This window comes from Phoca vitulina, unplaced genomic scaffold, assembly GCF_004348235.1.
Source record: "Phoca vitulina isolate PV1807 unplaced genomic scaffold, GSC_HSeal_1.0 scaffold2, whole genome shotgun sequence".
NCBI lineage: Eukaryota > Metazoa > Chordata > Mammalia > Carnivora > Phocidae > Phoca > Phoca vitulina.
This window is the reverse complement of record NW_022589705.1, coordinates 7,612,087-7,756,265: the sequence shown is the minus strand read 5'-3', so window position 1 is coordinate 7,756,265 and position 144,179 is coordinate 7,612,087. Positions and strand designations below refer to the sequence as shown.

At 42.9% G+C, this 144,179-nt stretch overlaps 2 protein-coding genes and 1 long non-coding RNA gene across 9 annotated transcripts; 2 read left to right on the top strand and 1 right to left on the bottom strand.

The window, feature by feature from the left end:
• Positions 1 to 31,180: 31,180 nt before the first annotated feature.
• LRIG2 (leucine rich repeats and immunoglobulin like domains 2) lies at positions 31,181 to 114,466 on the top strand. Of its 7 annotated transcripts, XR_004301380.1 has the most exons (20): positions 31,181 to 31,724; positions 61,446 to 61,511; positions 63,089 to 63,163; positions 63,320 to 63,454; positions 63,963 to 64,106; positions 64,219 to 64,362; positions 65,001 to 65,144; positions 65,350 to 65,493; positions 68,326 to 68,406; positions 69,131 to 69,202; positions 69,340 to 69,408; positions 73,874 to 74,037; positions 80,389 to 80,709; positions 81,752 to 82,033; positions 83,419 to 83,868; positions 84,493 to 84,642; positions 86,473 to 86,763; positions 89,384 to 91,749; positions 113,898 to 114,061; positions 114,428 to 114,466. XR_004301380.1 is itself a non-coding variant. In XM_032421313.1 (19 exons), the coding sequence occupies exons 4-19, from the start codon at positions 63,093 to 63,095 to the stop codon at positions 89,608 to 89,610; spliced, it is 2,889 nt and encodes a 962-aa protein (XP_032277204.1). In that variant the 5' UTR covers positions 31,643 to 31,724; positions 34,914 to 35,090; positions 61,446 to 61,511; positions 63,089 to 63,092; the 3' UTR covers positions 89,611 to 94,484. The 7 variants fall into 7 exon arrangements, 5 of the variants coding, with proteins under 5 accessions (XP_032277159.1, XP_032277204.1, XP_032277195.1 ...); XM_032421313.1 differs by lacking the exons at positions 113,898 to 114,061; positions 114,428 to 114,466 and adding an exon at positions 34,914 to 35,090 and having other exon boundaries at positions 31,643 to 31,724; positions 89,384 to 94,484; XR_004301381.1 differs by lacking the exons at positions 113,898 to 114,061; positions 114,428 to 114,466 and having other exon boundaries at positions 86,473 to 88,820; positions 89,384 to 89,466.
• On the bottom strand, positions 58,584 to 59,189 carry LOC116642785 (40S ribosomal protein S27-like). The gene has a single exon (XM_032421325.1). The coding sequence runs from the start codon at positions 58,909 to 58,911 to the stop codon at positions 58,750 to 58,752; it is 162 nt and encodes a 53-aa protein (XP_032277216.1). The 5' UTR covers positions 58,912 to 59,189; the 3' UTR covers positions 58,584 to 58,749.
• Positions 114,467 to 114,578: 112 nt separating the features above from the next.
• Positions 114,579 to 117,418, top strand: LOC116639413. The gene is made up of 3 exons (XR_004300837.1): positions 114,579 to 114,648; positions 115,395 to 115,740; positions 117,146 to 117,418. It is a non-coding gene; the product is annotated as an uncharacterized LOC116639413 (long non-coding RNA).
• The last annotated feature ends 26,761 nt before the right edge of the window (positions 117,419 to 144,179 follow it).

Below are 144,179 nucleotides of genomic sequence, written 5' to 3'. Positions count from 1 at the left end.
TGGGGTCTGGGGGTGTGGATAAAGGGGTGGAATGTTCCTCTGCAAGAGCCCAAATCTTCCCAAGGAGGCAGATCAGTATAAATTAAAAACATATATTTTAATCTCAAACATTGTTTCAATTTACATTAAAAGAAGGCATAAGACTTTATTATTATTAGTTTTAGTCAGAGGAGATCCTGAGCTTTAAGCATTGGAGAATCACTGCTCAGTGTAGTCAGCAGGGCCTCCCATGACCCACCAACTCCAATCACCTGGCTCTGCTTCAAGGTGGCAAGGTCGGCTGCGTGGGGGAGACAGGTGGAAATGCTTCCTTGAAACCCTGTTGCAGAGTGACTGATGGCAGAGGTTTGGGCCTCAGAGTAGGGACAATCCGATTTCTACGGTCCCTTCCAGTTATCAGATTCTTAACTTTTATGATTTAATGAACAAATGAGAAGTGATAGGAGATTTTAGCGGGTACCTACACTTCTGTGATTGGGGGAGTCCAGCCTGAGGACAAGGAGATAAAAGACCTTCGTGTGCAGCCTAGGCCCCCTATTCTGTCTACAGATGTTCCTTGGACAGGGGTTAACACAAACCCATCAAAGAATGGACTGTTCTCAAGGCCCGTGGTGGGAAAAGACGTTATGGACCATGCCTCTAGATTCTTGGACAAACATTGAGTCACCGCCAGAAAGCAGAGGTCTGGAGGCTAACTGCTAGCATTCCAGGGTTCTAGTCCTTGGCAACTGACCTGTCAAATGACCTTTGACATCTGGCCTGACCTCTCAGTTTCTCATTCTTCCTTTTCTGTGGAGTATTCAGCTGAACAACAATGCCTTCCATCGCCAAACATTTCTCAAGGTAACGTACATAAATTCAAAGTAGTGGTAGTAGTAGATAAAGAAGTAGAAATAGAAGAAGCAGTAAATATTCCTGCCATCCTGTAACTTAGGGAACTGAGGCACGGAGGGGTTAAGTACCCTGCCCAAGGCTGCGCAGGGATTGGTGTACGTGACTGAGTCTGCAACTGCCAGAGGCAATGTGAATGGAAGGTGACTAACTGGTATTGGTTGCTGGGAACGGGGGTGGAAGTTGCTGAAGGGGAAGACTGGTCTGACCCTGCCCTGGAGGAGTCTCGAAGTGATTCTGAGTCACAGCCCTGTGAGGTCCCCCTCCGGAAATGGCACTGACTGCAGCTGGAGTCCTCAAACATTTTTGCCCCTGTATCTTTTTTTTTTTTTTTTAAGATTTTATTTATTCATTTGAGACACAGAGATATATATATAGAGAGAGAGCATGAGCAGTGGGAGAAGCAGAGGGAGAGGGAGAAGCGGACTCCCCGCCGAGCCAGGAGCCCGATGTGGGGCTCCATCCCAGGACCCTGGGATCATGACCTGAGCTGAAGGCAGACGCTTAACCATCTGAGCCACCCAGGCACCCCTGCCCCTGTATCTTTTAAGAGAGTTTTGAAAGGGGCGCCTGGGTGGCTCAGTCGTTAAGCGTCTGCCTCCGGCTCAGGTCATGATCCCAGGGTCCTGGGATTGAGCCCCGCATCGGGCTCCCTGCTCAGCAATGGAGTCTGCTTCTCCCTCTCCCTCTGCAGCTCCCCCTGCTTGTGTTCCCTTTCTCACTGTGTCTCTCTCTGTCAAATAAATAAATAAAATCTTAAAAAAAAAAAGAGAGAGTTTTGAAAAACCATGTGCCCCCTGGCACCTAACATTTTTTTGCCTTTAGCTTCAAGAGTTGTAAAAGTTGTAAAACACAGTGACTGGCCTTTTATAAATATTAATTAAACTATGAAATCACTCTTTTAAGTGCATCTAAAGATTTCATATTAATATCAGTTACTTGATATTATCCTGATGGATTTAGCTAATTCATGATGGAACTCTCTAAATTGGAAGTGCCATATTGTTTCTTTTTTTCTGTGAAATCATATTTCGATTCCTCTTCCATGTCTTCTTAAGATAATTTAGTGATTGAAGGCATTTTATTGGTCCTCTACTATACATACTTTTCTGCAACAAAAATGCATAAATTAAAACTCATTTAAAAAAATCTTTCCAGTGACAGAGGTTCTAATTGTTCAAAAATATTATGATTAGTAACATTTATCAAAACAATAGATTTACGGGGCACCTGGGAGGCTCAGTGAGTTAAGTCAGACTTTGGCTCAGGTCATGATCTCAGGGTCTTGGGATGAGCCCTGCATCAGGCTCCCTGCTCAGCGGGGAGCCTGCTTCTCCCTCTCCCCCCACCCTTGCTTGTGCTCTCTTGCTCACTCGCTCTCTCAAATATATAAATAAAATCTTTCCAAAAAAACCAGATTTATTACAAATGTTTATAATTAGTAAACATGGGTTCACTTCTTTTTTTAAAAAAAGATTTTATTTATGTATTTATTTATTTGAGAGAGAGAGAGAGAGAGAGAGCATGAGTGGGAGGAGGAGCAGAGGGGGAGGGAGAGGGACAAGCAGACTCCACGCTGAGTGCAGAGCCCTACTCGGGGCTGGATCCCAGGACCCTGAGATTTTTTTTTTTTAAGATTTTATTTATTTATTTGAGAGAGAGAGAGAGACAGCATGAGTGGGGGGAGGGCAGAGGGAGAGGCAGAAGCAGACTCCCCACTGAGCAGAGTCCGATGCGGGGCTCGATCTCAGGACCCTGAAATCATGACCTGACCTGAAGTCCGATGCTTAACCAACTGAGCCACCCAAGCACCCCAACACTGGTTCACTTCTTAAGAAGTGAAATTTTATTGGGAATTTGTCTCTTAAGGAGATGGAAAGAATGGGGAAGTGTTTATGTTTCCTTGATTAGAATTAATTGTGGACTTGTCCCTTTGCTGTCCCAGAGATTTTTTGTACCTTAGAGCAATGCATCAGTTAGTAGGAATAGAGAAGAATGAGCAGTAAACTTTTTAGTGTGTGAAGTGGGAAGAAGGCAATTGAGGGGGAAAAAAAGGAGGGAAAAGGAAATCAGGGCTGCAGATGCCCTCTGAGGCATGTCAGTTTAGGGAAGAATATGAACGGAAACGGAGGCCCTGGAAATTGATTCCGTTGAAACTAACCACCGCCCTGTACCTTTTGGAAAGTTTCTGTGCATCTGAACCACCTACGTGTGAGCCTTGCGCCTCCATACCTGCCCTGGGGGAGAAACTGGGCCAAGGTGGCAGCAACCAAGCAGTGCTCTTTGTTCTCCATCCCAGGGATTTGCATACCTACAGCCCCTCCTTCAAGGTCTTCCGGAGTCATTCTGGAGCCGCTGGGGGTGGCTTTCTTGTGCTCGCAAGCTGGTCTTCTTCGCTCTTCTGGGGTTTCTGCCCATTTTGGTCCATCTTCTGAGCAGCAGACCTGCCAGCCCCTTAGCTGCCAGAGCTAGTGTAGACAGTTCCGTATGAGGAAACTGAGGTTTGGACCCCATACCCGTAGGCTTTTTCTGGCGCAAACAGTGGCTCTCTGGGGGGTAGGGGTGTCCCCACCTTGACCGACCCAGCGTCCCTCCCTGGGATGAGGGGGACTTGGCAGGGAAAGCACCTCGTGCTGACAGTTCTTACGGGGGGGAGGGGGGTGGAGATCGTTGAAGCATATCATCCCATTTGGTCTCCCTTTTGGTTCTGGAATGGTGATAAATGCTCCAAGCGGGCCAAAGTACCAGGTGCTATGAAAGGGGCCCCTGACCCCAGACTGCACTTTATATTTCAGCATTACCCCAATTTTCTTCACACCCAAGACTCAAATGGCTCCTTTTCTTGGCCTTCTAATTTGTCTCCTTGGTGAACTCATATTCACCCTTCAAATGTCAGTGTAACCCCTCCTTTCAGGATGCCTCCCCTTTTCTCTGAGGGCCTTGGGAGGTGTTTGCTATCTCCGCGCACTTACTATCTTGGTACATATCTCATACATATGTGTTAGTCTTTCTCTCTAGGTAAACTGTGGGCTCCTTGAGAACAACGTCTAGCTTTATCAGAGACTATATACATCCCCAGTGTCTGCCATGGGGAGTGGACCAAGTAGGTGCTCAAAGGATGTTTGTGGAATTGAATGTCATGCCATTTGGACAAACTTAGAGGGAAAAAGGACAGTAAAGGCACACCACTGATTTTGGCCTATGTCATAAATGGGGATGAGTAGAGGACAAGAAGTGTTCATTAATACTTTTCTCTGTCTTGTTATGTTCTGGTGCATAAACCGAAGTAAGTGGCTCTCTTTCAATCACTGGACATGCCTTCGGGTGCCCACCTCTCTTGAGGACAACCAGCTCATTCCATGGAGCCCTGTGATCTAGATGCTCTGGAGTCTGGAGGATGCTGGGGAGGGGACAGAGCCTTTTGGGCACAAGCTGTTACACACAGCAGGGTTCTGTAGATAGAGTCTCCATCTCCTGACCAGAGGTGAAGGAGGGGCCTTCTGTGTTTCTCCTGCCAGTTGGGATGAAAGAAACAGTCAATGGAGAACTAGCTTATTATCTGAACTCAGCCCCCTCCAAACAATGCTCTGGTTGATACATTCTCTGCTCTTTTCCAAGGGGAGGGAACAGCAGTAGGCTGATCTATGAGATCTTCTGGCCCAGACTTAGAAGGATCTGGACTTACTATTCTAGGGGGAAATCACCTTTTTTTTTTTTTTAAGATTTTATTTATTTATTTGACAGAGAGAGAGAGAGCACAAGCAGGGGAAGCGGCAGGCAGAGGGAGAGGGAGAAGTAGGCTCTCTGCTGAGCAGGGAGCCCAATGCGGGGCTCGATCCCAGGACCCCGGGACCATGACCCAAGGTGAAGGCAGCTGCTTAACCCAGGTGCCCTTAGGGGGAATTCATCTTAACAGGATTTTATCCAAGCAAGCCAAACAGTGTTCACTGCATTTGGTGCACAACAGTGCTACTGAAAACGTGGTCCGTCACTGACAGCATTAAAATATCTTGGGAGTGTTAAGAATGCAAATTCTTGGGCCCTTCTCCAGACCTACTAAATCAGAACTCCTGGGTGAGGCCCAGGAAACTGTGTTTTAATAATCTCTCAAGGTCATTTTTATGTATATGAAAGTACACACATACACACACGCGCGCGCGCGCACACGCGCACACACACGCACACACGCCACACGCAGGGCCGCCTACAGCTCCAGCAGCTGCTAATGACACTGGGTCGTTTCCCTGTGGCTGCCCTCGGCAGGGCTCTGGGATTTGTTTTTCTCTACTGTGGACCTTGTTCATTTCCTGCTGCTTCCAAGAGGTTGGGAGAGGAAAGAGAGTGAGAATGAAGGCAGGAGGGAGGGGCAAGGGGTTAGCTAAGGCAGTGGAGCTTTCAAGAATGAAAAGGAAAATGCTTAGTGACAATGTTCCTTTGTCAAGAGTCAGCTTTATGTTGATGGAGCTGCAAGTCATTAGCAATCCAGGCACATGGCAAGAGTTGACCCGGTCATTCTCTGGGGCCAGATCGCCCTCTGCTGCCTACTGATAAATAACACTCTGGGACTCTGGAACTGCCCAGGAAAATGGGAAGAGTCAGTCCCTGGGGCTGGGGTGGGAGAGAGGACGTGACTAAAGCCAAGAGGTCACAAAGTCACCACTTCAGGCTAGAAGAATCTTGTTAGGATCTTGTTTGCAGGGAAGGAAGAAGTAGCCAATTCAGTGGGTGTTTCCAGGATCCATCCAACAAACAGTGGGGTTCTGCCAAGCTCTCCAGCGGCTCCCATGATTCCCAGCTCCCAGCTTGATTTGGCTCTGCAGCTGCTTTCCCCCTTCTTCCTCATCCTTACCTCACCTTGAAAAGAAGGGGCGTTTAAAATCAGAGGAATACAAAACAAGATGGAATTTTTTGGTGTGGAGGCATCTAGGGGCAGTTAGTCAAGGCTCAGACCTTTTTTTCAATCTCATTTTCTGAATCCCTTTGTTTCCTTTGTCTCCATGAAAGCACTATGTCTTTCTGTCTTTATTCCCTTGCCAGGGAACTCTTACCCCACAGTTGTGGAGTCAGCCCTTCTTTATTGCCCCACTTTATTGCTGTTGGGAATTATGGTTCATGTGGGTCACTGGTGAAGAGAGCAAAGATTTGTTCCCAGAATAAAAGCTCAGGCACAGCAGTGGTTCCTGCCAACCATGGGGCGGTGACCCACTTCCTCCTGGTTCTCGCTTTTGCCCCTTCTCGGCTCTGGCGGGAGCTGGCCACTGGCCGGCTGTTGCCCCCTCACCCCCTACCCTGGGACTTCCTCAGAGTGTAGGACTCCTGCTGGGGAGATACCTTCAGGGTCAGGTCTGGAAAATTACTTAAACTGCCCTAAAGGGGCTCAGATGGAGTCGAGAAAGGGAAGGGAGGAGAGAGTGGGAGACCGAGGAGACGAAGAGTAGGGGGCAGAGATGGAAGTGCATGTGAGGAGGAGATAAGAGCAGTGGTTAAATTTTTCAGAATGTTCTGGTGTCATGAAATACTCTAGCCTCTCCCCAAAACATCTTCATGTACAGAATAAGGCTATCTATGTGATGCCAAGCCCTTTAACCAAAACAGATATTTTTAGATAAAAATGTGGTTGTTTGCTTGGCTTTTGGTCCACATGGGACCAAATATCTGGATCTTTAGATAACCACATTTATATAATTTTATGTATATGACCACAGATATATGCCTGTTGTGTATTTGTATTAAAATCACAATACCTTTTGGGTGCCTGGGTAGCTCAGTTGGTTAAGTGTCTGAGTCTTGGGTTTGGCTCAGGTCATGATCTCTGGGTCATGAGATCGAGCCCCGCATCGGGCTCTACACTCAGCACAGAGTCTGCTTGGGATTCTCATTCTCTCCCTCTGCCCCTCCCCCTGCCCATGCTCTCTCTGTCTCCAAAATAAATAAATTAAATCTTTAAAAAAATCAAATCAAATCAAAGCACCATTACTTACAGTTATAAAATAAGTAAGACCTGGAGATACAATGTACAGCACAGTGAATACAGTTAATAATATGTAATAACTTTGTATGATGCCAGATGGTAGCTAGCTTTAGTGTGATGATCAGTTCCTAATGTATATAAATGTTGAATTACTATGTTATACACATGAAACTAATATAATATTATATGTCAACTACGCTTCAATTAATTTTCTTTTTTAAATCAAAGTACCTTTACACTGCCTTGTGATTATGACACTTAAAAGACAATTTCATCTCTCATAACTAACCTACTTGGTTGCATTCATTGTGAGCAGTGTTGCATCTCTGGAACAACTTTGTGCCTGGAGTTGGATCAGAACTCCAAGAAGAAGGGGCATAATCATAGGTACTTTGGCTGCAGACACAGACAGGCCAGGGGTTAAGGAGAAGAATGGTATTTAATAGAGGGCGTGACTGTGACAAGGTATGGTGACAGATGTTAATTAGACTTACTGTGATGATCGTTTTGCAATACATACAAATATCAAATCACTATGCTGTGCACCTGAAACTAATTTAATATTATATGTTGATTGTATCTTAGTTAAAAAAAGAGGGTGTAAGTAGCTACGTAATTTGCTGGGCTCAATGCAAAATGAAAATGGAAGGCTTCTAGTTCAAAAAGTATTAAGAATTTCAAGATGGCAACAGCAGAAGTACGGGGCCATTGTAAGCACGGGGCCCACGGAGCCAGCTCCGGTGGAGGGTCCCGTAGGGAGGGTATGGATTAACAAATTCAAGGAGCAGTGATGTGTCTCCTCCAGTTTAAGTTTCCGTCCGTTTCAGTGTCATTCCTTCTGCCATCCTCAAGGCATCTGGCAGGTTTTATTGACACCCACTTGCTGGTCCTAGCTGTACGTTGGGGAGGGAAGGCGGGAGTCCGTGCCCAAGTTGGGGAGACGCAGCTGGGGGAAAGCAGTGGTAGTACCGAGGAGGAGCCAGTCCCCAGATGGCGTCAGGTGGCCTCGGAGCTGTGGAGAGGCACCAGGGGTGGCAAATGTACTTGGGGAGAAAACCTGCAAATGGCAGGATCACGTTCGCTTTCTTCCACAAGCAAACAAAGCGAAGGGGCAATCCAATGAGATTTACAATGCAAATCAGCTTCTCATATTCCAGAGAAGACAACTTGAGGTCACTGAAATGTATATATGGAAAAAAGGTGGCCTGATTCTGTAGTCTTAGGCTAATGAAGTCTTGGAACACTTGGTTGCATAATCAGGCATAACTGATATGACATGCTTCATGGCTTGGGGTATAAATATAGTCTTATCTTTTAATTTTTCATTAATCACTTGAGCCCCCCCCAATGTCTTTATTTTTAAAATTGTTTTTTAAGGTAATCTCTACACCCAGTGTGGGGCTTGGACTCACAACCCTGAGATCAAGAGTCACGTGCTCTACTGACTGAGCCAGCCCAGGTGCCCCCCCTCCACCCCCTCGCCCCTGAATTGTCCAAGAACAGGGAGCTGCTGCAGGTCTGGCCAGGTCCTTGCTTGTGGGGAGGAACAGCAGCGACGAGTAACTCAGAGAGCGGAGGAGGAGATGACGTTGTTGTCGGCTGTTCCCTGAGGTTGAGAAAGCAGCTCCCCTCAAGTTCTACTTTACTTCCTTCCCCTCCTGGACAGAATCAGTGCTGTATTTGTGCCGGAATGACCCAAATACATCCTTCCTCATTTCTTTCTTAGAATTACGAAGCCCTGCCTAGCATTCAAATCTCACTTTTCATAGACATCAGTCATAAACTATCAAGACCTAGGCAACACACTGATGAAATTTAATATTAAGGAAGATAATAAAACATATTTAAATATGTTTAAAATGTGTATTTTAAAATATGTTTAAAATATGTATTTGAAATGTTTATTTCTAAGTTTCAATAATTAAAATTGCTGTTGAAGACAAGAATTGATTGTTGCTGCTTCCTCCTGCTAAGGGAGGTGATGAAATGCACTTTGATATGGAAAGAAATCTCTCTCTTGGTCCCTGATCCTCCCAGGGGCTATGGAGGAAGGAGAAAGAAAAAGATTTCTAAGTGGCCGTGAGGCGCTGACTCTGGGGAAAATGCTTGCCGCTTAGCTGAGCAAAGTCTGCAGAGAGAGGCTGGGGTTGAGTAGGGGGTGAAGAGGTCAATTGTTTTGTATAATAAGGTGAAGGGGAACTGAGTTTCCCGGAGGTCAAAGAACGGGGGAGCCTGAAAATTAAATAAGCAAGGAAGCTTTGGGGAAGAAATGAAGATCAAATTCAGTTTGTGTTGTGTTTAAGTAATGTAAATTGCTTCCTGTCCTCACATCTTCAGTAAAGTCTGCTAAACACATAGGTGCCTGGGGTCTACAATTAATAAAACAACACGTAATACTTGCTGTGTATCATATACTATTATAAGAACTTTACATACACAAATTTCTTTAATCCTCATAACCTTATCAAGTTGGTACTATAATTCCTTTTTATATTTATTTATTTATTTATTTTTAAAGATTTTATTTATTTATTTGACAGAGAGAGACAGTGGGAGAGGGAACACAAGCAGGGGGAGTGGGAGAGGGAGAAGCAGGCTTCCCGCCAAGCAGGGAGCCCAATGTGGGGCTCGATCCCAAGACCCTGGGATCATGACCTGAGATGAAGGCAGATGCTTAACGAATGAGCCACCCAGGCGCCCCTCCTTTTTATTTTTAATTGAAGTGTAGTAGACATACAATGTATTAGTTTCAGATTACAACATAGTGACTTGACATTTGTATACATTACAAAATGCTCCCCCTGATAAATGTCAACATCTGTCACCATACAACGCTATTACAATATTATTGACTATATGCCCTATGCTGTACTTTTCATCTCTGTGACTTATTTATTATATAACTGGAAGTTTGTGCCCTTTAATCCCCTTCACCTATTTAGTCTGCTGCCCCATCCCACCCCCTTTCACAATCATTAGTTTGTTCTATTTATGAGTCTGTTTTAGTTTTGTTTGTTCATTTGTTTTGTTTTTTAGATTCTACATATAAGTGAAATCATATGGTATTTGTTTTTCTCTGACTTATTTCACTTAGCGTAATACCCTCTAGATCCATCCATTTTGATGCAAATGGCAAGATTTTGTTCTTTTTTATGGCTGTCTCTATATCATTGTGTATCTGTATATCTATACACCTCCCCCCCCCCACCTTTATCCATTCATCTCTGGATGGATACTTGGCCTGCTTTCATATCTTGGCTATTGTAAATAATGCTGCAGTAAACATAAGGGTGCATATATCTTTTCTAATTAGTGTTTTCATTTTCTTTGGGTAAATACCCAGTAGTGGAATCACTGCGTCATATGGTAATTCTATTTTCAGTTCTGGGGGGAATCTCCATACTGTTTTCCACAGTGACTGCTCCAGTCGCTTGCATTACCACCAACAGTGCATGAGGGTTCCTTTCTCTCTGCATCTTTGCCAACACTTCTTATTTCTTGTGTTTTTGATTTTAGCCATTCTGACAAGTGTGAGGTGATATCTCACTGTGGTTTTGATTTGCATTTCTCTGATAATGAGTGATGTGGAGCATCTTTTCATGTGTCTGTTGGCCATCTTTGGAGAAATGTCTGTTCATGTCTTCTGCCCATTTTTAGTTGGATTATTATTATTATTATTATTATTATTTTGGTGTTGAGTTGTATAACTTCTTTATTATTTTGGATATTAACCCCTTATCTGTTATATCATTTGCAAATACGTTCTCCCATTTGGTAGATTGCCTTTTTGTTTTGTTGATGGTTTCCTATGCTGTGCAAAAGCTTTTTATTTTGATGTAGTCCTAATAGTTTGTTTTTGCTTTTGTTTCCCTTGCCAAAGGAAGCATATCTAGAAAAATGTTTCTGTGGCTGATGTCAAAGAGATTTCTGCCTGTGTTTTCTTCTAGGAATTTTATTTTTATTTATTTTATTTATTTATTTTTTCTTCTAGGAATTTTATGGTTTCAGGTCTCACATTTAGATCTTCAGTCCATTTTGAGTTTTTTTGGATATAATATAAGCAAGTAGTCCAGTTTCATTCTTCTCCATGTAGCTGACTGGTTTTCCCAAAACCATTTGTTGAAGAGACTTTATCCCATTGTATACTCTCGCCTCCTTTGTTGTAAATTAATTGACCATATAATCATGGGTTTATTTCTGGGCTCTCTATTCTGTGACATTGATCTATGTGTCTACTTTTGTATATCACATCTTCTTTATTCATTTATCTATTGATGAACGCTTGAATTGCTTCCACATCTTGGCTGTTGTAAATAATGCTGCAATAAGCATAGGGGTGCATCTATCTTTTTGCATTAGTGTTTTTGTTTTCTTCAGGTAAGTACCCAGAAGTGGGATTCCTGGATTGTATGGTATTCTTACTCTTAATTTTTTGAAGAACATTTATGCTGTTTTGTATAATGGATGAACCAATTTACATTCCTACCAACAGTGCATGAGGGTTATTATTCCATTTTTATGGATGAAGAAACTGAGGCTAAGAGGGTAAGTAATTTGTCTATAATCACTCATGGTTAATATATTTTGAAATATCACTAAATATTAACATGCTATCATTTATTTAAATTCCAGTCATTCAAAAGTTTCAAAAAGTTATACATCAAATACCTGGTGACTAAGTTTTAGGTTATCAAGCTTAAAATTAATGGAGAGATATAACAAGAAGGAATGTGGGCCAGGACTGATTTTTATTTGTTTGTTTGTTTTCTATTTTTCTTTTGCAAACTAAAGAATCACTGACGTCAAAACTCTGGCCACTTCAAAGTAAAAACGGATTAGCATGGCAAGTGTAAAGACAAAGAACAATGCTAAGAAGAAATTGGAGTTAGAGAGGGGCGCCTGGGTGGCTCAGTCGTTAAGCGTCTGCCTTCGGCTCGGGTCATGATCCCAGGGTCCTGGGATCGAGCCCCGCATTGGGCTCCCTCCTCCACAGGAGGCCTGCTTCTTCCTCTCCCGCTCCCCCTGCTTGTGTCCCCTCTCTAGCTGTGTCTCTCTCTGTCAAATAAGTAAATAAAATCTTAAAAAAAAAAAAAAAAAAGAAAGAAATTGGAGTTAGAGAGAATGAGGAGATAGTAAATAAGCTTTTTAAAAATGCCCCCCAAGGGGTCCTGGGCTGGCTCAATTGGTAGGACACACCACTCTTGATCTTGGGGTAGTGAGTTTAAGCCCCAGGTTGGGTGTAGAGCGTACTTAAATAAATTTTAAAAATGCCCCCCCACCCCCGCCAATCTCTGGGCCCAGAGAGTTATGTTCCATAGTAGTAAAATGATTTGTGGATGGGATCATGGATCTACCAGCAATTTTCTATCTTTGAGCCAGAAGTTATACACATTTTAACTTTAAATATTCTTGAGAAGTTGTGGTGAAAATAAAAGGGTGTCCAGAGCCTGGAAAACATCATAAATTTCATAAATAAGAGAAGGGCGGATTCCAGAACCTCATACCAGGAAGTAGGATGTTGTTCACAGGAAAAAAAATCCCAGAATAGTGTCTTAAATAGTTGTTTTGTGGATACTTCATAAAGAATGTTGTTGACACTTGGAATGAGTTTGAGTTTTCTAGGAATATTTCATGTCAAATTATCTATGTTTTATTTTATGATAAAATTATCAGATATGTAAATTAGGGAGATGTAATAGTTACACTCCATCTTGATTTTAGCAAGATATTTACAGAGTCTGTTAATGTCATTATGGAAATGATGAAAAATGTGACAAGATTCTAATACGGTTTGCTGGGTTACATGGGTTAAATTGCTCATGTCAACGCAAACTGATTCAGAGCCTTTGATCCTGTCCCGCATGGTGTTTTTATCAAGGACTTAAGAAAGCATTTTTTTTTAAAGATCTTATTTATTTGTTTGAGAGAGAGAGAGAGACTGCACTAGCTGGGGGAGGGGCAGAGGGAGAGAGACAAGCCGACTCTCCGCTGAGCAGGGAGTCCAGTTCCGGGGGCTCCATCCCAGGACCCCAAGATCATGACCTGAGCTGAAGCCGGATGCTTAACTGACTGAGCCACCCAGGCGCCCCCTTAAGAAAGCATTTTTATTAAATTTCTACATCTAGAAATTTGGGAGCAATATTTAATGAATTAGGTAACAGAGTCAAGACTCAAAATTATCTTATTATTTACTCCAAACCAACAAGAATATTATTGAATCCTTCAATTAAGTCTAGGACCAGATTGAACAGGTGTGAGCGTTTCGATAATGGCGCGAAAGAAAATCCTATGAAAACCAGTGGGGGCGGTGGGGTGGTCTTCATTATTTTTAGTATAACTGCTAAAAACAAACAAACCAACCAAAACAAAAAAATTGAAGAACTCTGTCAACTATACTTCAAGTAAAAATTTATATAAACGAAAATTTTTTAAATCTTAAAAAAAAAAAAAAAATTAAAGAACTCTTCCTTCGGTGGCCACTCCTGGAGCTCTGTATATGGCTTGGTGTGCCATTCTTTAGCAGGATCCTTAAAAAACTGGCGGATATTCAATGATAATAACACTGTGCAAGAGCCTTTGGTATCCATTTTCTTGTTTGTTCTTGCAACAGTCCTGTGCGATGGCTATTACTATCCTCATTTCACAAATGGGGAAATGTGGGCATAATAAGATTAAGCATTTGCCCCAATTCATACAGCTATAATTAGGATTTGAGCGCAGTCTGGCAGGCTTCCCCACCCTTATGCTTAGCCGCTCTGCATGCTACTTTTCAGAAGAATGACCACATCAGTATTGTCCTAAGTTAAACTGTGCCTTAATGGAAATGGTTAAAGAGTTTGGGTCTGTATTTTCACATATTCTTAATTTCTTGTGGAAAATGTGGCTCTCAAGGGCTTAATTAGAACAGAAAGGGTGATCAATATCTGCTACACGTAAAGACTTTGTAATCATTAGAACTTCCCAAAAATGGAATGAGCTGCTTAAAAAAAAAAAAAAGTGTGTGTGTGTGTGTGTGTGTGTGTGTGTGTGTCTGTCCAGGCTCTGGGTGCTGGAACATGGCAGAGACAGGTTTCTGTTCTTAGGGAGTTCTTGTCAGTGTTTCAGTTTCTTGCAAAATGTGTTCAAGACAGCTCGTGATTCTCACTGGATTCCTGCCAGAAGGGATGACATTTTTTTAAAAAAGATTTTATTTATTTGTTTGACAGAGACAGACACAGCAGTAGAGGGAACACAAGCAGGAGGAGTGGGAGAGGGAGAAGCAGGCTCCCCGCGGAGCAGGAAGCCCGATGCGGGGCTCGATCCCAGGACCCTGGGATCATGATCTGAGCCGAAGGCAGACGCTTAATGATGGAGCCACCCAGGCGCCCCTAGAACGGATGACATTTGAGTTAGGTCTATACTAGGTTGGGATTTGGACTGGTAAATCTAAGTTTACAATTAACCCAGTGATTCCTATTTGTAAATATTTGGATAGTTTGATGTTTAAGATTTTAGACACATGTTAGCTACGTATACTAAAAAGAAATAGCCCACAGTTACTGCTATCATTCTACCCACATTCCCTCCTCAGTCACTCAAGCTACTGCTGTTGATGCTTTAACCGTTATTCAAATTGGACTGGGTTATATGTCTTCACAGACTCGGACACAAACATTCAGAGCAGTTTCATTTGTAAAAGATCAAAACTAGAAATGGCTCAAATACCCAACCGTGACGAATGGATAAACATAATGAGGTACATCCATGCCATTGGGTATGGCTCAGCAATAAAAAGGAAGGAAATGTGGATACAATAATATGATGGTTCTCAAAATAATTATATCGTGTGGAAGAAGCTACACGAAGAGCTCTTGTTGCGCTATTTACTATTTAATTATTCACAGGGACAAAAAATGCGGGCTGTTTTGAGTCCAGAAATTAATGGATTCAGAAAAAATTCTCAAAATGATTGCGTAGAAGACAAAAAAGGCTGCTTTAAGGAGCTACACAGAGGTGGCCCAGTTACTGAGAACCTCAAGGCTGAGCTGTAAGCTCTCAAAGCTTTCCTCACAGTTCTCTTCCCTTGGGGTCAAAGTCTTCGGGACTCAGCAGTAACCACAGAATAGCGTTCTGCCTCTCTGGGATCAAATTAGAGGTCTTTGGGTTAAGAAATCTGGTTATTGTTCAGTTTTAACAATGTGTACTTAGTCCTTGGAACATGCAGGGCACCAGGATGGGTACTAATTGTCTTTGCTGTCAGTTATAATCATCTCTGTCACAGCTGACTTGGGCAAAGCACTCTGCCGGAGGACTTTAGATGCAGTATCTTCTTTAGTCCTGACAGCCATCTATGACGTGGAAGTTATATTTAATCCTCAATCTACGGTTAAGAAAATTGAGGCCGGGAGACGTTAAATATCTTCACCAAGGTAATAGAGCTAGGAGAACTAGGATTTTGATCTAGGCAGCCTTCCTCCGGAACTGGTGTACTTAACCATTGCTTTATATTGCCTCCCTAGGGATACTGAAATGTAAAAAGATAAGAAAGATAAGAGTTCCTGCTCTTGAAGCACCCACATCTGGTGGGGGAGACGGACACAGGGACACATTGACCCCAGCATGTGATAAGCACTACAATGAGGGTGTGTACTGTGTAAGAGGTACCATGAAAGGACTGAGGAAGGGCCCCTGCCCTGCCTCGGGGAAAATGGGGGAAGTGGCATTGAAGCTGGACCTTGAAGGACAGGTGGGATCTGCTATGGAGAGAAGGGGGAAGGAGTATGGCAGGCAAAGGGAACTGCATGTACAAAAGGCAATGGAAAATGAAACATGAGGGGCGCCTGGGTGGCTCAGTCGGTTGGGTGTCTGTCTTCGGCTCAGGTTGTGATCTCGGGGGTCCTGGGATCGAGTCCTCCGTTGGGCTCTCTGCTCAGCGGGGAGCCTGCTTCTCCCTCTCCCTCTGCCCCTTCCCCTGGCTGTGTGCTCTCTCTCTGTCTCTCAGATAAATAAATAAAATCTTATTTAAAAAAATATTTTATTAAAAAAAGATTAAAAAAAGAAAATGAAACATGAAAGCAGATGAGATTTGGAGAAGAGCAAGTAGTTTGAAATGAGATGGTGGTGCAGGGGTAGGTGAGCATGGAGGCAGCTTCGAGAGGCCTCCACGGGAGCGGAGGTGCCACAGGAAGTGGGTGAGCAGAGTAACAGGGTCAAGAGCTGTGGCAGGGTCAAGTTCAAGCTGTGCTGCTTGGACTCACCTCAACAGGTTAACGAGGAGAACCTAAGACTTTTGCCACAAGTTCAAGGGACCCTGAGCTCCCACGGGTTATGACTTTGAAAGAAGAGGAATGATTGCTCAGTTTATTGTTTATTTGCTTCTGTCCGGGCTGTTGGTTCTAGAAGGGGCAGGAAGAGGCCCTAGCCAAGAACTTGCTGTTTTCCTGTGAAATAGAAAGAACACCAGGTACGCTTGCTTGCCCGAGGTTACTGCTACCCACATAGAGAGTACTCTGTTGGGATGCTTTTAGTTGCAACTAACAGAAAAATAGAGCTGCGTAAGGAATTTATCCACTCATGATGTTCAGAAGTCCAGAGGGAGCTAGTTTTAGGTGAGGCTGGATCTAGCAGCAAAAACAATGCCTTTCTTTCTTCTCTGCTGTCTTCTTACTAAAGCTGACTCCCTTTGGGGCCCCAAGGGGGCTAAACCCAGCTCCCAGGGCTACCTGCTTTCTCATTCACACTCAGCAGGAAAGACAGCATCTTTGTCTTTGTCCGAGCGTCACACTGATTACAACAGCTTTGGTCACAGCACCCTTTAAACCACCCCCAGTGGCAGTGGATAAAATGCAATGATTACCTTAGCTTTCGGGGTCTACTGCTTGACCTCGGAGGTCAGGAAAGGAGTTGCCTTCCCTCGGGCTACACAGACCTCCAGATAAAATAGGACTACTGGGAAAGTGAAAAGAGGTCACCGAACGTCCATGCAGCAGTCAGGTGTCAGAGCTTTGGAGGACTCGCTCAGTTAAAGTCTTGATTTGCACAGAACCTCATTCATTGTTGTTAGCGGCCCGTGCAAACTTCATACTCCTGGCAGCCTCTGTTTAATCCAGTGGTTCCTAACACCCTCAGAGATTCTGATTTCCTTGGCCTAGACATCAGTATTGTGTTTTCAGCTCACCAGAGGATTCTAGTGGGCAGCCGGGGCTGAGAACCATTGCTTTTGTCTTTCATTAATGCCACTTCTTGGGTCACAGGTTCAGTTTTATGTACAGCTGAACTGTGTTGAATTGAAACAAATAAGGATAGGGGCGCCTTGGTGGCTCAGTCGGTTAAGTGGCCGACTCTTGGTTTCGGCTTCGGATCGAGCCCCACATCGGGTTCCGTGCTCAGCAGGAGTCTGCTTGGAGATCCTCTCCCTCTGCTCTTAAAAAAATAAACAAATAAGAATATAGGCAAACACATAATACAAATTAGTAGTAACTAACACTAATTGAGACTTACATGTTCTGTGCCCATGGCAAGGTATTTTGCATGCATTATCTCATTTCACCCACTCAACCATCTTATGAGATAGAACATAATATCTTGTTTTGACAAATGAAAAAACTGAGGCCCAGAGAACTTAGTTCAGTTGTCCAAAGTCATGCGTCTAGAATGTGATTAAAGTAGGACTTGAACCCAAGTATAACTGACTCCAAAATTTCATGCACTTAACCTGTTATATATTGTTCCAGAACCATGACTTTAAGAGACCTCATTTATTGTTCATTTTCCAACCCTTTTTAGTCCCTAGTACACTTTTATCAGGGCCTGCCAGTGACATTTAGGTGGGGTCTTAGTGTCTCTTGCACCATCTATGACATTTTATGTATATTGTATTACACTTACAGAGATTACACCTAGTATATATCTGTAGGTATAAAACAGGGTGTGATCTAAATATGTGTTCAGAAATTATACATTGTGCATTTAGTGTTTATATCTATACACACACACACCTATATTTTACACACATAATAAAAGTTGTAGATGTTGTATAAGGGAGAGAACACGGACTAGCACTGTGACCTTAGGCAATCACCTGAATTTGTTAATTCCTTTTTTATCATCTCTAAAATGGGGAAATACTGCTTGCTTTTTCTAACCGCATGGTTATCTGAGGATCAGTTGAGATCCCAAACCTAGCAAGGAGTCTTGAGCATACATTTTTTTGCCGGCTAATGAGCTATAAATATATATGATGTGTTGGCATCACCTTTTACAGAGTAATGTTGCATCTCTGTGTATCCCAGTTGATGAACCATAAGTCCCCCCCTCCTCTTGCTTTTTTTCTTTTTAAGATTTTATTTATTTGAGAGACAGAGAACACGAGCAAGGGGAGGGGCAAAGGGAGAAGCAGACACCCTGCTGAGCAGGGAGCCCCATGCAATGAGGGGCTCTTCCCAGGACCCGGGACCCTGGGATCGTGACCCGAGCAAAGGCAGAACGACTGAGCCACCCAGGTGCCCCTCCCCTTGCTTTCTCATCTGCTGACAAACCTTTGGATTCTGTGTAATATGCATGGGTCAGAGGTCACAAATTTAATAGAGAGCAGGGGAAAGCACAGCAGGAAAAGGAAAGAGTAGGAGAGGCATTTTTACAAGTTTTGCAATTTACATAGTGGCATCTTGTTTTACTTCCAAAACAAGTCACTGTTGGCTCAGATGGGAGGAAACTGGCCCTTTTGTACACTCTTGATGGGATGTAAATTGCTATAACATTTTGGAGAGCTAGTTATCACATTGAAGATCAGTATAGCAATTCCATTTTGTAATAAATAATAAAAAAATGTAAAAACATAAGCTCATATTTATACCAAGATTTAGCAGAAAAGGGCATGAAAAGATAGACCCACCAGGGATGGCCAGTGCTTACTGGGAGTGTCTGGGAGGGGGAGTTTCACTTTTTACTCTATATTCTTCTGTGTGATTTGAACTTGCCTACACGCATTTATTTATTTGTTTGTTTGTTTTTTGCAAACAAAACAAAACAAAAAACAAAACAAAAACCAAGAGAAGTCCAGAGCAGAGGATAGCTAGATATGCACACATCAGCTGTGCTCCCATGTTCTTAATCCTTGGCTCCTCTGTGCAAGGCAGGAGGGCGCTGACCCCTGGCTGGCAGGCCCTCCTTGTGCTGTGCTGTTTGTAGTCCATTACCAGCTGCTTAAGCAGCAGGTTCCCGGTGGCTGGTCAGCTGGAACTGCTTCACGAGGACAAACAGGAAGGACGCAGCTGCCAGTGCAGCTTACCCCATTGGCCTCATTGACAGAAAAAATATATCAGTCCTAAAATGTTGAGGAGACTGTCATGCTATTAATAAGTCCCTCGAGCCTCTGCCGGGAGAGGGGAGTGAGGCAGCGTGAGGTTGCCCAGAGGAAAGCTTGCACACCCACGCATTACAAGCCTCCAGTCCCTGGTCCTGACAACTTGCCCTCCACACTTGCTCAGGACTTCCGTGCCACAGGCTAAATCTCATGGCGATCCTGATCCCCTCCGTGCAACTGGAACCTCCTCTGCAGCCAAATAAACCGTCCCACCCTCCCTGCAGCTCACCTTCTCTTACGCAGGATGCCCCCAGGAGCTCAGAGCAAAGAGAGATTGAGGGAGGAAGGGAAATAAGGTGAGAATGCCTGGTAGATGGATAGCAAATCCCTGTTTTGACACTTCCTGGCTGTGTGGACTTAGGCAAATTATTTTGCCTCTCTGAGCCCAAGTTTCCTTATCCGCAAAATGGGGAAAATAAACCTACCTGCCTTATAGGGTTGGAGGTGCTGCTACCCATAAGGGCTTAGTGCTGTCTGCCTGAAAAGAGGAATGCTCAGTAAGTGTATGTGTGTGTGTGTGTGTGTGTGTGTGTGTGTGTGTGTTGACTCATTAGCTTTCACCTCCCACAATGACAGTGGTTCAGAGTTTGGGCTCTGTTATTTATTACACGTGTGACTTTTGGCAAACCTCGCTGGGCTTCAGTTTTGTCATGGGCTGAATGAATAGAAGGACTCCCCTCTCATATGGTTCTTGTAAAGATGAACTTGGATCATGCACATAAAACAGTAAAGTGCCCAGGTGGCACCTGAGTGGCTCAGTCGTTAAGAGTCTGCCTTCGGCTCAGGTCATGATCCCAGGGTCCTGGGATTGAGCCCCACATCGGGCTCCCTGCTCCGCTGGAAGCCTGCTTCTCCCTCTCCCACTCCCCCTGCTTGTGTTCCCTCTCTCGCTGTGTCTCTCTCTGTCAAATAAATAAATAAAATCTTAAACAAACAAACAAACAGTAAAGTGCCCGAACACAGGCATTCAGGAAATGGGAGTGATTACAATTTGCTGATGAAAAATTAGCATGTTTCCTGTAAAACATATGAGCTTTGCAAACCAATTCAAAATCCCCCTGCCTACTCCCCCCCAACCTCCACCAACGCTCAGGGAATGAGCTGCCTGTTCCAATCTGAAATCTACTCCTGAACTCCTGTGCTGTGTGATGTTCCTGTCTTCATCCCCTTCTTTTTCTCTCTTCCCGCTTCTCTTTCTCTCCCTGCCGAGGCCTCTCATTAGTCCAATTAATAAACAGTTGCTGTCACTTCAGTTCAGCCCCAGGACCAGGGTCCCTTGTGGATGAGTCGTTATGCTGGGGAAGTGAGGCGATGGGGGAGTTGCATGGGGCACCCTCATTTCCACGGGGGAGTGGAACAAGGAACCGGGCTTGGCAGCAGATGGACCTCCCTGGGCCCCGGTCTCTTGGGACATCAACAGGATAATCAATGAGAACTTCATTATACAGAGTGAGAGTCTGGTTGTTTGGCAGAATACCAGGGTCCCATTTAGGGACTGGAAGGTTCTGGCCTGGAGATAATGATCAGCCCCAGGCCTCTGGCTTTCTTCTGTGCACTAGCTTTCAGCTCCCCCTTGGACGTGTGCACGCATTCGCGCACACACACACACACATACACACCCATACAGGCTCGCACACAAGTTCCCCGGCTTTTAGTCAGCTAAAGAGTTTGTGGGTACGTTCCAGGCCTGGAAGGCTGGTGAGCAGGGTGAAGCTGGAGGGCCCAGAAACGCATGACTGCTCCTGCTGATTGCTGAGAATAATCAAACCCTGAGGTTCCCAAGGGCCCATTAAACCATCACAAGTGTCTCATCCACAGTGAGAGCAGGTTCCCCCCCCCCCACCCCCAACCTGGGGAGGATAAAGGAGCAGGCCTGGGGAGTGGGCCCAGCCAGCTGCAAACAAGACAATGGGACTAAGAGGCTAGCTCAGAGGCTCCCGAAGCCCAGGGACAGGTTGGTTTGCTGGGTACACAATGGAGTCAGCATTTTCAACCTCTTCCTCCCCCAACCGTGGGGTGTGAACCTGGAGTTTCTGCTGAGGACAGGGGAGGGGAGGGGGCATGGTTTGATGGGAAGTTATTTCCCCAGCCAGTTACATCATACGTACCTGTTCAGGCAAGTATTTAGGGCAAAGGGGGTCCCTATCAAACTCACTGCGCTGACACCTGGCCCCCACCTGCTGCGCGGTGGGCGCTTCTCTTTGCCACCTAGAGTTCTGAGCTTCCACGCTGGCCTCAGCCCAAGGTGAAGGTAGAGAGTGCCGCATTTTCTCTCACTGCTTTGTCTAATTCCCCACAACCACAAAAACACATGGGCTTCGTATAATAGATTTCCCTGTAGGTCTCAGAGTGTGGTTCTCAAAGTATGGTCCATGAGCCAGCCACGTCAGTGTCACCTGGGAAATCGTTAGAAGTGCAGATTCTCGGGGCGCCTGGGTGGTTCAGTTGTTAAGCGTCTGCCTTTGGCTCAGGTCATGGTCCCCGGGTCCTGGGGTCGAGCCCCGCATCGGGCTCCCTGCTCTGCGGGAAGCCTGCTTCTCCCTCTCCCACTCCCCCTGCTTGTATTCCTGCTCTCGCTGTGTCTCTGTCAAATAAATAAATAAAATCTTTAAAAAAAAAAAAGAAGTGCGGATTCTCCAGTGTTACCCCAGACCTACAGAATCCGAAAGCCAGCCCAACAATCTGTATATTAACAGGCCCTTCAGGTGATTCTGATACCTGCTGAAATTTAAGGACCCTTGCTGTATGTTTGAAGATAACTTGAAAAAAATTAAAACAGAGGGAAGGGGACTAAATTCAAACAGAATTGTAAACAGGACTGTTTAAAAGCCTATAGGAATATACAAGGTGTCCTTCATGGAGTTTTGCTTCCCTCTTTGGAGGCCCACATGCAGAGGCTGATTTCTGCCCATATAAAAACGATCTAAAGCATGTGCTCACACACACACGAACCCATTCCCCCTCTTCTCTCCACAGAGGCCACAACATTCTCAAGAAATTCAAATTTGGTGTTTATCATTCACATGCTTTTACTACATATTTACTACGTGGTATTTTTTGCATAGTTAAAACTTGGTGTATTTTGGACATACCAGACCCATCTGCTGGCAGTTTGCTTTTTTCATTTGCCATTAAGTTTTGAGATTTATTTTTGGTGCCACTACATCTATCTATTTTCTTGTTGGTGGACTTTCAGGTTGATTCCAATTTTCTTTTCTTTTTTTTAAGATTTTATTTATTTATTTATTTGACAGAGAGAGAGACAGCGAGAGAGGGAACAGAAGCAGGGGGAGTGGGAGAGGGAGAAGCAGGCTTCCCGCCAAGCAGGGAGCCCAATGTGGGGCTGGATCCCAGGACCCCTGGGATCATGACCTGAGCTGAAGGCAGACGCTTAATGACTGAGCCACCCAGGCGCCCCCCCAGTTTTCAACTATTATAAATAATGCTGCAATTAACACTCATGTTATATCAATGCACAAGAGTTTCTCTAGGATATATACCTAGGAATGGAATTACTCTATTATAGTAAGGTGCATCCTCAACTTTACTAGATCTTTCCAAGTTATTCTTCAAAGTGGTTATATTAATTTAAGCTGCTACAAAAACGGGGTACAAGAGTTCCTGTTGCTCATGGCCAACATTTGGTATTGTTAGACTTTAATATTTGTGTTAAATTTGTCATTTTTTGGATGTGAATGGATTTTTTGGGGGAAAGTTTTAATTTACATTTATCTGATTACTGTTAAAGTTGAACATTTTTTATAATGTTTACTTGGCCATTTGGTTTCTTCTGTGATTTCATGTTTATTTCCTTTATTTGTATTTCTATTGGGTTATCTTTTCTCCACTGATCTGAGGCATTTTTTATACACCCTGGGTATGCATTATAAATATCTGCTTTCATTTATAGCTTCTATTTTTGCATTATTTATGGTGTTTTATGGTATAGATGTTTTTCATTTTATAATGTAGGCATATTTATCAACATTTTTCCATCTAATTGGTGCTCTTTGAGTCATGGTTACAAAATATTTCTGTGTCCGTGAAGACTGAGATGCTATAACAAAGAGACCCCAAAATGGTGTGTGTTAAAGAATAGGGACATTTATTCCTCTCACAAAACAGTCCCAAGATGAGTAGTCCCGATTGCTGAGGTGGCTTTGCTGTACGTAGACATTTGGGGAGCCAGGTTCATGCCATCTCGTGAGTTTGCCATCCCCTTGGGCATATCACCGTGTTGTATAGCCAAAGCTGGATTGCTGCCATATTCAAATTCCAACCAGCAGGAAAGAAAAGGAAACCATGGAGAAGGCATAGCTAATGTCAAGTTCCAGAGCTGCAAGTGGCAGTCAGCAGTTCTGCTTACATCCCACTGTAAGAAATTAATTTCCTTACCAGACCCATCTGCAGGGGAGGCTGGAAAACGTGCCCAGCTACAATGTGATTATTATGGAAGAATGGGGGAATAGATTTGGTGGGCAAAGAGTAGTTTCTGTCTACTTTCTCTACCCCGAGGTCTTTATTCTATTAGGGTTTTATTTTCATTATAATGTGAGTTGGGGGTCCCTTTTATTTTATTTCTTACATTCCAGTATATTTGTTGATTTGTAATATGACCTGAGTCAAGTTTCCCTGTGGGCATGACTTGATTCCCTGTGGGTATGACTTGATTTCTGGACTCTCTATGCTGTTCTTTTTAAAAAAATTTTTAATTGTAATTAATATAAAATATTTTATTTATTTATTTATTTATTTATTTATTTAGAGCATGTGAGCAGGGGGAGGGGCAGAGGGAAGAGGGAGAGAATCTCAAGCAGACTCTGAGCTGAGAGTGGAGCCCAATGTGAGGCTCAGTCTCATGACCCTGAGATCATGACCTGAGCCAAAATCAAGAGTTGGGTGCTCAACAGATTGAGCCACCCAGGTGCCCCTCTGTATTCTGTTCTTGTTGTTTATCCCTATGTCTCTTCCCGAGTTTCTTAATAACTAAAGTATTATTATAAGTCTTATTATCTGGAAGTATCAACCCCTTGACTTAATTAGTTTTTTTATAAAAACAGTCTTGGTTTTTCTTGGCCCTCTGCTCTTAATGATTTTAGAATCAACTTGTCAAGTTTCATAACATTCTTTTTTGGAATTGTGCTGCACTCTGGATTCATTTTGGCAGATTTGTCAGTTTTAATCTTTCTCTTATAAAACACAACATATAGAAAAGTGTTAAAAAATAGAAATCCACATTTTGGTTGTAAAGCAAAACCCATGTAACCACTCTCTAGATCAAGAAACAGAATGCTGTGGGAACAGTTCCCGGTGTGTTCCATATTAATCACAATCGTCCTCTTCCTGCACAGTGGTGACCACTCTTAGCTTTTATAGGAATAATTACCTTGCTTTTCTTTATAGTTTTACTGTCTGTGTATACATCTCTAAATAAACATTTCTTTGTTTTTAAGCTTTATATGAAAAAATAATATAGGATGCACTCTTGTAATTTGGATATTTGGCTCAGAATTATGTTTGGGTTGTTTCTAGTTTTTGGCAATTATACTAAGGCTGCTGTCTACATTTTGGTGCACGTGTCCAGTGCATAAGCATGCGTATCTCTAAAGTGTATACCTAAAAGTGGAATTGCTGCATTGTGATATATGTACATTTTCAGCTTTTTTAGATAATCCCATGCTGTTTTCCAAAGTGGTTACACTAATTCTGATCCCCATTAACTTTGATGAGACACCTCATTGCTCCATTTTCTTACCAACACTCAGGATTGTCAGGTTTTGCAATTTTTATCCATCTGATATGTATAGTGGTATTTCATTGTGGCTTTAATATTCCACATCCCCGACACATAATGAGATTAAACAATGTCTCATGTGCTTTTTGGCTATTTGTATTTTTTTTCTTTTGAAGTGTACCTTAAAATTTTATGCCCACTTTTCTTTTAGGTTGTTTGTCTTTATCTCATTGATTTGCGGGAAATCTTTGCAAATTTGGGATACTTTGTTGGTTATGTATGTTGTAAATATCTTTTACTGGTGTCTTTTGTGAATGAAAATTTTGATGTCTACATATATCATTCTTTTTTTTTAATGATGAATGATCTTTTTTTGCTTTAAGACATCCTTTTCTATTCCAAAATGAAAAAGATAGTCTTTACTATTCTCTTCTAAAAGCTTTATGTTTTTACTTTTCAGTTTTAGGTCTTAAACTGATTTTTTATATGTGGTGTGAAAAAGGATCTAGTTTCATTTTTTCCCTGTGTTATTATTTAATGATCTTAGCCCCATTTATTGAAAAGTCTGTCCTTTCTCTAATGATCTGAAGTTCTATGTGGGTCGTAAATCAAATGTCAAACTAAGTCTCTGATATGTACCAAAAGTCTACGTAACTTTCCCTGTGGCAATACTACACTTTTTTTTTTTTTTTTAAAGATTTTATTTATTTATTTGACAGAGAGAGCGAGAGAGCACAAGCAGGGAGAACAGTAGAGGGAGAGGGAGAAGCAGGCTCCCCGCCAAGCAGGGAGCCCAATGTGGGGCTCGATCCCAGGACCCTGAGATCATGACCTGAGCCGAAGGCAGACGCTTAACCATCTGAGCCACCCAGGCACCCGCAATACTACACTTTTTAATCACTATAGCTTTAACACCTCTTTTTTTTAAGTTTATTTATTCATTTTTTTAGTAATCTCTACCCAACATGGGGCTTGAACTCAGAACCCTGAGATCAAGAGTCACATACTCTTCCAACTGAGCCAGCCAGGCACTTGCTTAACATCTATCTTGATATCTGGTAAAGCAAATCCATCTACACTTTTTAAAGATTTTATTTATTCATTTGAGAGAGAGAGAGAGAGGCAGAGAGAACACAAGCAGGGGAAGAGGCAGAGGGAGAGGGAGAAGCAGACTCCCCCCGCTGAGCTGGGAGCCTGACATGGGGCTGGATCCCAGGACCTGGAGATCGTGACCTGAGCCAAAGGCAGATGCTTAACCATCTGAGCCACCCAGGTGCCCCCATCTACATTTTTTGCTGTTATTTTCCCCTTGCAATACCATGTACATTTAGGATTTTTACTAGGATTGCATTAAGTCTACAAATCAATCTGGGAAAATTGACAACTTTATGATGATGATTTCTCCAATCTAAAAGCAGAGTAAAACTCTCCATTTACTTAGACCTTTTAGGAAATACTTTTCAATAATGCATTATAATGTTCTCCATATATTTTTTCTCTTGCACTTCTTTGATCAAGGCGTCTTTTAGTTCTATCCTAGGTGTCTTATGGTTTTTATTGCTATTGCATGTGCTGTCTTTTAAAAATTGTAGTTTATAATTGCTGTTTTATTAATCATTGATTTTAATTTGTCAATCCTGTAGTCAGAAACTTGTTGAGCCTTTTTACTAATTCCAGTAGTTTATTGAAGATTCTTTTGGATTTTTCCTTCAGACAATCATAACCTGTTTGAGTAAGGGTACTTTTGTATCTTAAAATCCTTATACCTTTGGGGCACCTGGGTGGCTCAGTCGGTTAGGTGTCTGCCTTCAGGTCATGATCCCGGGGTCCTGGGATCGAGCCCCGCGTTGGGCTCCCTGCTCGGTGGGAAGCCTGCTTCTCCCTCTCCCTCTGCCTGCTGCTCCCCCTGCTTGTGCTCCCTGTCCCTCTCAATGTCAAATAAATAAATAAAATCTAAAAAAAAAATCCTTATACCTTTTATATCTTTGCTTGCACTGCTTAGAACCTCTTGCTGCACTGGTTACAGCCTCTAGTACTTATTGTATGGAAGCAGTAATAGACATCTTTGTCTTGATCCTAATGTAAGATGAGTATCTTTTTTTAAAAGATTTTATTTATTTATTTGACATAGACAGACACAGCGAGAGAGGGAACACAAGCAGGGGGGAGTGGGAGAGGTAGAACCAGGCTTCCCACTGAGCGGGGAGCCCGATGCGGGGCTTGATCCCAGGACCCTGGGATCATGACCTGAGCCGAAGGCAGATGCTTAACGACTGAGCCACCCAAGCACCCCAAGATGAGTATTTTTTTAAAAAGATTTTATTTATTTGAGAGAGAGAGCAAGCCAGAGAGAGAGCTTGAGCGGGGGCGCGGGGGGGCGGGGAGCAGAGGGAGAAGGAGAAGCAGGCTCCCCACTGAGCAGGGAGCCCTACAGTGGGGGGAGGGGGCAAGCCCAGGGCCCAGGATCTTGACCTGAGCCGAAAGCAGACCCTTAACTTACTGAGCCACTCAGGGACCCCAAGATGACTATTTTTAATGTTTGTATTATATTGTATTTCTTTAAGAGGTTTTTTTTTTTAAGTAATCTCTACACCCAACATGGGGCTTGAACCCAGTCAGTAGAGCATGTGACTCTGAGATCAAGAGTCATGTGCTCTATTGACTGAGCCAGCCAGGTGCCTCTATTTTATTGTATTTTTTAATGTTAATATTAAGTATGAAGTTTGCTTCAGGTTTTGGTAAATATCCTTTATCAGCTTAAGGAATTTCATCGTGTTCCAAGTTGGCAAAAAGTTTTTGTAATGAACATTTCTGGAAAATTATGTTAAACACATATATATGATATATTACATATATGATATTTACATGTATCTTATGGTATATGGGACCTATATTATATATCATATGGCATATATATATGTGTTAAAGAAGAAAAACCATACAACTATTTTAGTATATGAAAAAATATATGATATACAGTATATTTATATATGTAATATATAACATATATAACATGAATATACACACATATTGTATCTGATAATGTAGTAAATTGCTGGTATTATCTGATAATGTAGTGAATTGCTGATAACGAAGTGAATGGCTAGCACTCTCTGATTTACCTGTCAAAGAGTACATTCATGCTGTTTGCTGTGCGGATAGTTTTGAGGGAAACGAGATTGGAAAAAGGAGTTCAGTTAGGAGGCTACTGAAGTGGTGTAGGTGAGAGATGATTATGTCTTGAGCTGGTATGGTGGTAATGGAGATGGAAAGAAGCAGTCAGTTTTAAGGTATATTTTGGATTTGCTGATGGACTGGATGCGGGGTAACCATTGGGAGCACATGGAGAATAAAGGGAAAGGAAAGACTTGAAGACAAATCCTAGATTTCTGGTTTTAAATTTTTTTGTAAAAAAAATTATGGTAAAATATACATAACATAAAATTTACCCTTTCAACCATTTTCAAGTTACAGTTCTGTGTCATTAAGTTCATTTATGTTGTTTTGCAACCATCAGCACTATCCATCTCCAGAACTTTTTTCATCATCCAACTGAAACTTAGTATCTATTAAACAATAACTCCCTATCTCCTTCTCCCCTGGCCCCTGGCAACCACCATTCTATTTTCTGTCTCTATGAATTTGACTACTTTAGGTACCTCGTGTAAATGGAATTAACAATATTTGTCTTTTTGTGACTGGTTTATTTCACTTAGTATAATGTCTTCAGATTTCATCCATGTTGTAGCATGTATCAGAATTCCCTTCCTTTTCAAGGGTGAATAATACTCCACTGAGTGTATATACCACATTTTCTTTATACATTCATCTGTTGATGGGCACTTGGTTTGCTTCTACCTTTTGGCTGACTATGAATAATGCTGCTATGAACATGGGTGTGCAAATATCTCTTCAAGTCCTTGCTTTTAATTCTTTTGGGTATATACCCAGATGTGGAATTGCTGAGTCATAATTCTATGTTTATGTTTTTGAGGAAATGCCATTCCATTTTCCACACTAGTCACACCATTTTACATTCCCACCAGCAATGCACAAGAGTTCCAATTTCACATCCTTGCAACACTTTTTTTGTTTTGTTTTTGTTTTGTGGGTTTTTTTTTTATAATAGCCACCCTGATGGGTGTAAAGTGCTATCTCACTGGGTTTTGATTTGCATTTCCTTAATGATGAAGGATGTTGAGCATTTTTTCATGTGCTTATTAACCATTGTATATCTTCTTTAGAAAAATGTCTAAGTCCTTTGCCCATTCTTCATTTTTTTTTTTATTATTGAGTTGCAGGAGTTTTTTTTTTTTTAAGATTATTTATTTATTTGAGAGAGAGAGAGCATGCACATGCTTGGGGAGGTGGGGGAGATGATTCTCAAGCAGACTCTATACCAAATGCAGAGCCTGATGTGGGGCTCAATCCCACAACCCTCTACCTATCAGAATAGTAAAAAATAATGTGCAGAAGGAATTAAGGACTGGGAGGGGCTCCTAGCTGGTGTGACCTGCACAACTTATTCGGGAGGACACAAGATAGAGAGCATGAATTTCTATTGTGCCCATAGGGAAGCTCTGAAACCATAATTCAGAGAGGTACTAAGATACTCCTGCCTATGCCCAGTTTCTTAGTGGAGGTTGTTAAGTATGCTTAATAGCCAGGGAAAGGAGGTTAAGAGTAAGTTTCACCCTGCTGTCTTGGCTTTTAAAGTTTGGTTAAGTAAGATTGGAGCATTGGATATGTCTTTGGATAGCCAAGCAATGGATATCCAAGAAATATTTCAATTCTTAAAAAATTGAAAAAGGGTTTTAAAAGCATAATTGTGACTCCAAACCTGCCATGGAAAGATTGATTTCAGTTACTTTCTAGGACAACCTTATGACCTAGGCATTATCACTTTTTTTAACCTGCTCAGTCTTTCAATTTGCAAGAGTCAGAAAACCCATAGTAATGCCAGTATGCCTCTGCTCCAGGTAATTTGTTGAAATAGAAACAGGTCCAAAATGGAGTCACTCGTGCTAAGCCCCATATCAGCAAACCAAGATTAAATACCTAACCTAATTGCAGTTTCCGCCACTCCCAGGACTGTGACCTTTAATCAGTCAGTCTGGAATTAACTGGTCAGTGCTGGTGAGGTGATGTGCCTGATAGACCCCCCACCCCCCACCAAAGGAGGTGACTTTTGCTCGAAACTTCGTTTTTTCCACCCACTTCTGCCTACAAAAGCCTTCCATTTTGTACATCTCCTCGGAGCTCCTTTGCTGGGTGGAATGAGGCCTGGTTCATGAATGTTGCATAACACCAACTAGATCTTCAAATTTACTCAGCTGAATTTGTTTCTAACACTTCATTGAACCTCTCTGGGATTGTTGTCTCATCAGCAACAATCGTCCGGTCAATTTTACAGTCATTGAGAGACCAAACAAAGTAACAGATGCAAATCCTCTTTGAAAAGTATAAAAGCACTACATAGAAGTGAGCCACCATATTCTCGAAGTCTTATTCATAAACTTGGATATAAGAAATGGCTGAGTGAGCATAAGGAGGCCAGACTTGGCTCTTCCTAGTAGGTTATTCATAGCCTCTGCTTCAGGATAAATAACACCCAGCCTTCGCTTTGTTGACTATTTAACATCCTCTTTATAGGTCCCACTTGCTTTTCTGAGTGTGAGCATAAAGGACAGCTTCTCTGAAACAGAGGAAGGCAGGGTATTTTCCTTAGAGACATGCCTCGCAAGGTGCAGTCCCATCAACATTTATTAAACTCCAGGCTAAAATAGAAGCTGGAGGTACACAGATGAATAAAGAGGGCCTCTTCCTTCAGGAGCTGATCAACTGATAGCAGTCGATCAACTGATAGTGATAACATGCTTCCTGTTAAGAGAGTGGGAGTTGTCGCCCACTTGCAGGACTGCAGGAGCAGCAGACAAGCAGGAGGGGGCAGCGGCGGCCCCAGCTGGGCTCTGGAGGCCAACGCCAGGTAACATACCTTCAGAGTCCGCGACTAGGAAAGTAGCCCTTCTATCATTCCCCTTCCTTGGAGCCCAAAAGAAAGATCCTTTTCTACTATTATAGTAAATATCCCCCAAATCAAGACTTCGGACTCGCAGAGCTTTAGCCGCTCTTCCTCTTAAGAAGCTACTGCGCCCTCCAGCGGAAAATTGACGGCGGAACACCAAACGGGCGCCACAACGTGCCGGACACCTTAAAATCCTCCTTAAGAAACTCCCACTCACCGGCCCCGCCTCCTCACGGAGTCCCGCCCCCGGCGCGACCTCGTTCTGTGGCACCGATTGGCTGGCTCTTGTGCGTGAAGACGTTGCGTCGCGGGGCGGGGCGGAGGAGCGTCGTCCGTAGGGCCTTAGCCGTGTATCCTCGGCCGCCGCCCCCGCTGCTGTGCGTATCCGCCCCTCTCCTGCCTTCGGAGGGTCCAGGCGACAGCCGGGCCCTGGGGTGGCAGCGCAGCCACCAAACGTCTCCGCCGAGCTTTCTTTCTAGTTGGCGGCTCTTCTCGGCTGGGTCCAGGTCGGGGGGTGGAAAATGGCGCCGGCGCCACAAGGCGTCCAGGAGGAGCCGCTGCTGGATCGTCGGTCCACACCACTTTCCCGGCTCCTTTTCCTCGCCCAGGCTGCCCTCCTCTTGCTGCCGGCCGCTCGGGCAGGCCTCTGCCCCGCGCCCTGCTCCTGCCGCATCCCTCTGCTGGACTGCAGTCGCAGGAAACTACCAGCGCCGAGCTGGAGGGCGCTGTCGAGCCCGCTGCCCCCCGACGCTGCCAGCTTGTGAGTAGGGTTGCCGGGAGGGGGTCCAAAGGAAGGGGAGCTTCGCCTCCCAGGGGACAGGAGGGAGACACGCTGGGTCGGAAGTCGCGGTCGGGAGCATAAATTCTGAAGAGAAATGCCATTACAATGTTGTGAACATTTTTTGAGGTGGGGTGGGAGTCTAAAACACCTGGAGTTAAGGTTCTGGAGACTAGTATGAAAACCAGGGTTAAGATTCTGGAGGCCAGGGAGTTTGTGATTCCTGGGCTGGGGAGGAGTTGGGACGGGGATATTGTTAAGGGCTCAATGGACCTGGGCACCGGCCTTGAGTCTGGATGGTTGGAGATCCTCGCCCACTTTGGGCTGCATCATCCAGTGTGTAACTCAACTCGAATGCTCCGCAGGTACGTGATTTTATAACCACGATCGCCAAAGACGTAAGAACGGTCCTTTTGTCTCTAGTTCGCGTTTTGGCACATTGGGTGTTGTAGTTTTGATACTTGAATTACAGGGTTAAAACAGCATGTGTTGGGCATCCAGTACTAACCCGAGGAAATTTCTTTATAAGTAGCTTTTTTTTTTTTTTAAATCTAATTCAGGATTCACTATAAAGAAAGGAAGGAGTATTCTTTCCCAGATCATGTGATGCTTTAATTGTTTTCAGTGCATTTCCTTGTGGCAAAGAACCTAAAAATCAGTTCTCTTTGTTTATGTGTGGGAAGCAAGTACTGTGATTGGATGAATTCTTCTGGAGACTCCACTGCTGAGTGCTCATCTTGACAGGCCTGTGTTAGACAGTGGCACCTGGAGAGCTCATTAGTCTGAGTCAGCCTGCTGGCATTAAGAGCAACAGTAGGTGTTAAATGCTGCAATTATGGGGTTTCTTAACCACTAACGTACAGTTATTTCTCTGCTAACTGAGCAACGAGTTTATTAATTGACAGACTTCTAATGGAGTCTTCTCTGAAAAGAGTGTCACAAAGAAGAATAGTTTGAGGTGCCATTAAAATATGAGGGGCTGTTTGGATTTTCCTTGCAAGTAAAATACGAATAGAAATTCTCTCTGCTGCAGAGGTTAAAGTATTTAAACATTTACAGATAGGTTAAGATAGATGGGAAAAAAGCTACTTCAGAAGTTCTTTGAGAAAATTAAGGTAACTTAAATAACCAAATGTAGCATAGATCAGCAATAAAATGTTTTCTTTTGTTTTATGATAGTGACACCTGTCCTAATTCTGGTTCTGTTGACCCAGATTAAATTTAAAAATTGTTATCAGTGAGCAGCATAGTCTGAATTGAACTTAGCACAGCATCTTTGTAACGCAGCAAGTGCCTTTTTCTAAGAAATTCTTGGAACAGCTACCTGATTATGATGGAATAAATCTGGTGCAGGTTTAAAACCAACAGTTTATTTAACTGTGATTGAAATAAATGTGGCTTACTTACAAGATCCTACATTGGTAGGTAAACAGTAATTAGGAATAGTTTTATGTACGATACAATTATTTTGTGTCTGGGTTTGATTTTTGTTTAATCTGGACAGAGTTCCTAAAGCCAAATGACATCCCCAAATTCTAAATGTCCTATAATGAAATTGACATTTTCAGTTGATGTAAAATGCCTGGGAGAGCAGTTCTGTTGTAGAAATGTAATTGGAAGTCTTACATTAGCAGAACAACTCTTAGAATATTAAAACATTGCGCTTCTGTAAACTGAGAAATGTAACATTCTTTAGTCATTGCCTGCAGCTATAAAACCGCCAGGTACACATGGGTTTTTTAATGTAATTTTGAATGTGTAAAGTAGATGTAATGCTGTAAATAGTGATTCAAACTCAAATGCTGAAACTTGTGGCCATGATCAAAAAGATTATAGATGAAATCCGTTAATCTTGGTTTTTGGAATATATATGTATATCTGTACCCAGTTCCTGGTAGAGAGCTTCTGAATGTCCTTTGTAATTTCCTAAATGATAAGAGCACTGGGAGCATCTTGTGTTCTAACACTCAGTCTTTGACTTATTCCTGACACAAGCTCCTAAATCCCTTGGTATTTCCTGGGTGATGGGAGTGTCTTTTGACCTAAAGAGGTGACTCTTGATAGGCTCCTGAATAGCTTCAGGATGGGAGTCCCTCACCAGAAAGACCAAGCCATGGTTAGAAGCTTGGAACTTTCAGCCCTATCCTATTCTCCTGGAAGGGGAGAGGGGCTAGAGATTGAGTTAATAATTGATCATGCCTATATGATTAGCCTCCATAAAATCCCAAAAGTATGGACTTTGAAGAGCTTCTAGGGTGGTGAACATATCTTCATGCTGAGAGTGGCACACCCCAACTTTACTGGGACAGAAACTCCTGCACCAGACCCTTCCAGATCTCACCCTTTGTATCTCTTCGTCTGGCTGTTCATCTGTGTTCTTTACTATATCCTTTATTATGTAATAAGCCAGTAAATGTAAGTGTTTCTCTGAGTTCTGGGAGCTGTTTTAGCAAGTGATTGAATCCAGTGAGGGGGTCATGGGAACGTACAATTTGTAGCCAAGTCAGATAGAAGTTGTAGGTAACATGGGGACCCACTACTTGTGGTCTGAAGTGGGGGGCAGTCTTATGAGACTGAGATCTTATGTCATGAGGTCTGCTGTAACTCCAGTTAGTGTTAGAATTGAATTGAATTGCAGCTGATGTTGGAGAACTGGTTGTTGTGGGAGGAAAAACCCCACATGTCTGGTGTCAGAAGTATTCTGTGTGGAGTAAAAGGAAGCAACAGGTGACAAAAACTCTTTGCTTGGGCAGACTTTAGTTAGGCTTCTGAACCTTCCCTGGGCCATATGTACACATCCTTGTAAAATGTAGTTTTAGCGAGAACCTTGCTAAGTCAGTTTAGCAAGAAGCGCTCCCCCTTGATGTCTGATTGGGTTCCTCCTCCTGCAACATCCAGAAGATGATGTCTGATTGCCCTTGCCTGTTTTCAGCAAGAATCCTTTAGGCTGTTTAGTCAGAGCCTCCCTGCCCCTGACCACTGATGTTTCCTATTAATAATTTTCCATTCATTGACCTTACCCTTCTCCTTAGCTATAAAGTCCCTCTTGCCCATGCAGTATTCAGAGTTGAGCCCAGTCTCTTTCCTCCACTACAAAATTTCATAGCCTCACCACCCCCCAAAGTCTTCCTTACCATGCTTTAACAAGTATCATTTTTTTCCTTTTAACAGTTACGGTGCCTCAACTTGGATAGGATCAGATTCATCATTGGACCCCCGGACCTCTCACCCAGGACCCTAAGTGCATACCTTTGAAGACTTTATCTTCACTCCTGACTGATTGATCGGGGATCCATTGGTGAGTCCGACTCCTGAACCATTGCTCCGGACAAACGTCCGTGGAAGCTGGTAAGGGCAGATTTTGATTCCTAAGGGTCTGAGTATATCCCAGAAGATGAGATAGAGAGTCCTAGATAAACACAGGTTGGGTTGGCGTCCCATGTTTGTCTGTAAGAAGCTCAGTTAGAGTGCCAGGCAAACAGCTGTTTGTAAGAAGCTGGGTTAGAGTCCTAGGCTTCTTTGTTTGAAAGCTACCTACCAGTCTGGAAATCTCTTCTTCTTGGCTCTTCTTTTTATGAGTGGGGATTATTTTCTGACTCTCTGGATTGGAAATCTTTCTCCCCCCCCCCCACCCCGTTGACTCATTGTACTGGAAGTCTTATCTTCCTGGCTCTCTATAATACCTCTTAGTTTTCTATGTTGGATCCTGCTTTTTCCATGGGAACTTCTTGTTTGACTCAAATTACCCTTCTTGAACCCCTGAAAGCTATGTTTTCTGCCAACTCTGTCTACCTCCATTCATGTTGGCATGCTTTTGCTGAGAATAATGTAGAACTTCATTGGCCTATTTGGGAAACTTGAGATCTCCCCAGTCTGGCTCCTTGAAGAGCTCTCCCTTCACATTGCTGCTCTTCTGCCTTCTCCCTCTTACCACCTTCAGTCTTCCCTCTGGTTCCGTTGAATCTTTGCTTATGTCCCCCTCCAAACTCCTTCCTCCTCTCTACCTCCGCCAGACCTTTTTCCACCACAGTCTTTATAGTCACTTGAATTTTGGGCCCTCTGCCCTCTATTGGGGGCTGTCAGGGGACTTAGGGACCCCCAAAAGCAACTACTTGACCTAAAAAGGAAAAGCCTAATTGGAAGTAGACAGGATGTTTTGGCCAGTTGGATGGGCTTTGGAGATATCCAGACAGTTGCTAGATGTCTCCTTGGTCACTCACTTGAAATTTGGTCCACAGCTTCCATAAAGTGACATATCAGGGCAAGGGAAGGTCTTGAAGGTGGTCTTTACACAATTGGTAAACAAATAACATTAACTTGGCTTGACATTTCCTAGAAACACAATTTTTTTTTTTAAGATTTTAATTTATTTGTGAGAGCATACGCATGTCTGTGTGTGTGTGCACAAGCAGGGGAAGAAGGGTCAGAGGAAGAGGGAGAAGCAAACTCCCCGCTGAGCAAGGAGCCTGACTTGGGGCTGGATCCTAGGACCCTGGAATCATGACCTGAGCTGAAGGCAGATGCTTAACCTACTGAGCCCCCCAGGCGCCCCTAGAAACATAATTTGTATAAAAATAGAAAGTGGAGAAGAGACAAGAACGAATTATTTTGTATAAGCCAGTGAATTTGTATTACTGTGTCTTACTAACTATGGCTTAAATTTTAGAATGAAAACAATAGCTATTGGTGTCTGTAGGTTTGTGTGTGTGTATGTATATGTATGTATTTTGTAGATGTGTGATATTTTTCTACCTCTGGATGGTATTACCAAATTAATTTATAAAAGCCCTTTAAGGAGCTTCATTCAAGCTGCCTTAGAGATAAATAAGCACTTACATAAGTTAAGTATTCCCGAAACTCTCAGAAATAGAGAAGCTAACCCAATGTTTTGTTTTGCCCTTTTTTTTTTTTTTAAGATTTTATTTATTTGAGAGAGTGCACTCCTGCATGAGCTGGTGGGAGGGGGAGGGGGCAGAGAGAGATGGAGAAGCAGACTCCCTGCTGATCAGGGAGCCTGATGCAGGGCTCTGTCTCAGGACCCCGAAATCATGACCTGAGCTGAAGGTAGACACTTAACCAACTGAGCCACCCAGGCGCTCCAAAACTAACCCAATGTATTAAGTACACATGACTTGGGATGATTTTTTTGTAAATAAAGCTTTTTTTTTTTAATTGATGGTAAAATAAAAATAGGCATGTCTTCAGCGTTGTCAGTGTTAAACATAATGCAGACATACAATTTTTCTTCTACCTAAGCTTACTAGTCAAGCTTACATAATCTCTACTAGATGTTAAGATTATAAAGCTATAAATCCAAACTAAGAATAAAACATAAAATAAAAATGAATTGTGGGCGCCTGGGTGGCTCAGTCGTTAAGCATCTGCCTTCGGCTCAGGTCATGATCCCAGGGTCCTGGGATTGAGCCCCACATCGGGCTCCCTGCTCCGCTGGAAGCCTGCTTCTCCCTCTCCCACTCCCCCTGCTTGTGTTCCCTCTCTTGCTGTGTCTCTCTCTGTCAAATAAATAAAAATCTTAAAAAAAAAAAAATGAATTGCTTGATGTATGTCAAGCACTATAGTAAAAAAAAAAGGGCAGAGGGAGACCATGTATTTAATCTTCCTCGGTTTTTACTTTTGTGACACTTGCCTATCATGTACATGTTATAAAAATAGTCAGTGGGGGGTGCATCTGGGTGGCTCAGTCAGTTGGGTGTCTGCCTTCAGCTCAGGCAGTGATTTCAGGGTTCTGGTATCGAGCTCTGTGTTGGGCTCCCTGCTTGGTGGGGAGTCTGCTTCTCCCTCTCCCTCTCCCTCTGCCTCTCCCTCTGCCCCTCCCCCTGCTCATGCTCTCTCTCTTTCACACTCTCTGAAATAAATAAAATCTTAAAAAAAATAGTTAATAAGGAGATAACTTCAGATGATGGCTAGCTTAGTTTGGTGTTAATATTTGCCTAAAATAAAAATGTAGGCCATTTTTAAAAAATTTCTTTTTTTTTAGAGAGAGAGTGTGTGCAGGGGCAAGGGAAGGGCAGAGGGAGAGAGAGAATCTTAAGTAGGCTCCACGCCCAGCATAGAGCCTGATGTGAGGCTTGATCTCACAGCCTTCAGAGCTGAAATCACAAGTCAGATGCCTAACTAAGTGAACCACCCAGGCACCCCAAATGTAGATCATTTCTCAGTAAGATAAACTACTGAAAACATTTCATTACTGAACCTAAGTTTGGGTTTATGTATTTTTGGTATCTTGTCTTCATATGATATAGAAAATCTAAAGATACTTGAATCTCTTAGTAAACATGTCATTTGCCACATTGAAAAATTATATTGTGAGGAATCATATGCCTCTAGAAATTGTGAGATTGCATATTCATAAGTTTACTAGTCTACAGGATACTGATGTATGACAGACAACAATTGTCTATGTCATAGTTTTTTCTGTAAAAGAAAGTTTATTAATGGTTAAAAATTGTAATCAGTATATGTAGATAAAACTATTAGAAACCATAAAAATACTATGAAACAACTTTGTATGCAAAGTATGCAAGGCATGAAGGATGTGTTTTTGTTTAGGGAAAAAAAGTAATTTTCTAAGGCAGACTGACTGGTTATTCCAGAATGAGAAAGAAGAAAAAATACAGGACAAAAACTGAATGGATATTAGAAAAATAGTTATAGATGTGCAGAACAGGAATTATATATGTGGTCAAGTTGCTAAGGTTAAGTAGATTTATAAGTTAAAAAAATTAAACTTTAATATCAAAAGTGTACCTGATGCAAAACTAGAATGTTGAAGTTTTCTTGGATTATTTGTCTACTTTTATTAAGAAACTGTAAAAAGATTTTCCTTTACCTTTTATGTAATTTGCCTAGGAAACAAAGATTTTGTGTCTAATTAAAATAATTTCCCGTGCTTCATGTGTTCATCAGGTCTTTGATTATTTTTTAAAAAGATTCATTTATTGGAGAGAGAGAGAGAGTGTATGTGTGCAGTGTGCAGGGTTGGGGGCTGCAGACGGAGAGGGAACGGGAGAGAAGCAGACTCCCTGCTTAGTGAGGAGCCTGACTACTGGGCTCAATTTCATGACCCTGAGATCATGACTCGAGCCAAAATCTCTAAGTCTTTCATTATTTTAAAAAATTGAGTCTTTTCAATATTACAAAAGCTAAGATTTTTTCCCAACTATGTAATTTTCTGTATTTGCCTTTGAAATCTTTTGTCACTTTTTTTTTTTTTTTTTTTTTTTTAAAGATTTTATTTATTTATTTGACAGAGAGAGACACAGTGAGAGAGGGAACACAAGCAAGGGGGAGTGGGAGAGGGAGAAGCAGGCTTCCCGCGGAGCGGAGAGCCCGATATGGGACTCGATCCCAGGACCCTGGGACCATGACCTGAGCCAAAGGCAGTTGCTTAACAACTGAGCCACCCAGGCGCCCTTTTGTCACTTTTTTTAAATGAATAAGTATTGTTTCACAGTGATCTGTTATCTTAAGTGTTTATTTTTTTTAAAAGATTTTATTTATTTGAGGGGTGCCTGGGTGGCTCAGTCGTTAAGCATCTGCCTTCAGCTCAGGTCATGATCCCAGGGTCCTGGGATCGAGCCCCGCATCGGGCTCTCTGCTCAGCAGGAGCCTGCTCCCACTCCCCCTGCTTGTGTTCCCTCTCTCACTGTCCCTCTCTCTCTGTCAAATAAATAAATAAAATCTTTAAAAAAAAAAAAGATTTTATTTATTTGAGAGAGAGAGTGAGCATGAGCAGGGGGAGTGGCAGAGGGAGGGGGAGAAGCAGGCTCTCCACTGAGCAGGGAGCCCGACGCTCGATCCCAGGACCCCAGGATCATGACCTGAGCCGAATGCAGGCACTTAACTGACTGAGCCACCTAGGCGCCCCTCAGTTGAATAATTTTAAGACCGTGCATTGGACTGAGTAAGAATTGCCAGAACTAATGAAGAAGCTGATGGATTCATACAACTGCTAACCCAAGATCGAGCAGAATAAGAATTAATTACATGGGACCAAATGAACTGATGAAGATGGTTATATTTTTTTATGACTCTTTGTTTGAAACAGTGCTAGTTCTTCAATGTTTTTCAGATTTAAAGAACCCCCCCTTCTTTTTTTTGCTCTTAAACTGTCTGTAGTTTTTTTTTTTAAAGATTTTATTTATTTATTTGACAGAGAGACAGCGAGAGAGGGAACACAAGCAGGGGGAGTGGGAGAGGGAGAAGCAGGCTTCCAGCGGAGCAGGGAGCCCGATGTGGGGCTCGATCCCAGGACCTGGAATCATGACCTGAGCCGAAGGCAGACGCTTAACGACTGAGCCACCCAAGCGCCCCTAAACTGTCTGTAGTTTACAACAATCTGATTATACCTTTGTGAACAAAGATGAAACAGTTTTTTCTCCCTATCTGATCCCTCCAGAATTTGGAAACTCTTAGTGCATATTATTTTCATGATACTCTAGTTATTTGTGTAAGTTGAAGAAGAATCTATTCTTGTAGCAGGATACAATTGAAGGCTTTGACTGGAATGTTATATTTGAGAGTGACATACATAGAATCTGGTTTAAGGGACTAAGGTTGCCCTTAAGAAGCCAGTGCTCTTGAAAGAACTGGCCTGCTATCTGGCTTACAGGGTTCCCAGCGTTATAGGTGGGTAAGGAATGTCACTTCCTGGCAGGCCCAGAAATCTCAGGCTATGGACCTCAAGGAAAGAGGAATTCATTCAGACCTATAGGTATGGGAAGATGAAGTCTGGTGGCTAATTCCTGGATTGGCTTCTTAATCTCAAGAGGCTTTTAAAAGTTTAATCTGAGATTTCCTTATGAAAAGTTCCAGCAAAGCAAACTCAGAAAGAGGCTGTATGGGCAGTCACTATTCTTGCTGCACCTATGTAAATAGTTAGGACAAACCTAATGAGACCAGAATCCTTTTTTTTTTTTTTAAGACAAAACCCAAAAACTTTGTTAACTAAAATGTTACAGAAGCAACTTACACACAACTTGACAAACTTAAATATCGCAGGCTTTAAATGAGACCAGAATTCTTTTGTAGAAAAGAATTAAAAGGTTGACAGTAGAGAAAATTTTTTTTATTTCAGTGCAAAACTATAGTGCACCCTTGTGGGTTCTGTCTTGCACATTTTGCCAGTTCTTACCAAATATTCAACTCTGGTTTCTTCCAGTGTCTGGCTATAATTTTCCAAACTAATGTTTCTAGTTTTTTCTCCCACTCTCCTGACTTGCCATCACTGAGAACTAAAACTGCCCTTTTCCTGAAACCCTGCAAGCTGAAGCTGGACGACTTGATATAAACTTAAAAAAAAAAAAAAATTACCATGGCATATCATAATATGGGCAACTCTTGTGCCTCCTGCTGTTTGGACCATTCACAGGTTCACCAGAACACTCAATGCTATTATCAGAGTTCAAACTGCAAACCAGGAAAGTTCTTCAGATGGCCACTGCCACCCTCACTCCACCATTTAAAGATACTTTGAGCTCAAGTCTGAAAATTTCAGCTGGCTCTCCTCTGGACTCAGAAACTAGGTTTCTAATCTAACTATTAACTTTTGTTTTTCTTGTATTTTCATAGAAGCTGCCCTCATTAAATGTCTGACTGTTAGCATCATCAAGCGGATATTCTCTAATACCAAGTCCCATCCAAAGCTTTACCTGGTCCTTAATGGACAAAAGGCTACTGAACAAGAGAATAGACTTACATTGTGCAGAGGAAGGAAGAATGCCTCTTTCCTTGAACAAGAATAAGGACTGACAGATTCTTTGCTTAACCAAATTTTAGACTCCTGAACCACCTTCTAGGCTCACCTGTATACGTTCTTGTAAAATGCAGTTTTAGCAAGAACCCTGCTAAGTCAGTTAAGCAAGAAGCCCTCACCCTCAGTATCCGATCACACCCTTGATATCTGATTGGTTTTCTCATCTTCTGACATTCTCCAGGTGATGACTGGTCACCCAGGCCTGTCTTCAGTAAGAATCCACTTAGCCAGAACCCACCATATCCCTGTTTTTACCTTTTAGTGATTTTCCGTCCACTGATTTTGGCTGACCACCCTGCTCCTTGGCTATAAATTCCCACTTGCCCATGCAGTATTTGGAGTTGAACCCGATCCCCCCCTTACTGCAAAATGTCACCACAGTGGTCCCTATACCTGAAGAGAAAACCTGCACCACCTTGAATAAAGTCTTCCTCATGAGGTTTTTAACAGGTGTCGTTGAATATTTTTTCCTTTTAACCCAGGGAGTTCTTCCTAGACATTTGGTGTCACAGAATTGAGATTCACTAGAATGGCCTTGGCTCATGGAAACGTGGTTTGGGAAGAGAGCGGGTAAAAGGATGGGGAGTGTGGAGCCATTGATTCCTGGGTGTCATGTTCACCTCTGGAATGGAGCAGCAGCTGTGCTGCTCTCAGTTACTAAAGATAAAAGTTACAAATGGAATTTAGAGATGGATCTAATTCCCAGCACTTTGGTTCACTGGATATGTAAGGAAATGGGAACTAATAAGGAAAAGGTGAAATGTTAAGTCCTTTGGCTATTGTTATGTGTGATAGTTAAAATGAAATTAAAATAGAGTTCTGGATCAGACCTTGATGCTAGACAGAAATCAGATTTCAGTGAGTCTGAGTTTTGGCTACTAGCCTCAAAGCTGCCCCCGCAAGGGGAAAATTATGCAAAGACAACAAAGTTACCTCCAAAACCTCTGGTCACCAAGAAGACCATTGGTGTATGTAGGGGGAGGGCAAAACCAAGAAACTATTGAAACCAGGGAATATTATGTGAAGGAGTTGTTTTCATTCTGTGGATCAGTAATAATTAGTTTCCTGAAGAACCTTTATTAAAATGGATTGTGAGAGTAATTAACTTAGGAGTAGTATCTGGTTTTAAATGCTGTAATATGGGAGACCATGTTTGGGTTGGCGCAGGGTCCACAGCTCACTATGGAGTAATCACAGATTGCTCTCTGTGATCCAGACCCAAAGCAGGTTATTCCCGAGGGAACAGCCAGCCTGGTGGACTGGATAAAAGCCACTCTAAGGTCTGTTTACCCTGATAATGGGGACTGCCCAGCCGGCCCCTATAAATGCCAAGCGGAACACCCCCAATGGAGCAGATGGTATGCTTCATATATAAGCTGTATGGGATTATCTTTATGATAATTGGAATATTCATCTGCTGAATATGTTACTCCGTTGATAGTAAATGCTTTGATTAAGGGGAGCTCTTTTACGTGAACACCCCATATAACCTTAAGTGCTGCGAAACCGAGGGACAGTTGGGGAAGCCTTATGTATTTGCTGTCTCAGCTTCCCCTCCCAGCTTTTATCGCTGTTAATAAAAACATTATGTTAATTAGCAAGAGAAAGAGGAAAGGCAAAGGACAGAATCAAGGGACTGGTCTTAGCAAGGTGGAAAATTTTAAATAGTTTTTAAGAAATAAGGTGAATAAAGCAAATATCATTCGGAGCAAAACAAAGAAAAAAGGGAAGAATCATGGGATTCAACCCAGCAGAATGGAAAGCTTTAGATGGTTATTAAGAAATGGGATGAATAAAACAGATATTGATGGGGTTAAAACAGAGATTTTAGTATAACACTATTTAGGTTGGGCAGGCCAAAGGGACCTTTTTCTGGTTCCCCCCCACCCCAACATAAAGGGCCCCAAACCAAGTATATTCTATTTACCCCAGTTTGGAGAAATTTAAAAATCTGAAGGCAGAGATTACAATGAGTAATGTGACTAGTAATTGCTTGGGGCATTGGGTAGATAGATTAAATGAGCTAAAAATTGACAAAGGGCCAGGGTCCCTTGGCTTCATCCGTGGGCAAGACCCAAAGCCTTTTGCACAAGAGTGGGTAAAATGGTCAGGAGGTGGAGAAGGAAAGTTCCCAGGATTTCCTTGATATGGGACCCTCTTGCACTGTGGTACCAAATACCAAAACCCATTGATAAAGCCCTGATGCAGTTGAGAGAACATAAACATGTAAGGGTTGATAGGATTTTGAAAGTTGGAATGTTTAAACAAGGCTTTATGTAAAGAAGTCATGTCTCCTTTACCTGAATGTTTTATGGTAATGAGTTATGTCTGGCGTGGGGAACACTTTGCCCTAGTATTTTAAAACCAAAACCTGTTAAATAAGGTCCTAATGGAGGCTACGGTTAGGAATGTAAGGTGAAAGTTTGTGAGAATTGGTGTGTTTGAACAGGTTTTTACCTGATTGTATTAGGGAGATGGACCTTATATCTAACTGGGGAATATTTCCTTTACCTATTATTGTAAAAGTCAGGTAAATCCACCTTTCAATATTAATTGGATACACTAAAGGGGAACCAGTAAGATTGCTCAATCCCAGACAGTGTAGAATAGAAGTCCCAAGTGCTCGTATGGACAGATTCTCTGTGCGATAGTGGACTGTAGTGTACCATAGACTGGGGCTTATGGCAAAAGCCTGTGAGTGCCTCCCGGCAATGACTTACTGGACTTTGGACTAGAGAATTCCCACTTGAAGGGCAATTATTGCCTTGCTAATGGACAGTAATTGAAACAGCTACTGTGACTAAAAGTCATAAAAATAATCTTGAAAACTGAAATACTCATGGTATCTTGCACAATGTCAGATAACACTTCAATAGGTAGGGCAGTGCCCAGAAGAGTTCTGTAATAAAATGGAAATGCAAGGAGGAGCTACTCAAGGGAGCCTCTTTCCCCCTAAGACTGACTTGGGAGCTGTGTGAGGAGCTGCTGGATTCTGTTGTCACATGGGCATTGTCCTATAAACAGCTTATAACTGACCGAACAAAGAGCTACTTGGTTTGTGATGGCAGTTCTAAGGTGAACTTCCTCTTTGGAAGGCCACCATTCTGATAGGAGGAGGTAAAGACAAATTAGCTTAGTGGGCTGAATTGCATGCTGTTTTCCTAGCAGCATGGATGAATTGAACAGTGGTAAAAGCCCCTGTGTTTGGGTTTTTACTGTTTCATAGGCAGAGGCCAATGGCTTGGCCATATGGCTGTGCAGAAGAACAGTGGAAACCTGGCCTGTTAAAGGGATGCCCACCTAGGGCACAGCCCTATGGAAATCGCTGCAGGAATTTGAAGTGTGCATTAAGGTAGGACATGTCGATGCTCATCAGAAGAACCCTTTTCAGGTTTGTAAGGCAGTTGGAATCAACAAGCAATATCCCTGTGTGCTTGCTTGAGGTGGTCACCTGGGCCCATGACATAAGTGGGTAATGGGGCATGCAGCAATGCAAAGATGACCGAATCTAGACATAATCCTCTTGTACCTTCTGAGGCACAAAATGCCAGTAAGAACTGTTTTTTGTTTTTTTTTTAAAGATTTTTTATTTATTTATTTGACAGAGAGACACAGCAAGAGAGGGAACACAAGCAGGGGGAGTGGGAGAGGGAGAAGCAGGCTTCCCGAGGAGCAGGGAGCCCAATGCGGGGCTCGATCCCAGGACCCTGGGATCATGACCCGAGCCGAAGGCAGACGCCCAACGACTGAGCCACCCAGGCGCCCCAAGAACTGTTTTATCTGCAAGCAAAATAGAGATTGTAGATGGCTAGGTGGCAGATTCCCATTGGGAAGGCCCTGCATATAGGTGGCAAATGAGACTGATGCTGTAACCATGATAGGTTACAAATGGGTCTTGATAGGAGTAGACACTGACTCTGGACTGGGCTTTGCTTATCTGACGGTAGATGCAAATGCTCAGAGTGCTAAAGAAGAAACTGGAAACAGAAGATAATTGTAACAGTTTGGATGGCTAGACCAAGGAATATACAGCTCATAGTGTCCAACCCATGGGCAGAGAGATGTCCTCCTCAGAGTACTAGTTTAATAGAGAAGTGAGTGGGCAATGAAAACATTGGTTGTGTAGAATGGGAGGTAAAGACCTGAACGTATGGCTTACGTTCATGAGCTCATGAGAGTGCTCTCGTTCATCGTGAGGTGGGGCTAAAGGAGTGGCCCCACCAGGCAGTCCTCTTTTTTTCTGGTGGATCTGGGGGAGAGGGGGTGGCAAAGGATGCTGGGATGACTCTGCAGTTCTTACCAAGGGAGGAGTATCTTCGTGTAATGACTGTACTTTTTCTTTCTTCACATCACCTCAACTTTTTTCTTTTGTGCTTGATACACTGGTCATAGGACCAGGGCTGCATATACAAAGTGCTGAAAACAGGGATGATTCCTTAGCAAGAAACTGTATTTTTAAACTTGGGTTAGAATCCTAAGGGCCTGATGGGGTGGGTTGTGCCTTCGCCTTATCTGGCAAAATTGAGGTTAAGAGTGAATGCCGCTCTATTGCTTGGTGGTAAGAATAGCCTAGTGGTTCTATATCTATATAACCTTTCCCCAACTGAATGGGGAGGACTGAGGGGGAGGTGGTACCTACTAGACTATTATTGCTGTTTGCAATCTAGGTCAGCACAGTAGCCGAACCTGATGTCTTTTCCAAAGCGGGGAGAGTTGGGGTATAAGTGGAGAGAAGGAGCAATAGTAGCTGAGGGTAAAGGAATGAATAAATGGGTTGGATAATGAGGGAAATCTGATGTTAACACCTCAAAAGGGGCTCAGAGTAAGATCTCATCTCTTAGTTATACCAGATGCCTGGCTGAAACTGTGTTTGCCTACACCACTCCTGCTTTTGTCACCTCACAAGATTGGAAGCCTGTGAACATGAGTGGCCTTGCCTGGAAAGCATTTTCATGTGAGATGATGAGAGACTAGTGCAAATATTAATGACTGAATGGGATCCTAATGTGTCAGTATCTTTTGAGTTGTATATCTTTTTGCTTTAAGAGGGTCTGTGGCCAGAGACCAACGTGGGCTGTGAAATAATATAAAAAATATATATTGGTCTCTGACCCTGGTTGGTGGCACAGAGCTCCTGAAATCCTTGAAATTTCCAAGTGATTAGAGCATTGGGAGCATCTTGTGCTCTAATACTTGTTCTTTGACTCTGACTCCTGACACAGTGCCTACTACTTATACTTAACTTTTGTGTCTGTAATATTTTCACCATACTTCTTTTTTTTTAATTATTTTTTTTTTTTAGATTTTTATTTATTTATTAGAGAGAGGGGTACCTGAATGGCTCAGTCAGTTGGACGTCTGCCTTCAGCTCAGGTTGTGATCTCGGGGTCCTAGGACCGAGCCCCGCTTCAGGCTCTCTGCTTGGCGGGGGGCGGGGGGGAGTCTGCTTCTCACTCTTCCTCTGTGCTTTCTCTCTCTCTGTCTCTCTCCCTCTCAAATAAATAAAATCTTTAAAATAAAAAAAAAAAGTGAGTGAGCATGAGCGGGGTGGCGGCAGTGATGGTGGTGGAAGGACAAAGGGAGAGGGAGAAGCAGATTTCCTGCTGAGCGGGGAGCTCGACGCAGGGCTCGATCCCAGGACCCTGAGATCACAACCTGAATCGAAGGCAGATGCTTAACTGATTGAGCCACCCAGGTGCTCCTCACCATTACTTCTTACAGAGAAGTGAGATGGGCTGTGGGGCTGAATTGGGGGGTAGTCTTCAGGGACTGAACTCTTAACTTGTAGGGTCTGCTCTAATTCCCATTAATGTTGGAACTGAATTGTGGGACAGCCAGTTGGTGTTGGAGAATTGGTTGGTGTGTGTGGGGGGGAATCATACATCTGGTGTTAGTATTGTATATATGAATAAAGGTAGGAAGAAGTGGAATTTTTCCTAGACAGAAACCTATTTAGATTCTGTCTTTATGCTTCTCTGTTATCAGAAAGTCTTTCAAATTTTATTTGGTTATTTAAAATTTGATTGGATTGTCCATGGGTGCTAAGCTCTGTATCACATTATTCTGATTTTACACACACACACACACAAACACACACACACACACACGCAGGAATTGGAGGACCAAATGTATCAAATTCTTGTTTTGCCAAGTGACACCATTAGAACCCCTATCCTCCAGTTATTTGTTGTCATGGTCATTTCATGACAGCACCAAAAAATTAGGAAGTACATAATTTTAGAAATAAGGACAATTCTGTAGATTAAATATTTTTAGCTTTATGGAAAACTTGTAATCTTGTCCTTCCTATTTTCGTTTCACTGTGGACTGGTAAAAACTTTATCATGGATCAGTATTGGGGAATCACTGCTATATTAGATTAAATTTCATATGTATTTAGTTACTTCTAGTTTCTTTCTTGTCTCTCTATTCTCATTATGGTAACTTTAAGACTTGTTTGCATTTGTTCTTTTAGAATAGTTGTGAACAGATGAGTTCTTCAGCATACAAAGAGGACATTAATTTATATTGAATAACTCCAGGAAAGTCCGAATTTGCATGTGACTCGAGCTTTAACCTCTTTAGCTGCTGCTCTCTGTAAGTAACATGGGCAGAATGTTTTCACTGTTAGTTAACAGGTGGAGTCAGCCTTCATCCTTTCAAAGGTCCAGAGCTCACTACCAGTGACTTGTGTGATGTCAAGGAAAAATTGCATAGCTTTGTCAATACTTCATATTTCCTTTCTAAAGGGGCAGATAGGGGTTCCTCGGTGGCTCAGTTGGTTAAGTGTCTGCCTTCAGCTCAGGTCATGGTCCTGGAGTCCCGGGATCGAGCCCTGGGCCAGGAGAGAGTCTCTTTCTCCCTCTCTCTCTGCTGCTCCTCCTGCTTGTGTGCGCGCTCTCTCTCTCTCTCAAACAGATAAAATCTTTAAAAAAAAAATAAAGGGGCAGTTAATTTGTAGTATCCTTCCTTTCTACGTTTATTGTGATACTGCTAAGGATAAAGATACACTTTGGAAAACATTCTTAGGTTTTAGAAAGTGATATGTTAGGGAAGTTGATTTGAGGGCCTTTAAGTTCATTGCAGATGTATGTATGTTTTTCTGAAAATGAACTCTCAACCTTCCATTGTATGTTGTGAAGAAAACTGTGAGAGGCAGAAACATAACACTGACATAATTTGATACTCTTTAGTTGGATAATCTCGCTGGAATGTGAAAAGAACTTTAATTGCTTTAAACCACAAGGTGGTGAACTGAAAAGGAGTCCTTTTAAAAACAGTACAGATGTGATTTCCTTTCTACTAAGGTCCCTCGTTTACCTCGTTTATTTATTACTATCAGCCTTTATTTTCTACTTCATCCATTTTGTTGTGTCCGTGTTATTTTCACCATACTTCTTAACAGAGAAGAAAGATTGGCTATATGGAACTGAGCATACAGTGAGTTTAGAAAGCTGGTTCACTCTGTGATCAAACCTAGGTAGGACTTCCTTCTCTTGGCTTCTAGGCTTCCATAAGGCAGAAATCAGAGGAAACTCTTCGTGCTCTGGATAATATTACCCTGTTCCAAGTCAACACTTCAGAGTAAAGAAGAACTGGAAAGATTCCCTACGTCTTCATTCCTCTCACCCTCACATTCTCCCCACCAATCAGTATCTGCCATGAGACCATCAGCACCACTCTCATGCCCTTGATTCTTGTTTACACCAGTCTCCACAAGAATCTCAGGACTTTGAGGTTATCTCTACTCTCCCAGAGACAATCCCAAATCCTTGGCCCTCTTTTTGTCTTTAGCAGGCATCATTTTCTGACATGCTACATATTTTACTTTGTCATCTTTTCAGTAGATTGTAAGTATCATGAGGCCCTCGATTTTTGTCTGTTCATTGCTGTAGACAAACAGTGATCAGCAGTAAGTACTCAAAATATTTGTTGAATGAATGTAGTAAATAATTGAATTAAAGTGTGTGGTTGTGTCTTCTGAGGAGGGAGAGATCAAGACAAGTTCAAAGCAGTCTTTTCTCATTTGCTTTTCTAGTCTTTTATATATTTTATTAGATGGTTTCTTTTCAAGGTACCTCATTTTCCATAGTAAACACTGTGAATGAATCAGGGTATTAGCTAATTATTTGCATTTTAACATCATCTTTTTCTTTTTAACAAAAAGAAAAATTCTAAATATAGGCACATTAAGTTACTACTAACTCTAGTTCTCATCTTACTCTATGTGGGATGTTTTGTTTGAGTGTACCAGAAACTTTTCCATGCACAAATAATCTTTCATTTATTCTGATCATCTTTGTTTTTATAGGGCTTTGCAGCATCTCTTAGATATGTACTAACTATTAGTGAATAATCAGCTGCACACAGAGTGTCATGGCTTGCAGCTGTGGTTTGAGGAGTTTTTAGCCTGCACAACTTCATTCCAACCTGTACAGCAGCTACCTGTTTCTGGAGTTGGGATACTTCAGAAGACATTTTGTCTTTCACATACCTTATCTTTCCAGACACTAGGAGAAACACCAGTTTTATTCTTCAAAAGAAATAGACCTACTGGTAAATTCCTAAAGTACATTGGGGGGAAAGGGAATATGCTACCATAGTGTTTCCAGAATCTAACATATATTGACCTTGGCTTGCATACTGCTGTTACAATGAACCTTTTCACTTCCAAAAATCATTTCAAAGCATATACAGTATGTTTTTCTTTCATTGCATTAAAGATTTAACATATTTCATCTTTATCCTGGTCTGTCTAGGGGAGTGGTAAACAGAAGATGTGATCCCATGAAATCTTTCGCAATCTTAGAGGCATTTTTGGTTAGTTCAGAAGGTACCTAAGAAGAAAGCCTACAATGAGAGAGCCTTAAGAAATCTGAATTAATACATTATTTGCTGCAGATCATTTAGGGTTGGTTGTTAACACAAGTCTACCCTGAATTATCTTGATATTTTACATGGAATCCAGCATAAGTTAACAATTTAAACTTCTTTTGGCACTGTGAGAGTGCCTATCTTATCACACTTTACCTAGCACTAATTATTGTTAAAAATTTTGGTTTTTATCATTTGGTAGAAGGAAAGTGTTTTGATTGCTTTTGTTTGTGTAGTCTCTTTGGTTAATTAACTTTACTTCCAGTGCTTGCCTTGACCTGAGTGGCACTTAATTTTAGATGTTGGAACCACTTGGAAAGAAGAGCCACAGTGTGCTCTTTATATCCCTAAGGATTTTTACCTTCAACCTTTGCCCTTTCTGATAAGATCTTGCTGGGTGTGGAAACAATAGTTAAGGGATTAGGAATAAAACAAGGCTGTAACTGCAAAGAAAAGAAACCTAGGGTCATTAGCTTTGCTATGGACTCTCATACCCAAGCCCAAATCCCACTCCTCTCCAGTGAAATACGTAGTCAAAGGTTATCAAAGAATCAACTGATATGTCTTGCTGCATTTATCTATGAATGCATTTTAAAAATCTCATTTTGGGGCACCTGGCTGGCTTGGTCAATGGAACATGCAGCTCTTGATCTTGTAAGTGTGAGTGCCATGTTGGGTGTAGAGATTACTTAAAAACAAAATCTTGAAAAAACACAAAAGTCTTATTTCAAAAAGCATATATAAATTATGAGAGGGCATATATACTCATTTAAAAAGGGCAAAACAGAAATGTATTAAATAGAAATAAAAGCATCCATTTCTTCCTTTACCCTTTTATCCCACCCTCCTGTGATACAAATAGGAATTTTTAAAAAAATTTATTTCAGTGAGAGATAGAGCGTGTGCGTGCACACGTGTGGCGTTATGGGGGGCAGAGGAAGAGGGAGAGAGAAACCCAAGCAGACTCCCCACTGAGTGCAGAGCCAGATGCGAGGCTCGATCTCACGATGCTGAGACCAGACCCCAGCTGAAACCAAGAGTTAGATGCTCAACCGACGGAGCTACCCAGGCACCCCTGGAATTTTTTTTTTTTTTTTTTTTTTAAAGAGAGAGAGAGTGTGTGCACCAGGGGAGGGGCAGAGAGAGAAGGAGAGAATCCCAAGCAGACTCCGTGTGTTGAGTGTGGAGCCCATGTGGGGCTAAATTGATCCCATGACCCTGAGATCATGACCTGAGCCAAAACCAAGAATCTTGACGCTCAACCAACTGAGCCACCCAGGTGCCCCAGGAATTTACTTTATAGGAATTTCATCTTGATAGTGAATAGAATTTAGTGGCATCTCGGTGCCAGTGAGGCTTTAGTTTAAGGTCATTCTATAAACTCCAAGAGGGAGCATATAAACTCCAAAAATGTCTGTTTTGTTTATGTCTGCTTAGTGTGTTGCCTGACAAATGGTAGGTGTCAAGTCTTTGTTGACTCACAGATTTATTGTAGGGCAAGAAAAGGAAAAGAATTGAGAGAATCTTAACAGAGCATCCTCTGGCTACAGGCTTTGGGTTACTAGATTTCTGGACTAGTGCAGTGGTTCTCAGTGCCGACTGCACTTTAGACTGTCACCTGGAGAGCTTTTACAGAATACCAATGCTTGGGCTCCACACTCCAGTGATTCTGATTTGATTGGTTTAGGGTGAGACCCCAGCATCAGTACGTTAGAGTCTTCCCTTAGGATGCCTGCAGCAGTGATGGAGAACCACTGAACCACAGACAGTTGTTGCTTATTGAATGTTAATTGAGATCTGTGCTTTCCTTAATTCTCTGAAAGTCCTTTATGCTTTGAAGGACACATTTTTATAGAGAATATTGTCCTTATGTTTCATTATATTAAAAATATTTTGCATTTCTTGATATACAACATATATATTCAGCACACGGATATTCAAAAACTTACTTGTATATTAAGATAATCATTTCTTCCTGATGGTAGAAAATACATTCCCCTCATCTTTGGTCCATGACATTTTATATGGTTATTTTATTTTTTAAAGGCCCTTCAATCCTGATGGAATATGGGCATTTGGCAGTAGAGAAAACGAATCATATTAACAGTTTAGCAAAAATATATGTATATATTTTTTAAAGATTTTATTTATTTATTTGAGAGAGAATGAGAGAGAGAGCATGAGAGGGGGGAGGATAAGAGGGAGAAACAGACTCCCTGCTGAGCAGGGAGCCCAGTGCAGGAATCGATCCTGGGACTCCAGGATCATGACCTGAGCCGAAGGCAGTCGCTTAACCAACTGAGCCACCCAGGTGCCCCCAAAATACCTGAATTCTTATGCAGTATTCTCTTTTCGATGTCAAAGTAAGTGACTCAACTTGTTTATTCTGTAATATTCCAGTCATCAAAAGTATTAAGATGTTCAGCTGATGCAAATAAAAAATAAAAGCAGTTTAAGTAACTACATCCTATCTAAATTATTAATTTCATGTTTGGGACAAAAACCAGAGGAACAGAATAGTTAATGCAACCTTTACTTTGCTATAAACCTTTTTTTTTTTTTTTTAAGATTTTATTTATTTGTCAGAGAGAGAGCACAAGCAGGGGGAGTGGGAGAGGGAGAAGCAGGCTCCCCGCTGAGCAAGGAGCCCGATGTGGGACTCGATCCCGGGACCCTGGGATTATGACCTGAGCTGAAGGCAGACGCTTAACCGACTGAGCCACGCAGGCGTCCCTAAACCTTTTTTTTTTTTTTTTAAAGTGTGTGTATTCTTTACCTTTCTCCTTTCCTTGTCCTTCCCCAGCTTTTCCCCAAAGAAGAAATTATGTTATTTGTAACAAACTTAACTGCAGGAATAACTGTCAGAATAACTAGTGGTGATTAGCAGTTTTAAAGTTAAATCATAAATAGTGCAACATTAGTGAAGTGTGGTATAAATAAATTTGTAATAATACTTCTTAACTATGGGTTCCTCTTATACATTTTTATTTTTTACATATCTATTTTCAAAATCACTATTACACCTTGCTTATATAATCAGAATCTTGGCAGGTTGCTTCAGGAAGAGCATAACCAACCCTGAGCATAAGTATGGTTATTTGAAGAGATACTAGATTTTGTGCCAAGTTAAACTATGCAGATATTAAGGAATGATGGGTTACATTAATAATGAGAAACCCAACTAATGCTTGGCTTTGATTAGACCTTCCTTTTCTACCAATAATGTAGGTGATAAGATAACTTGTTCTAATATCCATTCACTCCTAGAAAATCTTTATAATGACTTAAATAAAATATAGTCTGGTACAAAGACGTGAACCCAGTTGATATGCAGAAAATGCTTACTAATAATGATGGAAAATGCATAGCTTTCTGTATATTTTCATGTATAAGGAACAACATTTGTTCTGCTATTGCTGAATTATTATTTTATTAGTATGCCATGGTTTTGTACTGCTTGCTAAAACTTAAACTCTGTTCACTGGTTTGGAATTTGAAGGCCATACACTAGGTTCTAAAATGGAATTTACTGTTTCATAAATCAGTCCAAAACAGTCTAGTACATTTGCATTTTCCACTATCTTTTTGAGGTATATTACTGATTAGAAATATAAGAGAAACGTCTAGTTACTTTTTTTTTTTTTTTCCCTTTGGTCCAGTTGGTAATTAAGCTGATTTGGTCAACTTAGGGCATTTTGAAAACATTCTGTAGAAAGAATTCTAATCTCTTAGAAAAGTAATTGAATTAAAATCTTTTCTAGTCACATTCTTAGTTGTAGATAGATTTTATATGTGAGTTTATTTTTATATTTGGACAATATTTTCCCATGGTAGACTATTAAAACAGTACAGGAGCATATAAAGTGGAAAAATAACAGTTCCTTTGTTCCACCTAAGGAAAACCCACTGTTGACCATTTCTTGGGTGTACTTCTTGAAGTTCTACACGCCATATCTTTTTTTTCCTTTGAAATGCACATGTGCCTGCACATACACGAAGCCATACTGTGTACCATGTGTAAATAAATGTGTTATTCTTGGGGCGCCTGGGTGGCTCAGTCAGTTGAGCGACTGCCTTCAGCTCAGGTCATGATCCTGGAGTCCCAGGATCGAGCCCCGCATAGTATCGGACTCCCTGCTCGGTGGGGAGTCTGCTTCTCCCTTTTCCTCTGCTCCTCGCCGCTTTATTTATCTTAAATAAATAAAATCTTAAAAAAATGTGTTATTCTTTTTTACTGGCTGCAGAGATTTCTATTGTATGGAACTTTAATAAGGTATTTAAGTGATCCCATTTTAATAAACATTTAGATTTTATTTTATGATTTTGCTATTCCAGTAAATTCCTGGTAGATACCTCTTCATAATTATGTGGCTGTATATAGAATAGATCCATAGAGGTATCACTGGGTAATTATAAAACATCAAATCTTGTGATATAGGTATGTACTTTAATAACGTGACCAAATGTTTGGTGGTTTGCCTTGTTTTTGGAATCTTTCTCATAAAATTGGAATTCATAAGCAATATTTAGTTTACTACTTTTAAGTTAATGTAGGGGAGTAGTTCCAATTAATTAAGGTTTTACCTTGGGAAATGGATTGTGTCTGCAAAATAATAGATAAATACTCAGAAGAAGTGACAGTGCTTGACCATCACTGTATTTCAATCCAGTAATAAGTTAATTATATACATACTCATTTGTATGTTAAGCATTTGATATATATTCTTTTAATTTCCTGAGCAGTTGAGTGAGATTGGTACAGTGTTCTTATTTAATGTTAGAAGAGACTGATGATTAGAGAGGTTGAATGGTTTGCCCAAGGCCCCAGAACTGGCCACATGGAAACTATTCTTAAATGTAACTGTCCATTGAACACTACATCAGAAACTAATGATGTACTATATGTTGGCTAATTGAATTTAAATTAAAAAAAATGTAACTGTAGGATTCCTATTTCCTGTTTTGTCGTTGTATTCCTTCCAATGAAGCAATACTTTCAGTCATGAAGAACCCAGTGAAAATATAATGGAAGAAAATAAAACCTGCCTCTGATTCTTGAAATGAAAGCTGCCATCTTCCTACCACCTCCAACTTTTTGGATTCATGTAAAAAGTGTTGTACAGTGTATTACAAATAAATAGAGTAAATTAAAGAGAGAAAATTTGATTTGGAATCACATTATGCTTCATGCTATAATAAAATCTCGTTTATCCTAAAGATAATTTACCCAATATCTCTAGCCATCTCTCATCCAACCGAAAAACAGAAATGCTTCCAGGAACCACCCAGGTGCCCCTGACCTTTCTTTTGTGAACAGGAATCCCTGTCTTGGGTTCCTGGGTGGCTCAGTCGGTTAACCAGCCAACTCTTGATTTTGGCTCAGGTCATGATCTCGATTGTGGGATTGAGCCTCTCACCAGGCTCCATGCTCAGTGCAGCCTCTTGCCAGGCTCCATGCTGGAGATTTCTCTCTCTCCCTCTGTCGCCCCCCCCCCCCCCCCCCCCCCCACCCACTCTCTCTAAAAAAAAAAAAAAACAACAAAAGGGCAAATTATGCTGGATAAATATGTAAAGCATTGACATACCTAAACTGTTGGATATGATATGTTCTTAACTTTTAACTTTTGTGAAGGGCCCTTTTCACTGAAGTATTGTTATTGTTGAAGTTCACAGCATAGTCTATTAGTGTTGCAGATTCTCAAAAATGAAAAGATTGATGGTGACTCAAAAGTGTACACATGTGACTGGGCAGAAGAAAACCTCTGTATCTGTGTTGCTGTAGGACTTTTTTGCAGTTAGCTTGCAGACCTTGATTCCCCTCCTCAGAGTGTTGTGATTGCTCTGTACATTCTATAAATTATTTACACCCTGATGGTACTAAATGACTACATTAATGGCACGTCTGACTCCACATGATATCAAGAACTTTAATAATTCATTACTTATTAGAGCTACATCCCTGTAAGTTAGCATGCGTGGGAGCAGAGTTTACAACATTGAGATAAGGCCTTCTCTGAGATCTTTACTCTCCAAGCATCATGTCCATAAATATTCAGATATTAGTGGTGTTTAAAAATAAAGAAAGGATTATTGACTGTTACAAAGCTAGACCCTTAGGTTTTGTTTATCAAGCATTAGATTACTTCAAGTTTTTCAGTACATTTTAGGGATATTCAAGTTGAAAATATTTGAAAGACAGTTCTCCATTTCAGGACTTTCGCTTAAAAAAAAACCCAAAACCTGACAAACCAGCATTAGCTTATGCAAATTAAATGGAATTAATGATTTGCCACTGGGAAGAATGGTGAGAGACTTTTAAGTATCCAAATTCTTAATCTAAGAGTTTTATTTATTTTTAAAAGATTTTATTTATTTGACAGAGACACAGCGAGAGAGGGAACACAAGCAGGGGGAGTGGGAGAGGGAGAAGCAGGCTTCCCGCAGAGCAGGGAGCCCGATGTGGGGCTCGATGTGAGGCTCGATCCCAGGACCTTGGGATCATAACCTGAGCCGAAGGCAGACGCTTAATGACTGAGCCACCCAGGCACCCCAGTCTAAGAGTTTTACATCTGATAGTCAAAGTCTTCCAGTCTTAGTCTTCTTCAGCCTTTTTGAAGTTCTTTATTATTTTTTTATTTTTTATTTTTATTTTTATTTTTTAAAGATTTTATTTATTAGAGAGTGAGAGAGCGTGAGAGGGGAGAGGGTCAGAGGGAGAAGCAGACTCCCTGCTGAGCAGGGAGCCTGATGCGGGACTCAGTCCCGGGACTCCGGGATCATGACCTGAGCCGAAGGCATTCATTTAACCAACTGAGCCACCTAGGCACCCTTTATTTTTTATTTTTTAAAGATTTTATTTATGAGAGGGCACAAGTAGGGGGAGCAGCAGTGGGAGAGGGAGAAGCAGGCTCCCCTCTGAGCAGGGAGCCTGACGAGGGGCTCGATCCCAGGACCTCGAGATCACAACCGGAGCTGAAGGCAGACGCTTAACCGACTGAGCCACCCAGGCGCCCCTTGAAGTACTTAAAAAAAAAAAAGAGGAAGGGCATGGTTATGGAAAGCAAGGGTGTGTCTGTGCACTCCCATATGCACATGTCATGATTAAATTCCAGAGGGAAATTTAGGTATAAAAGAATGCATACATTTCTAGGGAGGAGGGGGAATGGTTAAGTCAATGTTAAATCTATCTTTAGTTTTCCAGTGACTCTGAGTACTTAAATACTGCTTTCCAAAAAGACAAAAAGGTTACTAAAGTTGACAATTTGTAACCCTAGTACTTAGCACAGGGCCTGGCACATGGTTCAGTAAATGTTTATTGCATGACTAGCTGATGATCAGATCAATCCATATAATTTTAGACACCTGGTATTTTGATAACTCAAACAGCTATACAGATTTTTACTATAGTAGTTTCCCTTCCCCCATATTCACAGGAGATACATTCTGAGACTCCCAGCGGATGCCTGAAACTGTAGATAGCACTGAACCCTATATATACTATGTTTTTTCTTATACATGCCTATGATAAGGTTTAATTTATAAATTAGGCACCATACAGGACATTAACAGCAATAATAAAAAACAATTATAACCATATATGGTAATAGTTATATGAAAGTGGTCTCTCTCTCAAAACACCTTACCGTACTGTACTCACCCTTCTTTTCTTGTGATGATGTGAAATGATCAAATGCCCATGTGATGAGATGAAGTAAAGTGGTGTAGGCGTTGTGACCTAGCGTTAGGATCATCTGCTTCCAGAGCAGGGTTGACTGTGAGCAATTGAAACCATAGAAAGCCAAACTGTGGATAAGGGGGAGTGGGGGAACTACCGTAGTTGCTTTCTATGATAGTGCTACTTTGGGAGTGTATTTTAGTTCACTGTTAGTGTTTTAAAATGCCACCTAATGTGGATTTGTCACAGAAGGGTCCAGAGAGCCCCATTATGGGGTTCTGATCTCTGAGGCATATATTCTTATTTTTTTTTGTCCATAATCAAAACTTTATTGAAAAACTGAGACCAGGGGCTCCTGGGTGGCTCAGTCGTTAAGCTCTGCCTTCGGCTCAGGTCATGATCCCAGGCTCCTGGGATCGAGCCCCGCATCGCGCTCCCTCTGCGGGAGGCCTGCTTCTCCCTCTCCCACTCCCCCTGCTTGTGTTCCCTCTCTCACTATGTCTCTCTCTGTCAAATAAATAAAATCTAAAAAAAAAAAGAAAAACTGAGACCAAAATAGGAGATCACCATTGTGTATTTTACAAAATTAAACATAATTACATTATTTTGGTAGATTAACTGGAATTACTGAACTGATGAGGCTTTCTGCAATACAACACAAATTCAGGAGGTTGTGTGGATCATTAGTGTTGCTTTCTTCTCAACGAAGAACACCCCTCTGTGAGTCTGACCTTTCCTCCTGTTGGCTGGCACAACACTGTTGAACAGCCTACCCAAGTAACCACCATCTGAGCATGGCTGAACACTGCGGTGATCTTGTAACAACGTGGACATTTTACATCCATAAAATAGGAATGTGGGCTTTGAACTAGCTGTTTCTTTTTATGTTTTTTCTTTTCCTCTTCCAAGGACGGGTGTAGTAAATCTCTAGCCAAAAGCCTGTTAATCCTTTATCTAGCGCAGACAGTCTGATCTCTGAGGCAACACCCCTAGCGAGCAGCACGCGACTGGGCTTGCAGCACCGGAGGCATATGTTCTGAAGACAGCGTTATCCTGTAGAGAGGCTCCAAAGTCTTTCCAGTATCCTTTGGGTTCTGTCAGAAAGCCTTTAGAGGGGCGCCTGTGTGGCTCAGTTGTTAAGCGTCTGCCTTCGGCTCAGGTCATGGTTCCAGGGTCCTGGGATCAAGCCCCGTATCGGGCTCTCTGCTCGGCGGGAAGCCTGCTTCTCCCTCTCCCACTCCCCCTGCTTGTGTTCCCGCTCTCGCTGTCTCTCTCTCTGTCAAATAAAAAAATAAAAATCTTAAAAAAAAAAAAAAAAAGCCTTTAGAGGTTCTTCAAAGAGATAGAGAAAATCTTACCCTTTCCCCCAGTAGAGACACTGGACAGTTTTCACTGATACTTAATACAAAGTAGGTTATACCATGTGTAAGGTGGGTTAACTTGATTGCTTTAGATTTCTTTAATAATAGTTTTCTTTAAAAGTGATTATCTGGTCATTGACATCCATGAGAGAACTGTAGATGATTATGGTCAAGAGTTACATTGCCAGAGAGATTAGGTTTTGGGAAGGCATTAGAAGCACTGTTATGATTAAAATGAAAGCTCTTAATCTGTAAAAGGGAAGAAGTGAAATTTTAGCAAGCATCAGCTATGGAATTAAATCATACTATCCTAGCCTGCTACATAGATGATAGTTGCCAGACCAGCCACCTTGGAGCAGAATGTGGACTATTGAACTTAAATTACAAGAGCTGAATTTCTTTAGTTGAAATGCCACAATAAGTCTCTTTTCACTTGTATAAAATCCAGTGTTGTTTACTAGCAAGTGTGAGTTGGATGAAAGCATCTGAATATAAGGTTTTTATGTGGAGCAAATTCCTATTTTTATCTCTAAAATTTCCCAGTGCATACCCCTCCCTAGTCATGAGTTTTCTTGAGCTGATACCTGGTGCCAGGTATCTTGGAATAAAGGTGTTAGAACTGTTGTGGAAAAGGGATGGTTTCATCTGGCTTTAGTTATCTTATGGTGTAAATTAAGCTCCTAAATGAAAGTGGCTAAGTTTTACAGATGGACAGACATGAATCTGGCTGAGAGCAAACTGTTCTGCTCTGATAGAGACATCACTCAGACCTGCATGCATCTGTCAGCTGCTCGTGGTGGCGCAGTGAGAGACAGTGATCCGTTACGTTTCTCTAGTGTGCCCCTATTGCTAGCCATATTGTAACGTATAATACGTCTCTTGGGCAGACAGCTTGTGTGGGCTGGATTCCACTTCAGCCTTGTAAAGATGCCAGGAAGCATCAAGGTGAATTTTTAAAGCCTATTTAAATATTTAGACTCATGACTAATTTCAGTGAAATCTCTGCTATATCTAACAAACTGCTTGCTAGAAGTGAGATGGAATTTCAAGTTTATGGCTTCCTCACTTACTAGCTACAATCCAACTACCTTGGATTGACAAATTATTAATCTCTCTGCCTGTTTCTGTCTTAGGCAAGTGAGGATTGTAAAAGTATTTGCCTCATAAGGTAGTGTGTGGATTTAGGCAGTTAATATGTATAAAGTGCATAGAGGAGTGCCTGACCACCAATCATCATCATTAACATAATTTGGAGATGGATTTTTCTTCCCCAAAGCTAGATTGCTTTTTTTAGGAAGACCGTATCTCTATTGAGGATATGGTCAACCTCAGTTCTAATATAGAAGCTCACTATCTTGACTTGTGAAATCAATCTTCTTTTATCTACTGCTAAAGTATAATGCAGTACATTACAATATTATATATTACAATATGTTATGCAGTATGTTACTTTAAAAAGTATATATTTTTTCAAAAATATATACAGTGTAGTCCATTACAATAAAAGTATAAGATAATCACTAAAAGGGATGAAAGAACTCTTTAATATTGCTGTGGAATGATCTACCCAGATGTATTCTTAAGTGAAAAGACTAAGGGCAAATTAGTGTGTAAATTATTCTACCATTTTTGTAAAAATTTGCTGGTGCATGCATAAAATATCTGGCAGGCTGCACAAGAAATGTATTTTCATTTGTTGCTTTTGGGGAGGGAAATCATATGACTGACAGGATGGGAGATTTAAACTTTATTTCTTTTTATACTTTTTGATTATTGAACCATGTGAATATATTCCCTAGTTAGTTAAAAAAAACCCCTCATATAAATGAAGAAAAAGTTAAAATAGCTATTTTAAAATCTAGGTATTTATTCATGCTTTGTAAACATTTCTTCTTTTTGTGTGTACTATTCAAATTCACATTTGATAGGGCTTTTAGATTATGTTTTAGTTTAGTTTTTTTTTTCTCTACGTCTCTTTTCCAACACTAAATTAAGAATGATCTTTTGTCCTCCATTAGGGATCTGAGTCATAATCGGTTGTCTAACTGGAACATCAGCTTGGAATCTCAAACATTACAAGAAGTGTAAGTTATTTTTATTTGTTTAAATTAAACTCTTAGGGTGGATTTGATGAGTTATGAATTTGAGGATGTTTAATCCAGAAATGCTGTCAAAAAATTGACGGAAAAAATTGAAAAGACATTGTTTAAAAACCTAAACTGTTGTCTTTGGCTTTGCTACTGTTACAGACTCCCCGGGCATTGCGCCATTAGGTTGGTGATTAGTTGCAAACTGTGTAGAAATATTATTCTATCTACTTTCTTGGGATCAAAAGTAAGATTTTTTTCCCCCTTTTCAGAGTAAATAATTTTGCTTGTTTTTTGCCAGTTTCAGCCAATGAAATTCTCTGTTGTGTAAATTTTTTTACGTCTTGACTTGTCTAAGATACAAGCATCATGTCTAAAGCAGAGTAACGTGGGGGTACCTGGGTGGTTAAGTGTCTGACTCTTGATCTCAGGTAGCTATCATTATCTATCCCCAGCATGGAGCCTACTTAAAAAAAAAAAATAAGATTTACGTGAAATGAGTGTTTTTTGTATTGTCTGTAATGTGGTGGTTAATATAGTTCAATTTTCCACTTCACTGAAGTTTTTCCTTTAATACTGAGATGTATTAGTATGTATTTTTTGGAGGCAATTTTCTAAAATACTACTAGTATCAGTTACTGCATTGTGATGTTTTCAGAGGCACAACTATTGAGGCCTGTTTGCCTGTATGCTAAAACGCCAGAACCTTCAGATTTATTTTTCTTTTTAACTTCTTGCTGACAGGGGTAACTTCTTCATGCTCTCATTGTCCTTGAATTCCCTCTGTCTCTGCTCCAAATTGACTGGTTTTGATCTGCTGTGCACTGAATAAATAAATTGACAAGCTTATTTGGCTAAAAGAGTAGACACCGAAGAAAGTGGGAAATGCGTGAGCTTTATGACATGGACTTTGTAACTTTGGCTGGTTTCTGGGAGGCCTTTTACTTCTGGTTTCTGTAGTCTAGGTTATTGAGGTTGTTTAGTGATTGAAAACCAGGTTAATGAAATGTGATTATATTAGATTTGCTACTAAAACATTGGAGACATTATGTTTAAAGAGCTGCTAGGATCAGAGGGTGACATGTCATGTCATCTGTAAAATTAATGATAAGCTCCATCTCTCAGGCAGATTCATCTGTTGGATTCAAACAACCCTAACTTTGAATAACTTAAAAAATATGTGTGTGTGTGTATTTTAAAAATTTACTTGATTTATAATTTTTTATCTTATTTACTATAAATGTATAAGGAGATATGGATAGGTTAATTATTTCTTCTTTAAGAAGGACTGAAATTAGCTGTCAGAAAGCAAACTATTCAAGAACATTGCTGAGATTAAAGATACTTGATGTGCAAAATAGTGATATCAATCATAGATCTACATCATGAAAAAACATTTCTTATTAGAATCTTTAATTTCTCAGTATAATGCATTTAGTCTAATTCATTCTGAGTCATCTGCCTTTTTCAAATTTGGCATCTATCCTAAAGAATAATTATTAGCCAGAAACCAGAACTCAAGAGGCAACATTTCCCCCTCTAAACTTTGAAATCTGTTTTTCCCCTTTGCCTAGGAAAATGAATTATAATGAGCTAACAGAAATCCCATATTTTGGAGAACCAACCTCTAATATTACTCTACTCTCACTGTAAGTAAATCAGATTTCATATCTTTTAAATTATGAATAGTACAGTTTTTAAATTTTTGTTTTTGGTACCCTTATTGTTGATCCTAATTATTTAACATCCTCATGGCCTGGGGTGGGTCTCTGGCAGTAGCTTCATTACAGTCTTTTTTTTTTTAGAGTCCATAATATAATCCCAGAAATAAACGCAGAAGCGTTTCAGTTTTACCCTGCCCTCGAGAATTTAGATCTCAGTTCAAATACAATATCAGAAATCAAGACATCTTCATTTCCTCGAATGCAGCTTAAATACCTGTAAGTAGTTTAAACTAGATTTATTTTAAAGTGCATGTTTATTTATTGATACTTATCTTCCCAGAAATCTCTGTTATTTATTGTGATTTTGATATGCTTATGAGAAACAAATCTGGGGTCAGTTTTTTGGGTTGTTTTTTCTCTCCTATTGTCAGAAAATATTAAGTATCCAGGGTAATTTTTGAGGTTTAATTCTCGGTGTGTTTTACTAACAGTTTTGTAAAACGTAAATAGGATTGGTTTGTTAAAACAGTGGCTTATCCTATATAATGATAATCAGCATGTGTGCTAGTGTTTTACAAAGCATATTCATACTTACTGTTTGAACCTAAATGAAGTAGGTATTATCCTTATTTTGTAGTTGAAGAAACAGAGCAGTTTAATGATTTGTAAAGTTGGGTATAGTTGCTAAGTGGTAGAGCTGGGCTCACTCATAGCCTTTGGGGTAGCTGTCAGGTGGTAGAATATTTTGTTTCACTAAATTTTTTTGTTATCTTGTTCATTTTAGAAATTTGAGTAATAATAGGATAACCATCTTGGAGGCTGGTTGCTTTGATAATTTATCCAGTTCCTTACTAGTGGTAAAGTTAAACAGGAACAGAATCAGCATGATTCCACCCAAGATTTTCAAGCTACCTCACCTCCAGTTCTTGTGAGTAACTAAATAGATGGATTTTAAGAAGATTGTTTTTTCTTTTAAATTATTTTAATTATTATTAGAGCAAATCGGCAAATGTCTGACTGGAAAACTACTTTTGTTAAAGGGAACTTAAAAGAAATAGGATTAAAGTGGTGGAAGGTCTGACATTCCAAGGGCTTGACTCCTTAAGATCTTTGAAGATGCAGCGGAATGGTATTAGCAGACTTAAGGATGGAGCTTTTTTTGGCTTGGATAACATGGAAGAATTGTAAGTACTATGAACTAGAATAGAATATTGTTAGAAAAGGGGTCTGCCTGGGACTTGTTAGTGCCAAACAGCTAGGGTAGTTGATTTAATTATATGCAAGTACATTAGTTCTTTCTCCCTTCTCTGATGTGAAATAAGTGTATACAAAGCTCTTTAAGCTTTGTTATCAAACTGGTATTTTTTTCATCATTCTTACAAACATTTTGTGTAGGGGCGCCTGGGTGGCTCAGTTAATCATCTGACTCTTGATCTCAGGGTCGTGAGTTCAAGCCCTACGTTGGGCCTCACACTGGGCATGGAGCCTACTTAAAAAACAAAACAAAACATTTTGTCTAAAAAGCTTATATTTTCTTAATGTTTGGAGCTGATGAAAATTATCAGGATTTACCTCAAACAGGTACATCAAACTTCTTAGTGTGTTGATTTTATAGATCTGATGTTTTAGACAGTCTTACTACCTTCTAGCAATAAATTTTAAGTAGAATATAAATACTTACTGGATAGAATTTGTTGGCTCACTTGTATTGAGTGAAAGTATATGCCTCTCTGAGCAAGACCTCATGAAGAGTTTTGGAATCTTCTCGTTGCAATGCCTTGTTTGGAAGCCTATTTTCTCCTTTCTTTCTCTAATTCTGCAGAGAACTGGAGCATAATAACCTTACAGAAGTGAACAAGGGGTGGTTGTATGGCTTGCGAATGTTACAACAGCTCTCTGTGAGCCAGAACGCTGTTGAAAGAATCAGCGCTGATGCATGGGAGTTCTGCCAAAGACTATCTGAACTGTGAGTGTTGGCTGGCATTTCCGTGGCGGCTGGGAGACCAGAGTAGGTTGGAATAAATCACTCTCATAGCCAATAATGAGATCTAACATCCCTCTTTATTAGAAGTTTGTTGAAAACTCTAAATTTAACATGTAAATAGAATGAGAATAGGAAAGTTGAATTAAAATACAATGAATTCCTTACCTTCCATGTTTCCTGTTTTTAGTGATTTGTCCTATAACCACTTGACCCGCTTGGATGAATCTGCCTTTGTGGGTCTGAGCTTACTGGAGAGACTGAATTTAGGGGACAACAGAGTCACTCACATTGCTGATGGTGTATTTAGGTTTCTTTCCAATCTTCAGACACTGTAAGTACATCTGTCCTTTTTTTTGCTGATTTTTTAAAAACAGTAAAGTAAATAGGGGCACCTGAGTGCTCAGTTGGTTAAGTGTCTAACCTCGGCTCTGCTCATGACCTCAGGGTCCTGGGATCGAGCCCTGCATTGGGCGTCCCGCTCAGCAGGGAGTCTGCTTGTCCCTCTGCCCCTCCCCTCGCTCGTGCTCTCTCTCTCTCTCAAATAAATAAATACAATCTTTAAAAAAAAAAATAGTAAAGCAAATTAAAACAGCTAATCAAGCTACACATTTATGTTTATGTTAATATTTTGCCGTTCTTCTTCTGTCTTATACTTTGGGGCAAGACAGTCTTATTTGTCTCTATCCCTGTACATAAATCTTACTTATCTTTAGCCAGTTCAGTTTGTACTTTAATTCTGAATTTAATCAAATAAACAAAGCATCTCTTACTGTGCCAGTTACTGTGGAATAAAACACAGTTGCTAGTCAAGAATGCATATTTTCTTGTTCCTCTGACCTTGAACTACTATCAGAAAACCGCTGCTTCTCATTCAGCAGGATACAGGATGTGTAGTGGGAGCAGCTCTGGCAGGAGCGCTGTTCATTGTTGCTAATTTGCTGCATGACTTAGAACAAAAAAGACATATATTTATCAATGATCTGATGTGTGTTAGGTGCTTTCAGAATGCTAGGATATTATTGCTCTTTTCCATATCAGGAGGCTGAGGTTCAGAGAGATTAAAATGATTGTTTAAAGTTACACAACTTGTATTCCCAGCTGGTCTTTCATCCAAGTACTAACCAGGCCTGACCCTGTTTAAGTTTCAGAGATCAGACAAAATCGGGCACATTCAGGATAAAGTCACACAGCTTGTAAATGTTTGAGCCAGAAGTAGGTCTGTTTGACGCCAAAGCTCATGTGCTGCTTACCATACTGCCAGATGAACAGGATCCCTTAACCTTCCCTGGGTGTCATTTTGCGTGTGTCTTCCCCCAGCAGAGGATGCATATAGGAGTAAATGGGTCGTCCCCCAGCAGAGGATGCATATAGGAGTAAATGGGTCTTCCCCCAGCAGAGGATGCATATAGGAGTAAATGGTTGCTACAGGCAATATCAACTCTCAAATTCTGGGGTCCTGTAAGTTGGATGTTTTACCCTTGTCATGAAACATAATTGAAGAAGTATTTTAATGAAATACAGTGATTTCAAACATAGAGCAGAATAAGAGAAGAAGGCTAGTTAGTAGAATTTGTAGATTCTTTTTTTTTTTTTTTTTTGAGAGAGAGAGAGAGAGAGAGAGAGAGAGCATGAGCAGGGGCAGCAGCAGAGGGAGAAGGAGAAGCAGGCTTCCCGCTGAGCAAGGAGCCCGATGCGGGGCTCGATCCCAGGACCCTGGGATCATGACCCGAGCTGAAGGCAGACGATTAACCGACTGAGCCACCCAGGTGCCCCTAGAATTTGTAGATTCTTAAGGGTCCTGAATAGGGGACTTTTTGGTCATCAGGCTCAGAGTTGATAAATGGTCTCAGAAAAGAGGCAGGCTCCCAACTTTGGGACCGAGCCATCAGTGAGAAAGAAAGCATGATAATTTTGTGAAGGTATGTATACCTGCACAAGTGTGTGTGTGATTTTTTTTTTTTTTAACTTAATGAGGTAGTCTTCCTTCAGATTTGGCCTTGAAAAATTAAAAGTGATTTTTTTTTCTCTTTTTTCTACATTATTAGAAACCTAGAACAGTTCAAACCCAGGAATTTATATCAAATGCAGCTGCAGCCTTTTGGCAGTTCAAAGAATGGCAAGCAGTTTCTTTCAGTATACCACAGATTATTACTTTTAGTATTAACGTTTAGGAAAGTAATTGCAGAAATTAATGATGGTCTAATGCCACAGAGATGGTTAAGGTAGAATTAGGATAAGATCTGAAAAATTCTGGCTTTAGGCCAATACTCCTGCTAGAATATATACTACTTAACTCCTGTTGGTCAGTGAGTTTTATTTATGCTATACTCTGGAGGAGGGGGAAAAGTCTTGGAATGTTGAGTTGTTTCAATGTTTATTCCTTAGTAAAAGGAAATGAACCTGTTAGCTTTCACTTCAAGTAAAGATACAGGTAAAGGGGAAGAGTGATCTCTTATCTCTTTACTGTTACATAACCTAAAATATTAATAAAGAAAAGAGCTTTGTGTTTTATTATGAGATGACTTAAGCAAAAGTGATTAAATATCTATAACTGATACTTCTTCCAGCAGGACACTGTGTGGTGCAACTGCATTTCCTCTGAGAATGCAGCAGTGGATTTTAAAAGATCCATACTTTTCCTTTTAAAAATAACAGAGTGATCACTCTAGTGCATGGGTGTATCGGTCTTGCTTCCCAGGGGGGTGTGTTTAATTGCTGTCAAACTGAAGCTTTATACTGACATTATTCTTTGTTAGCCATTTTAGGTTTCAGGGCCCACGGGAAGGCTTGGGTCACCCAGAAATCCCATTAGTATAAAATCACATTTGTAAGCCATATCCCTTGCGTCTTGAAATCCCGCTTTTTGCAGGACCATGACTATAATTTTTAATATGCTAACAAAATTAGGGGCTATTAAGTAGGAAGATTAATACTCTTAGCAGGTTACTTAATTTATTTATCAAGGCCAGCTTAATCCTTTGCTTATGAGAATCAGTTCTTATTTGCTTTTATTGCAGATACTCTTTAAAAAGAAGAATCGAATCATCTTCATAAATAACTCTTAAAATAAGGATGAAAATTAGCATGCCATACCAGGATGATATCCTGTGCTATCATGGTCATTTTAACTAACATAACCTATCTTTCTCTGACATTTTTGTAGAAACTTAAGAAACAATGAAATTTCATGGGCCATAGAAGATGCTAGTGAAGCTTTTGCTGGACTCACAAGTCTCACTAAATTGTATGTATTTATAATATTTTTGTATGCCTATATAGGTGTATTTTCAAGAACCAATTGTAAATGTGATTGGATTATGTCTTTTTGCTATGGCTGGAAAGTCACCCTTTTGACTCACCCACTAAAGGAGGAAGCTTTTTGTTCATTAAGTTTTTTGTTTATCAGTGGCTTTAAATTTTTTTAATTTATTTAGTGGTGGGATACTTTCTATTGAAAGGGCTTTCCTATGGGTACTCAAAGAGGTTATTCGTAGAACTAGAATTTCTATTCACGTAAAAGAAATGCACTGAGAAACCAGAGTTGAACCAGTATTCTTTTTAATCATATGAGATTTATGGACAATTTATCTAGAAAGAGAGGAATTCTCTCAAGTAAGATGTTAGATCTTCTCACCTGAGAATTTCTCCAAAGCTTCACACTTGTCTGAATTTCTTTGACCTGATCTTTTGCTAAGAAGGGAGAGATTGGGACTCTAATCCAGTTTCTCATATGAAATCTAGCAGTGCATCATGGGTCCGCATGGCTGTTCATAGGCACCTTGTTGAGCTCCAGCCTCTTAATAGAGGCCTTCATTCTGTGCTTTGCATTGGTTGGTAATAAAGGTTCACAGCTTTCTTAAAAAATCCATGTTAAACTTATTTTCACTTTTTATAGGTAAATGTTTGATTTAATGAATTAAATTTTGCTTAGTGGAGAGCTTTATTAGAAAGGTCTGTTTGTATTGCAGAATCTTACAAGGAAATCAAATTAAGTCAATTACAAAGAAAGCATTCATTGGTCTTGAATCCCTTGAGCATCTGTAAGTATTTTGCATCCATTTTGCTCAGTATATAAATAATCTTTGCTATTAGCAGAGGTTCTCATGACCATTTAAAGTGTTTATATATTTAATTGTAGAAATGGTGACCGGTAATGTTTCATTTCTCTTCATTTCAGCGATTTGAACAACAATGCTATAATGTCTATCCAAGAAAATGCTTTTTCTCAGACTCGCTTGAAAGAACTGTACGTAACTTAAGTTTTTTTTTTGTCACCAGTCATTAGATCATTATCCATGCTTGTGCTTAAAGTGTGATGAATGTGACCCATGTGTTTCCAAAAACACACAGTATAGGCAGGAAAAAAAAGAAATGTTAATATTCAGTTATTTTAGTGGCTGGATATAATTTTAAAATAACCCAAGATTGAAAAGCCTAGAGTTTGTGGCACCAAGACCCTCTGTTTTGCCTGTGCTTACAGTTAAAGAGACCTTAGCATGGCTCCTTGTGCTTTAAGTATATCCTGTTCCTTTTTTTCCCCCTGTTTATTTTTGGATTATTGGAAAAATGTGTTCCCAGTCTCCTTAGGTGGGAACCTTAGGGTGGATTACAGTTAAGGTATTAGGTAATTTGTTGGAGATAATTTAGCAGTTTCAGTATCATCAGAGGGAATGTCTCTAATCTGTTTTTTCAAATTACTAAAATGGTCAAACACTGTTAAATAGTTGTATTAGAAAAACACATATTCATGATTTTTAAAAAATTGCTGTTACTGTTTTAGAGATTTCCCAGGGGGAGGGGTGGTTAGTTGGGCATTGGTATTAATTTTATACTCTGGTGATTTGAATATTGAGCCAGTGTTAAGAATCAGTGGACTAAAACAGTTGGTCTCGCCTTGCTTAAAAGCCACTCAAAGGACGGACTGTGGACCAGAACTGGTTCATGACGAGATAAGGATAGAAATTCATAGTAAGCATTTAGAAACTTTTAGAACAATTTGACATTACTGTGACACTTCTGTTGAATTTTATAGAAGTATTAATCTACAACAGACTGGAAATTATAAAACTGGTCCTTCATCACAAGTAGTTTGAGATGCACTAGAAGTTTGTGAGTTCAAACTGCCTAGATTTCAAATTTCTGCTCCATTCTTTACAGCTATGTGACATTGGGGAAATTTAGTCTAAGACTCAATTTCCCTTCTCAAAATGGAAGTTGTACCTCCTTCAGAGTTATGTGAGGATAAAACTAGATAATTTGTTTATTCAAGAAATATTTATTATCCTCTGCTATGTAAGGTACTGTCCTAGATGCTAAAAACACAGTAGTGAACAAGACAAAATCTTTATCCTCATAGCATATTACAATAAATTCTAGTAATGAAGTCAAAGAATAAATTAGTAGGTATATAATATCTCATCAGGTGATAAGAATTCTGGAGGAAAATAAAGGTGGGTCCCAGGTATGGAGAGTGACTGGGATTGCTATTTTGGATAAAGTAGTGAGGGAAGGCTTTTTTTTTTGAAGATAATAGCATTTGAGTCTGGACCTTAGTGGCAAACCATTGAATACTGGGTGAAGAGCATTCCAGGCACAGAAAACAACAAGTGAAAAGGCCCTGAGGTAGGAGCTTGCTTCTTATGCTTGAAGGACAGCGAAGACATCAGTGTGGCTGGAAGAGAGCAAGAGGAAAAGGGATTAGGAGGTGAGGTCAGAGAGTTAAGCAGGAACCAGACCACCTAGGACCTAATGAGTCATGAGGACTTTGGATTTTTTTTTTTCCTCTAAATACATTAGGAAACTTTGGAAGGTTTTGAGAAGATGCTCAGCACAGAGGCTGGCACATAGCAAAAGTTGAATAACTAATATTAATAAAATAAAAGTGTTACGGGAATCAGTTATTTTCTGCCAGACTTTTAAGTGGCTCTTTTTTTTTTTTTTTGGGTCAAGATATTTTGAGTTATTTCTCCTAGGCTTAACTTTTTTTAAAATTTAAATTCAACTAATTAACATAAAATAATGTATTATTGGTTTCAGAGGTTCAGGTTAGTGATTCATCAGTCTTATATAATACGTAGTGCTCATTACATTACATGCCCTCCTTAATGCCCAGCACCCAGCTACCCCATACCCCTCCCCTCCAGCAACCCTCAGTTTAACTTTTAGGGGCACAACTTAGTGCATATCAGTATTACCCTTTTTTTGCCCATGATAATCTGAGGGCCACCAATAAAGTTTTAACGCTTATTAGAAGAGCTAAGTGTAAATGTAATTTAGCTAGTAGGTGAAAGCAAATAGTATAGTTTCAGTCTTCAGTCATTTGGTAATTTGAGAATTGGTTTGAACAAACTGCTAATGGAGGAAACTCTAACACACCATTTTTAATGAGAAATTGTGATTGCTTTTGGTTTACTTTAAATCAAAGTCATATTTACAATACTGTTATTACATCAAGATTTATTAAAATATATCCTTATGCGTTCTGGTATCCTTCACAGTGCTTTTCATAAATATTGGGGGGGAGATGGGAAAGTCGTATGTAAATTAAAAAATATTTTGCATTAAACTTAAATAATCATGGTAGAAACATTAGAAAACATATAGTTAAAGCAAGAAGGAGAGCAAGTCCCCAGATCCCCACTACTCAGAGACAACCACTCTTAATATTTTGGTGTATATCTGTCCACACACTTTTTGAGAGAATGCAGGGTATTCTATGAGGTCCTTGGGGGCAGATTGGTTAGCATGTGAGGATAGAAAGATGCAAAAGAAACAGAACTAAAGGGAAGTAATGTGAATTCAGTGGTATCTGTGTCCAGGCACTGTGCTAAAGGCTTTATTTAAATTTTTTTGAGGTAGGCATTCTCAAACCCATTTTCCAGAAATAGAAACTGAGATTTTGGAGACATTAAGTATTTTGCCTAAGGTAAGTAGCAGAATTAGGATTAAGTCCAGGTCTCATGAGTCCAGCTTATACCTAAGACAGCATAAATCAGACCACATCACTCCTCTATTCTTAACCTTCCAATGGCTTCCTTCACACACATGGAGAAAATACTTCAAGTTCTCTTCTTAGTTTGTAAAGCATCTGCATGGCCTGGTCTTCCCTGCCCAGCTCCTTGACCTCGTTCCTGTCACTGTCCCCTCCCTCATGTCCCCTCCCTCAGTGTGCTCTAGCCTCAGTGGCCTCCTTGCTTTTCCTCAAGCACACTGGGCATGTCTGCCTCAAGGCCTTTGCATACAGTTTCCTATGTATGCGACACTCTTACCTCAGGTCTTTGTGGGATTTGCTCTCTCGCTTCTTTCAGGTCTTTGCCCAAATGCCATCTCTTCAAAGAATCTTTCCCTGACCACTTTATCTAAACTAGTAGCTGCCCTCTCTGTATCTTTGCTTAGCTTTGTTTTTCTTGATAACACTTACTTTCTGACATTGTACTTTGCCTTTATTTGTTTATTGCTTGGCTCTAATGAATGTGTAAGTTCTGTGAGGCCTATATCCCCACGGCCTAGAACAGTGCCTCGCATATAGTAGACTCAAATTTGTCTATCAGTGAATGAATATAACCTAAGAATTCTTAAATGCAAAAGGTAACTTTTGGTTTGATTAATTAAAATAACCCTTAGTCAAATAAGGCTTTTGAGATACCATTGAAGACTGAAACTTCTTTGGAATCAGATTTTAGATACTTAAAAACTAGATGAGGATTTTGGTGATGCACACAAAGCAAGTTACAGTGTTCCCAAAATCTTTGCTTTTGCTACTTCCAGGTGGATGGGACATTCATGGGGTCATTAAGAGAAAACCTATCTGATTTTTCCGATATGTTTTATAGACCTATCGTAGACAACAAATAAAATTTCACTGGTTCCTAGTTTAAGTTAAGCAGTACACATTGCCCCAGGACTGAAATGTTTTTGTAATTGTAATGAAATAATTTGAAAATAATTCTTATGGAATTATTGTGGAATATTCTTGTGGAAAATATCTTCTCCACAACAAACATGTCTCTGTGCTGCAATGTATATGGTAAGCTTTCCCCCAAACTTTTCTGGGAAAAATTTTAAACTTCAAAATTGAAAGGAAGGTACGGTTAACATCCATATTCCCTTTACCTAGATTTACTGCTTGTTAACTTTTTGCTAAATTTGTGCTCTGTCTCTCCCTTCCTCCCATCTCTCTCTCCCTTTCCACCTCTTTCTCTTTTCTCTCCACATACACTACTACTTTGCTTAGCCATTTGATAGTAAGTTGCAGGCATTATGACACTTTGCCCCTAAATATCTCAGCATGTATTTCCCAAGAACAAGGGTGTTTTCCTACATATAACCACTATTATCTCATTCAATTAAATTAACATTGATAAAATAATATTACCTGACATGGAGTCCATACTCAGATATCCCCAATGTCAAAAAATGTTCTTTGTAGATATTCCTTCCAATCAAGAGTCATGCACTGCATTTGGTAATGAGTCTTTAGTCTCCTTTAATCTAAAATAGGTCCCTTACCCTTGTTTTGCCCCTTTTCTTAATGTTTTGGATGACACTGAAATATTTGAGGAATTGAGGCTGACGGTCTGAATTTGTCTTGTAGTTTGATTCAGGTTGAACATTTTTTGGAGAGAAAAATGCATGGGTGTGCAGCAGGCTTTTAATGGTGAAGAAGCAGAATGAAAAGTAAAGGGTATTTCTTTTCTTCTTGGCTTCTGCAGGATTCTGAACACAAGCAGTTTACTCTGTGACTGCCATTTGAAGTGGTTGCTTCAGTGGCTGGTTGATAATAACTTCCAGCATTCTGTGAATGTAAGCTGTGCACACCCTGAATGGCTAGCAGGGCAGAGCATCCTGAACGTGGACCTGAAAGATTTTGTCTGTGGTTTGTATTTTGTTCTAAAATTCTGTATACTACACACTTGTCTTTTTAAAATCATTTTATTATTATTTTTTCATCATGATAAGTGTACTCTTTAATCTCCATTTCCTCCTCCCACCCACCTCCCTCCTGGTAACCATCAGTTTGTTCTTTATGGCTAAGAGTCATTTCTTGGTTTGTCTCTCTCTCTCTTTTTTCCTTTGCTCATTTGTTTTGTTTCTTAAATTCCACATATCAGTGAAATCTTATGATACTTGTCTTTTGCTGTCTGACTTATTTCATTTAGCATTATACTCTCTAGCTCCATCCATGTCATTGCAGATGGTAACATCTCTTTCTTTTTTATGGCTGAATAATATTCCATTTTATGTATATACTACATCTTTATCCATTCATCTGTAAATGGACACTTGGGCTACTTCCATAATTTGACTATTGTAAATAATGCTGTAATAAACATAGGGGTCCATGTATCCCTTTCAGTTCCTGTTTTTGTATTCTTCGGGTACTTTGGTACTTGGATTGTAGGGTAGTTCTATTTTTAAATTTTTTAGGAACCTCCATACTGTTTTCCACAGTGGCTGCATCAGTTTGCATTCCCACCAGCAATGCAGGAGGGTTCCTTTTTTCCACGTCTTCGCCAACACTTGTTTCTTGTGTTTTTTATTTTAGCCATTCTGACACACGTAGGGGTGATATCTCATTGTGGTTATGATTTGCATTTCCCTGATGATGAGTGCTATTGAGCATCTTTTCATGTGTCCGTTGGCCATCTGTCTTTTTTGGAGAAATGTCTGTTCATGTCTTATGCCTATTTTTTTTTTTTTAAAGATTTATTTATTTACTTTAGAGAGAGAGTGCATGAGTGGGAGGGGCAGAGGGAGAGAGAATCTCAAGCAGACTCTGCGCTGAGTGCACAGACCAATGCAGGGCTTGATCTCATGACCCTGAGATCATGACTTGAGCCGAAACCAAGAGTCAGATGCTCAACTGACTGGGCTACCTAGGCGCCCCTGCCCATTTTTAAATTGGATTATTTGTTTTGGGGTATTGTGCTGTATCAGTTCTTTATATATTTTGGATATTAACCCTTTATTGGATATGTCATTTGGAAATATCGTCTCCCATTCTGTAGGTTGCCTTTTAGTTTTGTTGGTTGTTTCCTTTGCTGTGCAGAATTCTTTTTTTTTGTTAGATTTTATTTTATTTATTTATTAGAGAACAAGAACGTGCACACAAGCAGGGGGAGCGGCAGGCAGGGGGAAAGGGAGAAGCAGGTTCCCCACGGAGCAAGGAGCCTGATGCAGGACTTGGTCCCAGGACCCTGAGATCATGACCTGAGCCAAAGGCAGACACTTAACTGACTGAGCCATACAGGCGTCCCTGTGCAGAAATTTTTTATATTGGTGTAGTCCCAGTAGTTTAGTTTTGCTTTTGTTTCTCTTGGCTCAGGAGACATACCTAGAAAAATGTTGCTACAGCTGATGTCAGAAATTACTGCCTCTGTTCTCTTCTAGGATTTTTATGGTTTCAGGTCTCACATTTAGGTCTTTAATCCATTCTGAGTTTATGTTTGTGGATGGTGTAAGAAAGTGGTCCAGTTTCATTCTTTCACATGTAGCTGACCAGTAGTCCCAGCACCATTTGTTGAAGAGACTTTTTCCAGTTTTATATTCATTTCTCATTTGTTGAAGATTAATTGACCATATAGTTGTGGGCTTATTTTTGGGTTTTCTGTTATATTCCGTTGATCTGTGTGTCTGTTTTTATGCCATATTAACTACTACCACTTTGTAGTATGACTTGCAATCTGTAATTGTGATATCTCCAGTTTTGTTTTTCTGTGTCAAGATTGCTTTGGCTACTCGAGGTCTTTTGTGGTTCCATATAAATTTTAGGATTGTTCTAGTTCTGTGAAAATGCTGTTGGTATTTTGATACAGGGATTGCAGTAAATGTGTAAATTGCTTTGGGTAGTATAAACATTTTAACTATATTTGCTCTTCCAATCCATGAATGTGGAATGTCTTTCCATTTCTTTGCGTCATCTTTAACTTCTTTCATCAACGTTTTATAGTTTTAGAGTACAGGTATTTTACCTCTTTGGTTAAATTTATTCCTAGATATTTTATTGGTTTCGGTTTAATTGTGAATGGGATAGTTTTCTTAATTTCACTTTCTGCTACTTCATTATTAGTGTATACAAATGCAACAGATACCTGTGCATTGATTTTGTTTCTTGCAACCTTATTGAATTCATTTATCAGTTCTAGTTGGGTTTTTTTGGTGGAGTCTTTAGGGTTTTCTATATATAGTATCATGTCATTTGCAAATATTGGAAGTTTTACTTCTTCCTTACCTATTCAGATGCTTTTTATTTATGTTGTGTAGTTGCTGTGGCTTAGGACTTCTAGTACTCTGTTGAATAAAAGTGGTGAGAATGGACATCCTTGTCTTGTTCCTGACCTTAGGGGACAAGCTCTCAGTTTTTCACCAGTGAGTATGATGTTGGCTGTGGGTTTTTCATATAAGGCCTTTAGTATGTTGAGATATGTTCCCTCTAGACCTACTTTGTAGAGGATTTTTATCATGAATGGATGTTGTATTTTGTCAGATGCTTTTTCTGCATCTGTTGAAATGATCATATGGTTGCTTATCCTTTCTCTTATTGATGGGATGCATCACATTGATTGTTTTGTGCATACTAAACCACACTTGCATTCCAGGTGTAAATCCCGGTTGATTGCGGTGTATGATTTTTTTTTTTTTTTTTAAATATTTTATTTATTTATTTGACAGAGAGAGACACAGCGAGAGAGGGAACACAAGCAGGGGGAGTGGGAGAGGGAGAAGCAGGCTTCCCGCTGAGCAGAGAGCTTGATGTGGGGCTCGATCCCAGGTCCCTGGGATCATGACCTGAGCCGAAGGCAGACGCTTAACGACTGAGCCACCCAGGCGCCTCCGCGGTGTATGATTTTTTAAAATGTTTTGTTGGATTTGGTTTGCTAATATTTTGTTGAGGATTTTTGCATCTGTATTCATAAGAGATATTGGCCTGCTCTCTTTTTTTGTAGTGTCTTTATCTGGTTTTGGTATCAGGGTGATATTGGCTTCATGGAATGAATTTGGAAGTTTTCCTTCCTCTTGTATTCTTTGGAATAGTTTGAGAAGAATGGGTATTCACTCTTCTTTAAATGTTTGGAAGAATTTGCCTGTGAATTCGTCTGGTCCTGGACTTTTGTTTTTTGAGAGTTTTTTGATTATTGATTCAATTTCATTGCTGGTAATTGGTCTGTTCAAATTTTTTATTTCTTCCTGCTTTAGTTTTGGTAGGTTTTCTAGAAATTTATTTCTTATAAGTTGTCTAATTTGTTGATATATAGGTTTTCATAATCTGTTAAAATTATTTGTATTTCTATGGTGTTGGTTATTTCTCTTCTTTCATTAGTAATCTTATTTATTTGGGTCCCTTCTCATTTTTTTTTAATGAATCTTGCCTAGAGGTTTATCAGTTTTCTTGATCTTTTCAAAGAACCAGCTCCTGGTTTCATTGATCCGTTCTGTTGTTTTTTTAGTTTCTGTGTCATTTATTTCTGCTCTTATATTTATTATTTCCTTAGTTTTGCTGGGTTTGGGTTTTCTTCTTTTTCTGGCTCCTTTAGGTGTAAGGTTTAGGTTGTTTGAGATTTTTCTTGCTTCTTGAGATAAGTCTATATTGCTGTAAACTTCCCTCTTAGAACTACTTTTGTTGTATCCCAAAGATAATGGACTCTGTTTTCATTTTCATTTGTTTTCATGTAATTTTTTCTTCTTTGATTTCTTGGTTGACCCATTCATTGTTTTATTTTTTAAAAGATTTTATTTTGGGGGGACACCTGGATGTCGCAGTTGGTTAGGTTTCTGACTCTTGGTTTCAGCTCAGGTCATGATCTCAGAGTCGTGAGATCAAGTTCCACATTGGGCTCTGCGCTCTGTGCTTAGTCTGCTGAAAGATTCTCTCTCTCTCCCTCTGCCCTGCCCCCACCCCCCACCCCCCGCATGCACTCACTCTCTCTCAAATAAATACTCAAATAAATAAATCTTTAAAAAGATTTTATTTTTAAGTAATGTCTACACCTAACATGGGGCTCGGACTTAGAACCCTGAGATCAAGAGCCACATGCTCTACCGACCAAGCCAGCCAGGCAGCCCAACCCATTCAGTGGTTTAATAGCATGTTATTTAACCTCCATATATTATGCTCTTTTCCAGATTTTTTTGGTGGTTGATTTCTAGTTTCATAGCATTGTGGTCAGAAAAGATGCATGGTACACACTTACTATCTTAACAGAATTAAAAAAAAATTAAACCAGAATGCTGTCTAACTAGCATATCTGTTTCCATTTCTCTGTGTTCTTCTCTGAAATTTTTATATTTTGTAATTGTGGATTAAATTTTGTATTCTTTGACTTAATATATCATAAGCAGTTTTTTTCCTCTGTGTGTTCTTCAGTGATCATTTTCAATGTCAGTATAATGGCATCTTTATGAATGTAGGCCTTTCCCTTTAGAGGGTTGTTAACCTTAGAATAAATACCCAGTAAAATTCCTGAATCAAAAATGATTTTTTTAAAATAGATCTTAAAAAGTACTACATTTTCCAGAAAGATAGCACTTGTTTATGTTGTCACCAACAATGTATGAATGTACCAGTTTCACATTGTTTCTATTTTTTTATTTTTTTAAGATTTTATTTATTTGACACAGAGAGAGAGACAGCTAGAGAGGGAACACAAGCGGGGGGAGTGGGAGAGGGAGAAGCAGGCTCCCGGCTGAGCAAGGAGCCCAGTGTGGAGCTCGATCCCAGGACCCCGGGATCACGACCTGAGCTGAAGGCAGACGCCTAACACCTGAGCCACCCAGGCGCCCCACATTGTTTCTATTTTATTTTTTTTATTTTTTTTTTATTTTTTATTTGACAGAGAGAGACACAGCGAGAGAGGGAACACAAGCAGGGGGAGTGGGAGAGGGAGAAGCAGGCTCCTCGCTGAGCAGGGAGCCCGATGCGGGGCTTGATCCCAGGACCCTGAGATCATGACCTGAGCCGAAGGCAGACGCTTAACGACTGAGCCACCCAGGCGCCCCTTGTTTCTATTTTTGATGCAGTTTCTGAAGACTAAAGTGGTGGCAGGGTTTTAGAGTTTTTTTTTGGGGGGGGGGGACAGTCATGGAAAAGTTGTCATGATTCCAGTACTCATAATTTCAAGTATATATCTATATTGTTCTTTCTCAGCTTGGGCATTTTTCCTTTACACTTAAATTTCCTTTAAAATAGAATAACTGATTCCTAGCTTTAGGTAGTAGAACTTTTACATCAGCATATTTTCTTCCATATCACTAGTATCTGATCATTTAGATACCCATATATTGTCAGATCTGTGTTTATAATCTACTTAAAGATACTTAAGTATCCTGGAAGTTCAGGCCCACAAAATACTTATGTTGTTTTTTTACATATTAATAACATATTATTATTTATGAATCTGTAGTTTATTAGCCAATCCTAAGCCTATCTTTAGTTGGACATTTAACATGTTTGGAACTTCTCACTATTTTAGGTGAGAGTTACGCACATACAGAGTATGTTCAAATAATGTTTTATTTTATTTTCTTAAAAAGATTTTATTTATTTCAGAGAGAGAGAGTGTGTATGGGGAGGAGCAGAGGGAGAGAGACAAGCAGACTCCGCGCTGAGTGTAGAGCCTAATGCAGGGCCCGATCTCAGGACCCTGGGATCATGACCTGAGCCAAAACCAAGAGTCAGACACTTAACAAACTGAGCTACCCAGGCGCTCGCAAATAATGTTTTGTTAATAGGTCTACCCTGTAAAATATAAGTTTATAATCCCCATTTTCTGTATTGGCACAGAAAAGATAATGGGTATTATCATATGTATGTTTATATATGTAACCTCTACATATACACAGGAATTAATAGGATTAGAAGTTGTCTTGAAATTTGAATATAGGTTTTTCTTTTTTCCCAGGAACTGGTAATACTTAAGAAGTACATTCTAAGCATAAGTGACCATGAGTCATAGTAGAAAACATGCTAGACCCTGAAGTCTGAAAACCTGGGTTCCTGTCCAGGCTTTGCTGGGAACTTACATGTCTCTGAACAAGTTGTTTGATCCTTCTGGGCCTCATTTTCCACATCTTTCAACAAAAAGTAATTGGATTCTAGCCCTGTAGTCTCTGTGAATCTTAATATGCCGTTTTATAAACAGAACAAGCAATTTTACATTATTTGTTTCAAAATCCGTAGAAGCAAAAATAAATAAATGACTTGGCTCCTGCCCCATTTTTTTTCTCTTAGATGATTTTCTCAAGCCACAGATAAAAATGCATCCTGAAAATACAATCGCTCTTAGAGGCACGAATGTGACTCTGACGTGCACTGCAGTGAGCAGCAGTGATTCACCCATGTCTACCGTGTGGCGCAAAGACAGTGAAATCCTGAATGACATCGATAGCGAGAATTTTGTTCGTTATCAGCAGCAAGCTGGAGAAGCTCTAGAATATACGAGTGTCTTACATCTTTTCAATGTGAACTTCACAGATGAAGGAAGATATCAGTGCATCGTTACTAATCACTTTGGTTCTAATTATTCTCAGAAAGCCAAACTGACTGTGAATGGTAAGGAATTCTGTTCCCTGATAGTTTTATAGTTGGAAGGATTTTTCATGTTCAGGTTTTGAACCTCTTGGCCAAGAAAATGAGGCTAAGCCTGACATTTGAGGGGAGATTTTACTGTTTTGTCTTTAGGGTTGTGATAATGTATAATAGACTGGATTACCATTTTGTCCAGTTACTGTCCCTAATTGGTCCTTGGTTGGAGGTAAGGGGGAATTCCGTGGCCCCAGGAGATAGGCTGCTTTTCTTGTTACTTATGCTTTTGGAAAAATTCTTTTGAAATTCTCTATTCTTTCTAGAACCATAATTCTGTTCTGAAAACTGTGAAATGTATTCCTGACACTGTTCACAGGGCTTTGTAATAACGGAGTATTTAGGACATTTCTGGGTGCACTGATCATGATCATTGTCTAAGTGTGGTCACACAGAATCATTTATTAATGCTCTTCTTCACTGTGGTTGTAAAAAAGAACTTCTCCAAAACAGTTTGATTAATTGATCACCTATCGGATTGAATCACTAAAACATTTTAGGTTTCGTGCAACCAAAGGATATACTTGTGTCTTACTTCTGGGTTGTTCCATGAGATTTTTGAAGGCATAAATTTTTTGTATTCTGTATTTTATTTTTTGGTATAAATTTCTTTTTGCATGCATTTGCCATGACAGCTTTGTAAATGTTAGTTTGGAAAGCACCGTTTAGTCTCTTAAGTAAGGGAGTCATAATAAATGTACGGAGTTCTGAAAGGTTTGTGGCCTTCTACCTTTCCTGTCCCCATCAGAGAGACAGGTAGACGTGTCATGCATTCTAGAAGAGTTATCACTGTACTCCCAAGTTCTCTGAGGTTCAAAGAGAAAAGATGGCCTCTGAAGTTGTATTTACTGTCAATCCAGAGAGCATGCCTTCTGAAAGAAGTAGAATATTACGAGTTGGTACTTTGTGTATGTGTGTATAAGTGTGTGTGTGTGTGTGTGTGTGTGTGTGTGTGTGTGTGTGTATTACCACCGCCCCACCCACTTTGTTTCGGGGATCTTTCTTGAAACAGAGATGCCATCTTTCCTGAAAACGCCAATGGATCTCACTATTCGCACTGGTGCCATGGCCAGATTAGAGTGTGCTGCAGAGGGGCACCCTGCACCTCAGATTTCCTGGCAGAAAGATGGTGGCACTGACTTTCCTGCGGCTCGAGAAAGACGCATGCATGTCATGCCCGAGGATGATGTCTTCTTCATTGCCAACGTGAAGATAGAAGACATGGGAATCTATAGCTGCATGGCACAAAATATAGCTGGAGGCCTCTCAGCAAATGCCTCACTCACAGTATTAGGTATGTGTACTGCCCCATGGGTCCCTGCTTTGGTTGGAGCCTTTTTATTAAGGGTCTACGCTGGTCTTAATGGCAAAAAAAAAAAAAAAAAAGAAGTCTAAGTTTGAGATTTTAATTGTGATCCTTCTATCTTTGTCACTTTTTTTTGCCAATACATACAGGGTTATGTTAGCCTAGGATATTAGTGGATCAGATAACTGAAACCTGGGGAAGTAGTGAGGGCAGAATTAGAGATCTTTATCACATGAATTGAAAATTCAAATCCCTTTATCCTGTTACATCACCTCCTGGAGTTTTCAGTTCATATATGTTTTTTCTATTCAGCAGTGAGTTTGCAGTTGTTTTATACTGCTTCACAGACAACTCAAGACAATTTGTTTTTTTCCTAGTTTATTTAAAAAAAAAATTTAATGCACAAAAAATGACCATCTTCTGGTTAGATTTTCTGTTTTCCTTCCAATGTACTCCTCTTGATCCTATGTTCTGGTAAAATAAAATGTTTTTTCCCTAAAGAGTTCCTCTGACAAGCCTATTTTTTTTTCTTATGAGAATACTTGTCTTCATGGGACTCAACTCAAAGGCAGATTCTGCTTTCTATTTCTGTATTCCCCTAGATGTTAGGTTTTTTAAAAGTTTGTTGGTTTGTGTTATTTCCTTGTGTAATCAGAAAAATAAGTATATAGTTTTAAAAATTTAGGATATATAGAAAATTAGAAAAAGGGAAAGTCACTAAAACACTGTTAAAGATTTTGGCATATTCTGGACTTTTTTAAAAACACATTTTCATGTAGTTATGTATACCTACTTTTATCCTCTTAAATATTGTATCACAAGGGTTACTCTGTCATTAAGTCTTCAAAAAATATCATGTGCCTGTACTATGGTTTACTTACAACTTTTCCTGCTAGATTTAAAGATCTTTTTCCTTTATTTTTAAAAATTACAACTAGTTTCATAATAAACCTGTTTGTGTATAAATCTTTAACTTCCTTGCTTAGGATAGCTTGCCTAAGGTAGAATTAGTGAGATAAGATTTTTGAGGCTTTCGCTTTTCTGAAACACTAACTTCTAATCTTCCCATAAGTATATGAAAGTGTTTACTTATTTTTTTTCTAAGGGTTTATTTATTTATCTTAGGGGTGGAAGAGGGAGAGAGGGAATCTCAGGCAGACTCCACACTGAGTGCGGCGCCTGACACAGGGCTTGATCCCAGGCCCCGGAGATCATGACCTGAGCTGTAATCCAGAGTCGGCTCCTTAGCCCACTGAGCCACCCAGGTGTCCCTGAAAGGGCTTACGTATTTCATCATCACCTCATTCATCTGATTCAGTAGGATTTAAGAAATAAAATGGTTTAACATGATTTTTTATACATCTTTCTGTTAGAGACACCCTCATTTATCAGACCGCTGGAGGACAAGACAGTAACGCGAGGTGAAACTGCGGTATTACAGTGCATAGCTGGAGGGAGTCCTGCCCCTCGCCTCAACTGGACCAAAGATGATGGGCCCCTGCTAGTGACAGAACGGCACTTCTTTGCTGCAGCCAACCAGCTTCTCATCATTGTCGATGCTGGCCTGGAAGATGCTGGGAAATACACCTGCATTATGTCTAACACCCTTGGGACAGAACGTGGTCACATTTACCTGAATGTCATTTCATCCCCCAACTGTGACTCTTCCCAGAGTAGCATTGGGCATGAAGATGATGGCTGGACCACAGTTGGCATCGTCATCATTGTTGTGGTCTGCTGTGTTGTGGGCACCTCTTTGATCTGGGTCATTGTTATTTACCACATGAGAAGGAAGAATGAAGACTATAGTATCACGAACACAGGTGAGTGGTACCCAGTCGACACCTATGGCTTGTACTTGAGTCAGGAACGTAGTATACAATTTATTGTAAAATATTAAAAGCTGTGGAGCTTTGATACTTTATGTGTGGTAGGAGGAAGAGTTTTTTTGTTAAAATGTCCTCCTTCCTTGATAAAATGGAACCTCTCTGATGAATAATTTTAAGAATTTGTAGACAGTGCCCCAAAACCTTGCTCTTACAAACACGTTACAGGTGCACCTTCTTTCTTTAATCCTTAAGGCTCATTTCCATCCGAGCTTCTCTGTGGGGGAAGAGTGGAGCCCTTCTGACTGGGATCGGCCTTTCACCCCCCCGTCCCCCGAAATTCTGAAAGAGAAGAGGCTCAGTCAGGTAGACTGTGAAAGTACTCCTATGGATAAGATTTCAGACTTTAGGTTTTGCCTCTTTCAGTAATACTTTTAAAATGAGGCTTTGAAAAGAATTTTAGCAAGAAAGAGTTTTGGGGGGAAATTCTAAGACTTGTTGAGTTCCTAGGTACATACGATTTTCCTGGCCAGTAGACGTATCAGAGTGGAGCACCTTTGCACAATAGTCTTCTGAGTGTTGCCTAACGTTATTTGAGAGTTACAGATGTCTCTTTTACAGAGGAGCTTAATCTGCCTGCAGACATTCCCAGCTACTTGTCTTCCCAAGGAACACTGTCGGAGCCACAGGAAGGCTACAGCAACTCTGAGGCAGGCAGTCATCAGCAACTCATGCCTCCTGCCAATGGATATTTACACAAGGGCGCCGATGGTAATGACTCTTTGTTGTATGTGCTTACAATTTCAGCCTATTCTGTTGAGTTTATTTGTCAATGTGTAGTTTTCCCCATTAACCTGAGGCAACATTTTTTTTGATTTTGTAAAGATTTTATTTATTTATTTGACAGAGAGAGACACAGCGAGAGAGGGACCACAAGCAGGGGGAGTGGGAGAGGGAGAAGCAGGCTTCCCGCCGAGCAGGGAGCCCGATGAGTGGGGCTCGATCCCAGGACCCTGGGATCATGACCTGAGCCGAAGGCAGACACCTAACGACTGAGCCACCCAGGCACCACTTGAGGCAGCATTTTAAAGCAAGATACTCAGTGAAAACATTTGGCTCCGTGCAAAATAGGATGGAAATTGACCAAAATCTTAACAGAGAAGAAAATCATGTGACAGAAAGGAGAAACACATCTCAAAACAAGAGATTGGCGTACCCAGCAAAGGCTCCCAAACTGAAGTATTATTATGAGAAGGAGGTGCTCTAGAAACTTTTTTGAGGTGTCTTAACTTTTTAAGACATGAGCACTCTTTAGGCCATATCCAGGGGAGGTTTGTGTCTCCTGCTGACAGGTTGATATTCACTGAAGTTTAAAGGGCAGTGGTGATTCTCAGCATATGTTGGAGAAATCAGAGAGATACAAAATGTTCCCTAATTAAATGAACCCAATTTCTAGTACTACTTCTCTTCCCCACTCCTCCCTTCCCTCAGGGAGTGACAGAACTCGGGGAGGTGAATTGAGGGATAGAAGAATTGGGTTTGATTCCTAGTTCCTGTTTCCGGCTCTGGGACCATGAACAAGTTACTTAAATCTGAGCTTTAACTTTCTCATTTTTAAAATAAAGAAACAATATTTTATAAAGGACTTCTCTCAAGATTCTCACAGATCCTTTCAACAAATCGGTGTAGTGCTTCAAGTACTATACAAATGAAAGGCCTTTTCTGTTTGTACAGAGATTTTTTTAGGCTGAGCGTTAACAGGGTTTATCTGTTTAATCGCTAAATTGGATTTTATTTTGGGTACCTCTAGCTTTTAGAAGAATCTTTAAATGCCTCTACTCTTTGAATTGGTGGGAAATAACCCTGCTTTCTGGGCCAAACTAACTTCCAGTTCTAACAGTGTTGCTTGATCAAGAAGTTACTTGCTCTTTATTTCTCACTCTCTTTTCTCTCTTTGAACAGTTTTCAAAGCATGTAACAGTCTGGGGAGCTCATTATTAAACTTTACCTCTGCCAGACACGCACATGTGTCAGGCAGGACTCTTGACCATCAGAGGCTTTTTCTCGGGGTACTTTGAGCCAGGAGTGTTGCTTGATCCCTTGACTCATGAAAGTAATGTGGGCTTTGTAAAGTGCAGTCCTCATAACTCCTTGTTCTCTGCTTTAGTTCGCTTCAGCCAAACATGTGTCTTGTGGCACAGTGCAGCCTTATCTTGGTTCCCTTGAATTGGGCATGACCTTATCCAGGCCGGACAGAGATGGTTTACTGTAGCATTCAAGAGCATGGGCTCTGGAGCCCAGAGTGTCTGAGTGTAGATTTCAGCTCTGTATTGTAGCAGTGTCTTGGAGCAAGTTCCCTCATATCTCTTGTGTTGTAGTTACCCCATCTGTAAAGTGGGGGTACATAGTACCTACCTCATGGGGATGCTGTGAGGATTAAATTAGTTAATTCACAGAAAGACCTTGAGACGTTACCTGGTTTATCAAGTAAGTGCTGAATCGATGCCAGCTGTGGGGATGATGGTGACAGCTGGTGTAGAAAACTGGTGATCGGCAAAGCTGACTCCTTAACTGAAGGATTCTTTCCTGTGTTGTCATCAGGTGGCCCTGGTACCCGGGTTATTTGCTCTGATTGTTATGACAATGCCAACATCTACTCCAGGACCCGAGAATACTGTCCGTACACCTATATTGCTGAGGAAGATGTTCTAGATCAGACACTGTCCAGCCTCATGGTCCAGATGCCCAAAGAGACATATTTGGCACATCCTGCCCAAGATGCCCCTACCCTGGAGAGCCTGGTATCATCAGTAGACAGAGAGATGGCTGCCTTTCCCACCAACCATGAGAGGATAAATGAGAAGAAACTTCCCTCCACACAGATGAGCAGTGGTAAAGGGCACAGTGTTTTTTGTTTATTTTGTTTTGTTTTTACTCTCACCTACTTGATTTTTCCTTCTGTCCTATAAGTGGCACTCGGATTTGACAGGAAGCAAGCAAATTGGTGTAATAGAGTGATTAGCTACTGCTAGCTGGTATAAGCTAGGGCCAGAGATTTTCAGAGATTAGAATTACAGAGAAGTCTGCATCTGTAGGATGGAAACAGCTTCTGTGGGTGTATCAAGATCACACTTCTAGAAATTCAGAAGCCATATAGAAAAAGCTTTTAAAAAGTTTCATATAGGTGTTTTTTCTTCCATCTTTATTTAAATAATGGAAATTGGATATGCCGAGGATATAATTTGGTGGAGATTTTTACTGAGAAGGTTTAAAAATGATTTGGTTGCTGTTCTAGCAGGTAAATATTGAATGTCAGTATCACTTAGCCAGTGTTTGCTTTCGTGTGTGAGGCATTACGATCCAGGGCCCGAAGTGGGGACACAGTTACGGGATAGTGGCTGCCCTCCTCCACGGTCCGGGAGAAGACACACATGTCACATGGGCAGAGGAGGCATGTGGTAACACCTCGGTCAGTAAGACAAAATTCTTTCTAGACTGGGAAGGGCACTACTGCGCATGTCTTCCTGTCCATCCAGGTTTTTCATCAGCTGTCACCCTCCTGTCAGCCTAAAATGGAAGGGCACAGGAAGTTGGGTGGGGGTGAGGACTGCAGGTGCTTCCAGGGGTGGTTCTGGCAGGAGTACATGAGCTGACATGGGACTTTTTTTTTTTTTTTAAATCTATTCTTTTTATTTTGAGATAATTATAGAGCCCCATGCAGTTGTAAGAACAGAGAGTTTCCCTTGTCCCCTTTACCCAGTTTCCCCTCCTGGGAACATCTTGCCCTTTCAAGAATGTGATGTAGATAGAATCATACAGCATGTAAGCTTGGAATTGGCTTTTTTCCCTCAGCAAAATTCTCTCAAAATTCATCAAGTTGTTGTATATTAAGTCTATTCATTTCTGTTGCTGAGTAGCATTCCAAGATATAGATGTCTACCTTTTGTTTAACCATTCGCTTAATAAAGAGTATCAATGTATAAAGAACTCTCAAAACTGAACTGGTCCTCAGCCAGTCAATGAGAAAATGGGCAGAGGAACTGGACAGACATTTCACCTAAGAGAATATAGATATACACAGATGGCAAATGAAAGATAGTCAACATCATTAGACATCAAAGAAATGCAAACTGAAACCACAATAACAGGTCATTACACCCTAATCAGAAGAGCTAAAATTTAAAAAAAAAAAAAAATTGTGACAAAATGTTGGTTATGATGCAGAGAAACTGGGGGCACTCAAACATTGCTGGTGGGAATGCAGAATGGTACGGCCACTCTAAAAACCAGCTTGACAGTTCCTCACAAAACTAAACATGACATGGGACTTTTAAGATGTGCTCTCTTATTCTTAAGAGACCAACTCCAAAGATTTCTAAAGAGGGTACAAGTCAGAGAAAAGTATGTCTTGGCTTTAAAGTTCAGTGTCCATGAAAGAAGTGCACCAACACTTAATTCCGTGTTCCCATGTCCTAAAAGAGTTACACACATAAAAAGACTTTAAGTAGAACCGAAAGTGCAGTGCATCTTTTTCCTAACTTTCGGGATATCTCAGTTGTTAACTTGGTCTGTAAGTGAGGAAGTCAGCAAATGAGTGCTTTGGTGCATTGCTCATTCCTCCCTGGGGTGCTCTAGCTCCTTGCTACTCACAGTGTGGTCTCAGCTTCAGCATTACCTAGGAGCTTGTTAGAAATGCAGACCAAGGTTCCCACCCCGGACCCAGTGAACCAGAATCTTTATTTTAACAAGATCCCCAGGTTATTTGTATGCACGTTAAAGCTTAAGAAACCCTGCCCTAGCTTACTTTTCCACAAGGGTTTTGTTTTTATTTCTGAGTGTTTGTTTCCAGAATGTTTTGCCTGACTTTCTCCAAAATGCATCCCCATGAAGTTAATATAGCTTTCAACAAATATCCTTTGGGGAAAGAGCTCACCACTGCAGTAAATAAGGTGAATGAGAAATGCATATTTTTGAAACCAAAGTACAGATAATCTGATTTAAAATTGCTGCTTTTGGTTATTATTTTGTTGTTAGAATTACTGGCATGCTAGAAGCTGGAGGGAGATGGTTTATTTTTAAAACAATTTTTTTTAAACATACTCATTTGTTATTTAAAGATGTAATAGCTGCACTGAATCAGTGATTTTTGTATCATGCAACTTTCACTACAATATGGATACTATTTTAGTCTGTTTCCATGTGTCTAAAGAATTTTATTTTTAAATTTTTGTAGCAGCAGAACCACTAATAATAGATGAAAGCAGAGGACATATCGCAAGGTTTCAGTAAATACTTGGTTAAACTTGTTGAAAGACCATGGTTCCAGTTTCTATTTTGTTTTCTTTTGTTAACTGTTGCTAAGAAGATGGCAAGTGTACATTTGCTCTCAATGTCCTTATTCAGGAATATTGGGTATCTTTCTTTCTGGGAGGATTTGGGTAAAAGAAAATGAAGTTTTAGACCATTAATTTTGAACTTCCATTTGCCACTGATTATTGTCTTTTGTTCTCAGAAACGTTGCCGCGGCCTCTTTGGAACATAAGCAAAGAACTAGGCCTGCCTCATCCTCCCTTTTCCCAGCAGCCAGTCCTTGAGCCACCACAACTCCATCAGAATGAGGGTCTGGCAGAGAGTGGCCCAGAGGGTTCTGCCTCCCCCACGCCCTGTCACAGGTTGCACGACCATGCTTTTGATTTTAGTAGGACTCGGAACATTCAAGATGGTAGTGAGGGCACATGAACCTCACTCCAGGCTGAAATCTGGGCCAAGACTCCAGTTAATTCATTTTGTATTTACTACCTCAGAGTTCAGAAGAAACCCCAAAGTCAGCATTTGCTTTACCCTGTCTGCAATTACATCTGACCCCACCGAGGTGGGCCAGGCATTTGTTTGGGCTTATTCCTGAGGAAGAAGGGGAAACGGCTGACAGAAATGGGTACATCTAATAAAACATGTGCAACACGGGCAGAGGAAAATACAGGACAACTGTGCTTGCTGATGGTTCCACGGGGTTGTGCCCAGCTGTGCATTGCCTATTAGGGAGAGCCTCATTGCTGCTTAACATGCTGGATTGTCTCAACCTGCAGAATGATTCTGAGAAAACATCACTGTTCTGTTGTGTCTTCCAAGGAACAGAAGTAACTTCGGAGCCCTCTGGGAGGTGTGTCTGGGATTCTTCAGTGGTTTTAAGCATCTAGTTGAGACCGAGGCTTTGATATTCAAGGTCTTTGACAAGAATCCCAGGCTTGACCAACTGTTACCACATCAAGGGGTGTTGTATTCTTGTGAATCTTTTTTTTTTTTTTTTGGTCCCTGTCACCCAGGGATCTCATTGTAAATATATGTGCATTTATAAATAATTTTTGTATTCATTGACCATATGTGTTAGCTGCATTGTAAATATTTTTGATATGCCAAAATTATACATAATATCCAGTTATAATATTGACAGCAGCTTCTCAGACCACAGATTTTGTATGACTTGGTTTAGTGAACCTAAAGACTTTGTTTAAAGTTTTAAAAATGTGTTTGTTAAGAAGTATATGTATAGAGGCAGGGTACCTAGTGATTGCATACACACAAACACAGTCTTGGTGTAATTAACCACTTTCTTCATACCTAGAAGTTCACACATCTAGTCATTTGCCATCTGTTTACAAGTGCCAGGTAATAATAGCATAAGAAGACTCAAAAGACTAGCAGTCTTGTCATAGCCATGTGCACAGAGAGAAAATTTCTTTTGGGAATATCTTTCAGCAAAGTCCTTAGTTGATGAGGAAACCAAAGATGCTTCTTTTCAGTTTGTTTTTTTGTATTTCTTCTACCAAGGCACAGTATATCTTAAGAAGGGAAGAGTGCTTTTGGGTAAGTCGAAGGTGCACAAATTCATAAACTGTAAAGCTTTAGAGTGTTTTCCTTGTTTATACAAGTGATTATTTAAGCCAAAAAGTTCTCTTGAATTTTTGATAGCAAAAAGCTTTATATGAACAAAGAACTTCTAATGGAATGTAATGGACTAAAGTTCGTTTTTTCTTTGTTCTTTCAGATTTCCTTACTTAGGCTGTCAGATTCTGTCCTCTCAATCTAGTGAGTACTAGTTATGTGCTAGATGACTCCCATCACTTAAATGAAAATATCTATTTCTAAGTTATTGTGCATTTCAAGGGTTCTAAACTCACATAATGTCTTCGCTTTTTGCCACAAAGTTGAATTGCATACTAGTTCTCAAATCCTAGTTTTTTTCTCCCATAGGCAGTGGCGTCTCTTTAGCGGTTTTGTACCACCAAGCCTTTGTCTCTTTTCTTTTTCAAACTGTCAGCCTCTGTTCATTTTTACTTCGAACTTCTTAAGTATCACTATTTTCCCATCCTTTCAATTTGTGATTCTTCTTCTTCCTTACTAGGTTGTACTGTTATCTGTACAGGGCTGACTTAGAATCAGGAGACCTGATTTTGTTCCTGGCTCTGGTCCTTACTGGCTGTGCAGTCAGGGGCAAGTGTCTACTTCTTAGCCTGATTTTCTCATTTATGAAATGAGGGAATTCTACTGGATGCTCTAAAGCCCTTTCCAGCTGTAATGTTCTGTGAATCTGTGATGCCTCCAGGAACCAAGGAAGATTCTGCTCCTCTAATAAAAAGCTGCTTTCACGAAATGTTTGTTAGAGTAACGAGAGTGATGCTGCTTACTCTGACTTGAGCCAGATTCACTTCCTCCATAGCAGGAGGGACAGTGTAAGAAATATTCTCGAGGAGAAGAGCTATTCTGCTTTGAAACCGTCTCAGTGAACGACGAGGGTTGACTCGATGGAAGCCCCCGACGGCTGTCCAGAGCAGTGGCTCTGAATGCTGGTGCCGCCGCATGCCTGAGCATCAGAAGCAGGTGAGGGGGGCCCTGCGGCTAATCTGTAGCTGGTTTGTGGCTCCCTTACCTTTCAGATGTCTTCATTTGTACAGGTAATCCTGTTACTCTCCTGTACTCTCACTCAAATGCTGACAGACTTTTCTTGAGTGAAAAGGTGTAGTTAGAATGAGGCTGCAGGTGAGCATCGGCTGTTAGGGTGACAGAACCGAAAACCAGGCTGCGAACCAGTGTCCGAGAAAATACTTAGAGTACAGGAGTGCTGCGTCTGCCCTAGCAGGGGTCCTGTTCCTCCTACGACTGTCACGGTCTGGTCTCCCAAATGGCCACGGTCTCCCTTATGTCAACACCAGTGGCTGAGATGCCTTCCCAGATACTCCTAGCTTGCCGAAACAACTACAGAACTAGTCAAGAATTTGTTTAAACGTGAAGAGCCTACCCCTGGTTTTAAAAAAATAATAATAAATTTAATAAATTCTAATCTTAGGAGAAGGACTTGGCTGAAATTTTTCATTATTGCATATGTTTTTGACCAAGCAGTGATTTATCCCTCTACTGTAAACAGGGTTAGTGGCTCATGAGTGTGTCTTCCCTGCAGTGTGATGTCTGCCTAATGCCTCTTAAATCAGGGATGTTGTAAAGCAAGGCAAAGTAAAATGCCGAGAGAGAGATGTCTGCCCCTCACCCAGTGATCTCCTTGTATCAGTAGGGATACGTAAACTCTCTTAAGTTGTCCCCCTCTTAGCCCGATTCTTCAAGTCTACCCGGAAGAAGAAATAGCATCTTCCTTTAACTCCACACACCCTACTGGCACATGGTCTCTACATAAGCCATTGGGTTTCTGTCATTCAGCCGCTTCTAAAGTGCTCTCCCTAGTTGTGCAAGTTACTCTATGGGATACGAAGTATCAGAAACCCTCTAATGTGCCATCTCAGAGTGTTTTATGTGTATTTTTCTGAAAGGTAACTTTCATATTTAAAAATAGTTGCCTTCACACTGCCCATTGGGGGGTTGTAAAAGCAACATTAAGATGTCTGGCAACTTAGACTCTTGCCCATTTTCCTAAGAGATGGGAGATAGGATAAGAGTCTTTAATTACTTAAAGTGTCACCATGAATTAGGATTAAATTCACTCTTTTTATTCCTGAGGACAGGGGTCATGTCTGCCCCCGTTCTGTGGGGCAGAAGTTATTAGGGAGGTGCAGTATACACTTGCTAGTAATACTATATAAACTAATTATCTAACGATTAGGTTTGTCCGATAATTGGAATAATCCGTGTTTTGTGGGAAAAGTACACGTGGAAGCTAAATAATCATCTGTTAATAGCACTGAAGAAATTTCTGCATTAAGAATGGAATATGGGCAAGATGACTTTTAGGTCTCTCTCAATTTTATCATGGGAAATTTCCAGAAGCAATCTGACAGACTTAAAACTTCCCCCTTCAAAACCTTTATATACAGTAAGTATAGAGCACTTAAATTTTTTTCAGCTCAAGAGTTTTGGTTTTTGGTTGACAAAAGGAGCCTGTTCTGTGTTAATGGCTAAAAACATGAAAGTCTGGGCTTACACTTCTGAAGAAATCTATAACTAGTTACTAACACAAATGGCATTACCATAATAAAAACTTTAAGAGTCTATATAATGTATTATGACCCTCCTTTTTATTCCTTAATTTTTATGCCTGTTTCTTCTTACCAGCAGGACTTAGTTGGAATGGGATTGGAATTGTGTTTAGCTTTACACCCAGTATTTTACCCAAGAGCGTTATAGCCTTTTCCAGTCATTTTAATATCCACAGAAATACCAGGAGATAATGGAGCAACAGGGGTAAATTTACTGCCATTTTAAATGCTATGTGCTCCATTTCTGAGTTTGCTTCTTAATGCAGATTACAGAGGTAATTGTGAAGCAGTTGGGCCTTAGAAGGTTGAGCTGAGATTTTTGGCAACCTGCAAGGAATGTCTCATTCTTCTATGACGTGGCCTCTTTCCCAGTTCAGTCTGGCAGATGTTTTTCCCTCCTGCTTCTAACTTAGAACTTTTTGGTTTAGAGTACAGTCTCAACCAACATCAGTTAGCCTTAATTTTTTTTTCTTTTTTGGACAACTGCCTGGTTTGTTGACAAAAATAACAAGTTCTGAATTAAGAGATATATTACAAGCTGCTCTTTACAAAACACCTGCAAGCCCATGAATCATCTGAAGATTTTGTGGGTAATAGGTAGGGACATGTGTGTGTGTCTGTGTGCACGTGTGTGCATGTGTTGGTGTGTGTGTGTGAAGAGTAATATTTGGACCTGCTCCCTTAAGGTTGTTTGTTCAGTGTTTCTTAGCAGCCCTATTAATCTCCACCAATGAGTGGGGTGGGGGTGAAAAAACAACTTGGTATGAGCCTGTTTTTAGATAAAAAGTAAAGTGATCCTTTATCAACTATAACTGTCTTGAAAGAGAAATTGATCATCAGGTGGTCAAGTGCTCTTGGAGTATCTCTTGGCTACTTAAAGTGGCCTCTTGATCGATAGACTATTTCTACCCTCTTCTGTTCCCCCTTTTTCCCATCAGAGGAGGTCAGTCTGAGCAGCCCTGGTACTAGATGTACCGAAAGAGAGTTATAAGCCAGGTTGTTCAGTGTGGTCCTTTCCTAGTATCTATTTATATTTTCTCACACATGAGAATGTATATTTTATAAGGCATGTGTTTGTCTACCTGTTTGTCTACTGTAATATGTCTCCAATAAAGCTAAAATACATTACGATTTTCTCGTCTTCTGTTGCCTTGAAGTATAGGAGGGAAATGGTGTATTTTTAAGTTTGTGGTCCTTTGAGGGGGTCCCCAAAGAGTTGTGTAAGTTATTTCCCCTCTCTCATTTCTGCTGTGTTTGAGTCACATACTGTCTGGAGCCTGCCATCGGAACACCCTGCAGCCCTCGGCTTCCCAACGGCCAGTGCTGTGTGCTCTTCTTTGCCTCCCTCATTGTGTCCACCATGGTGCTAGATGCCTGGCGGGATGGATGGAAACAAACACACTTAATAGTTCATGAGAAAATAAGAGTACTTTCTACACAGGGAAAGATTTGAAGGCATCATTTTCTTTCTTTTTTTTTTAAGATTTTATTCATGAGAGACAGGGAGAGAGAGAGAGAGAACACAAGCAGGGGGAGAGGCAGAGGGAGAAGCAGGCTCCCTGCTGAGCAGGGAGCCCGATGCCGGACTTGGTCCCAGGACCCCGGGATCATGACCTGAGCCGAAGGCAGCCGCTTAACCATCTGAGCCACCCAGGTGCCCTGAAGGCATCATTTTCTAAATCAAATTTTTTTTTCTAAATCAAAATTAACAAAATATTTGAAGAATGTCAGTATTCTGGTCAGCTTCCTCACTGTACTATATTAGGGACTATTTTTCTTTTTTTTAAAGATTTTATTTATTTGACAGCAAGAGAGCACAAGCAGGGGGAGCAGCAGAGAGAGGGAGAAGCAGACTCCCCTGAGCAGGGAGCCCGATGCGGGGCTCGATCCCAGGACCCTGGGATCATGACCTGAGCCGAAGGCAGCCACTTAACCAACTGAGCTACCCAGGCGCCCCCGAACTATTTCTTTTGAGTCTGTCAAAAGCTCCTATTTATTCTTTGAAGGCTGGGCCCACAGTACTCGTCCCATTCCCATCATGTTCTTCTCCTGCTCTTTACAGGACACATTCCACAGACATTACTTGAATCTCAGAACACTCCTAAGATACAGATTGGGCAGATAACTTTAATCTCCATTTTTCGTAGTTAAGGAATTTGGCTTGGTGAGATTATCACTTACACGATGTCAAAAAGCTTTTAGGCGGTAAAGCCAGGACTTGAATCCCGATTTTGTGTCTCACATTCAGAATTGTCCCCACTGATACCTTCTAGTTCTGAACAGAGTATTGTGCTGGGGTCTTCAGAAATATTTGAAGAAAAATGTCCTCTGGACATTGATGACTTCCAGTATGGTGAAGTTTGGACTGGAATGTATCCTGGAAGCTGGTTTTTATTATATTCCTGATAAGAAAACAGACTACCGTTTTCTTCTCAAGGTGGAATGAAGAAAAATGCTATGGTTTTTACTGTATTTTTTTATTTGGAGGGGGATATACTGGAGCCCAAGTAGCCACATCGTGCTGAATTAGGAGAGTTGTTCACGCCCAGCTATTTAGAAGCTTGTAACCCAGCACTGAAGCTGTCTGTGCTGCTGGACTAGTGGCCATGGACCAGTACTTTCGTAAGATACAGTAAGAATGAATTTCTAGAAAAATGAAATAAGACAAAAATAACAACCATAAAATTATTATAGATTTAACGGACGTAAAATTACTGTCAAACTGCTGCTAAAATTTCTAAACGTTACTCTTGATTTCTGTGCTTTGTCATGGACCAGTAGCAAATAGTTTATGGATAGGCACAGATCTGCAGACCCCTGTTAGAGGAACGGTGCTGTAACCATGTAATGACCATGTAATGACATGGTTATGTGTCATGATGGGGATTGGTCTTACTCATTTCTGGAGGTTCCTTTTATTCTTGCTGGTTTGAAATGGTCGAAACTGAGAACCGGGCTTCTGTCCTTTGAGGCCCTCCTGACTGGAAGCAACGATTTAAAACACCTTTTCAGCTCAGCCAACAACCCCTGCCCTAAAGGGGCTCACTGGCATGGTGGAGTTTTTGGTAGCATGCGGCTTGTTTTCTAGTCCTGCTGTTTTTCTGGCCAGAGCTCTCCGGATGGGCTGCCTTTGACTTTTGTTAGAAGAGAAACTGTCATGAGCTAGGTTAAGGGAAGAGGAAGAGCCTGGGTCATCATACTGGGAGGGACACGGTCTGATGCTGGGGGCTGATGTGGACTTGTGTAATCGCTGTAGTAAGGCTCCATTGGGGGAAATTTCAGCTGCCACCTCTGCTGTTGTCTTTATTCAGCCAACCAAGAAATGTTTCTTGAAGTCCCTAGGACAGAAATTTCTCACTTTTTTTATTTGGTTCACCGGCCATCACCAAGGCTAGCTGCCAAAGCACTTTGACAAAAAGAGGCTAATAGGAAGCATTAGTCACAATTATTGCTAGGAAGAAATAATGCAGTAATAGCAACTACATTCTGCCTACCCCTTCCAGTATGTTAAGCACTTCAGCACTTGATCTTCACAACAATCCCTTTGAGGGAGATACTCTTATTCTCATTTTACAGATGATGAGACAATCAACTTGCCCAAATTTATATAATTAGCCAAGCAATAGAACAAGGAGCTGAACGTAATGCTTTATTTTCTTTTTTTAAAGATTTTATTTATTTGAGAGAGAGAGAGAGCACGAGCGGGGGGAAGGGAAGAGGGAGAAGCAGACTCCCTGCTGAGCAGGGAGCCCGACGCAGGGCTCAATCCCAGGACCCTGCGACCATGACCCGAGCAGAAGGCAGACGCTAACCTGATTGAGCCACCCAGGCGCCCAAAAGTAATGCTTTATGATTCCAAAGCACAAGTTTTTTCTTTATGCCAAAGACAGGAAAAATGTGACCTTTTATCACCTTTGTCATTTAGTCTTTGTTACCGGCTGAACTGGGTGCCCCCCAAATTCAGATGTTGCAGCCCTAATCTCCAGTACCTCAGAATGTGACTGGATAATGTCTTAAGGAGGTAATGAAGTTAAAATGAGATCTGCAGGGTGGGCCCTAATCCAATATGACTGGTGTCCTTATAAGAAGAAATTTAATCACCAGACATGCATGTTCACAGAGGAAAGCCCATGTGAGGACATAGCAAGAAGGCAGCCCTCTGCAGGCCAACAAGGGAGAGTCCCGAAATAATCAAACCTGCTGACATACTGATCATGGACTTCTAGCCTCCAGAACTGTGCAAAAAGCTGTTGTGTAAGCCACCCCGTCTGTGGTATCTTGTTATGACAGCCCGAGCACACGAACCGTCTTCCAATAACACAGCCAGGTTGGCAGAATTTTCTTATAACTCAGGCTAGGTGATTTGCCTACAGCCACGTACTCCAAAGCCCGTGTTCTGTGTACTGAGCCACATTGTCTTCTGCCCCTGGGTCGGTGCCTTCTAGACTGAAAAGCCCTGTAGAGAAACTGGAGATGAAACCGACGAACCCTGGCTGGCTTGCTTGTCGTTCTGACGCCTGGCACACATGTCATGAGCCTCCCCGACCGCAGCTCTGAATGACGCCGGAACGCAAGAAGCCGCTGCGTGTTTACAGCGTACCCATTAAGTTGAGTGCATCTGGGAACAAAGAAGCAGGGTATTTGGAGCATTCAAGAGTAAGTGCCTTTAAGTTCCTATTTTATTCTTCTCTCCCAAGAACAAACCAGGTTTTTACCACCATAAGTATAATACCGTGTGTGGAATGACTGGTCGCTCTTGAGTTATATGCCAGATCAAGTAGTTTAATTTTGTGTACCTTTTAAATGCTCCATCAAAGCTGATGCGAATTCCTCTGTCTCAAAAACAATAGGCATGTGGTTAAGGTCGGCAGTGATCGAGGCTGGCTTGAATTATTTATTCTTCTGGGTGAGCTCCAGAGCCAAGTGCACAAGTATATGCTCTATGCCGGAAACCATGCAGAGAAGAAATACGGTTGTTGCAAACAGTGAATTACTGCTGCTTCTTGGGCCCTGTTCTTTATACCTGTAACCTGGGGGTGGCTCAGGGACTACACTGATATGCTTTCACTGAAAAGGAACTTTAAGGTTAAGATTCAAGTGTGCGGTGCTGAGAATTTTGGTGAAGCACAAAATTGCAATAAACAGCAGATTTGGAGAAAAAGCAATGCATCATGTTGGCAGGAGTTTTGCCTTCTGGGCCCACTCCTCCACAAGCACCGGCATTTTCTCACACTTTTTGTAGACCTTACTTGCCCGTCTCACCTGCCAAAGGTGTACTGTTTCCTAAAGGTCCCTTGAGCTTGAAAGACTAATACCCAGTGAGGTAAGAAGTTTGAAAAGTACCTTCTGATCTTCCCCTGTGGAAAGACTCAGTGCTCCTTCCTTTGGGCAGCCTTCATTTAGAGAGGGCCCTAAGAGCTGGCTGGGTACGTTACTTTCTTCACTTGGGGAAAGGGATTTTATAAAGAGAAACTCCAGTTGAGAGATGACTGGTTCCTTTTGCCCTGAACTCCTTTCTTGTGTCTTAAGTTCTAGTGGATGCAAGACTTGTTAGCAAAATGGTTGCTGAAGGTGGTGGAAGAGTTTCATAATGGCATAGAATTTCTTCTGTAGCTCTTGAAGGCAGGGTGTAGCTTTTAGAATACCTTTGGTTTAGAAAACAAACCTGTCTGTTTTCTACCCTACTAAAACCTCCAGTCTTGAATGTTTCCTTCCTTATTGCTCCTCTTACTCTTCCCCAACCTCCCAGTTAAAGAGTCTGGGCAGAAGAAGGAAGAAACTCAAGTCCCCAGTCTGCTACCAGGGTGGAAATGCCCCCTTTCAGCTAGGCAGGGGCTGCAGTTTTTGGCAGGGACAACAGGACAGTGCATGAGAATTCCCTGTGGTTGGCCAAAATTTGAGTTTCCCTGGGCCCTGCATTTACCATATGGTTATTTATTTGTTTGTTTGTTTGTTTGTTTGTTTGACAGAGAGAGACACAGCAAGAGAGGGAACACAAGCAGGGGCAGTGGGAGAGGGAGCAGCAGGCTCCCCGCTGAGCAGGGAGCCTGATGCAGGGCTCGATCCCAAGACCCTGAGATCATGACCTGAGCCAAAAGCAGACGCTTAACCGACTGAGCTCCAACCATATGGTTTTAAAAGTCATTGGTTCAGAGAACTAGCTTTGATGTAGGACAGAGCTGGGCTACAACCCTCCAGTCCTTACTACTCTTACCAGTTGTGGGAGCTTAAGCCCTTGCCTTAGGTCCTTTGGGCCACATCCTCTTTATCTGTAAAGTGGAAATAATCATGCCTACCTGGTGCGGTTGTTGAGAGGATTAGACGAGCTAATACATATAAAGTACTAAGCACAGTGCCCAGCACAGCGCTCAATAAATTTTAGCTGCTGTTAGTTATTGTTATGGGGACTCAGGATGGAAAGCTCCTTCTTCCTTTCCCTTTCTTTCCTTTCTCTTCCCCTCCTTTCCCTATCCAGGACAGCTCAAGATGGGGAATGTCAACAGTTTCCCCAAAGAGTCATTTCAGGGGTAGTGCTGGAGATTTGGATTGCTAACTGGATTTTATTTAGAAATAAGACGCAGTCTCCTAAAACAATGATTAAGTGAAAAGTGCCTTCAGCTAGGAGTCAGTGGGACTGGGATTCTGACCAGCTCTGCCTCTCACTGACAACATGATCTTGGGAAGTCACTTGACTGCTGGGTCTCTGTCTTCTGCCCAAAGAGAATTTGGACTGTTATCAGGTGCTCTCAGAGGCCCCTTCCAGCTCTGCATTTTATTGTGGTTTTTCCAGGTGCATAGACCCGCCCTCATCACTGTCCCCATTGTGTCTGTTTTTTCCAATTGTGTAGCGGTTCTTCTTAACTCTCCCAAGAGGGAACTCACTTTATCATTTCTCAAGAATAATTATAAACATGTGCATGGGACTTTAGAGGGGACAAAGAGCCTGTCTGGCTTAAATGAAAGGAAGGAAGTGGGGAAAAAAGGAGAATTTTGTTGTTGTTCAGTCCAGAAATTCTGAGCCTCCCAAGAAGTGTATTGTGTGAGCTGACTTCCAGTGAGCATTATTCCTCAGTGGGGGTCTTCCTTGGTCTACACATTCCACCCTGTAACATAGTTCTAATGATTGTGTAAGAATTCTTGCAACAATCTGTGGCAAACCGGATTGCTTTTCAGAATATTCTCTTCAGTACTTAATATGTTGGCTTCATGCCATGGTAGTTGATGGTATTGGGAGAACTGGAAGCAGAACACTTGGTTCACATCTTGGCTACTTTGCTTACAGGAAGATTACTCAACTTCTTTTGGTCTCCGCTTCCTTCTCTGCAAGACAGCAATGATAATACTACTCACCTCAAGATCTCATGTCAAGACTGCTGTAAGCACCAAGTGGAATTGTTTCTACTGTGGAGAAGGAAACCCTTCAGTTTCAGTAAATCTGACTTATTTGGGAGTATGGCTAAAGGAAACAGCAACTTCACTTCCTCTGGGCCCTTTGGCCCGTCAGTGAGGGACAGCTGTAAGCTTTTTAATAGATTCAAACCCCATTCTAGTTTTCCCCAAGTCTCCTCCGGGTTTACTCTGAAGGGTGCCCCTTGTTTGAATTGTCACCGGCCTGAAGAGGGACCAGCAGCCGCTTGCAGGCAAAGACGTGTTGTCGCCTCTGAGGGTACTCCTTGGATAGTGCGCACAGCTGCTGTCCCCAACAGCGTGGACTAGGACGCTTTGATGGACAACGAGACCTTGAATACTTTATGTATCTTGTTTTCCAATGATACTAAAGAGTTCAGTAAACCCAGTTGGTAGGAAGCTAAATTGCTGGTCTGGCAAAGGAGTGAGCAGAAAAACCTAAAGTAAGAGGATTTTTTTTTAAACCTCCTTGCTCAGTTTGGGAGCTTGGCTTACTTTTCCTGATACTCTGCTACCATCTGGCTTGGATTTTCTTCAGGCAAAAATAACTCCATGCTGATTTTGAACTCTTGGCTTATTGTTGATGTCTTTATAGACTCATCCAGCGACTACTGAATAAATGGCTCACGATAAATGTGTGTTCCTGCTTGGTGTAGGGTAGCCGATTCCAGAAATGTAAGGAGAATCAACAAACTCTCCCCAAAAGGAGGCCTTATCCACTGAAAATCCCTTTTGCCAAGCTAGCCAGAGAGTAGGAAGTGTGGGATAGGAGATCAGATGGGTTGGGGTCTGGGCTGCAGGGCAAACTGGAGGGTTTTCTTGCATGTTTTCTCTTTGGATCCAGATTTTAGAATCTGTGGGACACAGTGGTGGTCTCACACTGGTCCCTGGCCATGGAGGAGAGCCTGTCTCAGTGAAAAGCTGGGACATTTCAGCCCTCGAATGTCTGTCTTACCGGTGGACGATGTGGGGCTGGTGACGGGACTGATGGGGTCCTCTTAGGGGTCGTCTGCCATTTTCTTGCCTGAGCATCTCTTTTCCTCTTGTTTCCCCTGCTGAGGCCCATTGGAAAGCATTACCTACCCATTCGTTTGAACTAGGACTGGCCTCCAGGTGGCGCTTCAGCACAGCGAACGGCAGTGGCTGGCGTCACCTCTGGCCGCCGTTCCTCGGGGGCTCTCTCATTATATAAAAGGATTCATGGAAATAGGGCTTCTCCAGCTGCACAATAGAGGGAAGATCTGTTCAAGCTGGGACCCTGGAGAGGTCAGGGAGTGAGGTGGGGTGGGGGGTGACAAAACCTCTTAGCCCCAAGCAAAGTAATATCCATAGGTTTAGGTTCTTGCCAGGACAGAGCCCAGAGCTGCTCGGCCTGGGAAGCAAGGTTTGGGCTTGGCCTGTTGGGATAATGAGCCCAGAGCTTCAGGCTTGGTCCTCTCGCATCCAGGAGGCCCCACCCAGGCTCACAGCCCCAGGCCGAGCACTTAGCTTGGCCAGCTGCCTGCCCAAGGTCTGCAGACATGGCAGACAGCATCTGGGTTGAAATCCTCTCCCTCTGCCTCCCCACACACCTCATTCTCACCCTCTCCTATTTACAAAGAGCTTTCCCCTGTATGATCTCATTTGCGCCTCACAAATTCCCTGGGGGGAGGAGCAGGGTGAGTGAGGCCTTCCCTTGCTCTCAGGAGCTCCGGGGAGGGCACCGTGTGTCAGAAGTATCCCCTTCCTGGTCTGTCTCTACCAGCAAATCCTGAGTTCCTTGGGGGCAACTATTGAATTCAACTTAGTGGTTTCAGGGCTTAGGGCTCCGTGCTTGGCACGGTGGAAAGGCTCAAAACAGTTTGCTGAATGAATAAATATTTACAGGTGAAAAAAACCTCATCAAGGGACAGTAGGTGGTAGAGTCCAGTCTAGAAGTTAGGGCTTCGGGCTTCTAGGACCGGTGACATTGCTGCAATGGGTACCATTTACATCATGTGGTTTTCCAGGCAGAAATAGAATTTGCTAGTACATAAAGGGACCCATGCAAATCTGTCTCCATGTGTGGCATTTGAGAACATGAAGATTTTACTTCAGGTCAGGCACTGGGGCCCCAGTCTGCTGTCAGGAACACATGAGGAGATGTGGGTGGGTCTGGGGCATGGCTAGCCTTTAAGAAGCCTTCCTTAAAAGTATGGGGGGCAGGGATGGTAGGCACCCTGTGCTCCCATCTATCAAAACCTTTCTGTCTCTAACTGCTAGGAAGTCTGGGGGTAAAAAGCTCATCCAGTGATCCACCCCACCCCACTCCGATCCATGAATTAGCACTCTGTTGATTTAAATGTCCATATTTCAGGTAGTTTAGGACTCTGCAAAGAGATGACACAGGTTTGAATCCCAGCTCCACCACTTCTTAGCTGCTGCCTTGGGCAAGACCTTTAACCTCTTCGCGCCTCCATTTCTCATCTTTTAAGTGACAATAATAAGAGTATTTAATTCCTAGTGCTATTTTAGGGACTTAGGGAGTGACTATATAACAATTAAAATAGTCCCTGGCAATAAGTCAAGGCTAGGAAGTGTTCCGCTCATCTCTCTTTATAGTATCCTGGATTTGAGAACTTTGTTCAACCTACGGGGGCTCTTCATGATTTTGTAGCATTCCTTGGAATTCCTGCATTGTAGCTTCCAGGGTCTCAGTTTTCTCCCACACAGTGATAGCTCTTTTGAGGTCTAGAGAAGAGAGGAAACAACTTGAAATGCATTTTTCTGCTGATCACATCAGTAGCATTATCTTTGTTTAATACACAGCCTCTCCTGGTGGCTCCAGTCCGAGTTCAAGGGCTTTCTTTTCTATAGGGGTGCTCGCCACATAGCACATAGTAGGTGTTTAATAAACGCTTATGGCAGGAAGGGAGGAAGGAAGATACAGAGGATAACATTAGTACAGAGTACTTTATACAGACAAGGTCCCTATGGAATTCATACTTGTCCCCTAAGACCTACTGACTAAGCATGAAAATCACCAAGGAAATGTGATCAGCTTGGAGGAGAAGGAGGGGGAGGAGGAGAGAGAAGAAACTGGAGCAGCCTGTTATCGGACCAAAGATATCAGTCCTTCCACTGTACGTGGTTCCATTGCTGATGGTTGCATCAGCTCAGGCCAAGTTGAAAACCTTGCTGGTGCTCTGGGACATCGAAGGCGTCTCCAATTGCGGTCTGCCCCGGAGAGTTGTTTTTCTAGGGGTAGTTGGTCATTTGTTTTGTAGCCTCTCAGGTGCTCTTCTTTATGTCTAGAGACGAGCCAGCTCACCAGACACTTCTGTGGGGTCTGTCATGAGAAAGACATGGGAGGTGGACAATGCTCCAGGACTATTGTTAGTGGAAGCCTGTCCGACCTTGGCAGTCTTATTCCAGGTCTTATGCCAAGTTAGACTTCTAATAGATCCTTACCCACAACCCAGATCCTCTAGCCTGAAAGGCTTGGAGTAGATGGAGTGTAGCTAGAGACCACTCTAGTTTGAGGTTCCATGAGGGAGTTGAAATTGAAACTCAACAGACCTTTTCTAGTAAACACATTCGCTATTTAATCAATTAGGTCATTGATGGTAAGTAGGACTGTCTCAACTGGCATGCCAACTCTGATTGATGGATAATACCTGCCCGGGGAGTGGTGTTGGAGAAGGATTCTGAATCTCTACCCTCCCATCTGGGACTTAGGAGCAAGTGCTGTGATCAATCAACAATGTCTGTCCTAGATGCAGGAAAGGGAGCAGGCCAAGGAGAGGTAGATATTTACCCCAGGAGAGGTGGATATTCACTTGCTTGAGTTGCTAAGGAGAAGTGGAGGCTGTTTATTTGGAAGTTGGGAAAACGCAGATGGTTGAATGGTCAACTATGCTCACTTAAGTAAATCAAGATGGACCTTGAGCAATTCAACTTTTGGGAGAAAGGTGGTACCAGCTCAGGAAGGAAGGCAAAGAAGGAATAAGGGTGGGAAGAGAGTAGTGTTCTAGCTTCCAGACCTCTGTAGAACCGTGGCGGTCTCAGAAACAGTCAGATGGAGAGAGAGCAGGCATGACAACATTAGATGGTTGTTCTGAGTTGGAATTCAAGATCTGAGCAGATTCTAGAATAGAGAGTCAAGCCGTTGACAAACAGATGGAAAAGCATAGAGGAGTGTTTCCCAAACTGAGTACGATGAATCACTTAGTATCCGTGAAATGTTATGGGTATTTTGCCATGATAAATAGGCAGGGGTAGGGGCGCCTGGGTGGTGCAGAAGGTTAAGCCTCTGACTCTTGGTTTCAGCTCAGGTCATGATCTCAGGATCCTGAGATCAAGCCCTGCGTCGGGCTCTGCACTCAGTGCTCAGTGTGGAGTCTGCTTAAGACTCTCTCCCTTTTCCCCTCCCCGCCTGCGAGTGCTCTCTCTCTCTCCCAAAATAAATTAAAAAAATATAGACAGAGGTAGGGAGAGAGAGTTCCACGGTATACAAGTTTGGGAAACCCTCTATCAAAAAAACTCAAGAGAGTTAACTGTAGCCCAAGGTGGCTCTTGGCCAGAGGGGGTTATGGAAGAGAAATGTAATAAGCTATGAAAGCAAAAATGTGGGTTGGTTTAGGCTCTGAAAGGCCTTGAATGACAGTCTGAGGAGTTAGGTTTGGCAGATGTGGAGGGTTGTGTGCTAGAGACATAATGCAATCAGAAGTAACTGTTGATACCATGGAGAGAAGCATGAAGAGGGGAGAGACTGGAGGGCAGGGGATTAGGTAGGAAACTGTCACATGGTCCAAACAAGAGGTATTAACAGCCTGCACTAGGGTGGTAGCAGTGGGAATGGAAAGGAAGGGCCAAGGTCAAGAGCCATCTCACCAGGGGTATTGGCAGGACCAGGCCGACTTCAGGAGCCCTCAGGTTCACGAGGGGTTGTGCTGAAAGGCACCCACCAGCTCCTTCCTACAACCCCACGAGCAAAACCCGCAGAGTGGGAGGTAGAGTGCTGAAATGGAGTGTTTGATTAGACAGAAAGTATAACTTCTTGCCTCTGGGCATGATTCACCGCTGGAAGAGCACCAAGGGCACTAGCATGACGTCTGGAGCTCTCACCGGCGACGGCCATTGCCCCAGACCTCGAGGCACACGGCCATGCCAAGCCCCGTTCTTCTCCGAGTCTCTACGGTTAGCGTGTGAATGTCGGAGGGGGCCTCAGAGCTCATCTCGTCGGGGGCTTTCAAATCGGACTGAACGTCAGGATCCTCCGAAGAGTGCGTTAAATACTGCAGATTCTCAGTCTCCACGTCCAGAGCCTGGGAATCTGCATTTTACGATGTCCTGAAGCGGTTCTGAGGTATAGTCAAATTTAGGAATTCTTTCGTCCCATCACTTCATGTTATAGGTGAGTAAACTGAGCCCCAGACTGGAGCAAGGGCCGGAGTTAGTGGCAGGGCTGCGACTAGCACCCCCGGCTAGTCATGAACCATCCATCATGAACTAATACTTGGTCCCGTTGCTTGGCTCTAGGCTGAGGGTTACACAGCGATTAAGAAGTTCAGAAAGTTCTCCTGTCGCACCCGCTGCCCCATGAGCCCCTCCAGGAGACATGTTGCTTAAGTCTGGGGTATCCACACAAGTGTGCCCAGAGCAAGAATTATAACAATGATAGCGTGCCAGGCATTGCTCTAAGCACTTTACCTGGAGAACTCTTCTAATCCTCGCAACAACCCGTGAGGTGAATATTCTCCCCATTTTACGGAAGCGGAAACTGAGGCACAGGGCAGCTACGGGGGCAAGGAGCTGCTTTCGCCATGTCACGCTTAGGTGATTGTTTTCCTCTGCTTGGGGCGGCACTCTGCGCCTCTACTTCCTTTATCCCACACATTCAGAGCTGGCCCCTTCCCTTCCACCCTCCCTCCCTCTCCAGCCCAGGGAGCCATTCAGAGCTGAGCCAGGGGGTGGGGGTGGGGTGTTTGGCTGCAGTGTCTCCACAGTGCCGAGCTCCACTGAGGGGCCACATGTGCAGATGACTGGCTCTGGGGCCCCAGTCAGCCTGGGGGGCGCCCTGCAGGTCAGCCAGGCAGGCAGCGGGGAGAGGCTGCTTCTCCCCGGCAGCCCTCTGTTGCTGGGCAGGGGTGGGCGTTTTCAGGGAATTCATTCTTTGCTGGGGAGTGGGTGGGTGAGGGCACATTCTCGGCCAGCGCAGAGCTGTAGAGTCGTGTGTGTGTGTGTGTGTGTGTGTGTGTGTGTGTGCGCGTGTGCGTGTGTGTGTGTGTGTGTTGCTTTAAATAAGCTTAGTTGCAGCTGAGCCGGCTGTTATGTTGTATCACCCTTGAAACCTTGTCTAATTCCGTGACTCAAGGCCCTGTGTTAGGACTCATGCAGTTCCTTGTCAGCCTAGTGAACAAAACTGATCTCTCCTGGAGGTCCTGGGGATAAGTTCCCTTAGCTGTGTTCTTCTTTTCGCAGTGGCTGCTAGGAAGCTCGGGATTCTATCTGTTGCTTAAGGGAACACTGTCTCATTTTTGAGTTCGTGACAAAATTAACTCCTCTCTTCAGTTTTTCCTCCAGTTTTAACGGTTATTGATCTCTGAATTAATTTTAATTTGTCATGTTTCTAACTATAATATATGAGAGTGCCAGTTTCACCATCTTCTGCTAATCTGACATTTTTAATAGGTTATTTTTGGTTGCTATTTAAATTCTTACATCTCTGTTGAGCATTTTTCCATGTTAAGTTATTTTCTCCTGTAAACTTTTGTGTTTATCGCCTGTCCTTATTAATCTAGGTGATATTAGGGATTCATTTCTTGATTTGTATGAATTTTCAAGTATTAAAATTATTTACCCTTGGGTTATAAAATTTTTTGAATTTTCCATTGGTGTATGCTTTTATTTTGTTTTATTTTTATTTGTTAAAGATTTTATTTATTTATTTGACAGAGAGAGAGAGAGCGAGAGAGCACAAGCAAGGAGAGCGGCAGGCAGAGGGAGAGGGAGAAGCGGGCTTCCTGCTGAGCAGCGAGCCCAATGTAGGACTGGATCCCAGGACCCTGGGATCATGACCTGAGCAGAAGGCAGATGCTTAACTGACTGAGCCACCCAGGCACCCTGTGCTTTTATTTTAAGCTGCCTCAAATAATTTACCAGAAATAAGCAGGGCAGAAAATGAATGACTGAATTAAATTTCTTGTTTGTGTACTCAACATGTATTTATGGAGCAGTCTTTCTGACCATCCACTTTATCTGCAATTTGGTTTCTTTTTTTTTATTAGCAGTAAATTTTAATTACAATTAATAGTTCAGATGACGAACAGACTAGAATGGTGTTTAAAATCAACTTCTGAAAAAAAATCACATTTATATAAGGGAAATTAAAACGGGCCAGCAAAAGTCCAAAAAAAGGTATAGCTTGGATTATTGCACTTGGATGATGCAATTTAGTTTCTATGGTAAGAACAATAGCTGACATCTGTTGAGTGCTTATTATGTGCTAGACACTGTTCTTTACAAGTATTAACTTATTTCACAACGATCTTATGAGGAAGTTATTATTATCGTCCCCATTTTACAGATAGGAAAACTGAGGCACAGATTAGTAGTTAACTAACTTTCTGTGCTGACACAGCTAGCAGACGGTAGAGCCAGGATGCAAACTCCAAGCCTGTACACCAGTGGTTCTTAACAAGGGATGATTTTTACCCCCAGGGGACATAGGAAATGTCTGGAGGCGTTTTTGGTTGTCACCACTGGGGACTTGCTTGTATTATGTAGTGAGTCGAGGTCAGGGACACTGCTAAACATCCTACAGTGCACAGGACAGCCCCCCGCCCCCCAACAAAGGATGATCTGGCCCAAACGTTAACAGTGCTGAGGTTGAGCCACCTTGTGTAGACCAACCATTATCGTATATCATCTCCTTAAGCTTCCCCAAAGCTCTTTAGCCTGGTTCTCTGTCCTTGATCTGCATGGATAACTGAAAATGCCCCCAGATGGGCTGGGTAGTGGTACAGTCCACACGAGGGAGCATAGGCATTCCAGGGGGGCACACCCTGGTGCTCGGGTTCCTCATGGGGAAAGATTTCTGAAGGCAGGAAGCAAAACCCAGAAAGCCTTCGTGTCCATTGTTCTTGCAGGTCCAAAGAGGGGCGGGGGCTGCAGAAGGAGCTGCTGGGCTTGTTACATTAGGGAGCAGTGCCCCATCCCATGACAAGGACCAGCCGGAAAGCCCCAGGTTACTGAAGCCCCAGACAGAGCGCTCCAGGTGCCCTAACCCTAACCCTAACCAGGTGCTCCTCCCTCCCTCTGCCTGTGGCTTCCTTTCTCCCAGGTTCCCAGACACTGGTCTAGGTCTCTGCGAGCAGGTCCTTCTTATCCTCCCCTCCCCCACCATCTCATCTAGATACTGAAGCTCCCTAGGGCAGGATGGGTCCTGTTTCCATTATATGAAGCTCCCTAGGGCAAGATGGGTCCTGTTTCCATTATAGCCACGCACCTAGCCCACCACAGGCCCCTCATACAGAAATCCCAGTTGCAGCCTTCTAGAATGTGCTGCTGGAAGAAAGCTCCTAATTCTGGCAGCAAGGGCATCTCTTTTGGAAGGCCATGCTCTTGTGGCAAGAACAGGGCTCAGAGAATTGGCAGGCCTAGGCTGGTGGTTTCTGTACTCGGGAGCCCTGCATGGGGCTCACCGCAGGCCGTTTGTCACCTTCATGGTGACTGGTATGGGGCTGGTATGGGGCTGCTCGTCAATAGTTATTTGTTGGCTAGAATAAATGCATCCCTGCTCTGCTCTCCTATCTGGACAGATCGAAACCACCTCCACAGATGGACTCAGGTGGCGGCCGCAGCCTGCTCCAGGGCAGGGGATGCGGACACGTGTCGATCATGTGGGGTACAAGGCTGATGGGCTTACCAGTGTCCTCCTGCCTGCTGAGCAGGCGCCTGCACACAGTGGTGAATCCTGCCCCTTGTCTGTGGGCTTGACTCAGCCTACCCCATTCCTCCCTGGGCTAGAGGATCTTTGAGGCGAGGGGCTATCAGTGAATTACACTCAGACTTCTCAGGGGCCTGCTCTGTGCCAAATACTGGGCTGAGTGTGGTAGATGCAGCAATTAATGAGAAAGACATGGTCCCTGACTAGCAGGAATAGAGATTTTGCACTAGCAGCTACAAGTGGGATGTGCATAATGGAGGAGGTCTGGGGAGATTGTTACTGTTTGTTGCTGATACATAGAAATACTAGAAATTCAGTGAATATGGCTTTTATCTTGGAAGCCACACTTGCGTCCCCTTCCTCCATGTGGATCCCGTCCACAGGCAAAGGTGACAGTTACGTGCATTGACTGATTTCATGGAGACTGCAAGTACATCCACCCCAAAATGTCCAGCTCCAGTGCCTATTATGATACAGTTACAAAACTATGGGGATTAAGAAAAGATCTGGTTTCCAATTCTGCCTCTTCCTTTTCTGGGATATTAACGTTTCTGAGACCATCTTCCCAGTCTGCAAAATGAGAATAACAGTAACCATCCCCAGCATGGCTGACTGTGTTTGGTTATTCAGTGGGCACCTCCTGGGACTTGCAGTTGGATTACTAAACAGAGTCAGCCTTGGGACAGTCCTCCTCTTGGATCAGACCAGGAATCCCCACAGCCAGAGCAAGGTTAGGCCACAGGCAAGGCCGAGTCCTAAGAAGCAATGATTAAATGTCCACAATGGTTCGTTGATGGAGGAGCAAAGGCAGAGCTTGTCTTCTCCCCGGTGGGCTAGTTTGTAGACAAGCCTTGGAGACCCCTCGGTCAGGGTTCCCAAATGGGAGGAATAAGACTGGTGACATGGGGAGTGGAGGAATATTTCTAAGTTTGCTATCTATTGTTGATTTTAATGTGTCTGGGGAAAATACAAGCAGCCCAGCAAACCCATGATTTTATGAATGTTTTTGTTTAGAATGATGTTAGGTTAAAAAAAAAAAGTGAATTAATTTTAAAAAGTCAGTAAATAATAATCGGTAAATAATTGTTTGGTTGGCACAGTGATAGAACAAAAATCATGAAGGTGAATGGATAAAGATGTGGTATATATATACAACGGAATACTATGGAGCCATCACAAAATGAAATCCTGCCATTTGCAACAATGTGGATGGAACTAGAGGGTATTATGCTAAGCGAAATAAGTCAATCAGCGAAAGACAATTATCATATGATCTCACTGATATGTGGAATTTAAGAAATAAGGCAGAGGATCACAGGGGAAGAGAGGAAAAAATGAAACAAGATGAAACCAGAGAGGGAGACAAACCATAAGAGACTCTTAATCATAGGAAACAAACCGAGGGTTGCTGGAGGGGAGGGGTTGGAGGGATGGGGTAACTGGGTGATGGACATCGGGGAGGGTATGTGTTGTAATGAGCACTGGATATTATATAAGACCGATGAATCACAGACCTCTACCTTTCATATGTTAATGAAAAAAATAATAAAGTAATGAAGGGGGCTCACAAATGACAAAAGCTTGGGAAGCATTGATCCAATAAGCCTCTTCCCATTAGTGATGAAGGAACGGAGGTCCAAAAGAGTGACATTTAAGGTTGGCAAGAAACAGACCTGGGATTACAACCAAATCCTCAGGATCTCCAGGTGGTGTTCCTCTGAGCAACCCGGGCCACCTGACTTCACTGGGCTCCCTCCACTAGAAGATGCTTTGATTAGCGTTCTTTTATTTTTAGATAAAAGTTTTATTGAGATGTAACTCACATACCATAAAATTCAATCGTTCAAAAGTGTATCATTTAGTGGGTTTTAGTGAATTCACAGAGTTGTGCGACCAACAGCACAATCCAGTTTCAGAACATTTCCTCATCACCTCAAGAATCTGGAGGGCCACTGAGTAACCACGGGTCCAAGAAAAATGAGGAAGTTCATGAAGCCAACCTGAACCCAACTGGCAGCTGGAGCCAAATGCGAGAGAGCCACAGCTAAGCCACAGACCTGTGAGTGAAAAGAATCGATGTATAAATGGTACAAGTGACTCTGGAGTCAAAGAGGCCTGGTTTGAATTCCAGCCTGTGAGTTCTATCATCTTGTTACTTAACGTCTCTGTGGCTGTTTCCACGACTGTGAAGTGGGGGTGACACCTACCTCATAGAGTTGCTTGAGGGTGAAAGTGGTCAGCCCAGAGAGCCTCTCACACAGAAGGGCTCAGCATGTTGTGGGCTGCCCACGAAGCAGCCATCCCCCCTTTTCTCACGCAATCCCAGTTTCTGTTTAGGTTTCCCATATGACCCTCTGTGCCTCCTGGGAAGCTGACCGCACCCTGAACTTCAGAGCTGGTCTTGACTGGCGTAAGGGAAATCCCAACACTCTCACCGCCCATTGGCTCAGGAACTCAGGTGTACGCGGGTCAGCGGAGGGCGCAGGTCCAGCCCCAGCCATGTGCTCAGGAACGGGTGTGTGCATCAGGCAGGTTCTTAGCTGCAACAACAGAAGCCGAGTCTGGGTGGTTCGGCACTTCCAAAGTTTATAGAAAGGACAATGGGTGGCTCGCAAGATCATAGGGAGAGCTGGAAAGCCAGGCTTCCGGCCAAGCTGGCCCAAACCCTTCCACAGGTCAGAGCTGACAAGAAAACAGCCACCAACACCAAGATCTGGATGCACGTGCTACAGACGGCCTTCCAGCCGTTTCTGGGCCGGGAGCTTGACTTTCCTCTGCAGCCATTAATGCCTCCACTGTGTGTGTGTGTGTGTGTGTGTGTGTGTGGTGGGCAGGGGTGCAGGGCGAGCGGAGGGGAGGGGCAGGAGGAGAAGGCACACTCCATGCTTTTCTTCTTGCACCACTAACTCTTGAGTAAAAGACCCGTGGCTGTGTCAGGAGAACAAAGTCTGGCTCCTGCTTTGGGGAGGTGGGACTGATAATTTCAAACTTGTCCTAACAAAGGATGAGTGTTCAAAAGAGCCCAAGTGACCACAAGTATGACAGATGTCTGCCACAAGATTTGTTCCAGTTTGAGAAAATGAGGCGCAAGGGGGTTGTTTGTTGGGGCTTCTTATAAAGAATCGTCCTTATTCGTAAAAGGGACACAAGAAGAGACTCTCCTTTCTCTGCACGTTGTGATGTGTTGATGTGGAGTCTAGAGTACAATAAATCATTCCGGCATGAGGGAAGCCAGCCTGAAAATGAAGCCAGTACACAGAGGAGGGGAAAAAAGCAAGAGGGGAGCAGAGAAGGAGCGCAGAGCCACTGTCTTGCTGATCCTGAAGCCGTCCAACCTCTAGATTTCCAGTTACATGAGCAAGTGCGACTTGGATTTTCTGTTGCTGGCAGCCCAGCGCATCCTAACTGATGCATTAGCGATGACCCATCAAGAACTTCTAGAGACAGTGGGAGGCGAGGTGGTTGGGGAGAGACCTGGGTTCTAGCCTCATTTCTGCCTCACGCCTCCCAGCCAAAGCATGAACCTCTGAACCACAGTTTCGCTGTTTTCACAGCATTGTTGGGGAGTGAAATGAAGGGTGGAAGAGAACTGTGTAGACCAAAGTGCAGAGGATTCTTCCTCCCCACGGGTTCTTGTAATCAAACAAGACAGGGGCACAAACAGGGTAATACATGAACAAACAGCTGCTTTCTCAAAGGCTTGAACATTCCAGGTTCCCATTTGGCCCAAGTTTTCGTGTATTCTCTATACTTGGCAGCTGGGTGGGAGGTAGTGGGAGATAGGAAGGAGACGGAAACGCTTTGAAGTAGAATTAGGTCAAAGCTGATCATTAAACAGCGTGTAGATTTGGGTGTTTGCTTTTCCTTTTCTCTGTGTTCTGAAAGGAGCACGGGGGAAACTGTAGGCTCTCCTTCAGGAGGAGAAGGAAGGAGGATGCCAGATGCGCCAGATGTTTTACCCTTCTTCTCTCTTCTAGTATCCTCACAGTAGGTAGGTGGGACATGTGTCTCCATTTCTGAGACTCAGAAATGGTTCCAAGAGGTGAAGTCATCTGCTCTGGGTATGAACTTGAATGCTCTTCTCAGTACATCCCACCAGCTCCCAGGAAAACACAAAAACATACTCCATTTGGTATTTGAGCTCCAAAGGTTTAAACAGAAGCTTACCAGGAGGGCTGAAAGAAGGCATTGTCTCCTCAGGTTAACTTCAAATGTCCTTTTTCCCCAAGGGAGGCAACTGTGCTATCAGAAGAACGTGGTCATACTTGTAAATACCAAGGATATCTTGGAAGGACACTCAAGAACTGGACAGAGTGGGTGATCTGAGCGTGGCAGTGGAGGGAGCCTGGTCGGAGGAAGACACAGACACTTTTCACTCTTGGCCTTTTCCTTGGTAAACATCGTGGCATGTGTGTGTATTACCTACTCAGAAAGTAAATAAACGAAACTATTTTTGGCACTTAGGTCTTGGGTCTGCTGCTTCCCAGCAGTGACCTTGGCTAGCCACGCTTTAGTGTTTCCTCATTTGTGAAATGAGGATAAAAATGTCTGCCTCTCAGGCCTACTCAGAAGATTAGATCACATCATGCACATGAAGGAGCTTGGCATTTAGTAAATGCTCAATAAACAGAAGGTATTTCTCCGGACTGCAAAGCTCTAGTCATATGAAAACTACAGTTAGTAAGTTATTATTGTTTGTCATTCAGGGCATTTATACAAATAATTTTGATATATTTTATTTTATTTATTTATTTTTTAGAGATGACTATTTGAGAGAGAGAGAGCGCACGAGCAGGAGGAGGGGCAAAGGGAGAGGGAAAAGCAGACTCCCTGCTGAGCACGACTTGGGGTTCCATCCCAGGACCCCAAGACAACCTGAGCCAAAGGCAGACACTTAACTGACTGAGCCACCCGGGCGCCCCTAATCTTGGAATATTTTAATTTTCAATCTGGACTACCTCCTGGGCTTGAAATCGTTTGGTAAGTCCACCCAATGTTAGAGGAAAGAACACAGGTGTGGAGTCACACAGATCTGACTTCAGAACCTAAGGCTGCGTCACCCTGAGCAAGGCACTCAATGTCTCTGAGCTTCAGCTCCTAATCAGCCCCTCATCAGCTGATTGGATCCTCATGGGTGGTCTTTGTTCCTTGTCTGATGCCCACCTCCCAAAGCAGATCCAATTCCGTAACGTATTAACTAGAAATATTTTGGGGGGATGTGGGGAAGAAGATACAGATCACACACCACACAATAGAAATTAAATCAAATCCTCCATCAGACATCTCCCAAGTTCCTCTTCCCTGCCAATCATTTTCTCTCTTTCCTTCTCTTCACCTCTGGGACTTCTTAAAACCCCTTTTGTTGTCCAGAGCAGTTCACGCCTACCCTCAGCCAGTGCGCCCCACTCAGCAAAACAAAGACCAAGCCGAAGCTCCTTTCCTTGACTGTGTCTCTCTGCAGGTGGGACGGGGTGGCCTCAGTCCATCCAGCCACAGGTGAATGGGGGATGATCATACTCCCCTGGCAAGTCCATTGTGAAGATGGGCAGAGCTGGAATTCAGGTCCAAGTTTGTGACCTCAACTTCAATATCCCTTCCCACAGCTATCTCAAGACAACAGCATTTTGTAGAATCTTGGTTGCTAGTTCTGTTGTTGTTGTTACATTCGGTTTTTAGAAGAGACAAAGAGTGAGTCAGGAATGTAATAGTAAGAATTCAATTTGCAGAGTATGTGCTGGGACCAGTACAAAGTCATGGCAAAGCCTCACTCTCCGTGGATCTGTGATGCCAGCCAGGGAAACTTGAATTTGGAGCGATGACCCCTGAGGCAGAGTGGCATCCTCCATCATCAAAGAGCCATCTTATTATGTACACTGCCTTCCGCTTACGCTAGAATGTGGACTGAGATGTTTCAAAATTCATCGGCAAAACATGAGATGTGATGCGGTTTTCTTCTTAGCCTGACGTCCCACTTCCTAAGCCTTCCAGCAAGTTGGGACTTCATTGTAGAAAACCTCCCAGGAAGGGAAGGGAATCAGGGTGATCAAGCGCATCAGTGGGATTGGCAGAGAGGTAAGTCAGTGACGGCGGTCAGCAGTAGGGTCCTGAGTTGAGTGTGTTTTAGTTTCCCAGAGCTGCTGTAGCAAAGTTCCACTCACGTGGTGCCTCAAAACAACTCATATTTATCCTCTCGGTTCTAGAGGCTGGAAATAAAAAAATTGCTGGCAGGGCCAGGCTCTCTGAACGCTCTAGGGGAAGATGGTTCCTTGTCTCTTCCTAGTTTCTGGTATTGCCAGCAATCCTTGGTGTTTCCTTGGCTGGAAACACATCACTCCAATCTCTGCCTCTGACATCACATGGTGGTCCCCCTGTGTGTCTCTTTATCTTGGTTACCTCTTATAAGGACACCAACCTTTGGATCAGGCCCACCCAATCCAGGATGACCTCATCTTAACTAAACATACCTGCAAAGACTCTAGTCCAAATTAGGTCACAGTCACCAGTCCTGGGGATTAGGACTTCAACTTACTGTTTTGGGAGACACAATTCAACCCACAACAGAGTGCTCTTCTCTTTCAAGTTTGCTGGCAAAGCTGTCTGCAGAAGTGATTCCACAGCTAGGACCTAACAGTGATTGAAGGAAGGGGGGATGGGAAGGTAAAGTTGTGGGGAGCAACTTCCACGTTTTCAAAAATGGGGCAATGGAACTCTGAGTGTCAGCTCAGTCCTTAATATCGTCACCCATTCCTGGTGAAGGCAGATGTTCAAAACTAACATCTGAAGCGCTAGGCTTAACCTGACCTGTAACTTCGAAATTAATGCCGGCAAATTGGCCTGTTCATCATTGATAAGTCACAGTTTCACATGATGGTTAACATCCCCTTCAAAGATGGATGTACGTGTAGTTCATTCCGTTTTTAAGAGAGAGCTCCCAGAATCCTGCTCAGATTTATGGTCAAATAACAGTTCTGAAAAATTGCATCTGATGCTGACTCAGGCCTGGCAGGGACAGTTGTCACAGGCCTTGAGCTTTGGCATCAATCTGTGACTTCCCAGTGAGAGAAGCTCAGGGGTGGAAGCCCACAGGCCTGATTGCCCTTTTGGAATAATATTTAATAGGATGACCACCCCCTCCCAGCCTGCCAGCCCGGATCAGTGCCACAAGCCAAGGCTCAGCCTTGCTGGGCACAGGGGCTGCGAGGAAGACTTGGCAAAATTTTAATTAACTGAAGATAAACACACCGGGAGCGCGAGTCCATTAGCTGGCACCACCACCCAGAGAGAAAAGGCCTCGCTAATCGCGCACCACAGCAGGTGAAATGACCTGCAGACCAGCAGCGTCCATGTGCTGGCAAATTAAAAAACCTATTTTCAAAATAAATATGCATGGGGTCTCCGTTTGTCATGTTCTTTCTCCTGAAAAGCAGGAGAGCGGGGATGTTCATGAGCAACTGTTTTTAATATTTTTATTGCCCAGGAATGCCGAACACCCACATGTGAGTCCAGCAAAACAGGGCTGGAATCGCCCTTTCTCTGGAGGAGAGGGAAGTTGTTCAGGAAGCCAAGCGAAGGTAGTCAGAGGTTGAGGACCATCCCTGAGGAGACGAACAAAGAACACAATCAGCCTGAGCCGGATCAGCTGAGTCCGGAAGTGGGTGAAAAAGCAGGTGGGGCAGACATACGCTATTCGCTCCGCATCAAGGAGTCCGCAATTCACCGGCTTTGGTTTGGATTATGAGATGGCCAAGTGGCAGGGCTGGCGCTTACGTTTTCAATACCCTCGAGGGAGGATCTTACATGATTTTATTTTAGTTTATTTTTTAAAGATTTTATTTATTTATTCATGAGAGACAGAGAGAGAGAGGCAGAGGGAGAAGCAGGCTCCCAAGGAGCAGGGAGCCCAATGTGGGACTCGATCCCAGGACGCTGGGATCATGACCTGAGCCGAAGGCAGACGCTTAACCATCTGAGCCACCCAGGCACCCCTTACATGATTTTAGAACATGGCCTGAAAGTGGGTACTTCATTCACTCATTATAGCATACATCATCACTTACTCTGTCACAAGTGCTATCCACGTGGGGCTGGACACACAGCAGTGAGGGAGATTTCACAGTCTCTCTTCGCATGAAGCTTACGTTCTAGTCGGGGGTGGGGTGGTGACAAATACACAAGAAAAGATCAGGTGGCAACTAAGTGCACAGACCTGGATGGTGGCGCAAAAGACCTGGAGAGCATTCCAGGGCACAGCAAGTGCAAAGGCCCTGAGACGGAGGGGCTTAGTCTGTTGGAGGACTGGAGAAAAGGTGAGTGGTTGAAGCTCCGTGACAAAGGAGATGAGTAGTAGAAGAAAAGAATAGACAGGGCTAAGGTTAAGGAGACAGGATTTTATTCCAAGTGCAAATTTATGTGAAACCTGTCATTCCTGTTCCTGCTAGATTACTAGCTCCAAGAGGGCAGTCTATATCTATCTTGCTCACTCAATACGTAGGTTGCATTCCAGGGCATGTGCTGTCTGCCTTGTCATTGTTATTTATCTCTTTAGTATTACAGGTACAAGTATGTAAGATTTCTCCCCCCCAGATAAGTTACAAACCACTTAATGGCTCAAGCAGGGACCCCTCTTCTTCTGACCTTTCTATTGTGTCCTGGGCCAGCCTCCGATGACCCTTGCCTTCTTGTATATCTCCTTTCACACTGAATCCGAGCTTGTCCTGTGCGACCAGGAAAATAAGGTAGAAGGCATAGTGTATGACCCTCAAGGTAGGCCATAAAAGTCATCGCAGCACCTGGCTTGGTCTGTGGGCTTCCTGCCTCTAGGGGAGGCCAGCCGCCACAGCACGCGGACACTCAAGCAGCAATGTGGAGTGGCCCACCTGGAAAGGAAGTGAGTCGCCCACCAAGAGCCAGCAACAATTTGCCAGTCCTGTGAGGGAAGCCACCTCGGAAGTGGGTCCTCCTGCCCCAGCTGACGTATGATGGCAACTGACCCTGCACCAGACTCACCCAGCTGAGTCCTTCTCTGCTTCCTGCCCAACAGAAACCGTGAGAGAGAACACAGGATTGTTTTTTTAAGCCTTTCAGTTTTGGGTGATTTGTTAGGCAGTAACAGATAACCAGAACGCCTAGCAGAAGGTCACGCATGCAGTAGTGGGTGGAAGCACAACCATGAGGAAGTCCTCAAAGGGAGCCCCGCCATGTGGGACAGGGGGTGAGGGACACCTGAGGGGAGGGGAGGGCAGCCAAGAGCAGGTGGTAAGAAGAAACTGTTAATGAGATTATCGAAGACTAACCGTGGAGGGCAGAATTTGGCAGTTATTATCTCTTGTGAAGGTGCCAGTAGCGAGGGGATTCAGCCAAAATATCCGTAAGAATCTAGAACCTGTGTAAATTCCCCAACTTGGCTGTTTTGGTGACCCTGGTCCAGGTTTACGGAGCAAAATGCTCTTGAATGTTTGCTTAGGGTGACAAACAACAAAGGGTAGGAAGAGACAGTGCCCCACCCAAAGCCACTTTGGTGGGGTCTACCAGGAGGGGAGGTGAGCAAGTGAGGTCCTGGCAGGGCCTGAGGCAGGCCCTCGGGGCCTAACAGTTGAAAGTCCATTGCATCTGGCTGGTGCAGGGAGTGCAAATGTGCAGTCACCTCAATTAGAGGTGTGCCCAGCAAATTATCCTCAAACAACCCCCTCCTGACACATGTGTTTGGCTAACTGAGGTCTGTTAAATCCTTGTTTCAAAATACATTTGATCTGGAACTCCCAGGTAGCCGTCCAGGACAAGTCGTGCTGTTGCAGTCCAGGCCGGAGTGAGAGAGGGTACCTGGCCCTGCCTTCCCTCCACCTGCCCTGGCCCCACTCACTGTCCCCGAGGCCCTTCCCGGCAGCCCTCATGTTCTGAAGATCATCACTTGAAGACCACAGATTGAGGACGTTCCAGAGACTGCCACATTGTTTTATAATAATCTGTCATTTGTGATTGTTTGCACTGCTGTTTTCCCCCATGACTGCAAGCAACTAGATTCATCTTCCTTAGATACTGTCTCATCTCACACTTCCTGTGCTGAACATCCCCCACAGGGTGCTGCTTCTCCGAAGCTAAAGTCAGAGTATCTTTCCAGTGTCGTCTCTGCTCCCTGGACATGGACCCAAGGCCCCTGCTCCAGTCACTTTCTCCTTACTGTCCCCGTGTGTCCCCCCCCCCCCCCCCCGACCCCTTCCAGGCCCTGCATTTGCATTTCCTCCACCTGGAACACCATCTCCTGCCCCCTCACCCATCCACCAGGCACACTTAGACCCCACTCCCTGCGAGGCAACTCCCTACCCAAGGGATGGTTCCCCACCAGTGTTCCATTAACAAACACTACCTGGACCAGTCATCGATGCTTAAAATTCCCATGGATCAGAAGTCACAGACACATGAGGGTTGCCAGGGACCTGAGAGATGGTCTAGTTCAAGCTCTTATTTCATCGACGAGGAGATGAAGGCCGAGAGGGAGCAGCTGTGGAAGAGAGTGTTTGTCACGCAAAATACTGGCCACCACCAGATCCTGCCTCTGGACGGCATTCGGGAAAGAAGGGTCAAGAAACATCCCTCCATCTCGAAGCTGTGTTTCTCTGAATGTCAACCTTCTGGTCTGCAAAATCAGGCTCATCTGAGGATTGGCGAAATGTACTTACAGCACTTGGTACATGTAGACCCTCAATCAGTGGTTGTTTTTCTCTTCTTTCCTTTTTTTTTTTAAATCATATTATTCTGACTTTTTTTTAAAAAAAGATTTATTTATTTGAGAGATAGAGTGTTGTGTGCACAGGGGGCGGGGCAGAGGGAGAGGGGAAGCTGACTCCCCAGTGTGGGACTCCATCTCACGGCCCCAGGATCATGACCTGAGCAGAAACCAAGAGTCCGATGCTCAACCGACTGAGCCACCCAGGCGCCCCATATCATTCTTATCTCTTCCATTTTTTTGTGAAAATGTTCAAACACAAAACAAAGAAGAAAGAATTGTACAATGAACAGCTGTCTACTAACCACCTAGATTCCATCATTAACATTGAAAACTGCTTTTTCACATATCCATCCATCCCTCTATCCCTCTATCCATCCATGAATCTATTTTATTTCAAGTGATGCATTTCCAAGTAAATTGCAGACATCAGAACACTTTCTCCTAAATACTTCAGCATGCATATCATTAACTAGAGTTCAATGTTTGTTTAGTTTTTCATTTGATGTAAAATTTAGTTATAATGAAATGCATGAATCTTAAGTGTGCATTTACTGAGTTTTAACAAATGCAAACACCCCCGTGTAATCCAGACCCCCATCAGGATATACAGAGCATTCCCATCACCACAGAAAGTTCCCTCAAACCCCTTCCCTGTTCATCCTTCCCCCACTCATAGAGGCAACCATTGTTTGGATTTTTGCTCTCACCCTAGATCACCTATTACAGAAAGTCATATACATGGAATCATGTAGTATGTACTCTGTGTAGGGCTCCTTTCCCTCAGCATGATGTTTTTGAAGCTCATTCATGATGTTGTGTGATCAGTGGTCCATCTTTTTTATTGCTGGATGGGATTCCATTGTATGAACACACCCCCGTTTGTTTATCCATTATCCTGCTATTCATTTTTAATAAATGCTAGTTATCTCCCTTCTTTCCTTATGGTAGCTCATCATCAATGACATCAGCCACCACAAAACTCCACGCGAAGGGATCCGGCACCTTTGAGACGGGAAGGTCCCGAGCCAGTGGGAAAAGGTGCTCCTCACCTAAGCCTGCTCTTTCCCGGCTGAAGTCAGTGCATAGAGAGAGCATCACGTTGATGGAAGAATCGATTTTAGTTTCCTCCTGGGAGATCTCTCAGCCTGTCTTATTCTTATTCAGTGCGTTCTTCCTAGCTTCCTCCACCATGAAATGAGCTGAAGCCAATTAAGAGCCTTCTGCTTCCTCATCAGTGATATTTATGACTATGGGAATATTTATGATGCATGGAGAGGGCCTGGGTCAGAGAGGAGACTGAACTTTTGCTGTCCTTGTAAATGGGATTTGTCTCCTGCTTGTTTTTGCCAGGGTTGTAAAAAGGAAGAGTGCATGTCATATAGGTTTGGGTTTCTTTTTTTCCCCCCATCTAACCTTTGCTTTGAGGCTGCGGATTAATCTATGATAAATGCTTTTTTATTACTGACCTCCATGCTTGGAACGAAGGAGGCATTTTGGTTTTCTGGACACTTTGGTAATGTTACCTCCTTTTTCTGAGGTTTCCCTCACATGACCTATGCAAGCTAGAGCTAAAATGTATGAAAAAAGTCATTTTAAAGCTGATGACAGGAATTCTGCATTCTCTAAGAGGCTCAGGAGCTGCTAGAATCCACCAAAATGCCTCTGCATAAATAAGAAAGGGTCAGGGTGCCTGGGTGGCTCAGTCGGTTAAGCGACTGCCTTCGGCTCAGGTCATGATCCTGGAGTCCCTGGATCGAGTCCCGCATCGGGCTCCCTGCTCGGCAGGGAGTCTGCTTCTCCCTCTGACCCTCCCCCCTCTCATGTGCTCTCTCTCATTCTCTCTCTCTCAAATAAATAAATAAAATCTTTAAAAAAAAAAAAATTTTTTTAAAAAAATAAAAAAGGGTCAGTTACTTCACATTTTTGGAAATATTACCAGGAAAGCAAACCATTCCCTTTAAAATACCCATTTTTAAAAATAGTCCTTCCTGCATGTCTTCATTCCCGTCTTCCAGGAACGCCCTTTTCCTTCCCAAGGCTAAGGCCCCCATGCTCTCGGGATCCCAAGTTCTCCCTCCCAGACCTGTGGCTCCATCCACAAACACTCCACTGCAAATGGTTCTTCCACCTCTGGTCGCAAACACTGTTCCTATCTCTCCTATAATATTCAGACAGAGTTATGAAAATAAATATACATATCGATTACACATTTATGTAAATGGCCATGTTTATGGAATGCCTCCTATGGGCCAAATTGTGCTTCCATGTGGCTGCCCTCCCTTCCCTTCAGTTCTGGAATTCTTGAAAACGGCCTTCTCTGCTTTAGTTTCCTCGCTGGTCCACCCCTTATGGCGTGGCCCACCCTCCCCACTGCACTGTGAGGGGCTGGAAGGCGGCCATGAACTTCTCAGCTTTCCTCCTGCCTCCTCTGGTCCTGATGACCGGTCCCCTCTCTGGTGACTTGTGACTCTGCAACATTCCCATCACCTCCCACAACCCCTTTCCTTTGCTGGGCTTTAATTTTCCTCCCACACCCTAAAGGTGGTCATTCCTCCAAGAGGTGTCTTTGGGCCAATGGCATGCCTTCTCCCACCATTTTGTAGGCTGGGCAGCTCCAAGCTCCCTGTCGCCCTCAGCCTGCAGGCCAAGTAGCTCACCAGATGCTTCCGCCTGGGTCACCTTCCACCTAAACCCTGTTCATCTCCTCCCACAAGGAAAGGGGCATGAAACATGGGTTCTGCCCTCTGGGAGTTTATAATTTAGTTAGAGAGACATGCATGCCGATTCTGAAATGTTCTGTAACAAACCCTGAGACTTAATTAAAATTAAAGGTGCTGATATAACAAGAGTCATACCACATGACAAAATGTTAAGTGAGTGAGTGGTCTTACCAATGGCATTGCCTGCTCGGAGTGAGGAGAAGCTGGGCACTCTCTTGCCCAGGGAAGGTCTTGAGGAACATGGGTCAGCAAGTTCAATAGGGAAGGGCAGAAAGGGGGTTCATTCCAGACAAGAACAGGGGAAGAGAGAACCATTCAAAGAACATTCTTTCAACCTGTTTTCAACCACACAGGTCATGACACTTCTTCACGTTTTTTTTACCTTGCTCCCCTAGGAGATTTTGGAGGTTTTTTTTGTTAGTTGTCACAATGACTGAGGAGTGCTATTAGCATTTAGTGCCTGGAAATCAGAAATGATAAATATCTTGCAATGACGAGGTAAGTCTCATGCAAAGAATTGTCCTGACACTAGCACCAAGGTTGAAAAACATATGTGGTAATTGACTCCTCCTTGCCACCTCCATCCTTCCAAGAAATTGAAAAATGGGGTCATCCTCCCCCAGCCCCACCTTGGCTTGACTTTGCCAAGTCAAACTAATACAATTCACACATAGTGAATGGAATTACCCTTGTATCATGATAACTAGTGCCCAATGGGCAGACTCAAACACATGCCTGGGGCACCAGCCAGCAAGGGGTTAGTTCAGCTGCATTGAGCTTATTCACAATTTTGCAGGCAAATTTTGCAAAATCTAGAAAGTTGTTTTTTTTTTATTTTAGCATAAATTAATGTTTATTGTTAGATCAAAAAATAAAATTTTATTTTGAATTTCATGTGAAGTCAGTCCCTTTAAACTTGTCAGGAGTTAGGGCTGATAAAGACATTAATTGGGTCCTGGGAATGTCCCAGAAGAACACTATACATGTATGTCAGAGCAGTTAATGCAAATAGTCGTGATGCTGAAGAGGCTAGTCTCAGGGAGGCAAGACTAGAAGGGACTGTAATTAAGGAACCTGAAGCCTAATTAATGGTGCTCTATCTTGTCTGGGGGAAGACTGTAACAGATGATGGGAGGCCAGTTGGTCGGACTGTTGGTTGACAAGTAGTAATTACTGTGTTCTAGGCACTGGGCTGGGCACTGGGATACAGCATGAACATGGCGATGTCCCTGTCCTCAGGGCGGGGGAGGAGGAAACGGGAAAAAATGCTACGGCCATAGGTCACACACCGCAGACAGGCATAAAGAAAATGATTGCAGGTCAACAAGGGAGCCTAGAGGGCCGTGAGTCTGAGAACAACATTGTGCAGGTTTATCCAGCACTCTCCGGAGGGGCGGGTGGGGATCTTGGTCACTGGTCACTTGATGACTGGTTCCTCAGGTCTCACCAGGGCTGGAGGAATGCTCCAAGGAGCCTAACTCCAGTCTAGGGGTAGCAGCTGGGCAACCCCCGAGAGAAGGGGCGCAGGAAAGCCCTGGTTGGCTACTAGGAGAGGGCTGATGGGCGTGGCCTTTGCTTCATTGGCTGTTGGGCTCGTGGGGGCGTGGCCTGATTTAAAAGAACATGGTGTTGTTCCCTGAACCGCAGCCTGGTGTCAGGAGGGAGGGGATGCGCGCGACTCGGGAGAGTCCCAACAGGAAACAGATGACACCTTCATTAGAATAACTGAAGAAGAGGAAGTGACAAAGGTGTGGGTGAGGAGTGGAGGAACCACGGGGATGTTGGGGGTGATTCCGCTCCTGGTCAGCCCTAAGTGAAGGGTGGGGAAGTGTATAGGAAACCAGGAAGAAGAATCGCGTAGAGAAAGGTAGAGACGAGAAGGTTGTTTTGAGAGAGACTGGGGCGTCCTCACAGGGAGGCAATGGGGAATACTGTCACCTTACTTCCCTGCTCTCTAGTCTTCTGTCGGCTCCCCCTTGGCCAAACCCAGTGAGAAGTGAGACGACAGAGAGCAGGGTTGAGGGGTGAACAGAAGATACGCAGCACAGGGTGACCCGTGGCCAAGGACGCAGGCAGTGCTGTTCCTGGAAAGAATCCCTCCCTTGTAAACAAGAACCCTGTGTCCCACGAGATTGGCTGGCTTCACGAAGGAAGAGGAACTACAAAGCAGCCTGGTACCAGCCCCTGATGTGGTTCCTTTATCTTGCCTGTCTAATGGCAACAAGTACCACAATTTTCTTCTCTGCATCTGTCTGCTTTTTCCCATCCCCACTGCCTCTACCTCTGGCCACCACCTTCTCATGACTGCATTTCTCTAACAGCTTCCTGACTGGTCTTCCTGCCTCACCGCCTCATGCCGTCCTCTCTGTCCTGCAACCAGATCTTTCCAACACGCTGATCTGAGCACGTCATTTCGTTTCCTAAAGCCACGTGACCATAGCAGCCAACAGGAAGTGCAAACATCTTGCTGTGGCTTGCGAGGATTTGCATGGTCTGGCCTTATTTCTTGCCCGTTCTACCCCAGTTCTCCTCCCTTTCTACTTTCAACCTCCCCTCAGCCAAACCTTTCTCTCCAAATCCAGCCCACTGTGACACAGAACTACTTTCTGATCTCTCTCTCACCTCGGAGAGTGGCATCTGCTCTTTCTTCTCCTAAAAGTCAGGAAGTCAAAAAAATTTTTTAAGATTTTATTTATTTATTTGACACACGGAGAGAGAAAGAGAGGGCACAAGCAGGGGGAGCAGGAGAGGGAGAAGTAGGCTCCCTGCCGAGCAGGGAGCCCCAATGGGGCTTGATCCCAGGACCCTAGGATCATGATCGGATTGGAGGGCACACACCCAACTGACTGAGCCACCCAGGTGCCCCAGGAACTCAATTCTAACCTAACTTTTTCTTGTTCCTTATTCCTTCATTCCTGGTTACCCTTAGCAAAGGTTCTCCTATATGTTCCTATAACATCCTGGCCTTGCCCAAACCATAATATTTATTTTTAAAATTCAATAGGTATTTACTAAATACCTGTAATGCATCAAGCTCTCACCACCTCAGGGCCTTCACTTATGATGTTCTTTCTGCTTGGCATGTTTTTTAATTCTTCATCTGACTAACTCTTACCCTTTGGGCCTCAGCTGAAGTGTTATTTCCTACAAGAAGTACTCCTCTTACACCTGGGTGGCTCAGTTGGTTAAGCGTTTGTCTGCGGCTCAGGTCATGATCTCAGGGTTCTGGGATCGAGCCCCAGGTTGTCCTCCACAGACTCCCTGCTCAGGGGGGAGTCTGCTTCTCCCTCTTCCTCTGCCTGACCCTCCCCCCCAACTTGTGCTCTCTGTCAAATAAATAAATAAAATCTTAAAAAAAAAAGATCTCTCTTATTCTCCTGAACCGAACAGCATCCTGTATGATTGGTTTATTTGATGTCTGTGTCCCCCTCTCCATGTGGGAGAGTGCCAGATCTGCTTCATCCACCCTGTGTGCCCATCCCTAGCTTAGAGCCTGGCATGCACTGGGCACTGATCACATATGTGGTGAGGAGAGGAAAGCAATGGGGTTCTCCCATTGGACCATGGCAAAGAATAAAGAACTGTAAAGTAAATTTTACTCTTTAAGTAAAATACAAAATTACAAAAACAAAATTAGGCATGACAGTGGACCTTTATTAGAATGTGAAAAGAAATGACAACAAATCATTAGACTTTTAAAGCTGAAAATACCGAAAATATCACAAGGTACAGAAAAATAATAGTATTTTTATTATTTTCTTTTGTTAAAAGATTTTATTTACTCATACTGGAGAGCATGCACATGTGAGCGGGGAGGGGGCAGAGGGAAAGGGCAAGAATCTCAAGCAGACTCTGCACCGAGCATGGAGCCTGTCACAGGGCTCTATCCCATGACTCTGAGGTCATGACCTGAGCTGAAATCAAGAGTCAGATACTCAACTGACTGAGCCACCCAGGCGCTCCTACTTCTTATTTTTAAAGATTTTATTTTTCTGAGTAATCTCTACACCCAGCGTAGGGCTTGAACTCAGAACCCAAGATCAAGAGTTGCATGCTCCACTGACTGAGCCATCTTGGTGCTCCTACAGTGTTTTTTATTAATTAACTGCCTAGCACACTGCTATAATACTTTCTTCCTCTGCATTTTTTTGGCTGGATACTCTTTTATCTGAATACTCTTCACATGACAACAGTTTTGTAATATTTTCTATGTAGAGAAAGGAAAGAATTAAGTCTTTCCTCTGGAATAACAAAAATTATATATATTATTAATAGTTGGGATGCATAAAGCATGTGATTTCACAACCAGACAAACACGCTATAGTTTGTACCCTACAAACATAGGAATTCTGATAAATCCCATTTGACATAATTCCCATCAAAAAAGAAAAAAAAGTATTGCATAGAGTTATATCACTGTATTACTGAGTAGCCCGAGTATATATGAGTAGATATCTATGAGAACTGAATCTTGCGCTTAGAATTTTGCACATCTGATGATTAGAAGAAACTCCCATAGACTAGCATTTGGTGCTATACAATGCAAATTTTGTTTCTCCTCTGCTACCCACATGCTTCCCAGTGCCAAGTTCCACAGGACACTCTCCAATCTGATATGATCTTTGGCCCTGCTCCTTAGTGCCACAATGCCAAGTGAGTCGGCACCATGAGCAGTAGGAGGATTCCTGGAAGCCATTTCCACACTGAGAGGGCTAGCGTAAAAATTGTTATACACAAAAGTGACTGCCAACCCCCTAAATATATACCACAGAACACAAACCCAGTTATAGCCCTAACTTCACTGCCCCTTCGCCAGATCCCACAAATGCCCCTGGTCCCTTCAGTGCCACCCCACACTGGAGGAAACGTGACAGAGGGGAAGTCTGAGTGGAAAGAGACAGCATTCTTCACCAAGTGTGGTGAAAATCGCTCGCTTTTGCTAAATTTACAAAAATGTTCGACCACATTGTTAGGTCCACTTTTAGAACTTGTGCCAATGGGAGGCCCTAAAACCGGAGCTTCTTCAACCTCATGGTGAATTTGCTTCCGTCTGTATCTTATCCACTATGACATGCTGCCTGGTACCCCTCCTGGCACAGAGTAGTTGCTCACTAAATATATGCAGAGTGAGGCGAAGCGTCCCTTGGCCTCATTATTCAGGAGATAGTCTCCCTCAGTAGATCTCATTGCTTTGATTTAAAGCTGGTGCTCATGGAATAGTTGAGTAGAGCTATTGGCTGCTGGGGGGGCAGGGGTGGAGGGACCACTTGGTGGGATAAACTTTCCATCTCCTCGTAGCTGGGCAAATAAACCAACACCAGCACCTCAGCTGACCTCATTAGCCTCGAGGTGCCCTGGCTGCCCTCTCCAGGTGATTCTAATTGGCTCCAATCAGGGAGAGCCGGGCCTGGGCTTTATTAACAGTGACAGAGCTCCACCGTCAGAATTGTAGGTAGAAAGGTCGCGTTGGAAACAGTATTTCCAAGCACAGAGTAATTACAGACAGAACTCATTCTGGCTTTTGTGGCTATGCTGAGGAATCTTTACTTATCCAGCCCTGCCACTGGGGCCTTCTGGTTTCCCGCTTCCATTTTCTTCCTCATTGTGAGGGCTGTTGGCCTTCCGGGGCCCACGTTCATTTTCCTTTATGACCTTGGGTGCAGCAAGCAGAAACAGTCTGGATTCCCAGAGGGCTAGAGGGGTCTTCAGTGCCGGAGAATTCGTCGGAAATTCCAGGTAAGGAGGGTGGGCTGCATTTCTAGACCAAAGGTGGTCACCACAGGCCAGTGGTTTAAATGTGCTGTTGTAGGAGAACCGAGCGTACCCAATGCTTTCTTGCAGCCACTTAGCATGTCCAGCTCCTCTGCTCCACTCCGGTGAAGCCTTCCTGACCCTCAGGCAGTGAGTCACTCTGCTCCGTGCTCCACAGCTTTTGGCTCTGTGTCTCTATTACAGGACTCATTGCACTGTATTTTATTTATTTGTCCAGCCATCTGTCTTCCAAGATGGACTGCCAACTCCTCGAGGGCACTGACCAAATCTTATTCATATTTATATTCTTGGTGTATTTGCTAGCACAGAGCCTGGCACTTGTCAAATATCTATTGAATGACTCTCCAAACAAAGGGAATGGAAGATGTTGGAAATAATAAGATGAAGCAATGTGGGCATGAAGTTTTATGGTAGAAATAGCAGGCCAAGTGGTTAAGTGTGTCCTTTGGAGTCAAACTGGTTTAAATTCCAGCTCCACCACTATGTTAATTAGGATTAGGTTTGGCTGTAAATGACAGAAAACCCCAAGCAGTGGTGGCTTAGACAAGTTGGGTGTTCATTTCTCTTATTTCTCTTTCATGTCACAAGTTTAGAGGTGGTCACCTCAAGATGGCAGAGTTGACTTCCAGGGAGTCTTTGGGGACCCAGGCTCCTTCTACCTTGTGGCTCTGCTGTCTGTACCCTTTGTCATGTCATGGCTCAAGCTGGCCCCCATCCAGCTCCGGCTCTCATACCTACATTCCACCAGCAGGAAGGAGGGAAGGGGAGGAGGCTCACAACTCCAGGAAGTTGCTTTTGCTTAGATCCTGTTACCCACAATTTAGTCACATGGACGCGCCTAGCTTCAGCAGAGTGGAGAATGTAGTTTTTTGGTTTTTTTTTTTAAGATTTATGTATTAGAGAGAGAGAGAGTGAGCGAGCGTGCACATGCATGCATGAGTTGGGGGAGGGGCAGAGGGAGAGAAGTAGATTCCCTGCTGAGGGCGGAGCCCAATGCAGAGCTCGATCCCATGACCCTGAGATCACAACCTGAGCCGAAATCAGAGATTTATGCTTAACCGACTGAGCCACCCAGGTGCCCCTGGAGAATATAGTCTTAATTCTAGAAGGCCATGTGCTCAGCTAGTAACGGGAGTCTATTCTATAAGAAGGAGAAACTGGATTTTAGAGAAAAACACTTTCTGCCATATTCACTTACTATGTGACTTTGGGGAAGTGAATTAACTTGATGCTCAGTTTCCTCATTCAAGAATTAAAGGAATGCAAGCAGATACCTTAGCAAAGTGCCTGGCATTTACTAAGCGTCCGGTTATTACTACTATTACCAGTGGGGCTAGGCTGGTGGGGGAGGTGTCCCCAGCAGAGAGCTTGTGCACTCAAGTCAGCCTGCCTGAGTCTGAGTCTCAACCAGTACTGCTTACCTGCTCTGTGACTTGGGGTTAGTTACTTGACCTTTCTGAGCCTTGGTTTTCTCACCTATAGAAGGGGGCTAATAATAACTTTCTTCGTAGGGTTGTTGTGAGGATTGACATATTTTATGTAAGGCAGTTAGCCCAGTACCTAGCAATAAATTCTCTGTCACTGTTGGCTTCTTCTGTTATTACCAGTCAAGGCAAGCCCTGAGTGACCTTGAGTTTGACCATGAAGAGGATAACGGAGAAGATTCCATAAGCTTCTGCCCAAAATGCAACTCATTCCAAGGGGGTGGGACCGGTTTTGTAACACAGGAGGCAATAACTGATTTGACCTACAGCGGCTGCATTAGTATGTTTGCATTTTGAATTGCCTCCAAATGGAGCTGACTTTAAATGCCACGGGAACATCCTATCCCTTCCTGCTTATTTTCATTTTCCAAAGCAGTCAGCAATTCTCTCATCTACACGGTGTTTTTCCCAAAGGGGTCCAGCGAGAAGCTCCAGGATGAGGAGTCCCAAGAAAAAATTTCTGGCCCCCACAGGACTCGCGGGGTTGTGCCCCGGCTGTCTTTGGGCTGGGACTTCTGTCCCCTCAGGCAGAAGTTGCAGGCGAGCAGAAAATATGCCAAGATCAGGTCAGACAGACTGCAGCTTGATAAAATGAGCAAAACACCATTTTTCTTCTGCTCAGGCTCCTGGGATTAGCGGTTAGGTCCCTCGAGGATCCTGTGTGTTTATTCTCAGAAGACCCAGCGCTCAAGGAGTGGGAAGAATTGAAGGCACACAGCCTCCCCAGGTAGATTGTTGTTGGTTCTGCTTCTTGCAGGAGCTGAATCGGGACCCTCTGTTACCCTCTGTGTTCACAGGCTGCTTCCCACCTCGGTACCAGCAGAGTAGCTGCCAGGGGTCCCTGTGAGGCCAGAAAGCCTGGGTGGGAAAATGGATGATTGTGGCCCTGCTCTCGCCTGCTGTCTCCCGGGTGCCCTTCGCACTCAGCCTTCCTTCCAGGGTGGCCCCTCCATCAGTTACCATGGCTGCGGGGCGGCTCCTGGGTACCCACCTGTAAATGGAGCCACTGCTTGAGACCAGAAAACCCGCAAAACGAAGATCTGCTGCTTTTCTACAGTCTATAAGGGAGTATATCACTTGAAGCGGAAAAACTGGCAACAACCTAAATGGCTAGGGGGAGAAGGGTTGTGCAGATGAAGGTTCTATCCCTTCAAGGGATAACAGGTGGCCATTTAATATAATCACAAAAATTATGTGGTGACTCGGAAAGACGCTTATACCATGATGTTCAAGGAAAATATGAAATATCTTCGCCATGAGTAGAACTGTAAAGATTATCTATGCACCTGGACAAGGACAGAAAGAAAGACCAAAAGAGGGAAAATATGGGCTGATAAGATTGTGGGTACAATTTTTCGTTTTAAAAATGTATTCTGATATCGATTTCTGCTGTTGGTGCACTAAATAAGAAACTCATTTTAAAATCTTGCTTACTGCCTTAATCATGTGCTTCCATCCCACCCCAAAAAAAGAAAAAGAAGCCGAACCACTGGAGTTTGCTAGTCTGGCTCTTGTGCTTATTTTGATATCAACTTTTCAATCAATATTCTCGGGAAAAGACAGGACTATTTTAGATTGAAAGCAAACCCCAGATGAACCGGGTTCCCTGTTCAATTCTCCTCCCAGTAGGTGGTGACTGATGAAAGCAGCTCCTTAAGGGCAAATCAATCCCACCCTTGCACTGCAGCTGTAAACAACGTAGGAATCTTCAGGTGCTCAGAGTCTGAATTCCGGGCTCACCTGGTGCAGGCATGAGAGGTGGGGCCCATTACTGTTCTGCCCTGGAACAAAGCTGCCAGCTCGAAAGCTCTTGACTCTTTGATGAGTGAACGGGAGAAATAAAAAATCACCACTTAACAATGACCCAGAATTTCAGGAGCCACTTTAGTTCCATTCCTGCCACCAAGCCATTGTGTAAAGCAGAGGGAATCACTCAGCCAACTCTCCAGATGAAGGGGACCCAGTGTAACCCGCCTCTAAATACTGATGGGTGGGGACATGAATGACAGTGGCATCCAGCACTTTGCAAATAGGAAGCAAGTGTGTTGAAAAGAACACAGGATCTGGAGTCAGGAAGTTTGGGTTCAAGCCAGGGCTCTGCCACTCATTACCACTTCAGGCTAATAGCGTTTTCATTTCCTCCTCAATAAAATGAGGGTAACACTCTACTCACCTGGATTGTTGTGAAGATTAAGGGAGCTCAGGTATGAAAACCAGCTTGGTCAACTGTTCAGCATATGTACTACTTGACTAGGGCTGCCAAAACAAGAGACCATGGGCCGGGTGGTTTAAACAACAGAAATTTATTTTCTCATAATTCTGGAGGCTGGAAATCTGAGTTTAAGGCATCAGATCGAGCACTGATTTCTTCTGAGGCCTCTCCTTGGTTTATAGAGGGCCACCTCCTCCTCTCTGTGTATTCAAATGGTCTTTCCATTGTGTCCTAATCTCTTCTGATAGGGACAGCAGTCATTTGGATTAGGGTCCACCTTAATGACCTCATTTTAACTTAATTATCTCTTTAAACCCTATCTCCAAATAGTCACATTCTGAAGTACTGGGTTTAGGACTTTGACATAGGAGTTTGGGGTGGATTCAGCCCATAACAGCATATGTATTTTTCTGGACTTAGCATCACCCATGATGGGCATTTAGAACACAGTAAGAAACAGCCTTGCTGTTTTCCATTATAGCATTAAGAGGCAGGAGAGATACCTGCCAAAACCTCTGAGCTTATTCCCTGCTGCTGGGATCTTCTGAGGCTGTTCTGCCTCCAGTCTTGTTCTGCAAATAAACAGCCTGTCTTCCTTTTGGGTTTGAAATGCTTTTGTGTAGCAAATGAATCGTCAATACTTAACAGCTACTAACACAAGGGGAAACAGGTGTGAGTGTCTTCTGGAACACCCCATCCAGGTCCTATAAGGAGCTCTCATCAGCCGAAGGATAAACTACCATAAGGAGGCCTGGTCGGTCACCTTTCCTCCAAATTCTTCCCAAAGTATTTGCTTCAGTTGCTCAGCAAGGGCCTCAAAACATCTATCAAGGACTTCCTTGGTGCCTGGGGCTGTGCTGGGGAGTGGAATGAATGTATGGCCTATGTAGTAAACACAGACCTCACCTGACCCAGAAGGAGGGCAGAGAGCCTGCAGTATCCGGAGCGGGGAATTCAGGCACTGCGAGTGGAGGAGGGCCTCTATCAGTAAGTCAGGCCGTCCGGGCCTGCCACATTATCTTGGATCTTTGTGGATGTGCCCAGTTTACCAGCAAGCCAGCCCCGAGTGGCCCAGCAGCCCATCCCAACATGCAATCACTCTGGTCTTCCAAGGTGCTGGGGGTGGGGAAAGGGTTCAGCATTCTTCATGGAAACCAGGATTCCAATTTAAGGCCCATAGATATGCCCTCTTTCCAAATGTCTAGATTTATTCTAGGAGAGGATCTAGTCGTATCAACTTCCCACTGCCTCAAATGGAGTTCTCCTCTTGCGCCGAAGTAGCGGACCTCTGTTGTTTTTGCCTGCCCAGCTTACCGCCCTGCTCCTGGAAATAAAACCACACTTTCCTTTTTTTTTTTTTTTAAGATTTTATTTATTTGAGAGAGAGAATGAGAGACAGAGAGCATGAGAGGGAAGAGGGTCAGAGGGAGAAGCAGACCCCCGGCTGAGCAGGGAGCCCGATGTGGGACTCGATCCCGGGACTCCAGGATCATGACCTGAGCCGAAGGCAGTCGCTTAACCAACTGAGCCACCCAGGCGCCTAAAACCACCCTTCCCTTTGAGGAACCCATTCCACGTGGTCAGGCGGAGCTGACCTCCCCTTCCGGTACTTGTCCTTAGTCCGGCCAATGACAATAGCCTCTTGTGTTTGACACAGTGATTGGTACAGAGTTAGGCTCATGACTGAAGCACAGCCAATCAGAGCCCGCTTCAGGCGTTGCTATGGAAGCGGGGGAGCGGCGCTCTGCCTTTGTCTTGGCAAACGAACCCTACCGGGAATTTTGGAGCTGTATGGAGTCCTCCCTCCCAAGATCCCCAAGATACAGGGTCACAGAGGAAATCTCATCCCTGCAGTGAATGAAGCCAACGTGCAAAGAGAAACCGAGCTGAGAGATGGAACGCTAAAGCAAACCGTAAAGACAATGTCTGTCCTCTTCTGCTTACCCTCCTTGGGGCTGGGTTGCTGTCACTGGCGAAGGGAAGAATCCTGGCTGGTGGGGCAGGGTTTGTACCAAGCCTCCTCGGAGATATCAGCCTATTGTGTTTCCCCTTGGCTGGAGCCCTCTTATAATACTAATTATGGGCCGAGTATGGAGACCAAATTCACCCCTGGATTATCTCACCAGTGACAAGAACAGTTTACATTTGGGTTTGGTTTGCAACTGGGGCTCAAGATCCACGGAGGGGAATGGCGTCTCCAATTTTCACTTTCATTTAGGTTTGCAAAATGAGAGCCTGTTCTGACTCCAAGGCCTTAATGAAGCTTTTCTAACTCAGTTTTCAGAGGTAATAAACAGAGTCACCCCTTGAACATTCGATCTGCAGGATCCTGTTTCCTTTTGCGCAAGGTACTTTAATTCGCTTCTCCGCTGGATAAGCCCGACAGCTTGGGGTTCTCTCCCTATTCTGTGACACATCATGAGGGTTTGGACAAAAGCCCAACTATTATTCTTCCTTTAATGTTTACTGTCAAATTGCACCTTCTTTAAAGGTTGCTTCTTGTCTTTTCTTTGAAACAGATAAAAAAAAAAAAGTGGCTACATATCTTTTGCCCCGTCTGTATAAAAAGCCTTTTATTATTGATGAAGATCTACTATTCCAGGAGCCTCACCTGCTTCTGCGGGTCAAGAGCTGCGCCGGCCTCTAGGCCCACAGTGAAAAGAATACAAAGCAATTTTCACCGCAAGTATTGAGTACACAGGCCTTAACTCGCATTTTATGGGATGCAGTGACAAGAGGTCCGCTCTCTGCTTTGGCTTCCCAGATTCTAGCTAACCCAGAGAAGGAACACCAATGAAAAGATTTCGACTAGTAACCTCTACAGTCCATCCTTTTGTTTCTCCTAAGATTTATAATGATTATCATTTATTGAGGATCTGTTAATGTGCCAGGGACTTTAAGTGCTTCGTATATGTTATCTCAAAAAACAACAACAACAACAAAAAACCTCCAAAGAATTATATGGGGTAGGGAGTATGATTCTTATTTTATAAATTAACAAACTCAGATGTTGAGGGAATACCTAAAAGAAATGAAAGGGCTCTCGTCAAGCCGGAGGTGGCCCTGGGCTTTTGAGGGTTGGCAGGTGAGCCGCACACAGGTGGGAGCTGCTGGGTGGCCAGCAGACCCGCAGAAGTTAGGAGGCAGAGATCCTGGGAAGGGTCCAGGAAGGTGGCCTGTGCGATGAACCTCCCTAATCCCCAGCTATCCCTGAAGTGACAGCTCATCCACAAAGCCAGACGCCTTCCCCAGCGGGTTGGCAATTGAAGGCCTGTATCATCTTCCTGAAACACCTGCTTTCGTTTATGTTAGATTTTGTAGCTTTTGTTGATTGCATGTGTTAATATAATTTTGTGCCCATGTGTCTTACAAGGTGGGCCTGAAGTAAAGAGCTATCATCTGGTTTATTGTAACAGTTATTTCCAGGCGTTACACCGAACAAAGCAAAGTAAAATTCTTCATCTGAGCCCCTTGGGCCGGTAAAGAGAGGTTACAATCCTTTCCTAGTCCTACCATGAGTTAATTCTTGAATAGATCTGAGTTATCAGGAGATCAATAAAATGTCAGTCAGCCGGAGTGAGATACTGTTGCAGTTTTGACTCTTAGATCCTAAAGCAAAAGCCCTTTTGAATTGTTTTGCCAAGTATAAGGAAGCCGGTGCGTAGGGCCCAGGCATGGGAGGTTTAGGGATTGCCACTAATCCTAATTTTTCAGCTTTGAGAGTCTTGTAGCCTTACAGAATCCGATTTCTCGTTCTCTTCGGCTACAGAATTCCTATTAGAGTCAGGGAAGCTGAAGGGCAAAGGGAAGTAAGCCGAGTAACACTGTAATCCCGAGCTCACCTGGGAGGTCTGCTGCAGGGTGTGGCCAGTGCCCAGGCCCAAGTGTCTACCATGTAAATAGATTTGAGTCAGCTCGTGATGGTAACATTTCAGCGTGGGGGGGAGGAGGCGGTGCTGCATTTACATCCATAAGGATTTGTGTTACTGGATTAGACTCTCCAGTTACGCGGCTGCAGAAATGTAGCCGGGGCGGCCAGAGTGCAAAGCAGTGTGGCCTGTGTTCTTGCAAACGCTGCTTATCTTTTCCCAAATCGTGACACTGTTCATCTTTCTGTTTGCTTTAGCACATGGATGTGTCTTGGGAGACTTGCGTGGCTCCTCCTTTTCCTGCATGACCCACTTAGGCAGGAATTTGAACACATATCTGCCCCGGGGCCGCTTTCTCATCTTGAGGACCTGGCTGCCCTTTGTCCTCAGTCTTATTTCTCTCTTTCTTCTTTCATGCTGCTTTTAGTGCTCACTAGGACCCATGGCAGATGCTGGGCAAGCTAGGAAAAGAAGCCCCCTCTGGGCAGGTGTAGTCTGTGCTGAGCTGCAAGCCTGGGTGAACGATAAGGATTGCATTTGGGCCCCCGTTTGCTCCCTCAGGTGGTGCTTTTGTGCAGTGAACACCCTGCACAGCTGAATGTGGTGGCCTGTTAACGCTTTCCATTTTCTTCTCCGTAAGCTGCAGAAACCCTTTGCAGAGCAAGGAGAGGGGTAGAATGAATACACGCATGCATGCATGCAGATGACATATCTGAGGAGGATGCTAAATTGGGAGGAGCAGGTGGTCCTGGCATGAGAGTGTCCTGTACACCTGGTGGGGGCGGGGAGCAGTGTTGGAAGAGGCGGCTTGAGAAGTGCAGATATGCTCAGCAGGGTGGGCTCCCGGAGCAAGGGTGAGCCCAGGCCCCCGCAGGAATTCCACATGGATTTTGAGAAGCAGGGTGTGATGATTTGGGAGCAGGGAGGGTGATGTGATTGGAGGCTGCCAAACGGCCGCTGGAATAGCCAGCAAAAGCTGTCATGAACCGACCAGAGATAGCACCTTGGGGGCGGTAGGAGCGAGAGGACAGAAAGGAGAGGTGGGGAGGAGGATCATAACTGGACATTTCCCAAGGTCTGCGGGATGTATTTTGTCTGTGCTGACTGTTACAACTCCTTCCCTCCTCTATTGGGTAAACATTGACTGAGCTGCTTCTATACGTCGGGTGCCATGATGCTGAGATCATGGTGGAGAACACGACAATGAGCATTTGTCTGATAGATGGTGTCGTGGCAGCACAGAGTGGGGAAAAGTGACGGATGGCGCCATGTTTGTGTTTTGAGCAACTGCATGTGTAAGAGTGTTCTTTGCTGGGACATGGAACACAGGTGCCACAGACCGGAGATGGAAAATACAAAAGAAGCCAGCCTGGTGGAGGTAAGGATGGGAGTTGAACGTTGGACACCTTTGCATTTGAGATGGGACACCAAGAGAATGGCCAGTGGATAGTCACACCACAAGAAGGCGAGCTTTATTCTTCTCAAAGAACTTTCTGCCTACTTTGTCCAATTCTGCCTTCCTAGCACCTACAAGACGGCCTAGCACACATGAGCTGCTCGACAAATATTTGTGCAAGGGGTGTGTCACTCAGATGTGGGGTGCCCCCATGGCAGGCCTCCACTGTCGCCCTACCCCCATCTTGATACTGTACTTAGTACTTCACTGCACACTCTGCCGCCCCCGCCCTCACCTCCGATCAGAGCAAACTCCCCAGTGCATTAAGGAACCGTGCCTGTCACACGGAGGTGCTCAGGGTGTATTTACACATATTACAGATATAATTTATTATTATATATTAACGATAAACAGGTAGTCTATTAATGTATTATTACTAATATTAATATATACTAGATATTATATTCATAATAAATAGGTATTCTATATAAATAGATAAAATGCCAAAGATTTCCAGCAGGGGAATCAGGGAATAATCATGACCTTGCCTACCAGATAGTGGAAACAGGTATTTCTTCACTCCTGCCTCCTCATTCCTTTTCCTGGTGAGACCTCTGACCTCTCCCATGAACTGAGCTGCTCATCTTTGGCTCTCTGCCTACGTTCTCCAGGGAGCAGGACAAAGGCCCCGGTGGCGTGCCCAGCAGGTGGTCCTTCAGGTTTTTCTTGGCAGCCCTGGGTTCATCAGGAGAATGGAGGTGCACTGAAGCCCGGGCAGGGTCTGGGCCAGAAAGACAGATTTGGGAGCCGGAGGGGGGCAGCGAGTGAGGAGGCAGAGTGAGAGAGGGAGCTGAGGTGCACAGTCTGTGAAGATTAAGGAGAGGGAGAAAGAGGAGGCTCTGAAGATGGAGAGCCTGTGTGGCCAGCTTCCCAGTCTCTGTATGTCTGCCCATCACTGCAGTCTCCGCTAGTATCGGGAACAGAATAGGCAATAAATAGTTTCTGAATGAAGAAAGTTCCTGTAATTCCTGTCAAAATAGACCCCTTGCTCTAGTAACTCCAAAGTAATTTCAGTTCCTAGAACACTCCATGTTTTTTTTTTAATCTGCTTTCATCCATCCATCCATCCATCCACCCACCCACCCACCCACCCATCCACCCACCCACCCGTCCACCCACCCATCCACCCACCCGTCCATCCACCCATCCACCGATCCACCCACCCACCCACCCACCCATCCACCCACCCATCCACCTACCCATCCACCTACCCATCCACCCACCCATCCACCCATCCATCCACCCATCCATCCACCCATCCACCCATCCACCCATCCATCCACCCATCCACCCATCCATCCACCCATCCATCCACCCATCCACCCATCCACCCATCCATCCACCCATCCATCCACCCACCCATCCACCCATCCATCCACCCATCCATCCATCCACCCATCCACCCACCCATCCACCCACCCGCCCATCCATCCATGCTCCCATTTAGTCACTCACCAGAGCCGCTTCCAAAGCCATTCTCACATTTTAGGTTTTTGTTATAGGTAGGGCCGCACTCCACTTCCATGTACCAAAAATATACGGGCATGTTTTAAAGTCCCCACGTCACGTACCAGACTGAAATTTCCTCGAGGGTGGGGACTGAGTTTTGGCCTCTGTCTTGCCCTGAAGTTCCCAGCCTGACTGGAAGCTGATTCTGCCCGAGACACAACAGTTACAGGCCTGCACCAGCGCATCAGACGTTCCCTTTCATCCTCGGATCCTGATACATTTGCAGACCATTTACCAGCCCAATGGGCAGCTGCAGAAGACGCACCCCTGCAAAGAGGCGAAGATCAGAAACAAAGGAGAAAATAAAGGCTCCATGCAAATCCTACAGGGAATTTAAACGCATCCAGGAAAAGGCTTCAGGGAAGACTGGTCTAGTGGTGATGGAACCAAGCCCAGGACTCCCATTTGGATGCTGCCTTTTAAAGGACTCCTTTTACTATTGGCAACTGCCCACCAAATGCAATTGTGGGGCTTCACAGAAAAGAAGTTCCTTCCCTCCCTCTGTCCCTGTGTCTTCTCTCAGATTTCCTCACCCATTGCCTCCAAAGACTTCATAGTTATAAATTCATTTCTTATACATAAAACTTTTGGGCTCCTGGAAAAAATAAATATCTCTGGGAGGGATACACTCTAGGCCTTATCTTCTGCTGGCTACGGCAGTTTTACAAGAAAAGAAAGAAGAGAAAACCACTGTGAGGATGTTTAGAGGAGAGAAGAGAAAAGATGGTGGCTGGAAGGGACGGCAGCCCTAAGGAGCAAAGACAGCCAGGAATTTGGGGATCTCAGAAAAGCCTGTGTTCTGCCCATGATTCTGGGGAGGCTGGCTGAGAGCTGCCACCTGCTCTGGGGCTTTTTGGCATTGATTTTGTCTGTTGGTCAGTTTACCATCAGTAAAGCGGTGGATATTTCACCCAGTCAGCAAAACCTGGGTCAGGCAGCACCAGGGGCCGTGGCAATCAGATGGACCCAGATGAAAGGACCAAACATCTGTCACTCCAGGGATCTAGGTCAAGCTCAAAGCTGCCCTCACCCTAGGCCATCTGGCAGATGGGGAGGTGCATAGGCTTTGTAGTGGGACAAAGTGGAGTCCAGCCGGGCCCTGCTCTGCACTACCATGTGGCCTTGGACAAGTTTGTTACCCTCTCTCAACCACAGCTTCCCCCCTTGTAAAGTGAGGATCATCATACTTAGCCCAGAGGGTTGCTATAAGAATAAACGAGAAAAGATCTGTAACAAGCCTAATGCAGGCTCTGGGACAGTAGATGCTCAAAGACGGCCGTCCCCTCCCCCTTCCCTCCTGGTTCCCCCTTCCCTCTTGCATTTCATTAGTCAGATTTTCCTAGAACATTTCTGACTGTGAAATCATTCAGTACTGAAAATCCTCAAGGAGGGGTAAAATGTGTAATGAGGAATTTCTAGGGACATAAAAGTTATATCATTTTTGTACGCTCGCGTAACTATCCATCCATTTTGGCGAAAAGCAGGCTTGCATAACGGAGCCGATACCACCCGCTTTCTTCGGCTTCTCCAGATTGAATTTGATTAAGAGCAGAACAATGAGTCCGATTTTCATCCTTAGATACTAAAGAAGACAAACTAGCCCACTGTATTTAGTGCTTGAGATCCTGAGCCCTAAGATGGAGCCTTCTGGGTGACCCTGAGAAGCCCTGTACGTGCTCACAGCTGGATCCCGGCCTGATGTGGCCCCAGCTGGGTCAGCAGCATGGGAAGCCCAAAGGCCAGTCTGGAGCCTGGTCATCAGAGCAGCCGAGTGGCACATGCAAAATCAGAGTGACCCTGGCCTGCGAGACCAGACATGTGCATGCTGCTTGGGGACGCGCTGGCACGGCTATTGGGAGCAGAGCCCCTGACACCGGCCCAGTGCAAGTCAACAGATAGGTGCTGAGAGCCCAGTGTGTGCAGGGCAGCATTAGACGTGGAGGGCAAACACCGGATATGGCACGGTCTCCACCCTCCTGAATCATTAAACGCGATCTACGTCAGGGATTCTTAACCTTTTTGGTGCCTTTGGAGACCACGGGAGGTATGGACCTCTTCTCAGGATGATGTTGTCAAATGTATAAAATGCAATAAGATAACAAAGGAAACCAGTGAGATCAAAGCCCATGGGGGCCTCATGCACACATGGAGGAATGCATTATTGCTAACATAGAGGGGCAAGCAGAGCATAATGGTGGCGGGTGTCTGGAAACTTTGTGGAGACGTTGAACACCTCCAAGGACCAAGCTGGGGGAAGCATTCCACACAGAGGGAACAGCATGAGCAAACACTTGGAAACAAAGGAATGCAGGTGTGTTAAGGAAACAAAATAATCAAGTGAGGCGGGGAACCCTGAGCACGTGTAACTCAGTCCTCTCTCTGTCTGTTAGAGTCCTGGCCAGTAGTGGGGGTGGACCAAATTTGCAGTGAATCACCTGTCCTTCTCTCAGTCAGTCCACTAGTAACAGGAAAGTGAGCTTTTAGCATCTCTTACCTAGCAGCGATCTGCTTAGGAAGTTCAGAAAGTGGATGGTGCTGAGGAAGGCGAAGACCTGGGAGGAAGGTATCTCGAAGCAGCTCCATTTTGCCCAGGGCAGCCGTGCTGGGAGCCCTGACGTTCAGAGACAGAGGTGGCTCACCATTGGCAGTTGATAGCTCCCCCGGATGATGCTCATTCACCAGCTAGCCACCGTTCCTCTGCTGGAACAAGTTTCTGGAAGAATTGTCCAGAGGAAACGGTTTATTTCATTGTTGCTTCCGTGAGCATATCAGCCCTGCGTTAAGTTATCTCAGATTCTAGTGGAGACCAGAGCCTATCCCCAGATTAGGCTTGTGCCTGGATTGGGGCCATCCCAGAATCCAGGTGAGCTCAGAATGCCCACAGCCTGGGCGAGAGGGTGGGCCTGCCCAGGCTTATTGGAACTGCCCTGGGGCGATCTGTGTCCTAAAGGCAGAAGGCCGATTTGGTTCAGACATAATGGCCCAGTCAGCAGGAAAGGGTAATTTTGAGGTCTGCCGATGGACAGGCCTCAAGGGCTGATGGGCTGCCACAGCTCATGTGGTGTGCTGGTGCTGGGATAAGTACTTTTCTTGCATTCTGTCCTTAAGGCCCCGCGGTGTCAGACACGTACGGGTGACACCTCCTTTTTCTGGGTACAGAAACAGGCTTAGAGAGCTATGTCAGCGTTCAGGGCACACAGCTAGTAAGCGGTAGAGCCAGCCCACTGGCTCGGCCTCTCTGCTAGAGTCTTCTGTGCATGGTAGGCAAAGGGCGGACAAATGCAGCGCAAAGAACCAAACACAAAACCTGAGTGTCACTGAATTGGCAGTTGCTGGTGGTCAGATTGCGTGGTGAGGGAAGCCAGGACATGGGAGAAAGTCATGGGTGCAGGGAGAAGGTCATGTGGGGGCGCTTGAATCACATGGATGTGATTTCCAGCAAATCATTTAATTTCTCAGGTGCCTGGGTGGCTCAGTTGGGTAAGCGGCTGCCTTCGGCTCAGGTCATGATCCCAGCGGCCTGGGGTCGAGCCCCACATCGGGCTCCCTCTCCTTCTGCTCCTTCCCCCCGGCTTGTGCGCGCATGCGCTCTCTCTCTCAAATAAATAGAATCTTAAAAAATAAAAATAAAAATCATTTAATTTCTCAGAGCCTGTAAAAACCTATAAAATGAGGATGATAATGCCGACTTCACCTCTTGGCTCTAAGGAGTAAACGAGATAACATAAATAAAGCAGTCTAATAGAGGGCTTGGCAAACCGTAGGTGCTCAATAAATAGACATTTTTCTCCCTTTTCTCCTTCAGAAGAATTTTTAGAGGCTGTGTAGATTTTTGCAGCTTTATGTAAATTTATGTGAAGTGACATTCAATGAAATCGCTCATCTGTATGATCCTTTTAATGCTACCTGCAGCTTCAGTAAAATTGAAATTTAAATCATACATTTTATTTAATGGTACACCTTAGATGTCAGGGAGAAAAAAGAGGGGAAAAAACACTCCGTATTAAGAAGAAAGGATCTTAGTGCTAAAAATAACTATTTGAGGGGTGAAAGAGCTTTTGTTCAAAGGACTCCTGTCCTTACCAAAAAAAAAGGTGAAATTTTAATCCAAAGATTTAGATTCAAATCAGGTTTTTTTTTTAAATTTTATTTTATTATGTTATGTTAGTCACCATACAATACATCGTTAGTTTCTGATGTAGTGTTCCACGATTCATTGTTTTCATATAACACCCAGTGCCCCATGCAGTACGTGCCCTCCTTAATACCCATCACTGGGCTAACCCACCCCCCCTTTCCCCCTCCCCTCTAAAACCTTCAGTTTGTTTCTCAGAGTCCATAGTCTCTCATGGTTCGTCTCCGCCTCCGAGTCCCCCCCCTACATTTTTCCCTTCCTTCTTCTAATATCCTCCATGCTATTCCTTATGTTCCACAAATAAGTGAAACCATATGATAATTGACTTTCTCTGCTTGACCTATTTCACTTAGCATAATCTCCTCCAGTCCCATCCATTTTGATGTAAAAGTTGGGTATTCATCCTTTCTGATGGCTGAGTAGTATTCCATTGTATATATGCACCACACCTTTTTTATCCATTCATGTGTTGAAGGGCATCTCAGCTCTTTCCACAGTTTGGCTATTATGGACATTGCTGCTATGAACATTGGGGTGCATATGGCCCTTCTTTTCACTACATCTGTGTCTTTGGGGTAAATACCCAGCAGTGCAATTGCTGGGTCATAGGGTAGCTCTATTTTTAATT

Bases quoted from the DNA above. Each gene is read 5' to 3' on its own strand.
- LRIG2 (XM_032421268.1), top strand. From the start codon at position 31,486: ATGGCGCCGGCGCCACAAGGCGTCCAGGAGGAGCCGCTGCTGGATCGT. The intron at 63,164-63,319 runs GTAAGTAAATCA...TTTTTTTTTTAG, and splicing joins AATATTACTCTACTCTCACT to AGTCCATAATATAATCCCAG. The intron at 82,034-83,418 runs GTATGTGTACTG...TCTTTCTGTTAG, and splicing joins TGCCTCACTCACAGTATTAG to AGACACCCTCATTTATCAGA.
- LOC116642785 (XM_032421325.1), bottom strand. From the start codon at position 58,911: ATGGATGTAAAATGTCCACGTTGTTACAAGATCACCGCAGTGTTCAGC.